The 144,179-nt window shown below is 44.2% G+C and overlaps 1 long non-coding RNA gene across 3 annotated transcripts; it reads left to right on the top strand.

The window, feature by feature from the left end:
* The first annotated feature begins 16,611 nt into the window (after positions 1-16,611).
* LOC141092445 (uncharacterized) lies at positions 16,612-100,363 on the top strand. 3 transcript variants are annotated; one of them, XR_012232799.1, is made up of 5 exons: positions 16,612-16,701; positions 17,931-18,051; positions 90,866-91,011; positions 97,761-97,905; positions 99,970-100,363. It is a non-coding gene; the product is annotated as an uncharacterized lncRNA (long non-coding RNA). The 3 variants fall into 3 exon arrangements; XR_012232800.1 differs by lacking the exon at positions 99,970-100,363 and adding an exon at positions 99,244-99,368; XR_012232798.1 differs by lacking the exon at positions 97,761-97,905.
* Positions 100,364-144,179: the final 43,816 nt, after the last annotated feature.

Raw genomic sequence — 144,179 nt, forward strand, 5'->3', positions numbered from 1 at the left:
TAAATCCATGCGAAACATTCATTCCAGCACTGAGACTGTCAAAGGTCATCATAGGTACAAAGATATACATCTTTCCTGCAACCAAACAGAAACATTCTTGTCTCTTTTCCCCATCAGCTACTGCTGTATGGAAACAATGTTACCGTTAAATTAAAGAGGTCTATCAGCAGAAAATGACTGTTCAAACCAAACAAAGCACCTTATATATGTACCTAATAAGAATTTAACCTTTTTAAGAATGATTCATCAAGTCCGGTGTTGAAGATGAGGAGTTGTGTTGGGGTCACACCTCTCTTAATGAATCAGGTATGTCTGAAAAGTGGCATACGCCGCTGTGCGTCTCACCAAACCACAAATCTTAGTCCAGTCAGGGCCCCGAGTAAAATTTCGGGCATAAGGATTGCAGCCATTCATTAAGAATTAGACAAGCTGTGGTGTCACTCCCCGCCGCAAAAATCGCAACATTTTTTAGCAACTCCAAGTTTCGCCAAAATTTTGCAACTTTTCAAAGTAATTTACATCCAAAATGAGACAAAAATGTTTTGACTAATCAGGGTATTAATGTCCAAATACATTACTGCATTTGCTAAAAATTGTTCTTTTTTAAAAAATATGCTGATGAGGTGCTCGGTGAACCCTGGGCGTAGATGGGCAGTTCAGTGAATCTTCCCACCTATCTGTTGTTTATCCATCTCTGAGTTCCTCTGGTACATTTGTAAGCAAGTTCTGTCAATAAACGAAGAGAGGGCAGAGATAGTGTCATGAGTGTGTCACATCCTCCTGGGAAATATGGGGTTAGAAAACCATTAAGTATTGTGAATCGCAGTTCTTCCATTTCGTCTGTGTGTTTCGTGTTCCATATTAAATGGTTTTTGTCTCCTTTGGTGCTGAAGAGGTTAACGACCCTTTCTATGTTGGTTAGAAAAATGCAGCTCCATCTCACAGCTGCCCCTGACCTGGTAATTTCCTATCTCTATAAAATCTGGCCAAACTTTCTCTTCCTTGCTAGCGAAAGTTTACTTCCTGGTTCCCTGGATTTTCTGTGCGGAGTTGGAGATTGTTTTTGCTGCTCGAGATTGTTGTATGCTGGTTTTGGATGTATGTTTTCCTCATTTTCCTATTCCCATTTGGTTTGTACATTCCGACCCTTCCCTATATACCTCTCTACCTTTGGTGAGTGTTTTGTATTCTAGTTGCTTTTTGTTACCATTACCTATCTTATGTGCTTATGCACTAGCATTTCTGTGTCGGACCTAATGGGAAAAGGGGAGGGGACAGCTTAGGGTATAATCGGAGAACAGTAAGGATGGTGGTCCAAACCTCCTCACCTTGAGAGGTTCAGAGGTACCTGTGGAAGCAGGGATAGTTAGGGCCCAGCTCTAGCGACAGTGCAGGGCCCATTTTTCTAATCACGTAGAGTCACAACATGAAAGACAGATAAGAACAAGTTGGTGGGAAAGTACACTGACATGCTTGGCGATTTGAATAGCATATTTGGATATGAAAGGTACATTTTTTTTAAGGCAATGACCCCTACAAGGTGCTGTGCTTAGTTTGAAAAGTAATGGTGTGCTGACAGACTTCCTATTAAGAACAACTTGTCAGCTTTTTGACATGTCTGTTTTAGTAATCACGGTAAGTTTACTGCAAAGGGTCAAGTTCACACGTTCAGTACTTGGTCAGTATTTTAATCAGCAATTTTAAGCCAAAATCAGGAGTGGAACAATCAGACTACATGCCCACGATCAGGAATAGTAGCATTTTGGAGAGTGTATTTTCGGTGCGTCCAATACACTGCAATCCAATTACCGCACTTGTTTTTTAGTACATGCGGATTTAAAGCATGTAATGACATTATATTGGTCAAAATATGCAGCAGAAATTAACATGCTGCGGCTCATAAACCCGCATCAGTCACCCGCGGTGCGGGTTTATGAGCTGCAGCATGTCAATTTCTGCTGCATATTTTGCATGGAATTTCTTTAAATCCCATGCACTGGGCTTGCAATGAAGAAGGCAGCTAAAACGCTACTATTCTTGATTGTGGGCACATAGCCTCAGAGGAAAAGTATAATAGAAACACATCATCACTTCTGCATTTCTCAGCCACTCCTGGTTTTGGCTTACGAATACTGTTATGAAATGCTAACCAAATACTGAACGTGTAAGGCTGTGTGCACACGCTGCGGAAAAGGTGCGGATTCATCCGCGTGGATTTTGTACAATCCGCAGGTGAAACCGCAGGTCAAAAGACCTGCAGTTTTACCTGCGGATTGCTCTGCGGTTTTGCCCTGCGGTTTTTCATCTCCTCAATGGAGGAGATGGCAAACCGCAGGAGAATCCGCAGAAAGAATTGACATGTCAATTCTTTCTGCGGATTGAAAACCGCAGATAATCCGCGCGGAAAATTCCGCACCGTCTGCACTGCGGTTTTTGATTCCCATAGGGAATCATTGTACTGTACACCGCAGCAGAAACTGCTGCGGGTCCGCAGCGGCCAAAACCGCTGCGGAACCGCAGCAAAATCCGCAGCGTGTGCACACAGCCTGAAAGTAGGAATGAAACAATTCTGAAACAATTTTCTGCACATTATGCTGTTCCCTTGTTATTTCTCTTAGAAATCTCTGACTACATTGACAGCTAAGCGTTATTATTCACCTGGTTAAAGACTATATCTATACACAAATTTCCACAACTAGGGCCTGAACAGACAATACAACTCTCAAGTCAGTTCCGAGACATTTCAAATTGTTCCATGGGAGTAATCCCAAATTATTTAAGGTCTGTGGGATAGACAAGGTCCACATTGATCACCGTGGTGGAAACTGGAGGAAAACACTAGCTCAAAAAGAGGCTGAGTGGATATACAAGCTGGGAACGGTCCAACCAAGGGGACTTAATGAGGGTCTGAGCTTTGCCCCATTTCTGTAGGATGCTATAGGTACATGGTGTAGGTTTGTTTGTTTTTAACATTTTTTAATTCTCAGTTTTATTTTCAGTTCATCATCTTTTTTTACCACATTGTTGTGTGGTGTGTATGGACATCGGTTAGGATGGCGTCTTCAAGTTTATTGTTGGAGAAGTTGTCACAAGCCACCTTACATTGGAGGATATCCGAAAAGCATTTAGTCTACACCCATGAGAAATCAAGAGAGAACCTGATCATCTTGGGGTCTGTTTTTCAGGACTGCTGCATGTCTACACTGTGGACTTTCCGTTTGTATAAAGGATGCATATACCAGCATATGTATATATGTTCTTAGGTCCGTATAATACTTCTTTTGGAGTTTTACTCTTCCAATTTTGACACACTATGTGCCAAGAAGTCTGCATTATACTGTAGATGGGTAGACACTTCAGCGGTAGTCATATTTTATTTGGGGAATGATGATGCTGGGATAATGTCCCTGTAGAGTAATAGATCTGGGTTTCAATATGCATGTCATGTGCTCCCTAGGGATTAATTTCCATATGGTCATTTTCCATATAATGTTGTATTACTATTCTAAATATATTGAGGATCAAAGGGACATTCCATGTTACAATGCTTTCTCGTGCATTTTGTGATTTATACTATATACAGTCGAGCCCTTAATTTTTGTTACATATGTAACTGTAAAGCTAAATTTATTAAATAAGGGTCACTAGCATCGCTTTCTCTATATTAATATCTTTTTGGAACTGTTCCTTATATTTTATTATATTGCTGGACAAATATCCATCTATTATATATTATATACTTCAATGAAGGAATCACTGGACATACGGACTTCCTAACACAGTCTGGTAGGGCGCTTTTTGTGCCCATTATGCATTTGTAGCTGATGCACCTCAGCAGGACAACCCTCAGATATAACATTACATTGTTGTATACCGCTATTTCCATGCATTTCCCAGAGCACTGTGCACACTCTGTGTGGAAACGTCTGTTGAACGGGCTAAGTCCGCCTCTCTGCCCTGACACGTCGGGCGGAGGAGTGGCTTACCTATCTGCAGCGTCATCCTGCAGCGTGGCGCGTCGCCATGGCAACGCGTTCTCCCTGGCCTCATTCAGCCGTCTCCACATCATGACGTGTATGATGGGGAGTGGCTGTGCGGCCGGGAGACGCGCGCCATGATGACGTCACACGCCGGGCACTGGGCGATTTCTCAGGTGTGAGCGATTTGTAATTATGCCGTTATATATACTCCTATACACCTTGTAGCCACACTCACTTACCTCCCAGGACGAAGCTAAGGCGAAACGCGCGTCGGGGACTGCGGTATCACAGGTCATATGTGCTTTTCACCCAGGGGTGTTGCTTTACACCTGGAATAGGGGCATACATGCCATGGACACACTTGTGTTGTTTATTGCACCTATGTGATGGCATACTATTGTGGGTATACATTATCTTTTGCCCCGAACTTAGATAGTGTTTGATATTGTTACTGGCAGCATATTTATAAATATTCAGTATTTTGGCCATATTATATGTCACGCTTCATGACTATGCATGTAATTGTTTAGTGTTACTGTTATAGCAGCAGCTTAAATACGTACTATTAGCACTCCTTTAAGACATGGTTTTCTTGTTAATGCTACTATAGCAGTGCCGTGCATTGAAACTGACCATATCTTACATTATCTGCTGAGAGCTTTCCTCTTCATGTAGGGCATATATATTTTGGTAATATCTATCACATTGTCGTGTAATATTGGATGCTTTCAGTATTTCTGCCTGTTATTACCACTATTGCAGTAGACCATAGTCTTTCTGCTTATGAATATACATGTTTTGCATACCCCCTATGCTTTATACTGATGCACTTTGTCTTGATTTTTTGATATTTTATCTCTGGTGTATATTTTCACACGATTAGCACATTTGTATCTGTGATATCCATCGATATATCCATCTCTTTTTATCATGTCTATGTCTGTTGTATGTATTTCAATAAAGCAATTTGTATTTTATGGCATTATGCTTCCTTGATCTGTTTGGTGTACACATATATCTATACACAGTCTGGCACTGGCAGCAATCATTGGAGAGGGTCAGACTATGCAAGGACTCATCCATCAACACCTAGTTGCAATTTATTCATAAATGTCCAGGAAAAATATCAGAGGAATACTACAATACATTTCCTAAGAAAACACACTCTACAATTTTTATATTATGGAGAATACAATTAAGAGTATTCAACTAAGAAGCTATTTTCTAAGACATGACTTAGTCCTCTCTAATGCTACATTCAGAATTCGCTGGTTGCAGCTTACAATCTGTCAGCCGATTACAGCAGAACCACTCCAGTCCGTTTAGCTGAGCTACCATGCTATACATTCTACGGTTGTCACGACTCTGTTATCGGGTGTCCTGGTGCCCTGGGGCGCCTTCCCTGTCCCTAACGCTAGGGGAGCCCTAGCTCGCCGGATTACTTCCGATGGTGAAGACACCTGGACCAAATGCCTTGATTTAGCTTCTGAATCTGCCTTCAATCTGTACCCTTCCTCCACCCAGGGAAGAGGGGAGTAGGAGTGTACCATAATTCACCAACCAGACTAACAAGGTAATATGAACAGGGCTAAAGGAAAATACCAATCATAAAAATATACACATATAATCAAGAGAGGTAAACACTGGGGAGTGGAGGATGGGATTAAACCAAAGTAGGAGAAGAAACGGAATTATCACACACTCAAAACCTAGCAACAGTCACAGAAAAATCCACCAAATGCCTTCTCCAATGGCAACCACCAACAACCTCCAGCCATGCAGGATAAGCTAGCTCTGACAAGGACTGCTAGCCAGGGCCCAGATTACAGAGGAGATGGGAGTGGCTAACAGTGCACAGCTGATAGGCTTAAGGCAGGAAAGCTTTTAGGAGCTCTCAACTGAGCAAATTAACCCCTTCACTGCTAAAAAGAAATTTACACTGTTTAATATAAAGGTGAAGTGCTTGAAATCAGTGCAGGAATAGGAGAACTCAGACACTGTGGTCTTCTGGCTCCTCTCTGTCGTGGTACATTATGCACAGGAAAAGACTACTGCTGTAACAAGATGTGAATGTCTGCAACTTAAAAAATAAAACAAAACAGAATTATGAATGCAGATTTGGATGTGGCTGAAAAATTAAACAAACACTGGTGACTTGTTTTTCCACTGAAAATTTTATAAATAGAACATGAAGACTAAGATATAATCATATACAATATGTGTTCTTTTCTTATGCAGTATATTATTCTGCGGAATTAAAATTTGGATGCAAAGATAGCATTTGTTAACATTACTAGTATTATGTGACAAGTTGTTATATTAACCCAGAAAAAGGAAACCAACAATAGGAAAAATGTTATAAAATAACGGAATAGAAGGAAGGGCGGATAGTGACAATCACAGCAGGAGACAATTTCTATCAATTAGCCAAAATACTGAAACTTTGAATATAGTATATAGCCCTCTTACATTTATGAGGGAATAGCCTCTTATAAGCATATGCAACACATTAATCGAAGAGTTTTATGGATTTCCTCCTACTTGGGTTGACACCATCTGCAACACATTGGACAGCTGGGTGATTGTTAATTAAATGAAGCCTTTACAATAGTAGTGTAGCTGTTTACTTGCATATGTTTGAACTTTTTTATATATAGTTTTTCAGAAGCAACTAGGTCCCAAATCTGAGTGTACATCGTTAGAGCATTTACCAAAAATTAAGAAATCTGTATCTATAGAGCACCTGTAGCCATGATCGCCAGTGCCTCCACTGATGCCTCATCTACCATCAGTGGGAGCTCATAAATAAAAGAATTCCTCTTGAGTGCAATAATAGAGCTCTATGCAGTGAGCTCCCCCTATTGGTGGCTGCAGGCAGTCAGAATTTTATCATGCCAGTTTATGATTTAACCCCTTTCCTACATTAGACGTACTATTCCGTCCATGTGACTTGGGAACTAAGTCCCAGGGATGAAATAGTACGCCTAGCGCGATCAGCTGCGCTCACGGGGGGACGCAGCTGATCGCGGCCGGGTGTCAGCTGATTATCACAGCTGTCACCCAGCACTATGTGTCAGGGGCGGTCACGGACCACCCCCGACACGTTAACCCCTTGGCACACTGCGATCAAACACGAGTGCAGTGTACCAGGGGTTTAGGGAAGCATTGGGAGGGGGCTCCCTCCGTGCTTCCCTGAGACCCCCACAGCAGCGCGATGTGCAGCGCTGCTGTGGGGGTCTCCTTCCCTGCAGGTCCCCGAATCCAAAATGGCGGGGTCCTGCAGGGAGGCGGCTTCCTCATGCCTGCAAAGAGCCGGCATGAGGAAGCCTGCAGCACTGCCTGTGACAGATCGCTGATCTGTCACAGCGAACTGTGATGTGACAGATCAGCGATCTGTCACATGACAGTTATGTCCCCCCTGGGACATTGTAATAAAGTTGAAAAAAAAGTGTGAAAATAATTTATAAAAAAAATAAAAAATAAAATAAAAAAATAAAAAAAATCGCTAAATAAATAAAAAAAAATTCCCTAATAAAATAAAAAAAAACAAAACAATAAAAGTACACATATTTGGTATCGCCGCATCTGTAACGACCCGCTCTATAAAACTGTCCCACTAGTTAACCCCTTTATTGAACCCCTTACAAAATAAAAATAAAAAAATGAAGCAAAAAATAAAGCTTTATCATCTTACCGCCGAACAAAAAGTGCAATAACGAGCGATCAAAAAGACGGATATAAATAACCATGGTACCGCTGAAAATGTCATCTTGAATGGGAGCCAGTGAAGAGATTTGCAGAGGGGAGAAGCGGAGGAGTAGCGAGGAGAGAGATGAATTAGTCGGGCGGCAGAGTTAAGGATGGACTGGAGAGGTGCGAGGGTGTTAGCAGGGAGACCACAGAAAAGGATGTTGCAGTAGTCAAGGCGGGAGATGATGAGGGCATGCACAAGCATTTTAGTAGATTGATGGTTGAGGAAAGGACAGATTCTGGGAAATATTTTTGAGCTGGAGGCGACAGGAGGTAGAAAGAGCTTGGATGTGCGGTTTGAAGGACAGGGCAGAGTCAAAGGTTACTCCGAGGCAGCGGACTTCGGGTACTGGGGAAAGTGTGATGTCATTAATTGTTATAGCTAGGTCGGGTAAGGAAGATCTGTGAGATGGAAGAAAGATGATGAGTTCAGATTTGTCCACATTGAGCTTGAGGAAGCGAGAGGAGAAGAAGGAGGATATGTCTGATAGACACTCTGGGATTCTGGACAGCAGAGAGGTGACGTCTGGGACAGAGAATAAAAAGCGATAAAAAGAAGTCACGTGCCCGACAATGGTACCGATAAAAATGTCAACTCGTCCCGCAAAAAATAAGACCTCACATGACTCGGTGGGTCAAAATATGGAAAAATTATAGCTCTCAAAATGTGGTGATGCATAAACTATTTTTACAATAAAAAGCGTCTTTTAGCGTGCGACAGCTGCGAAAAATAAAAACCTGCCATAAATAGTAAATCAAACCCCCCGTTATCACCCCCTTAGTTAGGGAAAAATAATAAAATAAAAAAAATGTGTTTATTTCCATTTTCCCATTATGGCTAGGGTTAGGGTTAGGGCTAGGGTTAAGGCTAGGGGTGAGTTGGGGTTAGGGTTGGAGTTAGATTTGGGGGGTTTCCACTGTTTTGGCACATCAGGGGCTTTCCAAACGCGACATGGCGTCCGATCTCAATTCCAGCCAAAAAAGTCAAATGCGCTGCTTCCCTTCCGAGCTCAGCCATGCGCCCAAATAGTGGTTTACCCCCACATATGGGGTATCAGCGTACTCAGGACAAATTGCACAATAACTTTTGGGGTCCTGTTACTCTTGGAAAAATAACAATTGGGGTGAAAATATCATTTTTGTGGAAAAAATATGGTTTTTGAATTGTACGGCTGTACGTTATAAACTTCTGTGAAGCCCTTGGGGGTTCAAAGTGCTCACCACATATCTAGATAAGTTTCTTGGGGGGTCTAGTTTCCAAAATGGGGTCACTTGTGGGGGTTTCCACTGTTTAGGCACATCATCGAGCTCTCCCAACTTGACATGGCATCCGATCTGAATTCCAGCCAATTTTGCAGTGAAAAAGTCAAACGGCGCTCCTTCCCTTCCGAGCTTTGCCATGCGCCCAAACAGTGGTTCCCCCCACATATCAGGTATCGGTGTACTCAGGACAAATTGCACAATAACTTTTCCAGTCCAATTTCTCCTGTTACCCTTGGTAAAATAAAAAAATTGAACCTGAAGTAATTTTTTTTGTGAAAAAAAATCAAATGTTCATTTTTCTTTAAACATTCAAAAAATTCCTGTGAAGCACCTGAAGGCTTAACAAACTTCATGAATCCTGTTTTGAGCACCTTGAGGGATGCAGTTTTTAGAATGGTGGTACTTTTGGGTATTTTCTATCATATAGACCCCTTAAAGTGACTTCAAATGTGATGTGGTCCATAAAAATAAAATGGTGTTGTAAAAATGAGAAATCGCTGGTCAACTTTTAACCCTTATAACTTCCTAACAAAAAAAATTTTGTTTCCCAAATTGTGCTGATGTAAAGTAAACATGTGGGAAATGTTATTTACTAAGGTTTTTGAGTGCCATATCTCTGTGATTTAAGAGCATAAAAATTCAAAGTTGGAAAATTGCAAAATTTTCAAAATTTTCGCCAAATTTCTGTTTTTTTCACAAATAAGCACAAGTTATATGAATGAAATTTTACAACTAACATGAAGTACAATATGTCACGAGAAAACAATGTTAGAATTGCCTAGATCCGTTGAAGCGTTCCTGAGTTATGATCTCATAAAGGGACAGTGGTCAGAAATGTAAAAATTGGCCCGGGAGTTAGTGTGCAAACCACCCTTGGTAGTAAAGGGGTTAAAGAAAAGCAGTATTTTTGGAAATTAAATCAGACCAAAATTCTGGGTTTCTTTAGATTTAAAAAAAAAAAAAAAAAAACACAACACAACACTACACAACAACGACACTACCTAGCTGAATTCCTATTTTCTCTGCTGGCCAAGGGGTTGCCATACTTTATATACTTTCATTGTCAATGGATCCTGTTCAAAATGATTACTATCTGTCCAGGTTACGTCTAATACCAGTGCTTGGATTTACTCGAAAATTTGAATAAAAAGGAATTTAAAAAGTGATAGTAGATGAAAAACGACCATTTATTAATTTGTTTAACAACTGGTTCCATTAGGTTTCGAATCATAGCTGTAGAATTTCAAGAAATCTCAATATGCGCAAAATAAATGCACATGAATAAATACATTTTTTGTCTAGCACCCGGATAGACAGACCAATAATAACAGCTAAATACCAAGGATAGAAGCAATGCTTGCGTGCAGAGATTGAGAAAATTAGGACCTGTGCCGTTTAAAGGCTTAGCTTGCTCTTAACTATGACTGAACTGAGTATTAGTCTCAATTGGCTCCTTGCAGCAGCCATTTACGTTACACTTTTAAGGTGACGCATTTCAATTCAGACTCACAGCGAGAACAGGTTGTCATGACATGTAATGTACCGGCATTGAAGGACATCACTTAACAATGTCTGTCAAGTGGGTTAGTCAGAAATACTACAGAAATGAAGCGAGGCGTTGTTAGTGATCGTAGGGAGTTGTGCTGACACCTCTGCACAATACACTTCTTGTATAGTAATAGACAGTGATGACATTCTATTAAATGTGCTACACCAAACTAGTCACCAGAAATATTACCGCGGCTCTAGCTGCCCACGTTTCCGCCACTCATAAATAACATTGGCTTTATAGTCTGCAAATGTCCAATCCTGCAAATTAGCTAATATTTTTTTTTTCCTTTTTTTAATGTCTATGTTTCAGAAAAAAATTTCTTTACATGGAAACCATCATCAAGCAGTATGTGTTGTTGATTCACATACTAATTAGGGAATCTATTATGGTTTTCATTAATAGCAAGTGATTGCCTTTATCAAGAACCCTGGAGCAAAAGGACTGTGCCCTCTTAGTTTAAAGGGGTATTCCCATCTCCGAGGTCCTATTCCAATATGTATTAGGTGTAATATTAATGATGACCACCCTATCTCACAGTCGAGGACCCCTTCCCTGTGAGGATTGTGGTCCACTATATGAGTGGTCATAACAATGTCTACTTAAGCTACTGCAATGCCCTGCACATGGGTAAGAGACATGGCGAATGAACTATACTACATTTGTAATTGGAGGTATTTGCTATTATTATTACTACACCTACTACATTTTGGGGTAGGATCTTGGAGATGGGAATATGGTACCTTTTTAAGTGCCTTTTACAAGAGGGCGAACTGGCTCAGTTTTCCAAGAGAAAGACCTTTCAGGAAAAGTGGTATTTTTTTCCTGAAGCATATTTTTTTTTGCCTTTTTTATGTCATTTCCTGAGCACTTTTTCATTGTCTTTGGCCATTGGTAATTTTTGAGCCATCTCATTGTTTTTCATTGTAAAGTTTAGAATGTATTCACAGAAGAAAATTCTTGAAGAATAGTCTGCTTACTTCTTTTAACCTTAACTGCTTGTTGTCTTTGGAAGCGTGAAGCAGTTAAAAGACGGTGGTTGAAAAATCCACATCTAAACACCACTTTTACTTTGATGGGTTTTGGAACGGTTTTGTAAGAAGTGTTTTTTTTGGATTGGTGTTGGTTTATTTTTTTTATATGGATTTCATGCAGAAAACTTTATGTGAACATACTCTTAGAAGGGTTTCTTCACAAGTGCCAGATTTGATATTTACAATAGCATGTGCTACAGAGACACGGACGTCAGCTTTGTGCTGTTTAGCATATAGATTTGCAGTTTAATGTTCCACAAGTCTGCATGAGGTTTCCTCCCAATCAGGGCTCGTGCACATGGCTGTATTTTCAGACAAATCATTGGATCGCACTCTGACCAATATTACTCTATGGGACTGTGCACATGTACGATTTTGTCCCTGTCCGATATTTCTATCCCGTGAATTGATTTATACCAGAACATCTAATATATAAAGCTCATGTGTGTGTATGTATGTATGTATGTATGTATGTATGTATGTATGTCCGGGATTGGCATCCGCACCATCGCAGCTACAGCCAAAAAATTTTGCACAGTCACACGTCTGGACCCCGAGAGCGTCATAGGCTATGCTGTGATGCAAAATTTTTACTCCGCGTGTTCCAATTCACCAAACAATTTTGACTATTATTCTTATCATTTCTATGGTGTTATCGTCCTTCTGTAAAGCTGGAAATAACACAAATTATTACCGTGCCAACACAGACCACCCTCTGACACAGACTGCAGGGGGAGCCCAGTGTCACACAGGATAGGGTTAAATGCATGGCTCAGCAGACGGTATCACACAGGATAGGATTAGATACACTGCTCAGCAGTCAGTATCACACAGGATAGGATTAGATACACCACAGAAAGAGGAAAGAATACTCCAATATTTGAGAAAAAAACAAAACAGGCAGAGATGCTTACTTGTACAAACAGGCCTCAATACAAATGCACTATCAGGGGATACATTATAGTTAGCACTGGGCAGCCCCCTACATGGTGTTACTAAGAGGCTGTGAACCATATGCTTTGCATTCCCTGTGTGAACATTGCCACATACGGAATATTTTTTTTGCACTGGTGTGCCACACTGCCAATCCCTGATTGTAGGCTGGCTGTTTCATTAGGTATTATTGCACCTGTGCAGCTGCCATTTTACTTGGGTCCGCTGCACCCTGTTAGTGCATTTGTATTGAGGCCTGTTTATACAAGTAAGCATCTCTGCCTATTTTGTTTTTTTCTCAAATATTGGAGGATTCTTTCCTCTTTCTGTGGTTTTCATGTTAGAGTAGGACTGGCAAGTGTAAGGAACTAGAGTTAGATACATGGCTGAGCAGTCCATAACACACAATAGGATTAGATACACAGCTCAGCAGAAAGTATCACACAGGAGAGGATTAGGTACACAGCTCAGCAGACATTATCACACAGGATAGGGTTAGATACACAGATACACATGTTGTTTATCAAAAGGCTTTTGAATGAGTTGAAAATAAAATACTATCAATACTTGGGTAATCGTTTAGTTAATTTGTGCTGCAAATCTGTAGTGTTGAATATATGATGTGAAATGTTTTTATGTGCAATATAATCATTATAATTTGTTGTAACTAACCACAGTTGGTTACTATGCCCAGGCAACGTCGGGCTCTTCAGCTAGTTATATATATAAAAAAGACCACCACCATTGGGAGTCAGAAGGAAGCTTTTTTTATACATATATATATATATATATATATACACACACACACACACATATATTTATATATGTGTATATATACAGTACGTGTGTGTGTATATATATATACTAGCTGAAGAGCCCGGCGTTGCCTGGGCATAGTAACCAACTGTGGTTAGTTATAACAAATTATAATGATTATATTGCACGTAAAAATTGTCACGCCACCTCCGCATACTCACCCGGCCTCCGCTCTCACGCCGCAGCCCCCCGCCGCCCGACAGCAACGCCGGTCCCTTCTGACTGGCTCGTGGCCGACGGGGTCTCTACATACAATGCGCATGCGCCATAGGCCGCGGCCGCGCCTCCCTCCTGTTACTTGTGCTCCAGCAATGCCCTGACCCGAAAGCACCTACGGACCAATGGCAGACCTGACAGGGCCATATCAGGCCGTTCCCCCTGAGGGAGGCGCCTGATCGTTGTGTTTGCTAGCACACTGGGCCCTGCTTCCTCGTGTGCTCTCTGCAGTCTCGCAGTCCTGTCCTCAGTGATTCCTGCAGTAGCTCCGCAGTCCAGTACTCCATGGGTCCAGCTATCTATACTCCAGTCCTGCCTCCTGTGTTCCTGCTCCATCCTGCTATCCACGCTCCAGTCCTACTCCAGTCCTGCCTCTGGTGTTCCTGCTCCACCCTGCTATCCACACTCCAGTCCTTCAGTTCTACTCCAGTCCTGCCTCCGGTGTTCCTGCTCCATCCTGCTATCCACACTCCAGTCCTTCAGTCCTACTCCAGTCCTGCCTCCAGTGTTCCTGCTCCATCCTGCTATCCACACTCCAGTCCTTCAGTCCTACTCCAGTCCTGCCTCCGGTGTTCCTGCTCCGTCCTGCTATCCACACTCCAGTCCTACAGTCCTACTCCAGTCCTGCTTCCTGTGTTCCTGCTCCGCCCTGTTGTTTATGCTTCAGTCCTGCAGTCCTACTCCGGTCCAGTCTCCAGTGATCCTGCTCTGTTGTCTACGCTTCAGTCCCGCACTCCTACTCCAGTCCGTCCTGAGCCGCCCCTCTTGGTACCGGCCATCGAGGTACCCGAACCCCTGGGCCTGCTCCTAACAATCCCTGTATAGGGGTCGGCTCCACCTGGCAGCTCGACCGGGGCCCCTCAGTGCCATGGTCCAGAGGGTCCACTCCTGGAGATTTGTCTCCTGACCAGCCGTGGTAACAAAAAACATTTCACATCATATATTCAACACTACAGATTTTAACGCAAATTAACTAAACGATTACCCAAGTATTGATAGTATTTTATTTTCAACTCATTCAAGAGCCTTTTGATAAACAACATGCTTGATTTTTCCTTTCGGTGCAAAGATGAACAGATTTTTGGCAGTTCCAACTCTTGAACAGATCACGTAAAGTTGACCATGAGAAAAGCATGGAGATTGCAAATCGATCCCTGCTACTTAAATCGATCCCTACTACTTTCAAGAACTGTCCTTGAGCATTGTTAATGGACATTGCAAGTAGCAGTTGAACTGGAAACTAGAGGCGTTTAAAATAAAAAAAACAAATCAGATGGAATGAGTGGAATTCTTGGAATGAAAATGTCCTCTCCTTTGGCACATCCTGTTTCTGAGCTGTGTATCTAACCCTATCCTGTGTGATAATGTCTGCTGAGCTGTGTACCTAATCCTCTCCTGTGTGATACTTTCTGCTGAGCTGTGTATCTAATCCTATCCTGTTTGATACTGACTGCTGAGCAGTGTATCTAATCCAATCCTGTGTGATACTGTCTGCTGAGCCTTGTATCTAACCCTATCCTGTGTGATACTGACTGCTGAGCCATGTACCTAATCCTATCATGTGTGTTACTGACTGCTCAGCCGTGTATCTAATCCTATCCTGTGTGATACTGTCTGCTGAGCCGTGTATCTAATACTATTCTGTGTGATACTGTGTGCTGAGCTGTGTATCTATTCCTATCCTATGTGATACTGTCTGCTGAGCAGTGTATCTATTCCTATCCTGTGTGATACTGACTGCTGAGCTGTGTATCTAATCCTATCCTGTGTGATACTGACTGCTGAGCCGTGTATCTAATCCTATCCTGTTTGATACTGACTGCTGAGCAGTGTATCTAATCCAATCCTGTGTGATACTGTCTGCTGAGCCTTGTATCTAACCCTATCCTGTGTGATACTGACTGCTGAGCCGTGTACCTAATCCTATCATGTGTGTTACTGACTGCTCAGCCGTGTATCTAATCCTATCCTGTGTGATACTGTCTGCTGAGCCGTGTATCTAATACTATTCTGTGTGATACTGTGTGCTGAGCTGTGTATCTATTCCTATCCTGTGTGATACTGTCTGCTGAGCAGTGTATCTATTCCTATCCTGTGTGATACTGACTGCTGAGCTGTGTATCTAATCCTATCCTGTGTGATACTGACTGCTGAGCCGTGTATCTAATCCTATCCTGTGTGATACTGACTGCTGAGCCGTGTATCTAATCCTATCCTGTGTGATACTGGGCTCCCCCTGCAGTCTGTGTCAGAGGGTGGTCTGTGTTGGCACAGTAATAAATTGTGTTATTTCCAGCTTTACAGAAGGACGATAACACCATAGAAATGATAAGAATAATAGGCCTCAGTTACTACAACTGTCTACAAAGAAAACTGTTGCTGATAGCAACCAATCACAGCTCTTTTTTCATCTTTTAAACAGCTCTGGGACAGCGTGGCAAGTTTTGAGTGGCGACTTTTGTGTTTCGACTTTTATGTGGCAAGGTTGGTGTATGTGTGATGAAATGTGTGCTGAGGGTGGTATATGTGTTGAAGCACGTGGTAGTGTGTGGCGCATTTTGTGTGTGTTCATATCCCCGTGTGTGATGAGTAAAATTGTTTGGTGAATTGGAACGCGCGGGGTTAAAATTTCGCCTCACGACATAGCCTATGACGCTCTCGGGGTCCAGACGTGTGAATGTGCAAAATTTTGTGACTGTAGCTGCAACGGTGCAGATGCCAATCCCGGACATACACACACACACACACACACACACACACACACACACACACACACACACACACACACACATTGAGCTTTATATATTAGACTAGCTGAAGAGCCCGGCGCTGCCTGGGCATAGTAACCAACTGTGGTTAGTTACAACAAATTATAATGATTATATTGCACATAAAAACATTTCACATCATATATTCAACACTACAGATTTGCAACACAAATTAACTAAACGATTACCCAAGTATTGATAGTATTTTATTTATTTGGTCGTCCATGACAGCACCACCTGAGAGAGGGGATCCGCCCTTCAGGAACAGGAAATCCTACAGATACATAAGGGCGGCACCTCTCCCACACATCAGTTGGTTTCCTGTTCCTGGAGGACAGGATTCCCTACAGATCGTACCATCATGGAATCCCCAGGCCAGCTGTCCGACTCAGGTAACGGGGGGTCTCCTACCTCGGGCAGTGCGGGGTCCCCTGGAAGCGCCGCGGTGGGCCCGGACAGGGCTCCACGACAGTGTGCGGAGCAGGTGGGAATGGGGTCCGGCTGATCCCTGTCTCCAGGGCCGGCGCCGGCAGGTGAGTATGGATCCCCCCCGACCCCGATCCTCCTGGTGCGGTCTCCCCTTGGTCTGGTCGCGGTCGGGGGCCGGCTATAGGATTGGTGAGAATTTGGATCTCACTAGAGATTTGAGGACGCTGAACTATTGTCTCAGGCACAGGAGAGATTACACCTCAATGTAACAGGCTGAAATTGGATGGTGTATCACAAGGTGGAGGGTGTCTATAGTATTGGTGAGAATTTGAATCTCACTAGAGATTTGAGGATGCAGAACTATTGTCTCAGGACCAGGAGAGATTACACCTCAATGTAACGTGCACGCCCTTTTATAGCCCCTGTGATGCCACACAAAGCCAGCCAATCACTTGCATGCCCTTCTCAAAGATGGTGGTGACCGATGCCTATGTCATCGCATTGCCCACAGTGTGCGTCCTCCATCACTGGCTGAAAAAGGGCGCTGGAAGCATCTTTTGAAACGCGACTTTGGCGCTCTGGTCGCCGACCTCACGCTATGGTCAGGTTTCGTTTCAGCGAAAGTCGCCGACTTTTGAATATGACCGACCCGTTTCGCTCAACTCTAGTGGTTACCACTAGGAACATACATATACCCGAGCTCTTTCACACTATAGTGTTTCCTCCTAAGTATAGTCTTGTAACAGAGGGAAAACCCGGTCCCCTGTTTAGGCCCGGACCCTCCACGGTCTAATATTTATCATTTTTCCAGTGCTTCTGTGTGGAATATCGCTTCAACCTGTTAAATAATGTATTTCTGTATGGATATACATGTTTCTATTACCATGGTAACCAACTTGAAACCCTCCATTCTTCACACTGCTGGCTGCATTCAAAGAACTCATGTGCATCATAATAATGAATATATTTATTTACAAGGTGGGCTATGATACCAAGCCCCCTGTTTCACTTGTGGGCTTTGCAGAGGATAATACATATTGGGCCTCATTAGTGTCTTACAGTAAAAAATGCTGCCCATAGCAACAAAATCAGATCTCAGCTTTCATTTTACCACAGCAACCAATTGCAGCTGAGCTTTCTTCTTATCACGTTAACCAATCGCAGCTGAGCTTTCTTCCTCTTTCTACCACAGCAACCAATCAGAGCTCATCTGACTTTCCTGAGGTGATTTTTGCCTGACACAAAAAGTGCGGGAATTGTGACGTCGAAGGAAAGAGCAACACGTCGTTGTCGTCTTTCCTGCTTGTACTGAGGTAAAAAGGTGGCAGATCTTGAACATGGAAGTGATTAATGAGGAGCTTATGAAGTTTGTCGTATGGGTGTGACATTACAGTTGTTGCTGACATTTTTTTTCAGGTCCTGGGATGAGGGTTGTATTATTGAAGAGCTCCACAGATTGAGGACTTTGGGAAACCTGTCTAACAACCCTTGTATGATTATGGTGGCCATATAGGTTGTCAATCAGATTTCCAAGGTTCTTAACGGGAATGTGTCATTACCTATTGTTTAAATCTGGTTGTGTTAAATGTATTTTTGGTAATTTTTTTCCCCACCATATTACAATCTGTATTAACAATAAAATGAAAAAATGGAAATTTTTCACACCTGTCGCTGAGGCTTTTTTTTTTTTTACACTTGTACTTTCCATTTTTTAAGGTAACAACACATGTGCATTAGCCACAATGGTCAGACTTCAACCCTATCTTATGTATTGAATCATTTAATGAATGTATGCAAAGGTTCCTGTGAAGGGAGGTGGAGCAGGGGTGCTGTGACATCCCCTGTTGTGAATGGTGGATCCTGTGTTATCAGCTTTGCAATGAGGTTTTACTTGTCATTGTAATTCTGCCTCTGATTATAATGCGCCTGCTGAAACTCTTCCTGAAAGGATGGTGAGCAAGGGTAAGTGCACACGTTGCGGATTCCAGTGCAGATTTTTCTGCGCAGATTTTGCTAAATCCGCAGGTAAATGACCTGCGTTTTACCTGCGGATTTAGTGCATATTTCCTGCGGATTTTCTGCAGATTTCTCCTGCGTTTTACACCTGCAGATTCCTATAATGGAGTAGGTGTAAAACGCTGCAGATTCCACACAAAGAATTGACATGTTTTTCCGCAGCATGTGCACAGCGTCTTATATTTTACATAGGGTAGAATGGTACTGTACAACATAGGAGAATCTGCTGTGGAGCCGTAGGGCCAAATCCGCTGCAGATCTGCAGCAGAATCCTCAACGTGTGCACATACCCTAAAAGCCCTAGTTTCTAGTGTGAAAATACGAAACTGTCCTTTATCCCCTTAACCTCTGGAGCTTTTTTCGGTTTTACGCTTTCGTTTTTTGCTCCCCTTCTTCCCAGAACCATAACTTTTTTTATTTTTCTGTCAATATGGCCATGTGAGGGCTTATTTTTTGTGGGATGGGTTGTACTTTTGAACGATTCCATTGGTTTTACCATGTCATGTACTAGAAAACGGGAATAAAATTCCAAGTGTGGTCAAATTGCAAAAAATTGCAATCCCACGCTGTTTTTTTTTGGTTTTTTTTATTAGGTTCAATAAATGCTAAAACTGTCCTGCCATTATGATGATTCTCCAGTTCATTACAAGTTCATAGACACCAAACATGTCTAGGTTCTTTTTTATCTAAGTGTTGAAAAAAAAATTCCAAACTTTAAAAAAAAAAAAGCGCCATTTTTCCGATACCTGTAACATCTCCATTTTTTGTGAATTGTGATCTCAGGTTGGGTGAGGGCTTATTTCTTGCGCACCGATCTGACGTTTTTAATGATACCAATTTGGTGCAGATACGATCTTTTGATTGCCCGTGATAGCATTTTAATGCAATGTCACGGCTACCAAAAGAACGTAATTCTGGTGTTTTGACTTTTTTTCTCACTACACCGTTTAGCCATCAGGTTAAGCATTTTTTTTTATTGATCAGGCAGTTCTGAACTCAGCGATACCAAATATGTGTATGTTTGATTTTATTTTTATTGTTTTATTTTGAATGGGGGGAAAAGGGGGTTGATTTGAACTTTTATATTTTTAAAAATATTTTTCTTTAACTTTTGCCATGCTTCAATAGCTTCCATGGGAAACTAGAAGCTGCCACAACCCGATTGGCTCTGCTATATAGAGGCGATGATCAGATCGCCTCTATATAGCAGATTTACTCACTTGCTATGAGCATCGACCACTGGATGGCGCTCACAGCAAGCCGGCACTGACAACCATAGAGGTCTCCAGGAGACCTCCGGTTGTCATGCCAACACACCGGTGAACCGCGATCACGTGACGCGGGTCACTGGTGTGCGTATTTCCTGCGCGATTGCCGGAAGTGCTTGTTAAATGCCGCTTGTCACGATCAGGGGGAGTGACCTTTGGCCGCACACGGCTATCACATGCACAGGGGGGGGCTTATCTTAGTTATCCCAACGCTGGCACCGTGTGATAAAAAACAGCAAGCTAGTCTTGCCCTAACAATTTACCGCAAGGGGGTTTATTTTAGTTATCCCACCACAGCCACAATATGTTACAAGCTGTCGGGATTTAGGATATACCACTTTCCAGTTCCACTTTGGAACTTACAGCTCTCCGGCGCCCCCCTTACCCTCAGGTCAGTCAGGGAACTGCACCTAGGATAATTAGTCGCCGGACGGGCTACTTGTTGTGCACTGGCTATTAGGCCGTTGCAGTGAGGGAATTATAAATGCTTTGGCCGCAGCCACCCAATCAGCTTATAAAACTCGCTCAGTCACTGCCAGGGCTACCCACCTAGCCAGAACACACTTTGCTGCCATCAGCTTCAGATTTCTCTTATTAATATTTAAAATTAATAGAGAGGTTCAAAGCTAATCCAGATTAGTGGTGTAATTAGCTTATAGGCACTATGAATTTGTCACAGAGCAAGGAGGCAGAACTAATCCGCTTATAAAACCCACTCAGTCACTGCCAGCGCTACCCACCTAGCCAGAACACACTTCGCTGCCACCAGCTTCAGATTTCTCTTATTAATATTTAAAATTAATAGGGGGGTTCGAAGCTAATCCAGATTAATGGCGTAAATAGCTTATAGGCACGTATGAATTTGTCACAGAGCAAGGAGGCAGAACTAATAAATTTTATAGCTTATTCCCAAAAGATGGGCAGTGTTTACAGACAATATAAAGGCTTTACGTTATGAGACAATAACAGTATGTACAATGCAACTACAAACAAAAGGGATTTAAAAGAACAGAGATACACTTACATATTCCTTCGATAATTTCAGGCAGAACCATGCGGGGAGGAGGAGCCAAATATCACCATGCATTTGAGATCTTATTGCCAAGGCATCCTAGGCTAGAATGAGGGAGGGGTAGGGGAAAATATCTTATACCTTTGCCTTTGTGACATCACTAAAGGGGCTGGCTTGTGACAGTCCTCCCCTTTCTCAAAGTACAGATTTGGGTTCTGAAAACTTATAGCCATCATATCTGGGCTTGAGAACCTAGCAGACTAATGACAGAACCATCATTCATCTTATATTTAAATTAGCTTTTTAATGACATCAAACACTAGCTGTCTATTCCGCTCTGTTCAGAAGAAATCCATTTCTCTGGTTCTGTTGGTGCTAGAATTTAGCAAGAACCACTGTAGTGAAGCCGGTTTGGAGGACGTCCCAATATGTCATTTTCACATTTCTGTCCCTGGCAGAGCCCGAGTTATGGCCTTTTTAATATGATATATGAGAGAGAGAAGCACATGTTGGACTGACAAAGGAAATTCTCTCCTGGCTAATTAGCATTCCTTGCAGTGGGGGGGGTCAGGAAGGAGTGAGTGGCTGTAGTTTCATGTTATAGTGAGCGTGTGTGAAGTTGCAGGCAGAGGAAACACAAGCTGCTGCAATGTGTGACAAGGGGGAAGGGGGTCGCTTGGCTCCTTGCTGCTATGAATCATTCTAGAGAGTGTAGAGAATGGAAGATTCTGGAATGTTGCGGCGAAATCATACATGATATTTTACATTATCGTTACACCGCTGTCAGTTTGACAGCGGCATATAACTGGCTAATAGCCGCATATGGATCACGATTCCACACCCGGCTATTGCGGGCATATGTCAGCTGTTCAATATACTAATATTATTATTACACCTACTACACATTGGGATAGGATCTTGGAGATGTGACTACCCCTTTAAGAGCAGGAGTAGACAGCTGTAGATTCTCTCATCCAGGAGAATAGTGCTGATTATGCAAATGACAGTCTCATCGAAGTTTGCGTCAAGTGGCAGCATAGTGTGATCTAGTTCTCTTGGATGAGGAGAAGATGGAGAAAAAAAGTCTCCATCTTCTCAATTTTGTGAGGCCGCAGAAATCAGACTGCTCTCAGATGTAATCCGAGTGTGCAGTCCAAATTTTCCCACAGACTCTTTGATTTGCATGGCCGAATGTGATTCGAGTATCAGATGCAAATCGAGCATGCAGTGATACATTACTAGAACAGTCTCTGTTTGAGGAAACAATCAAACATGTGCAAACCCCCATAGGCTAACATTGGTCCAAGGGTGATCTGATGTTTATTTGGGTCGCACTCGGAGAGCAAATATGCTCGTCTGCAGCTGCCTTATTTATAATTAAAGCAATGCACAGTCAGCGCCTTGGAGGGACCTCACTACATTGAGGAAAGTACCCTTTGGGTGCCAAATGTTCACACATGCTGGTAGTAGAGTGGTGCGAACAGACGCACAACGGGATTACTCCTTTAGCGAAAAGAGTTTTGTATATTAGGACAGTGGTCGCTATCAGGTATATCCTGTTTATATGCCATGAACGCTAAAAAAATTGGAATACCCCTTTAACGTTTCTTTGTTTTTTTGGAAAATTACCAAAATGTGTATTTTGACACAGATGTGACCACTTCATCCAATCCCTGGGCCAATCACTGGTTATGCTGAACCATTGATACCAGTGATTGGTTGCAGCGCTCACAAGCACTATTATCATCACATCACCCTTGCATCCAGTCAACAAAGACCCGGAAACATTGTCGAAGAGTCAATGATGGAATAAGTTTCGATGAGTTCAACTGCGTTTATTAATTTTATTTAGAGCAGGATGATGGGGTTAAAACTGTATTTATTGAAAATCCCTTTATATACTAAAAGAATGTCTATTTTGAGGAAGTCCTATAATGAGATTTTTAGTTTTCAATGTGAATTCCTCATTGACCTAATTATAGTATTTAGCTCAGCCAAGCAGATAAATGTGACCCTGCCTTTACATTGTTTTGTATTTGATGTTTGTGATAGTATCAGCAGGAGGCTTCCTAAGGACATCTACTGTAATATTAGGGATTAAAGCAAAGGGCGTGATCCCAGCAAAAGGTCATGGCCCTGCCTATGCACACTTTGTATATGAGTTGAAGAAAATTTAACACTGTAAATAGCAACCTTGCGTAATGGAAAGGATCAGCCTCATGACTAGCCAATTCATCATTTTTTTTTCATTACATCCTATTTACTGTTTCTGTATACCCAGGTGAAAGATGTTGGCATGGGTACAAAGCATTCTTTGGCTCCAGCAATTATCACATAGAATGACTGCCGACTTGCAGCCTATTTATTTATTATGCTTTTCTTATATAGCGCTATCATATTCCACAGCGCTTTACATACATTCTCATCGCTGTCTCCAAAGGGATTTCAATCTAAATTTCCTGTCAGTATGTCTTTGAAGTGTGCGATTTAACGCCAATGCAGATACAGGTAGAAGATATAAACTCCTTGAAGATGTTGTCCTTGGTGGGATTTGAACACAGATCCCAAGCTGTAAGGCCACAGTGCTAAAAACTGAGCCACCGTGCTGCCTAGGCTGGACAACCTCTATAAGTCTTAAGCTGGAGTCACACCAGCATATAGCTCTCTGGTATGCGAAAGCATCGGATGCTATATGCTAATTACAGTACCCTTGGTTCCTGCTCTGCTGCGAGCGGGAGCCAAGTGTCATGCACCTGTGCACCTATCCTTTCGCATGACAGGATCAGATCACAGCTACAGAGGAGGTGGAGAAAGTATTTTCTCAATCTCCTCTGCTGCTGGCGTCAGCATATATCGCACTGTACTTGGGCGATATCTGAGTACAGTGAAATGTTTCACTCGCACCCATAGACTTGTATGGGTGCAAGTGAACCGAGATTGATCTTTTATGCCAAATCGGCATGAGAAAATAATTACAGATCTGAGCTTACGCAATAGAATAACACTGAGCCGAGTGCTATGCTATGTTTTATCACATGACACTCGGCCGTGTTACACGGTAGTGTGACTCCGACTAGGGCCAACGTTAGTGGCCGGCAGACCAGGCAGCTGCCCAGGGCCCCCGCCCCTCCCAGGGGCGTCTAAGACCCCGATACAGTTCAAAGCAATGATGAAGGAGAGAGTGTCAGCTCACGCTCCCTCTCCCAGTATTCGCCTCTGCCTCTGACACTGCGGGTGCGCGATGATGTCACTTCATCACGTACCCGCTGTTTGCTGGGCAGACTGCAGCCGCTGAGACCTGAGTCACACCGGGAGCAGCGCGGGGCACGAGGAGAGGTGAGGATTGTGTGTTTTTTTTTTTTTTTTTTTGTTTTTTTTTGTTTAAATATATCAGAGTACTGGACTGTGAAGACATTTTTGGGAGGGGAGCTACATTATATTCTATGGGGAGGTGGGCTGTTTTATATTCTATGGGGGTACATTACATTATATGGGTAGGTGGGCTGTATTATATTCTATGGGGGGTACATTATATTCTATGGGAAGGATAACTATTATATTATATGGGGGGCTTCATTATATTCTATGGGGGGCTGTATTATATTCTATGAGGGAGGATTGCATCATACTGTTATGGGGCTACATTATATTCTATGGGGAGGTGAGCTGTATTATATTCTATGGGGGGCTGTATTCAATTTATTATATTCTATGAGGGGTGATTGCATACTCTAAGAGGGGGCTACATTATACAATATGAGGGGGCTACATTGTATTCTATGGGGGGCTGCATTATATTCTATGGGGGGCTCATTATGCTCTATGAGGGGGCTACATTATATTCTATGGTGGGCTGCATTATATTATGTGAGGAGGCTACATTGTATTCTATGGAGGGGCTCCATTATATTCTATGGGGGGCTGCATTATACTCTATGATGGGGCTACCATATATTCTATAGAGGAGCTGCATTATATTCTATGGGAGATTACATTATGTTGCATGGCGGGGCTCCATTATACTCAGGGGGCTACATATTTTTTGTGGAGTGGCTGCATTATACTCTGTGGGTTGGCAGCATTATACTAAATGTGGGTTGCATTATACTGTATCGAGGACTATGGGGAATACATTATACTATATGAAGAACTATGGTGTGCATTATACTATGGGAAGTGAATTGTACTACATGGATGACTATGGCAGTGCATTATACTATATGGAGCACTATGAGGAGTATATTATACTATAAGGAGGACTGTGCAGTGTATTTTAATATATGGAGGACTATGAGGAGTGTATTATACTATATAGAGGACTGAGGAGTGTATTATCTTATAAGGAGGACTATGAGGAGTGTATTATACTATATAGAGGACTGAGGAGTGTATTATCTTATAAGGAGGACTGAGGAGTGTATTATACTATAAGGAGGACTGAGGAGTGTATTATACTATAAGGAGGACTGAGGAGTGTATTATACTATAAGGAGGACTGAGGAGTGTATTATACTATATGGAGGACTGAGGAGTGTATTATAATACATGGATGACTATGAGGAGTGTATTATACTATATGGAGGACTGAATAGTGTATTATACTATATGGAGGACTGAGTGTATTTTAATAGAGTTGAGCGACTTTTGGTTTTTTAGGGTCGAGTTTCGTTTCGTGAAACCCGACTTTTCCAAAAGTCGGGTCGAGCAAGATCGTCCGATTATAGGGAAAAGTCGGGGTCGTCCCGAAACACGAAACCCAATGTAAGTCAATGGGGAATAAAAGTCGGCAGTGAGAGGAGGACAGGAAACACACCTACAGTGCCCATTTGAATGCCAAAAGCATCAATTCTCCTTACTTAAGCTTGTCAACCTTAATTAACTTCATAATACAAGTTACGCACTGAAAAATGGGGGTTATTTGGCTAAAGCTGTGGGGGGGGAGGGCTGGCTCCAGGTTTTCATGTGCCCTGGGCGAAAGAGCGCCCCTTTAACACATACCACAACTCATCATGCTCCGATACGGCAGAGAAATAGCGGTATAGTACAATGAAAAATACTTCACTTTTTACATCTCATGACGAGGCCCATCTATTTCTCCATACAGAATCATTGGTCCCATATTATGTTTGAAACAGTATATGATGAGCTCCACATAATGCTACAGTATATGTTGGTCCCCATGGATGAAGCTCCACTGTCTTATGGGCCCAAATAATGCTCCAAACATAATGGGCCCCATTTCTAATGCTCTAGTGTATAATGGGCCCTGTAAATGCTGCTCCAGTGTCTGATGTCCACCTTTGGAATGTTCCAGTGTATGGTGGGCCCCATCTATCATTCTCCAGAGTATAGTGCTCCCCAAAAATTGCTGTCCCAACATTGAAAACAATCAAATAAGTCTCCTCGCTAGGGAATCCCTGTACTAGTCTGGACTCCTCGTCGTCCCCATCTTCCATCTCACTGCACAGTATTTCAACCTTGCAAGTGCTGTGATCCTGAGCAAGCAGGGGAGGCCCACTCGTTGGCGACGGCACTGGCACAGGGCCCCTGATAGTACGGTGGTGTGTCTGATGGCGGGTGGGCCGAACCTGCACTTTCATCTGCAGCTTCCTCTTTGTCACCGTGTAAAATGGAACTGTATATGGGAAGGGTAACCTGAGTTTCATCAGGGTCAGATTCAGGTCGTGTAGCGTGCGAGGGGAATGTAGTGGTCTGGGTCAATGTACCAGCAGATTCATCAAGCAGTGGCTGGGCATCAGTGCACTTGTGTCGCCCCCAGGAGTACGGTCGCCACAGTGGCATTACCTTCCTCCTAGGGAGTGTGATGTCATGCTTGGGAGCAACGAACGATCTCTCTAGCAGGTTAACTGATTGGGCGGCGTTATTCCCACGAGTTATGACCCTCCAAACAGCGTTCATGAAGGCAAAGTGTTTGTTTTACGTGGGCAGTGTGGTTGCAAAGCTGAACCTTAAAGGAATGTCCAGAAGGGCACCACCAGGAGTGGAGCCTACGGTTTAATTCGACTCCACCTGGGAAACCTCAACCATGCAAGCTACAGAAAAGATGCACAGATTGCAAGCTTAATTCCGTTAACGAACGAGACTCCGTCATGCCCCGCGGTCCGAGTCCGGCTTACTAGAGGGACACGTGAGGCTCTGGCACATGAGATTGGCCAATAACTGGTGTGTCATGCCCTTACATGTCCGTGGCTGCATGTGCGCTACACTGAAAAGGCCAGCGTTTGTCGCTTACAGGTGAAGATAACCCGCTGAACAACGTTAGTGATGGGGATCTGTGATTACAATTATTACCCGCGAACGATGATTTCCCAGTAAGTGCAGGTCAACCGCAGTTCCGGAATTAGGCCTAACCGTCATTCCTGAAAAAATGAAAAACTTACGTGTGCAAACCACAGGTGCTGTAGCTTGCTTAACAGCTCGCCAGCCGTTCTCAGGCCCAGTATGGATTACACGTGATTGCACAAAGGTGAGAAAGGGTACCGTATCCCCGGATAACATGTATGGATAGCGTACACATTCATAATATATGTCTATACATCAGGAGGCAGGCTCAGACGGTGTCAGACCCAGTATGGCTTGCAGGTGATTGCACAAAGGTGAGAAAGGGTACCGTATCCCCGGATAACATGTATGGATAGCGTACACATTCAAAATATATGTCTATACATCAGGAGGCAGGCTCAGACGGTGTCAGGCACAGTATGGATTTGACGGCCCAGATTACACAGCGGAGGAGTAGGGAGAGGTAAAGATTGCAAATGCTGGGGCCCTGCCCATGCAAGGGGGGCCCACTCGTGGGCGTCGGTACTGGCACTGGGCCCCTCATAGTACAGCGGTGTGTCTGACGGCGGGTGTGCACCACCACCGTCAGAGACACTTGATTGCACTATGAGGGACCCTGTGCCAGTGCCTGCACCCAAGAGTCGGCCTACCCACCTGTCCAGGGCAACGGCACTCGCACGGTGTCGTGCGCTAGGTGGTGACCCCGGCCATGGGGGGGGGGGGAGGCAGCACAGTTAGGGAGTTTTAGAAAGTGGCATATGTTGATGTTGGACATTCAGCTGATGCAAAAGGCGAAATAGGTGAAGTCCCAGGAAGAGGTGGACCAAAGCAAGCCATTTTTCTGTCACCCTATGTGTCATCAGGGGAAGGTGGGACAAAATCCTTGGAAACCCATGCATGGTTCATTTTATTGAAGGTTAGATCATCCACATTTTGGGTTGACAGATGGGTCCTTTTTTCTGTCAGGATTGATCCAGCTGCACTGAAGACTCTTTCCGATAGCACACTTGCAGCTGGGCAAGCGAGCTCCTGTAAGGCATATTGGGCCAATTCAGGCCAGGTGTCCAGTTTAGCGGCCCAATAGTCAAAGGGGAATGACCTGTGTGGGAGAACATCGATATGGGAGGAAAAGTAGTTTGTAACCATAGTTGACAACTGCTGTCTCCTGTCACTTTCCATAGATGAAGTATTACCAGTTGTGTGAGCGGTATTTGAAAAATCAGTCCACAACATTGTCATGAAACCCCTGTCTCCCAACGTTACTTCTGCTGTGTGCACCACGAACACCTCTGCCAAGCTGCCCCCAGCCCGTACGGCTCGTGTGAGAACCATCACCGCTGCTGTGTGCTGGGAATGCCTCAAGCAACCGATTTACCAGAGTTGCTTGTTTATTAGCCAATATTAGGTCAAGGTTCTCCTGTGGCATGATGTTTTGTAATTTGCCTTTATAGCGTGGATCCAGGATGCTGGCCAACCAGTAGTCGTCATCGTTCATCATTTTGGCAATGCGGGGGTCCCTTTTTAGGATCTGCAAGGCATAATCTGACATGTGGGCCAATGTTCCCGGTGTCAATGATGCACTGCGAGTGCTGGTTGGAGGAGCACTTTCTGGCAAATCCACATCCCTCCAGTCACGCACAAACCCTGTACCAGACCTTGCCACGCCAACATTTTCACTTGCCCCACAAGATGCATCCTCCTCCCCTAAGTAATCATCCCCATCATCCTCCTCCTCCTCCTCTTCTTCCTCCACCTCATCTAGGAGAGGTCCCTGAGCAGACAATGGCTGAATGTCATCAAGGATTCCCTCCTCCTCTTCCTCCTCATCAACATTGGCTGCAGATGCCTGCTCCTTAAGGTGCGTCAAAGTTTGCATGAGCAGACGCATAAGTGGGATGCTCATGCTTAGGATGGCGTCGTCTGCGCTTACCAGCCGTGTGCATTCCTCAAAACACTGAAGGACTTTACAGAGGTCTTTCAGCTTCGACCACTGCACACCTGTCAACTCCATGTCTGCTCTCAAAGTGCCTGGCCGTGTATCCTCCCACAAATGCATTATGGCCTGCCTCTGCGCGCACAGCTGCTCCACAATGTGCAGGGTGGAGTTACACCTTGTTGCAATGTCGATAATGAGGCGGTGGTTGGGAAGGTGGAGCAATCGCTGCAGCTTCTGCATACGAACGGAGTGTACAGGCGACCGGCGGATGTGCGCGCACAGTCTTCGCACCTTCTGGAGCAGGGCTGTTAACTCCGGATAATTTTTGAGGAAGCACTGCACCACCAGGTTCAAGGTGTGAGCCAAGCAAGGTATATGGCTGAGTTTTGAAAGGGCTATGGCTGCCACAAAATTACGGCCGTTATCACTAACTACCTTGCCTGCCTCAAGATGTACACTGCCCAGCCATGACTCAGTTTGTCGCTTCAAGTACTCGGCCAGCACCTCGGCGGTGTCTGTTGCCCAAACACATCATCTGCAACACAGCCTGCTGATGCTTTCCACTAGCTGCTCGATAGGGGGACACATCGTGTGCAACAGTGGCAGCTGCAGATGGAGTGCTCGTACGACTGCGCTCTGTGGACGAGCTTTCGCTTCTGGAGGAGGAGGAGGAGGAGGGTCGAACGCCTACAGCCAACTGTTTCCTATACCGTGGCCTAGGCAGCACTGTCCCACCACCGCTGTCCCCTGTGGACCCTGCATCCACCACATTAACCCAGTGCGCAGTGATGGACACGTAACAGCCCTGGCCATGCCGACTGGACCATGCATCAGTTGTGAGGTGCACCTTTCCGCTCACTGACTGCTTGAGTGCATGGACAATGCGGTCTTTCACATGATGGTGGAGGGCTGGGATGGCTTTGCGAGAGAAGAAGTGGCGACTGGGTAGGTCATAGCGTGGTACTGCATAGGCCATGAGTTCGCGGAAAGCTGTGCTTTCCACCAACCGAAAGGGCATCATCTCAAACGAGATTAGTTTGGCAATGTGGGCGTTCAAACCCAGTGTACGCGGATGAGAGACTGAGTACTTTCTTGACCTACTCATAGTGTCTGGGAGGGTGAGCTGGACTTGAGAGCTGCATATGGTGGAAGTAGCGGTGGAGAGGGCGGACTGAGAGAGGGTTGATGATGGTGATGGAGTTGTTCTTTCTGATGGCCTAGAATCAGTCTTTCGTTGATATAACAGTGGGATTCCCTGACAGCTGTGGCCTTGCAACGACACCTCAACATTTGCTGCTGTGCTAACCGGTGGGCTTACAGTGGGGGAAACAATGTAGCGTTGCTGACTACCTTCGTTGTGATCAGTGGCACTTGAGGTTTGGTGTTGTGTCCACGCTTGCAAGTGCATGCTGGTTAAATGTCTAAGCATGAAACTGGTATTCAAATTTTTCAGATTTTTCCCTCGGCTAAAGGTCTTTGCGCACTTCTTACAGATAACCTTGGCCTGATCATGAGGATTTTGTTCAAAAAAGTGCCACACTGCACTCTTCCTACTTTGGCAGACATTTTGCGGCCTAGCACGCTGTGATGTTTTGACCCTCTGGACAAGCTGTCCAGCAACTCTTTTGATGTTTGGAACCTGTCTTTGGAGTGCTCCGGGCCTGCCAGATAACAGCTGTTGCGATGTCGATGTCTGCTGTGGATGCTCCTCATCTGAGCTATTGGAAGCAGCACCCTCTTCCCCCAATGGATGCCAATCTGGGTCAACAACTGGGTCATCCATCACCTCCTCTTCTATGTCATGTGCACCTTCCTCTGTGTCACCGTGTATGGTGGTATAGTGTGCGGGAAGGGGCACCTGAGTCTCATCAGGGTCAGAATCTGGCTCTGTACACTGCGAGGACAATGTAGTGCTCTGAGTGAATGTACCAGCAGAATCATCCATCAGCGGCTGTGCATCAGTGCACTCCATGTCAGATTCATCTTGGCCTGGGTAATTCACCATTTCACTTGATAATCCAGGCATGGTATGTGAAAACAGCTCCATGGAGTAATCAGTAGTATGGCCTGCGTCATCCTTCAATCTTGGTTGGGGTGAAGGACATAAGGAAAGGTGTGGTTCATGAACATGAGCCTCCAATGACGACTCAGTGCTTTTACTTTTTACAACTGAAGAAGAGGCGGCGATAGAGCTGGAGGCTGAGTCAGCAATGTAAGACAAAACTTTTTCCTGATGCTCTGGCTTTAAAAGCGGTTTGCCAACTCCTAGAAAACTAAGCGTTCGAGGCCTTATGTAGCCAGACGATGACGCAGGCTCAACCTCCTGCATTCGGTCCTATTTTGCTCTTGCCACTACCATCAGATCCACCACCAACACCATCATTACCAGCTGCCAACCCCCGCCCAATTCTACAGCCTCTTCCACCAGCCTTCCTCATTTTTGGTAGAAATGTAGACAAAATCCAACAAACTATATAGTAATGTAAAACAAGGTACAAGGTGTCTATAGGACAGGGGAGATTTTGAATTTCTGCAGACACTTGTGGACACTGGACACTTTTGGATTGTGTGAGGCCCACTGAATATCTGAGCGCTCTGTCACAGGCTCGATGGCACAGCTGTGACCAAAGTGACTAGAGGATAAGGGAGATTTTGAATTTCTGCACACACTTGTGGACACTGGACACTTATGGATTGTGTGAGGCCCACTGAATATCACAGCGCTATGTCACAGGCAGAAATTGGCTAGTGTATCACAAACTACAAGGTGTATGTAGAATTGGGCAGAATAGGAATCTCCCTAGAGTGCAGGTCTGTAAGAACGGAACATGTCCTCGTTTTATTCTCACAGAGTGACACACTGATAGCTTCACTGTGGCTGTGATAACAGCCGTTACACGGTACTGTGAGGAGCGTACCCGCTGTATGGTGTGAAAAAATGCACGCTCAGTACCTCAGCAGGACAAAAAAAAAAATTTGGGATTGCTTTTAAAAAAGCAGTTTGCGGAGCAGTGGGTAAACAGCAATGCAGGAATGTCAGGAAGCCTTAGAAGGCAGCCCAACAACCAACACCACAGATACACCACTATATAGCCTCCCCTTGCACTGCACACAGTGACTGGTGTGTTGTACAGGCAAAATCGCTAGCAGCAGAAGCAGTTTTTTTTTCTTCTCAGCAGGACAAAAAAAAAAATTGGGATTGCTTTTAAAAAAGCAGTTTGCGGAGCAGTGGGTAAACAGCAATGCAGGAATGTCAGGAAGCCTTAGAAGGCAGCCCAACAACCAACACCACTGATACACCACTATATAGCCTCCCCTTGCACTGCACACACAGTGACTGGTGTGTTGTACAGGCAAAATCGCTAGCAGCAGAAGCAGTTTTTGGTGTCTTCTTCCCTGCCTAACGCTCTCCCTACAAAATCAGCAGCAGCAGCTCTCTCTATTCTGAGATCAGCATGAGTAACATGGCGGTCGGCGTGCACGCCCTTTTATACCCCCTGTGACGCCCCCCAAAGCAAGCCAATCACTTGCATGCCCTTCTGAAAGAGGCACGGGTCACCACCATATGTCATCACGGTGCCCACAGTGTCCGTGGATCCTGATTGGCTGAAAAAGAGCGCAAAACAAACTTTTGAAACGCGACTTTGGCGCGTAAGTCGCCGACCTCGTGGCCGACCTCATCCTAGGGTCGGGTTTCGTTTCATGAAACCCGACTTTGCCAAAAGTCGGCGACTTTTGAAATTTTTCGACCCGTTTCGCTCAACTCTATATTTTAATATATGAAGGACTATGAGGAGTGTATTATACTATATAGAGGACTGAGGAGTGTATTCTATATAGAGGACTGAGGAGTGTATTATACTATATGGAGGGCTGAGGAGTGCATTATACTATATGGAGGACTGAATAGTGTATTATACTATATGGAGGACTGAGTGCATTTTTATATTTGGAGGACTGAGGAGTGTATTATACTATATGGAGGGCTGAGGAGTGCATTATACTATATGGAGGACTGAATAGTGTATTATACTATATGGAGGACTGAGGAGTGCATTATACTATATGGAGGGCTGAATAGTGTATTATACTATATGGAGGACTGAATAGTGTATTATACTATATGGAGGACTGAATAGTGTATTATACTATATGGAGGACTGAGGAGTGCATTATACTATATGGAGGGCTGAGGAGTGCATTATACTATATGGAGGACTGAATAGTGTATTATACTATATGGAGGACTGAGGGGTGTATTATACTATATGGAGGACTGAGGAGTGTATTCTAATATATGGAGGACTATGAGGAGTGTATTATACTATATGGAGGACTGAGGAGCGTATTATACTGTATGGAGGACTGAGTGTATTTTAATATATGGAGGACTACGAGGAGTGTATTAAACTATAGGGAGGACTATAGGGAGTGTATAATACTATATGGACCACTATGAGGAGTGTATTATACTATATGGAGGACTGAGCAGTGCATTTTAATATATGGAGGACTATGAGGCATGTATTATACTATATGAAGGATTGAAGAGTGTATTTTAATATTTGGAGGACTATAGGGAGTGTATTATACTATATGCAGGACTATGGGGAGTGTATTATACTATATGGAGGACTATGGGGCACATTGTATTACATGTAGGACTATGGGGTGTGCATTTTACAATGTGGAGGACTGTGGTGCACATTATACTATGTGGAGGGCTATGGGGTGTATTATACTAAACTAGCAAAATGCTGCATATTCATTGAGTGATTGGATTGTTTATGTCAGAACAAAAATCATTGTTCTCAGCATCACATCTCCGGTGTAAACTTTAGATGTGCTGCTGATTACATGATACTGTATGGCGACAGATTGATCTAATAGTGATTGTTCTGTTCCTATCATTCTTTCTCAGTTGGTGGAAAGAGGCTGGGAAACAAGCAAACGACTTCAATATTGTCAATCACACTTGTTTAGCGGCCTGAACTCAGCGCATGTAAATACAACAGAAATGCTTCTGTGTTATGTGCAATATGTTAGCAACTGGGGCCCCATTTTAAACTTTTACCTAGGGCTCCACTTTACCTAAAACCGGCCCTGACTCTGGCCTTGCAGAGAAACCTATTGGAGAAAACACCATGGTGCATTTTGTAAAAGGAAAAAAAAATGCTCAATACTATAATCCAAGTAGTCTCCAGTAATCACTGAATAATTTTAAAAAATATCCAGTACCTCAAATTTTTATCTCTTGAATACAACTTCTTTATTGAACTTCCCGCATATAAAAGAAAGGATTTACTTATATGCTTCAGGCTGCGTTATAGTGAATAATTGCTTTTATATGCTGGAATTGCAATAAAACAAATACATTCAAGTTCACAAAAAGATTGATATCATGCAGTGACTCTTATAAGCTCCTTTCAGGCCTGATGTTATGATTCAGGTGTGATTTGGGTGCATTTCATTTAATTGATAAAAATAATTGTATATAATGCATCTGTTTAACTGGTTTTAATTTTAAAACTGTCAACAACTTTGCATGTTTTTTAGTACAAGATAAATATTAATGAGAATTTGTTTTGATCAGTAAAACTAATGGAGCTACATAGAGCCTCCAGAATAAATTCAACAATCCTTTTTAGCACAGTTCACACGATATCAGATAAAAGCTCTTGCATCTAAAGGCCCCGTCACACTAAGCGACTTACCAGCGATCCCGACACCGATATCAAGGTGTCAGGATCGCTAGTAAGTCGCTATGTAATTGCTGGTGAGCTGTCACACAGACAGCTTCACCAGCGATCAGCACAGTGATGCCGAGCGCCCGGCATCGCTGGCCATCCATGTAAAAAATAGAATCAAAATAAAAAATATAGTTATTCTCACCTTCTGATGTCCCGCGCAGTCTTCCGGCCTCTCTCCACGCTCCGGTCCCAGTGATCCTTTGCGAGAATGACCGCGAGATGTCACGGTCTCGAGGGATAACAAAGTCTCGCGGTCATTCGTGCAAAGGATCACTGGGACCGGAGCGTGGAGAGAGGCCGGAAGACTGCGCGGGACATCGGAAGGTGAGAATAACTATATTTTTTATTATTTTTTTACACCTGATCGCTGGTTTCCCGCCTGTCACACACAGCGATGCGTGCTGGCCAGCGGGAGACCAGCGACCAAAGAAATGTCCAGAGGTTTCTTCTAGCGATCAGCGATACCGGCAGGGGGGCCACTCGCTGATCGCTGTCACACACAGCGATCTCGCTGGTTAGATCGCTGTTACGTCACAAAAGTTGTGACTCAGCAGCGATCTCGCTACCGAGATCGCTTAGTGTGACGGGGCCTTAAGAAAATATAAGGATTGATTCAATTTAAACCAGAAAGCTTCACTTAGATCATTCACCACCTTTTTCAAATACAGGTAGAAAATTCCTTATGTGGAGCTTTTAGTGCTGTGAACACAATCTTGCTGCTTTCTTACAATGGATTCAGAAGCGGTAAACTATTTAATGTTATCATACTCTACAAAAAAAAAGAAATTGGTTTTTGACCCTTAATCTTCTAGAGCTTACTTAAATTACAATACACTACAAGCAGCTCGATTCAGTTCAGTCTCAATCCCGGGAGCTAATTTTCATGCTTCTCAGTGCCTGAAAAAACAGGGCTGTAGCAAGGAAGCCCAAACTCTTGGAAAAGGGGGAGTGTAGACCCCTAGGTAGATCTAATAGCACTCTGCATCCTCTACTGTCCCTATATTGGATCTGTAAGGGGGACGAGACAGCAGGTGCCGGGTAAGGAACTAGAGAGGCTGCATCCACTGTTTCCGGGGGGAAGCATTAGTTATGCGGACCTTCCCCTGCTGCCTGAAGGAAGCGCTAGTGAGGCGCACCTTCCTGTTGACTGAGGGGCGGAGAAAAAAGAAAAAGAAGCGCACGCGGCAGAGAAATTTGGCGCGAACGGAGGGCAGTGTGCATTCAGGTGAGCGGTGCTCTCCGCTCCCCGTCCCTACATAGAGTACCGGCGTTGCGACAGTCTGTGCTGCAGCAGACCAGAAGGACAGGGATTTCTGCATGGAGGCAAGCAGTGTGCCCAGCAGCAATCAAGAGATAGGGACCGCGGTAGAGTGTGCAGAGCCAGGTGTGCGCAGCAGCAGCCAGGAAGAGAAGTGCTCTGTCCCGGGAGCAGCAGCATTACACAGGCCTGCGTCCGTACAGCAGCCCTGCCGCCAGCAGCGGGGACTAGAGAGCGAGAGGGACGTGCAGTGTGTGCCCGGTGACTAATCAAGAGAAAGGTGCCGCACGCTAAGTGTCCGTGAGTACTGCACATACGTGCCACATAAGAGGGACCGCATATGAGACTTGCGCCCTGACTGTGATAGCGAATATTTGCCCAGACACTTGTGACCTGACTTCACCTGGAATATAGTTGCAGAGCCTCGTGGGGCTTGTAAAGGATTGTGGCTCATACCCTTTTTCGCCACTGCAGCATATGGACCCTAGTGACCAACCACTGTCGCCAGAAGATGGAGTATTGTTGTTTACCAGGACCCCATTGAAAAGGACATCACACCAGCCGTTGCCGGTGCTATACACTTCATGGACTTAGGAACCAGTGACTTTCATCGGAACTGAACCGCCGTGATTTGTACCGTTGTGCTTCAACTAACCATATCCTTTTGCCATTTAAACTGTTTAATCCCTTGTTTAACCATTTACCTCCCTGTGTGGAATATTCCCCTGTAAATAAACCTGTTAACCCTTGCTCTGCCTCCTGTCCATCACTGCATCCCGCTTTGCCGCACAGGCAGATCTCACAGCGATGCAGCAGCGATACAGCGGTCGTTACTTACCTTTTCAGACGAGGCGATCCTGACGTCCTCCCGTCCGTGTCCACGCGTCGCTCGTCGGCGCCAGCAGGAAGTGTCCGACGAGAAATGGAGCTGCACGATCAGCGACAGACAGCGGGGGAGCCGGTCGGAGGTAAGGATCACACATAGCGATATCGCTAGCGATATCTGTTGTGAGTTCATTTTCCCCTCCGTCACTGAGGCCTGGTGAACTCCCTATTCTAGTGAAGGAAGGTAGTGAGCCTGATTATCAGGCACCTGGGACTAATGAAGACGATTGGCTGAGTGGAGTCACTGACTGGATTTAAGGCAGCCTACGCCCTTTCTGCCCTGCGGGTGATTTCTCTGTAGACTCTTGGACACCAGTCTGATTCCTGCTCTCCTAAAGCTAAGTTTTCTGTTTTGCCTTTTGCATATAAGATTTGTTTTTGTTTTTCTTGCTTTTTGGATTCTGCCACTCCCTGCTGGAGTGTGCAGTGTTCCGTGAGCTCTGTCTTCTGAATGTACCTGAGTGCTGATTTAGTTTTTGAAGCTTAGTTGCTTCAGGGCCATTTTTATATCAGCTTGTTGGCTTTTGTCTCTGATAGGGTTTTGGCAGATTGCAGACAGCAGCCTTCCTATCCGTTCCTATCTAGGTAGTTTTTGGGCCCCGTCTTTGCTCAGCCTGTCTTTCTGTCTGTGTAAGTGTTTTCATCTTGCTTCACCGTCATTATATGTGGGGGGTTGCCTATTGCTTTGGGGTCTGCTCTGGGGCAGTTAGATTTCCCCTTTCCTTCTTTAGGCCTATGTATCTCTCCGGCTGTGATCGAGGGGTCTAGGTCATCGTAGGAACCCCCCACGGCTACTGCTAGTTGTGTTGATAGGTTCAGGGGTCTGCAATCTGATAGTTGTCAACTTCTCTGGTTTTCAGGACTTAGCTAGCATTTCTGTTTTTGCCTCCTACTGTGACTCAATCATAACAGAATCACCCGCCAAACCGCAGATCTGGGGTACTCAATAGCAGGAAAGAATTGTGTTTAAAAAAAAAAAAAAAAAAGTGTGTGTATATTCTTTCCTCTATATCTCTGAGGCCGTAGGGGGAATTTTTTTTTCTCTCAATGGAGATAAAGCAAGTGTCTGATCGTGTGGAGCAGCTCGCTGCTGAAGTGCGAGGAATTTCCGCCTATCTTGCTCGTTCACATGCTGTTGAACCAAAGATCCCCACACCTGATGTATTTTTTGGGGATCGATCTAAATTTTTGAGTTTCAAAAATAATTGTAAATTATTTTTTGCTTTGAAGCCTAACTCGTCAGGGAGCCCCGCGCAGCAGGTTAAAATTGTCATCTCTTTGCTGCGCGGCGATCCCCAGGATTGGGCGTTTTCTTTGAAACCAGATGACCCTATTCTGACTAATGTGAACGCATTTTTTCAAGCCTTGGGGTTGCTGTACGACGAACCTAATGCTATTGATCAGGCTGAAAAGACCCTGTTAGCATTGAACCAGGGTCAAGAATCTGCAGAGTTGTACTGTCAAAAGTTCCGAAAGTGGGCGGTCCTTACTACCTGGAATGATAGTGCCTTGGCTGCTCTTTCGGAAGGGTTTGTCAGAAGCCGTAAAAGATACTATGGTGGGATTTCCTGTTCCCTCTGGTCTGGACGATTCTATGTCTTTAGCCATTCAGGTTGATCGGCGTTTACGTGAACGCAGGATTACACTAGAGGTGTTGCCACCGGTTGAACAGACGTCTGAACCTATGCAATGTGATAGAGTTTTGTCTAAGGCGCAACGTCAGGAATTCAGAAGGCGTAATAAGCTGTGTTTTTTCTGTGGAGATGCCTCACATGTTATTTCTGTTTGTCCTAAACGTGAGAAACGCTTTGCACACACGTTTTCTGTTGGTGGGGTTCAGCCTAAGTTTCTTTTGGCGATTACTCTGATCTGTTCCCTGTCCACATTTTCCGCCAAGGCTTTTGTGGATTCGGGAGCAGCGCTAAACCTAATGGACTTGGATTTTGCTAAATGTTGTGGATTTCCGTTGACACCTCTGCAGACGCCTATCCCTTTGAGGGGGATTGATGCTACCCCTCTGGCTAAAAATAAACCTCAGTTTTGGACCCAGTGGTCATGCGGGTCGCCCCAGACCACCAAGAAAATTGCAGATTTTTGGTGTTGCATGGTCTGCATGATGCCATTGTTCTGGGGTTTCCCTGGTTGCAGATTCATAATCCAGTTTTGGATTGGAAGTCTGTGTCTGTGGTGAGTTGGGGTTGCCGGTGTACCTTTAGTGAGGCTCCTGTTTTTTCCACCTCTCCTCAGTCGCATGAGGTTCCTGACTATTTGGCGGACTACTATGATGTATTTAGTGAGAATGAGTCTGCGTCCTTGCCTCCTCATAGGAGTTATGACTGTGCAATTGAACTAAACCCGGGGTGTAAATTTCCTAAGGGTCGGCTCTTCAATTTATCTGTACCCGAGCACGAGGCTATGCGGTCCTATATTAAGGAGGCGTTGGAGAAGGGTCATATTAGACCATCCTCTTCACCCTTAGGTGCCGTTTTTTTTTTTTTGTGGCCAAGAAGGATGGTTCTTTAAGGCCTTGTATTGATTATCGTGCCCTCAATAAAATTACTATTAAATATCAGTATCCGTTACCCCTGATTTCGGAACTATTCTCTAGAGTCAGAGGTGCTTGCTGGTTTACCAAGCTTGACCTCAGGGGGGCGTATAATCCTTTCCGCATTAAGCAGGGGGATGAATGGAAGACGGCGTTTAATACTCCGGAGGGACATTTTGAGTACCTGGTGATGCCTTTTGGGCTCACTAATGCCCCTTCTGTCTTCCAGTGCTTCATGAACGATATTTTCCGAGACTTTGTCGATAAATTTTTGATTATCTATCTGGATGATATTTTGATCTTCTCCAAGGATTGGGATTCTCATGTGGAACATATTCGGACTGTGTTCCGGATCTTGAGAGAGAATTCTCTGTATGTCAAAGGATCAAAATGCCTTTTTGGAGTACAGAGAATTTCTTTTTTGGGATTTATTTTGTCTCCGTCTACTATTGAAATGGACCCGGCCAAGGTATGGGCCATTTATGATTGGGTTCAGCCCACTTCTTTGAAGGCCCTCCAGAAGTTTTTGGGTTTTGCTAATTTTTATCGGAAATTTATAGCAAAATTTTCTAGTATTGCCAAACCATTGACTGACCTGACCAGGAAGGGTGCGGATGTGTTGAATTGGTCTCCGGAGGCGGTTGCTTCCTTTCAGGAGCTGAAGCGTAGATTTACCTCCGCCCCGGTTCTGCGGCAACCTGATGTCTCACTCCCGTTCCAGGTAGAGGTGGATGCTTCTGAGATTGGTGCAGGAGCGGTGTTGTCCCAAAAGGATCCGGTAACATCTAAAATGAATCCCTGTGCTTTCTTTTCCCGCAAGTTCTCTTCATCTGAACGTAACTATGATGTGGGGAATCGGGAACTGTTGGCCATGAAATGGGCATTTGAGGAGTGGAGACATTGGTTGGAGGAAGCCAAACATCAAGTTGTGGTCCTCACAGACCACAAAAATTTGATTTACCTAGAGTCGGCTAAACGCTTGAACCCTAGACAGGCTAGGTGGGCCTTGTTTTGTACACGTTTTGATTTTGTGGTCTCTTTCCTTCCTGGAACTAAGAATGTCAAGGCAGACTCCCTCTCTAGGAGTTTCTTTGCTGATTCTCCTGTGGTGACCAAGCCTGCCACCATCTTAGGCGAAGGGGTAGTTCTTTCTGCCATCTCGCCCGATTTGAGACTTGCTCTGCAAGAGTTCCAGGAGGACAAACCTGAGCGTTGTCCCAGTGGAAAGTTGTATGTTCCTGACCAGTGGAAGAAGAGAGTGATGTCTGAAGTTCATTGCTCTGCATTGGCTGGTCATCCAGGTATTTTTGGTACTAGAGATCTGGTGAGTCGCTCTTTTTGGTGGCCCACCTTGTCTCATGATGTCAGGCATTTTGTGCAGTCCTGTGGGACTTGCTCCCGGTCTAAATCTTGTTCTCGCTCTAGTGGGTTGTTGATGCCTTTGCCGGTCCCCAGGAGGCCATGGACCCATATTTCAATGGATTTCATCTCTGATATGCCGGTCTCTCAAAGAATGACTTATTTGGGTGATTTGTGATAGGTTCTCTAAGATGGTTCATCTTGTACCACTCCCTAAGTTGCCATCTTCCTCTGAGTTGGTGCCTCTGTTTTTGCAACAGGTGGTTCGCTTGCACGGGATTCCTGAGAACATTGTATCTGACAGAGGAGTTCAATTTGTGTCTAAATTTTGGAGGACGTTATGTTCCAAGTTGGGAATTCAGTTGTCCTTCTCCTCTGCTTTTCACCCGCAGACCAATGGGCAGACAGAGAGAACAAACCAGACTTTGGAGTCGTATTTGAGATGTTTTATTTCCGCTGATCAGGATGATTGGGTTTCATTTTTGCCCTTGGCCGAATTTGCTTTAAATAATAGAGCTAGTTCTGCCACTTTGATGTCACCTTTTTTTTGTAACTTTGGTTTTCACCCTCGATTTTCTTCAGGGCAGGTGGAGCCTTCTGCCTGCCCAGGTGTTGACACTGTGGTGGAGAGAATGCACCAGATCTGGGACCAAGTGGTGGATAAGTTCTCTCTCTCCCAGGAAAAGGCCCAGCGGTTTTCCAATCGACATAGGACCATTGGTCCCCAGTTTAAGATTGGTGATATGGTGTGGTTATCATCAAAAAATATTGCTATGAAGGTGGCTTCTCCTAAGTTTAAGCCTAGATTTATTGGACCTTACAAGATTTTGGAGATTATTAATCCGGTCTCTTTTCGTTTGGCTCTTCCTGTCACATTTAAGATCCATAATGTGTTCCATAAGTCCTTGTTGAAGAGGTTTGTTGAGCCAGTTGTGCCTGAGGTGGCACCTCCGGACCCTGTATTGGTTGAAGGTAACATGGAATATGAGGTAGAGAAAGTACTGGATTCCCGTCTGGCTAGACGGAGACTCCAGTATTTGGTTAAGTGGAAGGGTTATGGTCAGGAGGATAATTCCTGGGTCTCTGCCTCTGATATTCATGCCAAAAGATTGGTGCTTGCCTTTCATCGGGCTCACCCTGATCGCCCTGGTAGCGTTGTTGAGGGTTCGGTGACCCCTCCTCAAGGGGGGGGTACTGTTGTGAGTTCATTTTCCCCTCCGTCACTGAGGCCTGGTGAACTCCCTATTCTTGTGAAGGAAGGTAGTGAGCCTGATTATCAGGCACCTGGGACTAATGAAGACGATTGGCTGAGTGGAGTCACTGACTGGATTTAAGGCAGCCTACACCCTTTCTGCCCTGCGGGTGATTTCTCTGTGGACTCTTGGACACCAGTCTGATTCCTGCTCTCCTAAAGCTAAGTTTTCTGTTTTGCCTTTTGCATATAAGATTTGTTTTTGTTTTTCTTGCTTTTTGGATTCTGCCACTCCCTGCTGGAGTGTGCAGTGTTCCGTGAGCTCTGTCTTCTGAATGTACCTGAGTGCTGATTTAGTTTTTGAAGCTTATTTGCTTCAGGGCCATTTTTATATCAGCTTGTTGGCTTTTGTCTCTGATAGGGTTTTGGCAGATTGCAGACAGCAGCCTTCCTATCCGTTCCTATCTAGGTAGTTTTTGGGCCCCTTCTTTGCTCAGCCTGTCTTTCTGTCTGTGTAAGTGTTTTCATCTTGCTTCACCGTCATTATATGTGGGGGGCTGCCTATTGCTTTGGGGTCTGCTCTGGGGCAGTTAGATTTCCCCTTTCCTTCTTTAGGCCTATGTATCTCTCCGGCTGTGATCGAGGGGTCTAGGTCATCGTAGGAACCCACCATGGCTACTGCTAGTTGTGTTGATAGGTTCAGGGGTCTGCAATCTGATAGTTGCCAACTTCTCTGGTTTTCAGGACTTAGCTAGCATTTCTGTTTTTGCCTCCTACGGTGACTCAATCATAACAGATATTGCTGCTGCGTCACCAAATCGGTGATGCTTTAGCGATATTGCTAGCGATATCGCTATGTGTAAAACTCCCTTTACAGTTCCACACCAATCGCTGAGCAGGAACCTAAGCCCTGTATATCCCTAGAGCTAGGCCCTGAATAGGGAAGGGGGGATAAGGACTGGTCAGTCCCCACTGAACACTAAAGATAAGAAGGTAGACAAACAAGGGGAAGCAACTTAACTTGAGTAGACTCCAGAGAGATAACACCAAACGTCATACAACAGCACCAGAGAGGAAGTAAGCCGACTGTTAAGCTCCAATTCTTCACAAGGGGAAAATATGAATATCACCGGTGACTCCCTGAAGTAGACTGGAAGTCTACAAACACCCAGGTCCAGGTGTGTCAATTAGAGCCGAAGGGAGGTTGCCACTGGATCCAAAAGTCAGAAGGCTTAAGAATGCATCTGCAATGCCAAATGCATAGACCTTCTGCAGCCAGATGTAGAGCGATTGTCTGTAGCATCTGACACACCCGTGAAAGGCTGGCGGCTGACATTGGTATTGCTATGTGCAGAAAAGATGCCAAGGGAATGGAGGTGAGACAGGTGAGAGCAAACAATGGATAGCACCATCTAATAAATGGGATCCACCTGCGGCATGTCAAACATAAGACTAGTAAAAATAGAAAGAAAAGCGACATGCCATGTAAAACAGGGTTCACCATAAAAATATCAAAATTTTATTGTAACACAAGTTAGACACAAATAATTAAAAACATTTAAAAGTCATAAAATGACATGAATACATCAACTCACAATAGAGCTGGAATAACCACAGTTAATAATTAAATGTGTATATACAAAAAAATGTATAGATGAAATACAATGTGAATGTTATAATACCAAGGACCTAGTAATTCTAAAAGAGAATATATGATCTGCAGCAGAAATCCATGTGATATCTTTTTTTAATCAAGTATACATTTTTCTTAATTTTATAAAACAGTTACACATATACAAATAACATTCTCAACCTAGGAGTTTAACCCCCCCCCCCCACACCCTAACATTTGTTATTCAGAATACCATATCACAGATATACGACCATACCAAACAGAATAAATCAGGCCAGTCAAGACCAGTCAAGTCGAAAGGCACACAGCTGATTGGCATTTATAAATGCAAAGAAATCCATGTGATATCTGAACAATGATCAAACGAGTAAGATACAAATACAAGGAAGGCTGTTGTGAGTTCATTTTCCCCTTCACCGTTGATGTCTGATGAACTCCCTCTGCTGGTGAAGAGAGGTAGTGAAATTGATTGGGTTGAGAAGAACCTGTCATCTGAACAGGTGGAGCCTGATTGGACACCCGGAATCACTGAGTGGATATAAGGCAGCCGACGCCATACAGGGGTGCTGGTGATCCTTTCTGCTCTGAGCTCTTGCAACCAGTTAGTCCTGTCTACTGAAAGCTAAGTTTCTGCTCTCTTATTTTTCCATGAGATTTTGTCTGTTTGCTTCGTGTTTTGTGTTCAGCCTGCCTTTGTTGGGACGGGCTGAGCTCCGTTTATGTCTCTGAGCAGTTGATCTCTTTGCTCTGTTTTCAGAATATACCTGAGTGCTGATATAGTGATTTTGAAGTCTAGCGACTTCAGGGCCTTTTTCCCTATCAGACGGTTGGGACATTTTTGGTAGGGTTTTTTGCGGATTGCAGCCAGCATCTTTTCTGTCCTTTCCTATTTAGTTAGTTGGACCCCATCGTTTGCTCAACCTGTCTTTCTGTCTGTGTTTGTGTTTTCATCTGCTTTTCACTGACAATACATGTTGGGTGCTGTCTATTGCTTTGGGGTCTGCTCTGGGGCAGTTTAGATTTCCCCTTTCTTTCTTTAGGCTTATTTAGTTCTCCGGCTGTGAACGAGGGGTCTAGGGCACCGTAGGAACCCCCCACGGCTACTGTTAGTTGTGGTGAATAGGATCAGGGGTCTGCAATCCGATAGCTACCAACCTCTCTGGTTTTCTGGACTTAGCTTGTATTTTTGTTTTTTCCTCCTTCGGTGACTCATTCATAACAGAAGGCTCTTAATATAGAAAATGGTACAAAGATCATTTGATAAATTAACCCACATATGAAATCAAAACAACCCAATGACAAGGAATAGATACTAGGAAAGATTAACCCACATAAAATTATGCATAAAGCAGCTATAGAACTAAGTAGCCCAGAGAAGGCAATTTAGCATCAATGCCGCAATAACAGTTTTAATGAATGCCACACAAAAGACCAATCTCAATAGCCCTAATTTAAACAAGCATACAATCAAATGTGGACCAAAGACACATGGAACTCAAATGTGTGGTGATGTGGACCAATAATCACAAATAGGTATGGACACCAAATGATAAACAGCCTAAAGAAACCGGCTCATACATGTGATAATGTGGTCCTAGGATCACATATAGATCAAAGAACTGTGGCACAAAAATGTCTGACGCATGTCTCCACTATAAAAGCGGCTTCCTCTGGAAGTTAACAGTACAGCTGAAGACTGTGATTGGCTGCAATCGTCAGATGGCTAGAAGAAAGTGTCTTCAGAGAGACATCCTGACACAAAAGTCTAGTTACCTGGCCACTGCAGCCAATCACTAACTTGAGCAGTTTTGTTGAAATTTGTACAAAGGAATCCTTGCTTCTGGAGTCTGTGCTGGATCCACGTGGTTGGTAGAAGGAGAATAGTATGCCTCCACACTTTATATTAAAAACATTAAGGCATAAAAAATATGTCGGATTAACAGTTTAACCCCTTAGTGACCAACTATAGGACTAAAACTAACCTGAAATATAAAAGAATAGAATCCCCCTACGGGTTGAAGGGTGCCGTTTCAAAAAATAGTATCACGTTTGCGGGTTTCCAAAATATAGGACCCCTAAAGTCATTTCCAAACTGAATAGGTCCCTAAAAAAAAAGTTTAGTAAATTTCCTTAAAAAAAAAATTACTGCAACATTTTTAAACTTTCTAAAATATTAATACAATAAAACATTTTACTAATGGTGCTGATGTAAAGCAGACATGAGGGAAATGTTATTTAGTAATGTTTTTGTGTGGTATGACTATCTGGATTAAAGAGGTAATCATTCAAAGTTTGCAAATTGCAAATTTCTTTACATTTTTGTCAAATTTCTGAATATTTTTTTATAAACATTAAACATATCAACCTAAATTTATCATCATCATAAATTATAATGTGTTGTGAAAAAACAATCTCAAAATCAACATGATATTAGTAGTTATTACTACATAAAGTGACATGTCAAATTTCAAAAATTTGGCCCGGTCATTAAGGGGTTAATAAATGTAGATTGAAAAGTTTTACAGTTTTCTAATATACTTTGTAAAGGTTTACCACAATTATATCTAGCCTCGAAAATCAACTGTGAGATCAACTGTCTGCACTTCAGACCAGCACAGAAACATTATAGCAAAGGACTGAAGATTTCTGAGAAATTGACATTATTACACCTTCATGTACTGCACATGGTATCACAATTACTGAAGCGTAATATCTACTTTCCTAATCCTATTTCTTGGATGGTATAAAGAAAATAACTTAATTGAGATAAGTGGACGTTGCCAAGTCTGTAAAATGAAAATTACTAATGAAAGCAAGAGATGCTGAGGTAAGTAATTGTAAAAGTGAAATCATAACTGACAATCTTTTGGTTCCATTACGTCATTTAACTTCTCATCCGTAGGCATCCTGTTGCCGAGCCAATGGCCTGCAGCTGGATCTATACTTCGTTGGCACTTTCTTCTCCCTGCTGTATGGTTCACCCAGCTGTAGATTACACACTGCTTAGGATGTATATTTTAAAATCTGGCTTGAAATATTGTGGAACAAGTTAGAACAATGATAGTGTCTTATTAAACAAAGAGACTTTTATGAGTTATAAGTTATTAAGTTGTAGGCATCTTTAAGTAAGTTAGATCATAATAAATATTATAAGGTATCTTGTAGAATCAGGTAGATAGTTGTAAGGAGATATAAGAATTTGTTCTGATGTGGTGTAAAATCTGTTGCTAATTACAGTACAATACACATGAATTTTTTTTTTTATCAAGCTAATACATCTCACAAATGCCAAATGGAAACCCGGCCGGGAAGGAAACTGACCGCCCCACTACCAACCTATAGTCAGTTTCAAAAATAAAAGCACGGAGCAGGTTTTCTTAAATCTGCCTAAGACCAACACTTTAATTTTGCATTGCAATTACAGCTATGCCTGTGACTTCAATGCACTCCCGCGGCCTCAATACGCTTCTGTGCACATCTTGGATGATACATAGCAAACCCCGCAAACAACACCGGTCACTGCCTCACATACCCCCCCTCTTTTCAAACTTATGGGGTTGAATATTTGTCACTGTCACGGGGTCCTTCTCCGATACCACACAATCAACAGAGTGAGGGAAGTGTGAACAATCCCAAGACCTTTATTACAGGCAAAATTAGAAGGTCCATAAACAATCCACCACACTGAGGATACAATAGTCTAGAACAAGAATGCAGTCCAGTAACAGGATAAAATGTCCAGGGTGATGAGATTCCAAAACTCTAGCACCAGAGGATAAAATGGGTCCTTCTCTCTGAGGTGCAGTCTTTACACGATCCTCTCCACACAGGAACTGACCTGTCCAGCTCCTGTCCTCCCCACCCCCTTTCTTGTGTCCTTGGGTAGTCAAACAGGTTGGGGCGGTTTGCAGGCCTCCCAGAGGAGAACAAAGGAGCCTTGGGGATTAAGGAACTACAGGGGGTCATCTAGAAACATACAGTCAGGCTATAGACATACAGGGCAGCAAGAAAAACACTATGAAAATAAGTGAAATAGAAATATACACAAAATGATATTCACATAGCCTATCACACCATCACAACCTCTCCCCCCCCATAATAAGTGAGCACGCTATGAGGTCTACACAGACCCCTGGCCTGCTCACTTTAGTCCACATTGCTCAATCATTTATAGTTCCTTGTACAGAGGCAGGGGTAGGTCGGCCTGGGGAGCCTATGGTTCTTCTTGTTGAGACAGACCATCAGCGTTCTGGTGTTGGCTTCCCCGCTTGTATTGGATGGAGAAGCTGTAGGGTTGTAAGGACAAGCTCCACTGCAGCAATCTTCCATTGTCCCCTGATACGCGGTTCAGCCATGTGAGGGGGTTGTGGTCTGTAACAATTGTAACGTCTCTGCCATACAAGTATGCCTGCAATTTTTTTTGCGACCATACAATGGCAAGGCACTCCTTTTCAATAGTGGCATGGGCAACTTCCCGATCCAGTAGTTTCCAACTGGCAAAAGCAACAGGATGTTCTTCTCTGGCATCGTTCACTTGGCTAAGTACTACCCCAATCCCAAAGGTGGATGCATCTGTCTGCACGAGGAACCTGCGCTTATAATCTGGGGCAGCCAAGACAGAAGCAGTGACGAGGGCGGTCTTTAACGCTGAAATGGCATCCTCACATGCAGTCCTCCACGTCACATTCCTACGCATGCTCTTGCGGGTCAGGTCGGTTAGGGGCTTGGCCAAGGTGCTGAAGTTAGAAACAAATTTGTGATAGTAAACAGCAATTCCTAAAAATGCAAGTACCTGCTTTTTAGTCTGGGGTCTACACCAGTTGCTAATGGCTTCCACCTTGGCAGGCTCAGGCCTTAGGGTCCCACCCCCTACTCTATGCCCGAGGTACTGTACCTCAGCCATCCCTATTTGGCACTTATCAGGGCGAATGGTCAGTCCTGCAGTAAGGATTCAGTCTTGCACTATGCCCAAGTGTTTAAGATGTTCCTCCCAGGTTGTGCTAAAAATAGCAATGTCGTCTAAGTAAGCACAGGCAAAGTCCTGACATTGTTGTAACAGTCGATCTACCAGTCTCTGGAAAGTAGCGGGGGGGCAGTTTTCATCCCAAAGGGCATTCCCAGGAACTCAAAAAGCCCAAATAGAGTAATGAAGGCCGAGCGCTCCTGAGCGTCCTCCGTTAGGGGTATCTGCCAGTACCCCTTGCTCAAGTCTAACATGGTCACAAATTGGGCACTGGACAGACGATCCAATAGATCATCAATCCTGGGCATGGGATAAGCATCACTCTTGGTGGCATCATTTAATCGTCTGTAATCAAAGCAGAATCGTGCTGTACCATCCTTTCTTGGGGACCAGGACGACAGGAGAGGCCCAGGAACTGTGAGATGGCTGAATAACTCCCAGTCGTTTCATCTCCTCCAGTTTGTCCTTTATCATGCCTTGAACAGCCTCTGGAACCCGGTAGGCAGCCTGCTGGATGGGGCGTTGCCCGGGGGTTTCCACATAGTGGCTGGTGAGAGTAGTCTTCCCCGGCTTTGAGGAGAAAGCAGCAGCCCTCGGCCTTAGTACGCGAAAATATCGTCCTTTTGTATATTCAATAAATGGGAGCCCAGGGGCACTTGTTCCAGTGATCCTCCCGCTTGGGCAACCTGGAGGAGATCGGGGAGATACTCGTCGTTGGCGATATCACTAGGGGGGTGACAGACAGCTAAAACAGGCAGAGATCGGTCGTGGTAGTCTTTCAGCATGTTAATGTGGACGGTTTTCTGTCGTCGACCACTAGAGTCCAGGGCAATAACGTAGTTAGTGTCATTAATTTTCTTGACAACCTGATAAGAGCCTTCCCACACTGCTTGAAGCTTGTTGGCAGGGGAAGCAGTAATCATGAGCACTTGTTGTCCTTCCATAAATTACCGGTTCCTGGCATTACGGTCTGGACTGGGTCATTCGCTGATGTTCTTTAGCCAAGGTAGCTAGCTCGGCGAGACGGTCTCTGAACTCTAGAACATAGGGAACGATGGGCATTCCGGTATCTGAGATGTCTCCCTCTAAATGTTCTTTCAGAAGAGTGAGAGGCCCACGGACCTTCCGGCTAAACAGTAGTTTGAAGGGAGAGAACCCCGTGGACTCTTGGGGAACCTGCCGATAGGCGAAGAGGAAATGTGGCAGGTACTTTTCCCAGTCTTTTTCAACATCAACAAAAGCCCTCAGCATATTTTTTAGGGTTCCATTAAAGCGTTCACATAGTCCGTTGGTCTGCGGGTGGTATGGGGTGGTGCGAATGGCTCGAACACCACAGGTATGCCATAGGGACTGGACCAGATCTGACATGAACTGAGTGCCTTGATCCAATAATATTCACTAGGAAACCCTACCCAGGTAAAGATGGTAACAAGGGCCTCGGCTACCTTTACTGCTGTCATACTGGACAGGGCCACAGCTTCAGGATACTGAGTGGCATAGTCCACCACGGTCAGGATATATTTTTCCCCGACCGGCTGGGGTGGGCCAGAGGACCTATGATGACAGCTACACGTTGAAATGGTTCCTCAATTATGGGCAGGGATTGCAGGGGTACCTTATGTCGAGCTCCTGGATGCCGCATTCGCTGGCACACATCGCAGGTGTGGCAATAATGGGCTACAGCTGCAAGACCACGGGCCAGTAAAAACTTTGGGTGAGTCTCTTTTCAGTCCTTTTTCTCCCTTGATGCCCAGCCAAGGGGATGTCATGGGCCAGTTGGAGTAGCTGTGCCCTGTACTTCTGAGGGACAATGAGTTGCCTGGTTGTTGCTTCAGGGTTGCCCTGGTCACTGACCTTTGTTACACGATAATACAGTCTGTTTTCTCAAGTGAAGCCATCCCCATTATTATCTCCCATGTGCCCAGTTTCTACCTTTCGCTTAAGGGCTGCTAAGGTAGTGTCACCCTCTATTTCTCTCCTAAACTCCTCTCTGTCCTAAGACTCTCCCAATGTAGTAGCGGCAAACGTATTTCTTACCGACTCTGATGCGGTTCGTGGTGGTTGCTCCCCGGTGAGGTCCGGATGACGTAGTGCTTGAAGGGCCTGTAGTCGGGTGACTACTCCCACAAATTGGCACTGTAACTCCCTAATGTCGTTACCAAGGAGGATATCTGCAGGCAGTCCTCCCATAACTCCAATCCAACACAGTTTTTCTCCACAACCATAATCCAAATGCACAGAAGCTCGCTTTATATATTTGCGGGCACCCCCCCGCCAGGACAATGGGAATTCCCAGACCCTGGTAAATTGCCTCGGGTCGAACCACACGGGGGTCAGCGATAGTCAAGAATGCCCCCGTGTCTCTAAATCCTGACACTTTGTATCCATCAATTAAGACATCCTGCAGGTGGCGTTGCCGTTGCTCTGAGTAGCTAAAGGACAGAGGCTGGAGTCCGTACACTCCAGGAGGAGTATCTATGGTGCCGTGGTTGGTGGTCCACTCTGGTGGAGGTGGTGGTAGCTCTTCTTCCTCAGGCGGGGTGAAGTGCACAAGATGCACTGGACAAGGTGGGGCTGCGTGGGGCTTCCTCCGAATACTTGAGGGACAGCCAGACTGCAAATGTCCAGGTTGCCCACACCCATAACATCTCTCTGTGATACCCCCAGGTCCTGGTCGGAACTGTTGGGGCCTAGGATTGTGAGGCGTGATGGTCATCGGCTTGCGACTAGGTGGAAGGGCAGATATAATTGGAGGGGGACGGGGCGCGGGAGCAGGCCGTGGTTCATTGTCCAGAAGCCTCCTCCATTACGGCCGGATAGTAAGAGCTTCATCGGCCAGGGCTGCAACTCTATCCACGGTACACGGTGTGCGCTCCCGGACCCATTCCCGTACCTCTGCGGGGCACTTGGCAAGAAATTGTTCTATAAGGAACGCCTGTATAACATCTTCCACAGTAAAGGCGTTTTCTGCTTCCAGCCATCTCCGACATGCCTGGGACATCTTATGTGCATACATCCTAAATGATCCCCCCCGTGGTGCATGGGAGGTCTCAGAACTTGGCCCTATATGAGTCTGGGGTGATAGCATGGTAATCCAGGATAGTCCGCTTTACAATGCTATAATCCCGATTCCGCGGTGCGTCAATGGTTCGGTAAGCCTCCGCCATGCTTCCGTTCAGGAGCCCCACTAACAAACGCATCCAGCAAGAGTGGGGCACCTCCATTACAGCACACTGCTGCTCAAAGTCATTGGAAGAACCCCTCCTCATCTCCGGAAGCCTGATCAAATGGCTTAAACTCTGTCCGGGTGATTCGTACAGGCTCCCGGATCGTTGGGGTTACACTCCACATTACGTTACTCCCTCTTTCAAGCTCCATTGCTTCTAGTCTCCGCTGTGCCCGGCGGGCAGCCTCTTCCTTGTACTCCTGAGAGACGCCGGGGCCCAGAACCACCATCTCTTCGTACCACACCAACCACTAGCTTTTCTGGATGGGGATCCCTGTCTCTAGTGCTTGTCCTTCAGACATCTAGGAGGAGGTGGCTGGACTAGCGCCCACCAGTAGATCAATTAAGGCCTCTTTAGTCAATCCCCTTTAGTTCAGGCCCAGGTCTCTGGCTCTCTCCTGTAAACTGGATACAGTCCAATTTCTGTACTCACTCTGTGGGTGGTTCTCCATTGGGTTACACTCTGTTGATCCCACTGCTGCCACCAGTTGTCACGGGGTCCTTCTCTGATACCACACAATCAACAGAGCGAGGGAAATGTGAACAATCCCAAGACCTTTATTATAGGCAAAATTAGAAGGTCCATAAACCATCCACCACACTGAGGATGCAATAGTCCAGAACAAGAATGCAGTCCAGTAACAGGATAAAATGTCCAGGGAGATGAGATTCCAAAACTCTAGCACCAGAGGATAAAATGGGTCCTTCTCTCTGAGGTACAGTCTTTACACAATCCTCTCCACACAGAAACTGACCTGTCCAGCTCCTGTCCTCCCCACCCCCTTCCTTGTGTCCTTGGGTAGTCAAACAGGTTGGGGCGGTTTGCAGGCCTCCCAGAGGAGAACAAAGGAGCCTTGGGGATTAAGGAACTACAGGGGGTCATCAAGAGACAGATACAGTCAGGCTATAGACATACAAGGCAACAAGAAAACATTATGAAAATAAGTGAAATAGAAATATACACAAAATGATATCCACATAGCCTATCAAACCATCACAGTCACCATACAGGGGGCCTGTTATGAATGGGTCACCGAGGAGGATAGCAGGCCAGGCTAAGCCACAGAAAACCAAAGAGGTTGGTAACTAAGCGGATGCAGACCCCTGATCCTGTCCACACAACTAGCAGTAGCCGTGGAGCATACCTACGATGATCCTAGACGCCTCAGCACAGCCGGAGAGCTAACTAAGCCTAAAGCAAGAAAGGGGAAATCTAAACTGCCCCGGAGCAGACCCCAAAGGAATAAATAGCCCGAAACATATTGTCGGTGAGACAAGATGAAAACACAAACGCAGGCAGAAAAATAGAATGAGCAAACGATGGGGCCCACACTGACTAGACAGGACAGGAAAGGAAAGACACTGTAATCACGCAAAAAACCCTGCAAAAAGTCCAACACGTCTGATGCAGAAAAACACTGAAGTCGCACAACTTCGACCCCCACTATATCAGCACTCTGGTATATTCTGAAAGCAAAGCAAAAAGAGACCAATATAAAAGGGGACAAAACAAACTGGCACATGCAGTAACATATGGGCGGTGATTCAGCACAACCCCAGCTGGAGCTAGCTGACCCGCACAAAGCAGAGATAAACAAAACCAGATCAAATGCAAACAGAATAGCAAATGAACCACTTAGCTGAACATGCAGGGAAAGAGCAGGAGGCATCAGACCTCTGGAGGCACAGGAAGAAAATCACCAGCAAGGATAGAGGGAGTCAGCTGTCTTAAATCCCAATCAGAAACCCCAGATCTCCAATCGTCTTCCTCATCAGGTGGCAAGCCTCTGTCAATCAGATCAGCTCCACTACCTCTAGTAACCACCAGAGGGAGCCCAGAAAGAGAACTCTCAATCTGACCAGCTCCACTATCTTCAGTAATCATCAGAGGGAAGCCAAAGAGAGAATTCACAACAGGGGCCCATGACAGAGCATCCGCATTTCCCTGTGACTTCCCCGCCCGATGTTCCACTGAGAAACTGAAGTTTTGTAAGGACAGGAACCATCTGGTGACTCGAGCATTCCTCTCTTTTGTGTTTCTCATCCAGATGAGGGGTGAATGGTCTGTTACTAAACGAAACTGATGCCTGAGCAAATAGTAGCATAGGGACTCCAAAGCCCACTTAATCTCCAAGCACTCCTCCACTACGCTATAATTTTTCTCTGCCAGGGTCATTTTCCTGCTGAAGTAAGTGATTGGGTGTTCATCACCCCTCAGCTCTTGTGACAGCACTGCTCCTAGGCATACCTCTGAGGCATCTGTTTGTACGATGAAGGTTTTCTGGAAGTTGGGGCTGATGAGGACCAGCTGTCCACACACCAACTTAAGGGACTAGAATGCTTCCTCCGCTTGAGGATTCCACCGGACCATCACTGACTTCTTACCTTTTATCAGGTCAGTTAAGGGTGCCGATTTCACAGCAAAATTGGGTATAAACTGGCGGTAGTACCTAATGATGCCAAGGAATGCCCTTACCTGTTTGGTACTTAACGTCTTGGGCCAGTTTTGAATGGTCTGAATCTTGTTTACTTTTGGTTTGATAACCCCGCGGCCGATCACGTAACCTAAGTACCGAGTGCCTGTGAGTCCTATTGAACATTTCTTTGGGTTCGCTGTTAACCACACGATTCTGAGAGACTCCAGCACTGGTTGCACCTGGGACAGGTGGGTATTTCAGTCTGCACTAAAGATGACTACGTCATCTAAATATGCCGAAGCGTATTTCCGATGGTGCTCTAACACGGTGAAGGCTTCCATATCGTCCTCAGGACTCCTCTTCCTCAGCGCTGTCCAGACTTTGTACTGGGCCTCATAATAGATCGGGATAGCTGGCGAGGGTGCCTCTTGCAGAGCCGCAATCTGTTGCAGGATCAGGTCTTTTGTTTTCTGCTGCTGCTGATACAGCAGCTGCTGCTGGTGATTGTGCTGCTGCAATTGGAGCTGCTCCTGCTGCTGTTGCTGCTCTTGCTTCTGTTGCTCTTCTTGTTGCTACTCCTGCTGCCGTTGCTCTTGTTGTTGACAGTGAAACTGCAGCTGCTACTCTTGCCACTGCAGCTGAAACTGCTGCTGCTGAAACCGCAGCTTCTGCATGAGGGCTAACTGCTTCAAAAGCTCCTCCATTTTGTCCACAGGCTTGAGCTGTAGCGTTGCAGGCTTAATTACTGACGTCCAGCACGCTTTGAGGTATGCCTCAGTTCGCACTGCTCGCATTCTCCACCATATGTAGTGCAGCAGGGTTAGTGCAGCATGACAGATCAGGCAGTGACCCAGGAAAACAATCTCTTTTAATGATCAGGGTACTCACAAACAGAAAGTAAATAGGATCCTCCGGATCACAGCAGGTAAACAAAGAGAGTCCGTGACTGAGACTTGTTCTGTGGGCGACTGCACCACTGTGTATGCTGAGGGGTGCCAGGCCTTTTGGTTCCACTTGGCCCTGTGTTGCTTCACACTGGTAGAGCTCTGCAGAGCCTTCTGCTCTGCACGCTTGCAAAACCAAACTGACACACCCGACACTTTTTGCTGCAGGGTTTCTTTACAAGGAACCTGTGGCCATAGGCCACATGGAAAACTCATCCAGGAAGGAAACGGACCGCCACACTACCAACCTGTAGTCCGTTTAAAAAATAAAAGCCCAGAGCAGGTTTTCTTAAATATGCCTTGGACAAATAGCTTGCCCAAGACCAACACCTACTTTTATTCTGCATTGAAATCACAGCTATGCCTGTGATTGCAATGCACTCCGTGGCCTCAATATGCTTTTGTGTGCATCCTGGAGGACACATAGCGACCCTCACATAAACCACCGGTCACTGCCTCGCTATATATATATATATATATATATATATATATATATATATATATATATATATTGTATATATTACCGCATATATATGTATCACAGTGAGTCCATTGGTGATGGCAGCACTTTGAGCAGTGAACCCTAACGGTGTGCGCACATGCTGCGGATTCTGCTGCGGTTCTGCAGCGGATTTGGCTGCTGCTGATCTGCAGCAGTTTTAGCTGCGGTGTACAGTACCATAATATCCTATGGATATTAAAAACCGCAGTGCAGATGGTGCGGATTTTTCCGCGCGGTTTTCATGTTCTTTTGACCTGCAGATTTTCCTGCGGATTTTACATATATATATATATATATATATATATATATATATATATATATATATATATATATATATATATTCTAATAAAAGGACATACCGCATAAAACATATATATACTGTGTGTGTGTGTATATATATATATATATATATATGTGTGTATATATATATAGTGGTGCAGTGACCACTATGTCCGCTAGGGGGTGCTGTGTGGGTGTCCCAGGACGGGCCTACAGTCATATCCATTGTGGTAATGGGTATAGGATGCTGAAGGATCGTTATGTATCTCAAGGTGGGTGGCCTTGAGATGAAGACTTGCTTATGTGCTGATCAGCAGAGCTGATCTGTCGTTCCAATGTGTCAGGGACAAGCCTTCGGATGATTGAGACGGGCGGGATCAATCATCTACAAATCCACCCAGGGGTGTGTTTAAGAGTGTCATAACAAAGTATATGTGTATGAATGCTTGAAGGACCTGTGATGAGGTCATAGCCATGTGACCCGCTGGGCGTGGCTACGGACCATATAAGGTAACCAGGGTAGGTCACAAGAGAGAGCACATGGATCTGATTGGGCCATGTGGAAGGTCCCAGCAGGCCTAGGTGGAGGAAGGTGTGCTACCTTCCTGAAGACCACGTGCTGAGGCTGCTGACCCGGTGAGGCCTGTGGATATTGGCTGTATGTGAGGACGGATAAGCCCCCTGTGTTTGCTGAGGCTCCAGGACTGAGCCTGAAATCATGGACACGTATGCTTGCTTTTGCCTGAGCTAAAGGCTATTCATTGTGTTATGTGCTGTGTTATGATTGAGTCACCGTAGGAGGCAAAAACAGAAATGCTAGCTAAGTCCATAAAACCAGAGAGGTTGGCAGCTATCGGATTGCAGACCCCTGATCCTATCCACAACAACTAACAGTAGCCGTGGGGGGTTCCTATGATGCCCTAGACCCCTCGATCACAGCCGGAGAATTAAATAGGCCTAAAGAAAGAAAGGGGAAATCTAAACTGTCACAGAGCAGACCCCAAAGCAATAGGCAGCCCCCAACATATAATGATGGTGAAGCAAGATGAAAACACTAACACAGACAGAAAGATAGACTGAGCAAAGACGGGGCCCAAGCTAACTAGATAGGGAAGGACAGGAAGGCTGCTGTCTGCAATCCGTGAAAAACCCTATGAAAATAAGAGCCAACAGACTGACAGTGAAAAAGGCCCTGAAGACGCTAGGCTTCAAAAAAGCTATGTCAGTTGTTATGATTGAGTCACCGTAGGAGGCAAAAACAGAAATACAAGCTAAGTCCAGAAAACCAGAGAAGTTGGCAACTATCAGATTGCAGACCCCTGAACCTATCAACACAACTAGCAGTAGCCGTGGGGGGTTCCTACGATGCCCTAGACCCCTCGATCACAGCCGGAGAATTAAATAGGCCTAAAGAAAGAAGGGGGAAATCTAAACTGCCCCAGAGCAGACCCCAAAGCAATAGGCAGCCCCCAACACATAATGACGGTGAAGCAAGATGAAAACACTAGCACAGACAGAAAGATAGACTGAGCAAAGACGGGGCCCAAAACTACCTAGACAGGAAAGGACAGGAAGGCTGCTGTCTGCAATCTGCCAAAACCCTATCAAAGACATAAGCCAACAAGCTGATATGAAAAAGGCCCTGAAGCAGCTAGGCTTCAAAAACTAAATCAGCACTCAGGTATTTTCAGAAGACAGGGCTAAAGGAATTCAGCACACCCCAGCAGGGAATGGCAGAAATCTAGAAAAACAAAGCACAACAAAGTCAAAGCACAAATGCAAAAAGCCGAGCAGCAAACTTAGCTTTAGAGGAGCAGGAATTCAGACTGGTCTCCAAGGATCCCACAGAGAAATCACCCGCAGGGCAGAAGGGCGTCGGCAGCCTTATATCCAGTCAGTAACTCCACTCAGCCAGTCATCATCATCAGCCTCAGGTGTTTGATAATCAGGCTCACTACCTTTCTTTACCAGAAGAGGGAGTTCCTCGGGCCTCAGTAGTGAAGGGGAAAATGAACTCACAACAGTCAGTACTCAGGAATATTCTGAAGACAGAGCAACTGGCAAAAGGAGATTCAGCTCACCCCAGCAGGGAATGGCAGAATCCAGAAAAGCAAGGAAAACAAAAACAAAACACAAATGCTGACAGGCAAAGCAGAAAAACTTAGCTTTAGAGGAGCAAGAATCAGACTGGTGTCCTAGAAGTCCACAGAGAAATCACCCGCAGGGCAGAAGGGCGTCGGCAGCCTTATATCCAGTCCGTGACTCCACTCAGCCAGTCATCCTCATTAGGCTCAGGTGCCTGATAATCAGGCTCATTACTTTCCTTTACCAGAATAGGGAGTTCACTAGACCTCAGTGATGAAGGGGAAAATGAACTCACAACAGTACCTCCCCCTTGAGGAGGGGTCACCGAACCCTCAACCACGCCACCAGGGCGATCAGGGTGAGCCCGATGAAAGGCAAGCACCAATCTTTTGGCATGAATATCAGAGGCAGAGACCCAGGAATTATCCTCCTGACCATAACCCTTCCACTTAACCAAATACTGGAGTCTCCGTCTAGCCAGACGGGAATCCAGTATTTTCTCTACCTCATATTCCATGTTACCTTCAACCAATACAGGGTCTGGAGGTGCCACACCAGGAACAACTGGTTCAAAAAACCTCTTCAACGACTTATGGAACACATTATGGATTTAAATGTGACAGGAAGAGCCAAACGAAAAGAGACCGGATTAATAATCTCCAAAATCTTGTAAGGTCCAATAAATCTAGGCTTAAACTTAGGAGAAGCCACCTTCATAGCAATATTTTTTGATGATAACCACACCATATCACCAATCTTGAACTGGGGACCAATGGTCCTATGTCGATTGGAAAACCGCTGGGCCTTTTCCTGGGAGAGAGATAACTTATCCACCACTTGGTCCCAGATCTGGTGCATTCTCTCCACCACAGTGTCAACACCTGGGCAGGCAGAAGGCTCCATCTGCCCTGAAGAAAATCGAGGATGAAACACAAAGTTACAAAAAAAAGGTGACATCAAAATGGCAGAACTAGCTCTTTTATTTAAAGCAAATTCGGCCAAGGGCAAAAATGAAACCCATCAAATCATCCTGATCAGCGGAAATAAAACATCTCAAATACGACTCCAAGGTCTGGTTTGTTCTCTGTCTGCCCATTGGTCTGAGGGTGAAAAGCAGAGGAGAAGGACAACTGAATTCCCAGCTTGGAACAGAAGGTCCTCCAAAATCTAGACACAAACTGTATCTGACAGAGGAGTTCAATGTTCTCAGGAATCCCGTGTAAGCGAACCACCTGTTGCAAAAATAGGGGCACCAACTCAGAGGAAGATGGCAACTTAGGGAGTGGTACAAGATGAACCATCTTAGAGAACCTATCACAAATCACACAAATAACAGTCATTCTTTGAGAGACCGGCATATTAGAGATGAAATCCATTGAAATATGGGTCCATGGCCTCCTGGGGACCGGCAAAGGCATCAACAACCCACTAGAGCGAGAACAAGATTTAGACCGGGAGCAAGTCCCACAGGACTGCACAAAATTCCTGACATCATGAGAAAAGGTGGGCCACCAAAAAGAGCGACTCACCAGATCTCTAGTACCAAAAATACCTGGATGACCAGCCAATGCAGAGCAATGAACTTCAGACATCACTCTCTTCTTCCACTGGTCAGGAACATACAACTTTCCACTGGGACAACGCTCAGGTTTGTCCTCCTGGAACTCTTGCAGAGCAAGTCTCAAATCGGGCGAGATGGCAGAAAGAACTACCCCTTCGCCTAAGATGGTAGCAGGCTTGGTCACCACAGGAGAATCAGCAAAGAAACTCCTAGAGAGGGCGTCTGCCTTGACATTCTTAGTTCCAGGAAGAAAAGAGACCACAAAATCAAAACGTGTAAAAAACAAGGCCCACCTAGCCTGTCTAGGGTTCAAGCGTTTAGCCGACTCTAGGTAAATCAAATTCTTGTGGTCAGTGAGGACCACAACTTGATGTTTAGCTCCCTCCAACCAATGTCTCCACTCCTCAAATGCCCATTTCATGGCCAACAGTTCCCGATTCCCCACATCATAGTTACGTTCAGATGGAGAGAACTTTCGGGAAAAGAAAGCACAGGGATTCATTTTAGATGTTACAGGATCCTTTTGGGACAAAACAGCTCCTGCACCAATCTCAGAAGCATCCACCTCTACCTGGAACGGGTGTGAGACATCAGGTTGCCGCAAAACCGGGGCGGAGGTAAATCTTCGCTTCAGCTCCTGAAAGGAAGCAACAGCCTCCGGAGACCAATTCAACACATCAGCACCCTTCTTAGTCAGATCAGTCAATGGCTTGGCAATACTAGAAAATTTTGCTATAAATTTCCGATAAAAATTAGCAAAACCCAAAAACTTCTGGAGGGCCTTCAAAGAAGGGGGCTGAACCCAATCATAAATGGCCTGTACCTTGGCTGGGTCCATTTCAATAGTTGACGGAGACAAAATAAATCCCAAAAATGAAATCCTCTGTACTCCAAAAAGGCATTTCGATCCTTTGACATACAGGGAATTCTCCCTCAAGATCCGGAACACAGTCCGAATATGTTCCACATGAGAATCCCAATCCTTGGAGAAGATCAAAATATCATCCAGATAGATAATCAAAAATTTATCGACAAAGTCTCAGAAAATATCGTTCATGAAGCACTGGAAGACAGAAGGGGCATTAGTGAGCCCAAAAGGCATCACCAGGTACTCAAAATGTCCCTCCGAAGTATTAAACGCCGTCTTCCATTCATCCCCCTGCTTAATGCGGATAAGATTATACGCCCCCCTGAGGTCAAGCTTGGTAAACCAGCAAGCACCTCTAACTCTAGAGAATAGATCCGAAATCAGGGGTAACGGATACTGATATTTAATAGTAATTTTATTGAGGGCACGATAATCAATACAAGGCCTTAAAGAACCATCCTTTTTGGCCACAAAAAAAACCCGGCACCTAAGGGTGAAGAGGATGGTCTAATATGACCCTTCTCCAACGCCTCCTTAATATAGGACCGCATAGCCTCGTGCTCGGGTACAGATAAATTGAACAGCCGACCCTTGGGAAATTTACACCCCGGGCTTAGTTCAATTGCACAGTCATAACTCCTATGAGGAGGCAAGGACGCAGACTCATTCTCACTAAATACATCATAAAAGTCCGCCAAATAGTCAGGAACATCATGCGACTGAGGAGAGGTGGAAAAAAACGGAGCCTCACTAAAGGCACACCGACAACCCCAACTCACCACAGACACAGATTTCCAATCCAAAACTGGATTATGAATTTGCAACCAGGGAAACCCCAGAACAACGGCATCATGCAGACCTTGCAACCCAAAAATCTGCAATTTTCTTGATGGTCTAGGGCAACCCGCATGACCACCTGGGTCCAAAACTGAGGTTTATTTTTAGCCAAAGGAGTAGCATCAATCCCCCTCAAAGGGATAGGCGTCTGCAGAGGTGTCATCGGAAATCCACAACGTTTAGCAAAATCCAAGTCCATTAGGTTTAGCGCTGCTCCCGAATCCACAAAAGCCTTGGCGGAAAATGTGGACAGGGAGCAGATCAGAGTAATTGCCAGAAGAAACTTAGGTTGAACACCACCAACAGAAAACGTGTGTGCAAAGCGTTTCTCTCGTTTAGGACAAACAGAAATAATATGCGAGGCATCTCCACAGAAAAAACACAGCTTATTACGCCTTCTGAACTCCTGACGTTGCGCCTTAGACAAAACTCTATCACATTGCATAGGTTCAGACGTCTGTTCAACCGGTGGCAACACCTCTCGTGCAATCCTGCGTTCACGTAAACGCCGATCAACCTGAATGGCTAATGACACAGAATCGTCCAGACCAGAGGGAACAGGAAATCCCACCATAGTATCTTTTACGGCTTCTGACAAACCCTTCCGAAAGAGACCAGCCAAGGCATTATCATTCCAGGTAGTAAGGACCGCCCACTTTCGGAACTTTTGACAGTACAACTCTGCAGAATCTCGACCCTGGTTCAATGCCAACAGGGTCTTTTCAGCCTGATCAATAGCATTAGGTTTGTCATACAACAACCCCAAAGCTTGAAAGAATGCGTCCACATTAGTCAGAATAGGATCATCTGGTTTCAAAGAAAACGCCCAATCCTGGGGATCGCCACGCAGCAAAGAGATGACAATTTTAACCTGCTGCGCGGAGCTCCCTGACGAGTTAAGCTTCAAGGCAAAAAATAATTTACAATTATTTTTAAACTCAAAAATTTAGATCGATCCCCAAAAAATACATCAGGTGTAGGGATCTTTGGTTCAACAGCATGCGAATGAGCAAGGTAGGCGGAAATTCCCCGCACTTCCGCAGAGAGCTGCTCCACACGATCAGACAATTGCTTTATCTCCATTGAGAGAAAAAAAAATTCCCCCTACGGCCTCAGAGATATAGAGGAAAGAATATACACACTATTTTTTTATTTTTTTTTTAAACACAGTTCTTTCCTGCTATTGAGTACCCTAGGATCTGCGGTATGGCGGGTGATTCTGTTATGATTGAGTCACCGTAGGAGGCAAAAACAGAAATGCTAGCTAAGTCCATAAAACCAGAGAGGTTGGCAGCTATCGGATTGCATACCCCTGATCCTATCCACAACAACTAACAGTAGCCGTGGGGGGTTCCTACGATGCCCTAGACCCCTCGATCACAGCCGGAGAATTAAATAGGCCTAAAGAAAGAAAGGGGAAATCTAAACTGCCCCAGAGCAGACCCCAAAGCAATAGGCAGCCCCCAACATATAATGACGGTGAAGCAAGATGAAAACACTAACACAGACAGAAAGATAGACTGAGCAAAGACGGGGCCCAAGCTAACTAGATAGGAAAGGACAGGAAGGCTGCTGTCTGCAATCCGTGAAAAACCCTATGAAAATAAGAGCCAACAGACTGACAGTGAAAAAGGCCCTGAAGACGCTAGGCTTTAAAAAAGCTATGTCAGTACTCAGGAATATTCTGAAGACAGAGCAACTGGCAAAAGGAGATTCAGCTCACCCCAGCAGGGAATGGCAGAATCCAGAAAAGCAAGGAAATCAAAAACAAAACACAAATGCTAACAGGCAAAGCAGAAAAACTTAGCTTTAGAGGAGCAGGAATCAGACTGGTGTCCTAGAAGTCCACAGAGAAATCACCCGCAGGGCAGAAGGGCGTCGGCAGCCTTATATCCAGTCCATGACTCCACTCAGCCAGTCATCCTCATTAGGCTCAGGTGCCTGATAATCGGGCTCATTACCTTCCTTTACCAGAATAGGGAGTTCACCAGACCTCAGTGACGAAGGGGAAAATGAACTCACAACAGTGCTGCTTATGGGTTATGAAGCAATAAACCCTATGAACTTTTAAAGGAACGTGCCTCCTGATTGACTCCCATGGCTCCTGAGCGAGTTGAATCCCTAATATATATATATATATATATATATATATATATATATATATATATAATATACATACGTGATTGCGCGACCTTTGGGTGCCGCGCTGTGATTATGAACGGCGCAATGGGTGTAACCACGCAGCAGACTGACTTTGCAATTGGGTGTACCTACACACCAGACTGGTGTATGTGCAGGCTAATACTGTCCCCATATGGGAATAGAAGTGGATATGTCATTGCATCGCACTTTCTGTGAAGAAAGCTGATTTGAACAGTTTGGTTTTCACTTTTGAGGTGAACTCTGATGTCCCTATTAAATGGGGGTTCACCCATTGCATTTTGATAAATTATAGCTACTTCATTGCACCTTGGTGCATTGTAGCACCTCTGATCATCATTGTAGTCATTATAATTGACATTATTTCTAGTGGATCGCGATTTTCTAATTCAGCAATCCTTCTTCCTCTATTTCAAATTCCCCATCATTGTGAAGATTCTTGCGAGTGGGTTAATTGCTTTCATTTTCTCTACAAGAGATGATAGCAGTGCTGGGAGCCACTTTTTATTTGCTTGACTTCTTTTACTTAATGCATCTTCACTGTCCATGATATAAAACTGGGCAAACTTGGGAGTACTACCCACAGTAGGAAGCAATGGGGCAGTTCTGTGGTAAATTTGTCCATGAATTCGAAAACAGTATGGACCATGCCCAGGAAGTGGCGCTACTTGTGCTCCCATTGTTGCCAAAGCAAGCAAGCTATTGTATTGTCTTATATTAGCCATAAAGTTAGTGGAGTGCTGATGCTCTCCTTTCATCAACTTGACTAATTGATCATCCATACAAATTATTATTTATTTATATAGCACCATTGATTCCATGGTGCTGTACACGAGAAGGGGTTACATACAAATTACAGATATCACTTACAGTAAACAAACTAACAATGACAGACTGATACAGAGGAGAGAGGACCCTGCCCTTTCGTGCTTACATGCTACAGGATGGTGGGGAAGGAGACAGTAGGTTGGGGGGTTGCAGCAGTTCCAGTGTTCTCCAGTAGTGGTGAGGAGGTAGCGGGGTCATTGCAGACTGTAGGCTTTATTTATCAAACATGGTGTAAAGTGAAACTGACTCAGTTGCCCTTGGCAACCAATCAGATTCCACTTTTCATTCTTCACAAACTCTTTGGAAAATAAAAGGTGGAATTTGATTGGTTGCTAAGGGCAACTGAGTCAGTTGCACAGATCCAGTTTTCACAGATAAATCTCCACCAATTCTGTTTTCTTTTCAGATAATTCAAATAACCCATAATCTAATATACAGTGCCTACAAGTAGTATTCAACCCCCTGCAGATTTAGCAGGTTTGATAAGATGCAAATAAGTTAGAGCCTTCAAACTTCACACAAGAGCAGGATTTACTAACAGATGCATAAATCTTACAAACCAAAAAGTTATGTTGCTCAGTTAAATTTTAATAAATTTTAAACATACAAGTGTGGGTCAATTATTATTCAACCCCTAGGTTTAATATTTTGTGGAATAACCCTTGTTTGCAATTACAGCTAATAATCGTCTTTTATAAGACCTGATCAGGCCGGCACAGGTCTCTGGAGTTATCTTGGCCCACTCCTCCATGCAGATCTTCTCCAAGTTATCTAGGTTCTTTGGGTGTCTCATGTGGACTTTAATCTTGAGCTCCTTCCACAAGTTTTCAATTGGGTTAAGGTCAGGAGACTGACTAGGCCACTCCAACACCTTGATTTTTTGCCTCTTGAACCAGGCCTTGGTTTTCTTGGCTGTGTGCTTTGGGTCGTTGTCTTGTTGAAAGATGAAATGACGACCCATCTTAAGATCCTTGATGGAGGAGCGGAGGTTCTTGGCCAAAATCTCCAGGTAGGCCGTGCTATCCATCTTCCCATGGATGCGGACCAGATGGCCAGGCCCCTTGGCTGAGAAACAGCCCCACAGCATGATGCTGCCACCACCATGCTTGACTGTAGGGATGGTATTCTTGGGGTCGTATGCAGTGCCATCCAGTCTCCAAACGTCACGTGTGTGGTTGGCACCAATGATCTCGATCTTGGTCTCATCAGACCAGAGAACCTTGAACCAGTCTGTCTCAGAGTCCTCCAAGTGATCATGAGCAAACTGTAGACGAGCCTTGACATGACGCTTTGAAAGTAAAGGTACCTTACAGGCTCGTCTGGAACGGAGACCATTGCGGTGGAGTACGTTACTTATGGTATTGACTGAAACCAATGTCCCCACTGCCATGAGATCTTCCCGGAGCTCCTTCCTTGTTGTCCTTGGGTTAGCCTTGACTCTTCGGACAAGCCTGGCCTCGGCACGGGAGGAAACTTTCAAAGGCTGTCCAGGCCGTGGAAGGCTAACAGTAGTTCCATAAGCCTTCCACTTCTGGATGATGCTCCCAACAGTGGAGACAGGTAGGCCCAACTCCTTGGAAAGGGTTTTGTACCCCTTGCCAGCCTTGTGACCCTCCACGATCTTGTCTCTGATGGCCTTGGAATGCTCCTTTGTCTTTCCCATGTTGACCATGTATGAGTGCTGTTCACAAGTTTGGGGAGGGTCTTAAATAGTCAGAAAAGGCTGGAAAAAGAGATAATTAATCCAAACATGTGAAGCTCATTGTTCTTTGTGCCTGAAATACTTCTTAATACTTTAGGGGAACCAAACAGAATTCTGGTGGTTTGAGGGGTTGAATAATAAATGACCCTCTGAATAAACTTTTCACAATTTAAAAAAAAATTAAACAAAGAAATAACATTCTTTTTTGCTGCAGTGCATTTCACACTTCCAGGCTGATCTACAGTCCAAATGTCACAATGCCAAGTTAATTCCGAATGTGTAAACCTGCTAAATCTGCAGGGGGTTGAATACTACTTGTAGGCACTGTATAAAGCTTAAGTGTGTGTATGCATGCATGTATGTGTGTATGTCCAGGATTGGAATCCGCACCGTCGCAGCTACAGCCACAAAATTTGGCACAGTCACACGTCTGGACCCCGAGAGTGTCCTAGGGTATGTTGTGAGGCGAAATTTTAACCCCGCGCGTTCCAATTTGCCAAACAATTTTGCCCCTTTATACATACTGGGGGAAGCAGTGTGTGTGTGTATCAAGCCCCGCCCCTCATTATGATGTCATAATGGTTGTCATGGCAATGCTGATGTCAGCATAGGTTGCAAGCCCCGCCGCTCACTGATGTCATAATGGTTGACTATGGGATGGAGGATGTGTGATGGGTATATGGGCACTGGACTATGGGATGGAGGATATGTATGACGGGTATATGGGCACGGTACTATGGGATGGAGGATATGTATGATGGGTATATGGGCACGGGACTATGGGATGGAGGATATGTATGATGGGTATATGGGCATGGGACTATGAGATGAAGGATGTGTGATGGGTATATTGGCACTCGACTATGGGATGGCGAATATGTATGATGAGTATATGGGCATGGGACTATGGGATGGAGGATGTGTGATGGGTATATGGGCATGGGACTATGGGATGGAGGATATGTGATGGGTATATGGGCACTCGACTATGGGATGGAGGATATGTATGATGGGTATATGGGCACGGGCCTATGGGATCGTGGATATGTATGATGGGTATATGGGCACGGGACTATGGAATGGAGGATAATTATAATTTGCTATAACTAACCACAGTTAGTTACTATGCCCGGGCAGCGCCGGGCTCTTCAGCTAGTGTCAAATAATTTAAATACAGATCAAAGAAAATGGATTTTAAAAGAGTATTGGAAATCTCAAAATTCTGAAACAGTTAGAGCAAATTGGGTTGAAACATTTGGTACTCAAGCCCCAAAGAGACAAACCATTTATCGCATTCGTGACAAATTCGATGCCACTGGCTCAATCCTTAATGCTCCAAAAACTGGTCAACCCAAAACAGCCTGTATAGAAAATAATAAACAACTTATTGCGGAAACATTTGTTCAGAGTCCAAAAACGTCCATCAGAAGAGTCTCTTTAAAATTGGGAATTTCACGAGCTTCCATCATACGAATCCTGAAATCTGTTGGGTGGGAAGCTTATTGTCCACGTCTAATTCATGGTTTATTGGAGGATGATCCAGACAGGCGGCTGCAATTTAGTGAGATTATGCTTAACGAAATTGAAGAAAATCCAATAATTTTAGATAGCATAATGTGGAGTGATGTAGCTTCTTTCAAATTACCTGGCCATATTAACAGACATAATTGTATTTACTGGCATAATGAGAACATGCATTTAACATTAGAGCAACAACTATATGAGCCTGGTGTCAATGTTTGGGGTTTTATTTCAAGTTTTGGTGTTTTTGCACCATTTTTTTCTTTTGATGGAACAGTCACAGGAGATAAGTATCTTGAAATTCTAATGAATCAAATTGTTCCCCAGTTACAGCAACAGCCTAATTCAAATGACCTTTATTTCCAACAAGATGGGGCCCCTCCACATTATTCAAGAGTAGTCCGCAAGTATCTTGATGAAACATTTCCTAATAAATGGATTGGCCGAAGAGGCCCACTTGACTGGCCGGCACGTCCACCAGACTTGACCCCAATAGATTTTTTCTTTTGGGGAGTACTCAAGGACAAAGTTTATAGTTGAAAACCAAAAAGTGCCAGTGATTTGAAAAATTACATAAGGCTAGTTTTCACACTAGCACTCTCGGGCGCAGCGCAGGGCCGCCGCTAAGCCCCGCCTCCGGCCGTGTCCCCTTCGGTCAGTTCCTCCTCTGGTCGCATGACACTGCATGCGATAAGTGTACCCTATAGTTAGCGTTAGGTACGCTGGTCGTGCGCTGGTCTGATTTTGCTGGCGCTGCGCCCTTTTGGAGCTGTGCCCAGTGCACAAAAACGCGCTGTGCTGCATTTTTGTGCGCTGGGCGCAGCACCAGCAAAATCAGACCAGCGCATGATCAGAGTACCCAACGTTATATACAGGGTACACTGATTGCATAAATGACCCCATCAAAATTAACTTTTAATTAAATGATTAAAATCTTGGACAATCCCATCTCAAAGGGTACAAAATAATCAATAACCAAAAGGTCACCAGGCAGAAAATTTTTCAAAATATTCAGGGCAACTACACTCGTCCTAATGGGCCCTATCAAGTCCCTTCCTGGCCGCGGAGGTTGGCACCCTAGTTGTTGACGATGTGGCGCCCCCGCTCAACGTCTGTGACCGCACAACGCCGCACACTGCACTGATCTCTCGGCTGGGGTGATGAGACCCCTTCGTCTCTGCCCCTGATGAACCCTCAGTATCCTGGAGGGGGAAACGCGTCGGGATGGGCCTCACATTTTCTTATGGCTAAGTATTGAGTTTTTTTTGCGCTGACAGACTGATGGATGGCAATGTAAATTTTGACTACATGCGGGTATTATGGCATTCTTGATTGTAGGGAGTGCCTTCACTGCTGCTTTTGCCTATATTTGGGACTATTATGTCCATGTCATATGATTAATCAGCGTTTGTATGCCACTTATTTCCACCTGGTGGATTTGTTTATGATGATCTATTTGCAGTGATTAAATATTTACTACTATTGCTTGGAACATTGTTTCCTCTCAGTTCTTCCTATGTAGACGTCTTTTCTGTCTAGGGGGGTTTTCATATATACAGTCTGTCATTGCATGCAGCATAAGCCCTTTTTACTATGAGATAAGCCATTTAATAAGCTGCAATAGTAAGCATTTTTTACTACGAGATAGGTTTATTAGTTGTGGGCCTAGTGCTCATGGCTCTACTACGAGATAAGATTGCACATATAAGAGATGCTATCCAGTCTCTCCACTAGGGTATTTTTTTCGGGTATTTGTGTGTGTTTGTGTGTTTTCTGTGTATCCTCGTCGTGGACTAGGGATTTGTAGGGTGTTATAGGGTCACCGACGTTGAGCGGGGGTGCCACATCGTCAACAACTAGGGTGCCAACCTCCGTGGCCAGGAAGGGACTTGATAGGGCCCATTAGGATGAGTGTAGTTGCCCTGAATATTTTGAAAAATTTTCTGCCTTGTGACTTTTTGGTTATTGATTGTTTTGTACCCTTTGAGGTGGGATTGTCCAAGATTTTAATTATTTCATTAAAATTTAATTTTTAAGGGGTCATTTTTGCTGCTATCTTGGTCTTTTTGTGTTTTCTTTTTGATCCTTTTCATTTTTCTGTGGTTTCTGGTACACTGATTGCATGCATCGTCATGCGATCAGAGGAGGAACTGACCGGAGGGGCCGGGGGCGGGGCTTAGCGGCGGCCCTGCGCTGCGCCCGAGAACGCTAGTGTGAAACTAGCCTAAGAGATGCATTTCAAGAAGTTAATACCCAAAGAGACTTGTGCAAAAATGTTTGTCGAAGCGTAAGAGGCAGGCTTCAAAGCTGTGCAAATTGTGATGGAAAACAGTTTGAGCACCTGCTTTGATAAAATTTAAGGGCTTTTGTATTATTGTTCAGAATAAAATTTAATTGTCAATGTTATGCTTGTGTTAGTGAATATAATTTTACTTATAAATCAAAATAAATGTTATTATTTTCTGTCCACCGACTTTTGGACCACCCTGTGTGTGTGCATATATATATATAAATATATATATAATATATATTTATAAAGCACCATTGGTTCCATGGTGCTGTACATGAGAAGGGGTTACATACAAATTACAGGTATCACTTACAGTAAACAAACTAACAATCAGACTGATTTAGAGGGGAGAGAGGACCCTGCCCTTTCGGACTTACATGCTACAGAATGGTGGGGAAGGAGACAGTAGGCTGGGGGGTTGCAGCAACTCCAGTGATGGTGAGGCGGTAGCTCCAGTAGTGGTGAGGAGGCAGCGGGGATCATTGCAAGCTGTACTCTTTCCTGAAGAGATGGGTTTTCAGGTTCCGTCTGAAGGATCCGAGTGTGGTTGATAGCCGGACATATTGGGGCAGGGAATTCCATAGGATGGGGGCTATTCGGGAGAAGTCATGGAGGTGGTTGGGTGAGGAGCGAATAAGTGTGGAGAGAAGGAGGTCTTGGGAGAACCAGAGATTACGTGAGGGAAGGTATCGGGAGATTAGTTCAGAGATGTATGAAGGAGACAGGTTGTAGATGGCCTTGTAGGTCAGTATTAGTAATTTGAATTGGATATTGTCAGGAACTCCGCACTGTACTTGCTCACTGAGCCAGTGCGCGTGTCCTGAGTGTCAGGATCCTGTCAGCGCCGGCGTGCAGCCTCCGCTGAGCAGGGACTCACCCGCACTGTAGGGGAACCGGGGTCAGGTACAGCCAGAAAGTACCGATGCACAGGACCTGTGGATGCTGAAGTTTAGCAAGCAGACACGGGACCTACGGTCATGTGACTGCAAGGGGGCGGGGCTTAGCGTCCTGCTTAGTGAGATGGAAAGACACTATACAGAATTACTCAGAGTCAGGCAAAATGGGGTTCATACACAGAGATAGCCGTAACGTACCAATGATGAGACAGAGCGAATAGTCAGGGCCAAGCAGCAGTCAAAACCAAACAGACATAGAAGGTACCAAGCAGAATCCAAAGCAATATCCAGAGAACAGACCGAGTCATACACAGATTATCGAGCAACCAGAACACAGCAAAAACACACTCAGGGGTCACCACACAATGCCAAGGGCAAGAGTATAACTGACAGGGATGGGAGCGTCCTGAGGCTATAAGAAGCCTCTCCCAGAACCAGGGAGAGGCCACAATCATAGCCCCAGGTATGCAGGTAAGCCTGCACCGGGATCACAACCTTTAACCCCAGAAATGCCAGTCATCAGCACTGGTTCCAGACATTAACCCCACGTGTGCGAGACAAACCCCCACTGAGATCATGACAGATATGCTGAGGGAGTGGGAGCCAGTGAAGAGATTTGCAGAGGGGAGAAGCGGAGGAGTAGCGAGGAGAGAGATGAGTTAGTCGGGCGGCAGAGTTGAGGATGGACTGGAGAGGTGCAAGGGTGTTAGCAGGGAGGCCACAGAAAAGGATGTTGCAATAGTCGAGGCGGGAGATGATGAGGGCATGCACAAGCATTTTAGTAGATTTAGGGTTGAGGAAGGGATGGATTCTGGAAATATTTTTGAGTTGGAGGCGACAGGAGGTGGAGAGAGCTTGGATGTGCGGTTTGAAGGACAGGGCAGAGTCAAGGGTTACTCTGAGGCAGCGGACCTCTGGTACGGGGAAAAGCGTGATGCTGTGAATTGTTATAGAAAGGTAAGGAAGATCTGTGAGATGGGGGAAAGATGATCAGTTCAGATTTGTCCACATTGAGTTTGAGGAAGCGAGAGAAGAAGGAGGATACAGTTGTGGCCAAAAGTATTGACACCCCTGCAATTCTGTCAGATAATACTCGGTTTCTTCCTGAAAATGATTGCAAACACAAATTCTTTGGTATTATTATCTTCACTTAATTTGTCTTAAATGAAAAAAAACACAAAAGAGAATGAAGCAAAAAGCAAAACATTGATCATTTCACACAAAACTCCAGAAATGGGCCAGACAAAATTATTGGCACCCTCAGCCTAATACTTGGTTGCACAACCTTTAGCCAAAATAACTGCGACCAACCGCTTTTGGTAACCATCAATGAGTTTCTTACAATGCTCTGCTGGAATTTTAGACCATTCTTCTTTGGCAAACTGCTCCAGGTCACTGATATTAGAAGGGTGCCTTCTCCAAACTGCCATTTTTAGATCTCTCCACAGGTGTTCTATGGGATTCAGGTCTGGACTCACTGCTGGCCACCTTAGAAGTCTCCAGTGCTTTCTCTCAAACCATTTTCTAGTGCTTTTTGAAGTGTGTTTTGGGTCATTGTCCTGCTGGAAAACCCATGACCTCTAAGGGAGACCCAGCTTTCTCACACTGGGCCCTACATTATGCTGCAAAATTTGTTGGTAGTCTTCAGACCTCATAATGCCATGCACACGGTCAAGCAGTCCAGTGCCAGAGGCAGCAAAGCAACCCTAAAACATCAGGGAACCTCCGCCATGTTTGACTGTAGGGACCGTGTTCTTTTCTTTGAATGCCTCTTTTTTTTCTCCTGTAAACTCTATGTTGATGCCTTTGCCCAAAAAGCTCTACTTTTGTCTCATCTGACCAGAGAACATTCTTCCAAAACGTTTTAGGCTTTTTCAGGTAAGTTTTGGCAAACTCCAGCCTGGCTTTTTATGTCTCTGGGTAAGAAGTGGGGTCTTCCTGGGTCTCCTACCATACAGTCCCTTTTCATTCAGATGCCGACGGATAGTACGGGTTGACACTGTTGTACCCTCGGACTGCAGGGCAGATTGAACTTGTTTGGATGTTAGTCGAGGTTCTTTATCCAACATCCGCACAATCTTGCGTTGAAATCTCTTGTCAATTTTTCTTTTCCGGCCACATCTAGGGAGGTTAGCCACAGTGCCATGGGCTTTACACTTCTTGATGACACTGCGCACGGTAGACACAGGAACATTCAGGTTTTTGGAGATGAACTTGTAGCCTTGAGATTGCTCATGCTTCCTCACAATTTGGTTTCTCAAGTCCTCAGACAGTTCTTTGGTCTTCTTTCTTTTCTCCATGCTCAATGTGGTACACACAAGACCACAGGACAGAGGTTGAGTCAACTTTAATCCATGTCAACTGGCTGCAAGTGTGATTTAGTTATTGCCAACACCTGTTAGGTGCCACAGGTAAGTTACAGGTGCTGTTAATTACACAAATTAGAGAAGCATCACATGATTTTTCGAACAGTGCCAATACTTTTGTCCACCCTCTTTTCTATGTTTGGTGTGGAATTATATCCAATTTGGCTTTAGGACAATTCTTTTTGTGTTTTTTCATTTAAGACAAATTAAATGAAGATAATAGCACCAAAGAATTTGTGCTTGCATTAATTTTCAGGAAGAAACTGAGTATTATCTGACAGAATTGCAGGGGTGTCAATACTTTTGGCCACAACTGTATGGCTGATAGACACTCTGGGATTCTGGAGAGCAGAGAGGTGATGTCTGGGCCAGAGAGGTAGATCTGAGTATCATCGGCATAAAGGTGGTACTGGAATCCGTGGGACTTTGAGTTGCCCCAGGCCAAGTGTGTAGATTGAGAAGAGTAGGGGTCCTAGAACAGAGCCTTGGGGGACTCCAACAGAGAGAGGGTGGGATGAGGAGGTAGTGTGGGAGACGCTGAATGTGCGGTTGGAAAGGTATGAGGATATAGGGCGAGGTCTTTGATGCCAAAGGAGGAGAGGATCTGTACATACATACATATATACACACATATATACACACATACATATATACATACACATACCCTGAAATTTTAACAGAAAATGAAAAATATTCAGAAATGAGAGTCCTCAGTGGTTGATACCTTTTAATGATAACTGAAAAGTTGGTAACACATTGCAAGCAGTTAGCCATTAAAAGGTATCAACCACTGAGGACTCTCAATTCTGAATATTTTTCTATCTACTGGCTAACACGGTACAAAGATATACATCTTTCTTGTAACAGAAAATTAAATATTTTTCTCAGAAAAAAAGAGAAAAAAGGCAAACTGGACACAATTTCAAACTAAACCCCGAAAAAAAGGCCTTTTTTAAAACGGCACCTTTCTAAAAATGTGGGTAAACAACTTTGTTTCAAGCATGTGATGCTCATCCAAACTCACCTGTGACAAGGAACAGGTTTGGGCAATATGAAAATGACACCTGAAACCAGATAAAAAGAGAAGTTAATTCAATACTTGCATTGTGTATCTGTGTGCCACACTAAGCAAGGAGAACTGAAAGAGGAGAACTTGAGTACCAAAATTGATGAACAATATCAATAATCTCAAGGTTATAAGTCCATCCCCAGAGATCTTTTTGTTGCTTTGTCCACAGTGTGCAACATACTGAAGAAGTTTACAAGCTCAGCCCAGAAGATCAGAGAGGTTGGAAACTAGCGGATTGCAGACCCCTAATCCTATCACACAACTAGCAGTAGCCGTGGAGTGTTCCTACGGTGATCCTAGACACCTCATCACAGCCAGAGATCTACATAAGCCTAAAGAGAGAAAAGGGAAAAACTGCCCCAGAGCAGACCCCAAAGCAATAGGCAGACCCCAAAGCAATAGGCAGTCCCCAACATATAATGACGGTGAAGCAAGATGAAAACACTAACACAGATAGAAAGATGGGTTGAGCAAACGATGGGGCCCAAGCTAACTAAAAAGGACAGGACAAAAAAGCTGCTGTCTGTAAGCCGAGAAAACCCTGCTAAAAATATTACCAACACAACTGATAAGCAAAAAGGACCCTGAAGTCACTAGACTTCAAACCCTATATCAGCACTCAGAATATTCTGAAAGCAGAGCAAAAGAGAACACTGATCAAGGAAAGAATCTAGCACACCCCCAGCCGGGGATGGCTGAACTCAGAAAACAAGGAAAACAAAACCAAAACTAATAAGTTCAATAGCAGAGCAAAAACTTATCTTTGGGAAATCACCAGCCACTCAGAAGGGCGACGGCTGCCTTATATCCAGTCTGAAGTTCCCGTTACCCAGTCATAATCCACCTGATCAGGTGTTTGGTTTCTTTCATCCAAATCAGCCTCACTACCTTCCTACACCAGAAGAGGAAGATCCTCAGACATAAAAGGTGAATGAACAGATGAGCTCAACAGAGGACCCCACTGCTGACACACAGACATAAAGCTAGACTGCAGTTTGCCAATATCCTTCTGGGAAAGCGTCTTGTGGAAAGATGAGACCTAGATAGAGCTTTTTGGTAAAGCATGTCATTCTACTATTTACTAAAAATGGAATGAGGACTACAAAAAAGAAGACAGTACCTACAGTCAAATATGGTGGAGGTTCAAAGATGTTTTGGGGTTGTATTGCTGCCTCTGGCACTGGATGCCTTGATTGTGTGCAAGGCTTCATGAAATCTGAAGATCACCAAAGGATTTGGGTTGCAATGTAGTGTCAGAAAGCTGGGTTTGCATCTGTCAGGAATCATACCCAGCAGCTCTTATGCACCAGGCGGAGCTCTTCCTTCTGAGCTATTCAGCTCATTGGACAGTTCAGTGCTAACTCAAAAACTTGCACCTGTGTTATTTCTGATTGTCTCTACCCTGAGTTCCTGTTTGTCTACACCCTGATTGAACACCCTATTTAAATCTAGCATTGCACTTCCTTCCTCGTGAAATTATTGAGACAAACCAGAACTCAAATTTCTGAAATATATAATCTCTCCTGAAGGGTCTGAGCATGGATCCCATTAAAATCAGAGCGGAAGTTGACTGGACTACCTAAACAAAAATTTAGAAGACGTTCAGCTCTTTATAGGGTTTGCAAATTTCTTTAGAAGATTAATTAAAAACTTTTGAAAAATAAATTTCCCAATTACTTCACTTACAAAGAAAACCAAAATTTTTTTTCTGGTCCCCAGTGGCACATGTGACTTTTTATAAACTAAAGACACTTTTTACTTCCACGCTGTTACTAGTCCATCCAAATCCTGAACTGCCATTTGTTGTCGAAGTAGATGCCTCAGACTCTGTAGTGGGAGCCATTTTATAACAGTGAGCTGGAGACAAAATGCAGCTTCATCCATGTGCATTCTTTTCTCATACCATGTCATCTGCAGAACAGAATTATGACATTGGAAATAAAGAATTTTTAGCTGTTAAAATCATCTTTTCTGAAAGGAGACATCTTTTGGAAGGGGCCAATCATTTGGTGACTGTTGTCCTTACTAACCACAAAAATTTTGAATTTATCTGTACAGTTAAGAGGTTGTCTGCAAGATGAGCACGTTGGGTCTTATTTTTCTCCAGGTTTAATTTTTATAATTTCTTATCGGCCTGGTTCAAGAAATGGCAAGTCTGATGCTTTGATCAGGATTCTAACTGAACCTGGACCTCAGGAGACATCTAACACTGGCTGCACCATTCTATGTCCAAACATTTCTTTGGGAATACTGGACTCCAAAGACTTTTTGCTGAAAATTAAAGATGGATACCAAACTGATTTTTTTTAACTATCCTTTTAAAGACATTGATCTTTTTCTAAGGAGGTATTTTGGATGCAGAACCACCAAATATATGTCCCCAAATCTGCTTGACTTCAAGTCCTCAAACGTGTCCATGATTCTAAACTTGTAGGCCACCGTGGAGTCATGAAAATTCAAGAACTACTGTGTCATTCTTTTTGATGGCCTAATTGAAAAAAGGATGTGAGAAAATGTTTCCTTCTGTTTAACATGTGCACTGAACAAGACGCCACTATCCTCTCCTCTAGGACTCATAGAATCATAGAATTGTAGCATCTGGTCCAACCCCCTGCTCAAAGCAGGATTCGCTAAATCATCCCAGTCAGATGTCTGTCCAGCCTCTGTTTGAAGACTTCCATTGAAGGAGAACTCGCCACTTCTCGTGGCAGCCTGTTCCACTCATTGATCACTATAACTGTCAAAAAGTTTTTTCTAATATCTAATCTGTGTCTCCTCCCATTCAGTTTCATCCCATTGCTTCTAGTCTTTCCTTGTGCAAATGAGAATAAAGATGATCCTTCTACAATGTGACAGCCCTTTAGATATTTGTAGACCGCTATTAAGTCTCCTCTCAGTCTTCTCTTTTGGAAACTAAACATTCCAAAATCCTGAAACCTTTCCTCATAAGACAGGGTTTGCAGACTGGTCACCATTCTGGTCGCTCTTTTCTGAACTTGCTCCAGTTTGTTGATGTCTTTTAAAATGTGGTGCCCAAAACTGGACACAATATTCCAGATGAGGTCTGACCAAAGAGGAGTATAGGGAAATAATGACTTCACGTGATCTAGACTGTATGCTTCTGTTAATACATCCTAGAATTCCATTTGCCTTTTTTGCTGCTGCATCACACTGTTGACTCATATTCAGTCTGTGATCTATTAGTATACCCAAGTCTTTTTCACATGTGCTGTTGCTTAGCCCTATTCCTCCCATTCTGTATATGCTTTTTTCATTTTTATTGCCCAGATGTAGTACTTTGCATTTTTCCCTGTTAAAAACCATTCTGTTAGTTGCTGCCCACTGCTCCAGTTTATTTATATCTTTTTGAATCCTCTCTCTCTTCTCTAGTATTAGCTATCCCTCCTAGCTTTGTGTCATCAGCAAATTTAATCAGTTTACCCTCAATTCCTTCATCTAAATCGTTGATAAAGATGTTTAACAATACAGGGCCCAGGACAGAGCCCTGTGGTACCCCACTTGAGACATTCTTCCAACTGGATGTGCAGCCATTTACGACCACTCTTTGGGTCCGATCACTAAGCCGGTCCATTCCATACTTAGTCATTTTTTCAATAAGGATTGTATGAGAAACTTTGTCAAATGCTTTGCTGAAGTCAAGATATACTATATCTACAGCTTTTCCTTGATCCACCCAATCAGTGATTCTGTCATAGAAGGAAATAAAGTTAGTCTGACATGACTTATTAGTTACAAACCCATGCTGACTCTGCTTAATCACTTCATTCTTATCCAGGTACTGACATACATGCTGTTTAATAATTTGTTCAAAGATCTTTCCTGGTATAGAAGTCAGACTCACCGGCCTATAGTTGCCTGGGTCCACCTTCTTCCCCTTTTTGAAGATAGGAACAACATTTGCTCTTCTCCAGTCTTCTGGGACTTCTCCTGTTCTCCAAGAATTTTCAAAGATTATAGAGAGGGGTTCAAAAATTTCTTCTGCTATCTCCTTCAGTACTCTGGGGTGTAATTCATCTGGACCTGGAGACTTGAATTCATTTAGGTTAGCTAAGTGTTTCCTCACTATCTTTCTGTTTATAGATATCCTGGATTCTTCTATTCCCTTAATAGGACAGTGAAGAACAGTTGATGTTACATTTCCTTTCTGAGAGAAAACAGATGCAAAATAGGAATTTAAAAGTTCGGCCTTCTCAACATCCTGTCTTACCACTTCATCATTTTCATCCTGTAAAAATCCTATAGCATCTTTGACTTTTCTTTTACTTTTGACATATCCCCAAAATCCTTTATTATTGCTTTTGACATCTCTTGCAGCCTCAATTCATTGTCAGCTTTAGCTAATCTGATTTTCGCCCTGCAGGTTCTGCAGACAGCATTATATTCTTCTTTAGATATGCCTCCCTCTTTCAAATTTATAAACTTTTTTTCTTCCTTTTTAGCATGTGCGTAAGTTCTGTGTTCATCCATCCTGGTTTCCTTAAATGCATCCTATTCTTCCCTCTTTTCGGAATTGTTAACAATTATGCTTTGAGAATTTCATTTTTCAAGACTCCTTCAACCTCTTCCAGTTTCATCCAGGCCTAGGGGATTAATCTCAATGGATTTCATCATGGACCTACCTCCATCTAAAGAAATGACTGTTATTCTTGTTGTGTTGAATCTGCCCACAAAGATTGCTCAATTTATTCAAAATAAAGGGATTCCTACCCCTGAACAAACCGCAGAATTATTAGTCGAAGAGATATTTAGTCTGCATAGAATTCCTGACAATTTCATTTCTCATAGAGGTGATTTTGGAAAAGCTTCTGTACAGCCTTAGGAGTTACTGTCAATTTGTCTACTGCATTCCACCCTCAGTCAGATGGCCAGACTGAAAGAACTAACCAAACCCTTGAACAATACCTGCGTTATTTTATTTCTTACTTACAGTATGACTGGGAGTATTATTTACCAACAGCAGAATTTGCCTATAATAACTCCAAACACCGTTCTACATCCCAAAGTCCATTTTTTGCTGACTATGGCTCGAATCCGGTATTTATTCCTAATCTTCCATTTAATATTTTGGTTCCCGAAACACTGAAAACATGAGATCTGAGCTACTGTCAGGATTCATTTTTGGATTTGTGGCAGCTCTGGTTCTGGTGTGATTTAAATGTGGCTTTTTTCCTTTTTGGGCCAGCAAGGGCTACTGTCAGTTGCCTTGCTGGCAGATGCTTTGTTGCTGGTTAGCTGATGTGGATGGTGACCTCCCCCACCATCCTTTAAATAGTCACATGATGCTTCAGCTGACTGTTGGTAATAGAGTTGGTCTATGTAGACCAGGAGTTTTCAGCTCTTGCGTAAGCGCTGCATCTGCTACTTCTGTGGAGTTTGTTGTCTTGTTTCCATATACTCTGATGTGTGGAGCTTGACAGTGGAGCCTGAAGCTAAGTTTCTTGCTTTCTTACCTTGTGTGTCTTGTGCTTGTCACTACCCCCTGTGTTTATACCATCTGCAGTGGTGATACTAGCGTCCTTGCCGGCCAGTGCACTAGCCAGGGTATTGTGAGGTGACAGCTAGGGACTAGGCACATGACAGCGGTAGGTGGGGAAGGACCCGCATAGGGCATTAGGGGAGCCTAGGGATAGGTACAGGTTGTAGTTAGGAAATGTCCCATCCCCCACTCCCTACTATTAGGGCCTTCCTCTCCCTTTCTCCATCCCGTTGTTTGTGTGTGTTGTGCCGTCTGCCAGTCTTATCCATCCTGAGCGTGACAACTACATTGTTGCTAAATAAAACGTACGGTACTTACAAAAAATGAAGGTTCTTAGCGCATAAATTGGCCAATTCATGTATGCCCATCAACAACGGCAAGGTGACCTCCTTCTGATGGGTACCTATCCCCCTAAATATGCCGCTCTTGGGCTATAAGCCTACAATTTTATTTGACAAACATGCCTCTCTCGGGCTACAAACCTACTATATATTTATTAGCAATGCCAGCTGGCTAGGGTTCAGTCATAGCTCAGACCTTGATTAGTACAACTAGCTGGCCCTGCATATAAATAGCCTATAGGTATTCATTTGTAGCAGTCAGCTCAGGGAATCTGATCTGACCTAGATGTGTCTTGATGATGAAAGGAGAGACAAGTCAGACTCCTCAGAGTCTGCACAGGCCTTGCAGAACCACAAGTATCAGTGGTTGCTATGGACAATAGCGGTTTTGATTGACCAAGCTGAGGCTAGCTCAGCCGTGTATGAATAGCCAGGGTCTGTTCTGTTTTGGTAGCACCTGGACAAAGCTAGGGATTTATGTTTGAGTTTGTTTTGGTGCCGTGCAACCTGCGGAAAGCAATAAAAATTGGATGTGTTTAGACTAAAGCTGCAAGTTTCCACATATGGCATAAGGAGATCTTCCAGTCATATACACTGGTTGCGGTACAGGATAAATTGCTATAGTGATGTCTAAGAGATATGACAAAACCTTAGTCAACTAAACTTTCTATATATATGAATGTATAGTTTTTTATAAATATGAGTCAAACACGATTTTCAGCTGTGTAATAAACAGTGTTTATATAAGTGTACAGTTTAACATGTCTTGGGCATTTTGGAAGAGAGTCTCAAGTGGTTCAATCTTACTTGCCTGTTTGGTTCAGCGAAGCATGTATGTGCTGTGTCTGAGGAAAGGGGTGTAAATTGATAAATTGTAAAGCACTGCGGAATATGTTGACGCTATATAAATAAAGATTATTATTATAATAATAATAAAAGGTACCACTGGTGATCGCTTAATTATGCTGAGAACAAAAAGATCAGGCATGTTGAAATCCAACTCCCCACACTTTATTTTCCTCAACATATGCTATAAGTGAAAAGTTTTAAGGCCACCATACACAAAATAGTTCATTATGTATAGCCACCCTCCTACATTCATGTCATTAGTAAAAAATGTTTTCTTATGTTACATTAAAACCTCATATAAAGTCATAGCATAGCAATCCCCGAAAAGTCAAAGATGGCAGCCTTAGCTGTTTACCTCTATCACTAGAAAAATGATTTTTACTTGCCCTAATTCTTACCCTTAGTTTTATGGCCACAGTTACCATTCATATTTCCTCTGTCTGTATATTTTGTTACTAATTGCAGCCTATGTCTGATCTTTTCAGTATATTAGTAATTAGGACAGCGGGTATCCTAATCCTCAACTATGTAAACAGATGAAGGTTAATAAACTTTACCTGTAGCAGATAGGTAATAATTGACTGAGCAATGAATAGCTTCTTTGATGTATAAATATGCAGTGTAGGTCACTAAACTCTGTAAATAAATGCTGCATGATTCAATGACTTACCACAGGATGTACATTTGCAGCTATGCTCAATTAACAGCAACAGTGAAAATCAAACTTCCTTCTGGCAGTCCATAGACATATGACAAATTAAATAAGACATAGGTTAGCTCAAAAAGCATGGACCATATGCTGTATTAGTGCATATAGATGTGCAAAAAGGAGGGGTGCTCTGCTAAAAAAAAACCCTTTATGGAACAATAGAGAGAAGCTCTTTGAAAAAGTAGCTACCACTTTTGCAGAGTAAGCCCATCCATACATTACATGGACTGCCTTTTATTTGAATGCTACATTTTTTCCTGAAGCAGAGACTACAGATGAAATATAAAACCAGACTCCTCTGCTTTTTAGGTAATTTTAAAAATAAAGTTAATTTAATGAATAATATCAACTTCTGTGGCTTTTAAATTTTCTCTGTGTCTCTATTCTTCACCATTTCTAGTCATTTACTCACTGTCTGTGATTGGTAACATCATATATTCACAAGAGATAAACGGATTAATGTATGTAGGATTTACTACTGGTTGAATTTCTTGATGCCTACAGGCCATTTCAAGCAATGTTGAAGACACAGGAGTGGGCTAATGACATCAGCTGTGGATGCACAGACTTCCCACAATGTTCTGTAGCTATTGCACTATATGGTCTATTGCAGCCAATGAGGGGGGGACCTTTAACAATAACTATAAAACATGAGGGCCAGCCAAGCAGTGCCATTTTAGGTTTTTACAATGTAGGAACAGAGGTCAGAGTGCTCAGCTCAGTTCCCATAGGGACAGTGTGGAGAAGCGGGGTCAGTGGGTGCTCTTGTCCGCTGGCCCGGCTGCCTTTAGCAAGACTGCATGGACCAAGGCTGATACCACTGAACGCCCGCTATATCTCCCTGTGGGTAATACACTACACAGACAACACAGGGCTAGGGTAAAACAGTGAGGCAATACTTTATTGAACCACAACACCCAATAGCAAACAGAACAATCCCAGCAATTACCCCCAAGAAGGTGCGCATTACAGGGTCTCACCCTTCCGCTGACTCGCCAGGATAATGGTAAGTGTTACGCCAGAGCTCCCAGGGTCGCTATTCCACCAGTGATACGCACACAGAGAAGAGATATCGACAAGCATAGGGAGATGACAGAACAGTCCGTACAAAGTCCAAAGCCAGTTGACACAAAAGTCACCACCTGGCTTATCCGACCATCTCCATGGAACCAGGCGACCAGCTGGTTCCAAAACCAGGCTTTCTCCAAACATATCCACGTTTCAGTGATGGTCACTAGATCAGACCTGTGTCCTTCCAACCAGAGCTGAAAACCCCTAGTTTGTTTCCTATAGAATCATAGATACATGTCCCTCGTGATGAATTGTCTGCAGTCCTGTCTGAATCTATTAATCTGTGGTATACTGCAATAAGAGTACCTTAACAGATTTATTTTTATATTCTTCACACATTGCAAACAAGATGGGCGTTTTAATGTATTTTTGTCCTAATTTTTCTACTAAACCAAAATCCCGAAACCAAAGTCACACATCTGGCTTCCCACTGTGTGTTAGGCTATGTGCCCACGTTGCGTGTTAAAACGCACACAGAAAACCGGACTCCTTCCCAGAAATCGCGCTTTTTTTTCCGCTCGATTTCACAGCGATTTTACCGCGATTCTGTTTGCGATTTTGCCGTGATTTTCTCAAGCACCTTCCAAGCGATTTGAAGCATCGCTTGGAAAGTGATTGACAGGTTGGTCACACTCTTCAAACATAGTGTTTGACAAGTGTGACCAGCTTTTTACTATTGAGGCCGCCTACGCGGCATCAATAGTAAAAGATGGAATGTGAAAAATGATAAAAAAATAAAAAATCGGGGTATATTTACCTTCCGACACCCCGCGCTGCCATCCCGGGCATCAGCGTTCCCAGTAATGCCTTGCGAGACCTGTGATGACGTTGGTCTCGCGTTACTATAGCGATCTCGCGAGACCACGTCATCACAGGACCTTGCCGCAAGGCATTACTGGGAATGCTTAGGCCAGGAATGCAGCGCGGGACGTCGGAAGGTAAATATACCCCGATTTTTTTTATTTTTTATTCTTTTTTTTACAGGGGGATGGTACCCAGGGCCTGGATGACAGTCTCCTCTCCTCCACACCGTGGGAACCAACCGCACATGAGACGCTTAACTTCCCGCATGGTGGGCATAGCCACATGCGGGAAGTAAGCGATTCTCATGCATTCCTATGGGTGCGGAATCGCGGCAATTCTTTGCGATTCGCACAAAAGAATGATCATGCTGCGATTTTTTTCCGCGATGCGTTTCCGCCGTGGAAAAAGGCGCAGCATTAGCACAGCATGTGCAGAATGCATGGGGTGCGTTCTGTACACGATTTTTAAACATTTTCATGCCGAAAATCGCGGCAAAAATGCTTAAAAATCGCATTGTGGGCACACAGCCTTATAGTGCAGACAGTATTGATGCTGGGAAATGTACTCTATTGAGAGTACCCCTTCCTAAGAAGGAAACTGTTCCCAAAATAGGGTTAAGTTTTGAAAAGCCATTCTTCTTCCCTTTGAAAACAGTTTGTCTGTTCTTGCTCCCTAAAAAAGGGCATAATTTTTGGACAGCTTCATAAAAATCTTTTGCAATCGCTTAATCATCTGGAGAAAGATTGGGCAATTAATTTTCCTAAGGGGCCACATGAGAGACCATCACTGTTGTTGAGTGCCAACCAATAGGCTGAAATTAATTCTGCTCAATATTAATATCAATATATTATAATTATTATGTTATTGATAATTATATTAATATTAATTGTATAATTTAATATTGAGCAGAATTAAGTGTGCTGACATCTCCCTATATATCGTTTGAACCCCAATACAGCCCCTTTTATATATCATATGAGCCTCCACAGCCCCTTATATATTATAAGAGCCACCACACAGCCTCCCTATATACAGCATGAGCCCCACACAGCCTCCCCATGTCCAGGTGAGGCCCCCATAGCCTCCCCATTTCCAGGATTAGGCCCCCCATAGCCTCCTCATGTCCAGGAAGAGCCCCCCACAGCCTCCCCATGTCCTGGATGAGGGCCCCATAACCTCCCCATGTCCAGGATGAAGCCCCCACAGCCTCCCCATGTCCAGCATGAGGGCCCCGTAACCTCCCCATGTCCAGGATGAGAGCCCCACAGCCTCCCCATGTCCAGGATGAGAGCCCCACAGCCTCCCCATGTCCAGGATGAGGCCGCCACAGCCTCCCCATGTCCAGGATGAGACCCCCATAGCCTCCCCATGTCCAGGATGAGACCCCCATAGCCTCCCCATGTCTAGGATGAGGCCCCCATAGCCTCCCCATGTCCAGCAGTATTGTACGTTAGGGTGCATTTTTTCCAATAGAATGTGGTAGTGTGCCATGTGGCCAGTCACTCTACTACAAATTCATGTGTTTGTTAGGCTAAGTTCAGTCAAGCTCTGAACTTTGCGGACCAGCAACGTCCACTTGGACCTGAGTTCCGTGCGGAAAATTGCTTATTTGCACTAGTATATAGGCGATCATTGCTTGGTGTGTTGTCTGCATTGTTACTGTTGTGCACAGAGAGCAGGTGGTCAAAAAAAAGCACTTGTGTGAGCAAACCCTTACTGTGAATTGCCACTGTTTTGTGATGTCATTTTTGAAACCACTTGTTTCACTCTAACATGCTGCAAAGTAAAAAATATGCAAACTGGATTAAAGCTTGGATGTGCGACGTAGTGTTGCAGCAACATTGCCTTTGAGAATGTTCTCTTTTCTCAGTTTGCTAACTTCAAACTGTTTTTTTTTTCCTTGGCTTTTGGGTCTTAGAAAGAATGTTACCAAACTCCGGCAATAAGCAGAGATCTTGAGAAACTGACATGCAAAGTATATCAGAAAGAAGTTCAATTAATTATTAATTAATTATTAAGGTATAATTATATAACATTAGACAAGAGCTTTGAAGAGTTTATCCAGTTGGTATTTTTTTTTTTACCATTGACTAAGAATGGGTTAAAAAAATATAAGAAGCAATGCAATGATTCTTGGTCCCCCACGTTTTTTTCTTCATGGTTCTGTCTTGACACACAAGAAATGCTAGAAAATGCTGCTTAGCATAAAACTAGGATCCCTGCATGTCCAGAGATTAGCTGATTAGAATTGTATTTGCCTGCTATCTTCACATATATTTTAGGGGATTTTGCTCTACTGTATTAATCTAGATTCTAGAGAAACCTTGGAATGTATTTTTCTGTAATACTTCCTAGGCAGTTGAAGCAGAATATTGTTTCAAACTTGCCCATGCATGAAGATTTGGATGGATACTGTTACAATTCCTAGTATCTATGACCTTTCCTTTTCAAAACATTGAATAATTAATTGGGTGAGTGTTTATGGACCACTGAATAGTTTTATATCCACTCTGTTCTTTCATATGTGGTGATTATTGTCTGCAGTAACAATCAAAATACTTGTACACATAAAACATTTTCTGCTTTACATAAAATGAAGAGGTAGAGTAGGTAGAGCAATATGACTGTAGTATCAGACTAAGTGTAGGGTTTTCTTTTTATACATGGAAATGCATAGTTATGAATAGGAACTATAGACATAAACAGTAAAATTATTTGGAGAAAATTATGACTCTACTAAATTGTGCCTACTATTCCTCCCTAGAAAATAATTGACAAGAGAGGCTGAGAAGCTTGATAAATCAGTTTGAAAATCTTTGCACCTGAATTTTGGCATGCCAAAAAAAAAAACAAGGTGTAACCACCTTAGCAAATGTTGTTCATGGCTTGAAAATTTACATATACCCTATAAATTTTTCTGTCGTCGTGGATTATCTGTTTGTTATGGCTCTTAATCAGTAATAAGACATTGTTGTGGTGTTACATGTGATTGCACACAAATGTAATAATTGTTCATCCAGTTAATTCATCTGCGTAATAACGGCTTTAATCTATGACCTGTTGAAAGCCCTGGAAAGGTAAGGCTGAGTGATGCTAATCTAAGATGAAGAACCTGTTATTTTTTAGGACTAGTGAGACTTGTGACACGGATAGGTTTCATCACATTTTAGACTATTTCAATGTACAAAATTAGAAATGATGGAACTACAGTGTGGCACAGTTTAAGGAAGAAGCAATTGCCTTTCATTTAAGTGTGTTGCTGGAGCAAATAGCAGCTGATCAGAGGGGATGCTGGGTGTTGCACCGCCAAAATCTAATTTTGATGCCCTTTCCAATGTAAGCTAGAATAGGTACGCATTTAGTCTGTGCCATCTGTTCTGTCCATCACTCACCTTGTCATCTGTCCACTGTATTGACCCATTGTAAGACAAACTAATACTTTATGCAGGGTATCTTTTTCTCTGCAGTGTTGTTTTTTTTTTTTATCAGAAAACACAGTCTGCTGAACTGTAGAAAAAAAGACATGGACTGCACATCCAAAAATCATATGTTGATCTAATACCACTACTCAAAAATTTAGAAAATTGAACATGAGTTTCTTAGGTTTAACATTCTAATCAGACTGACAGTGGGCTTCTTACAGCCTGATCAGAATGTTAAGCTAAGAACCTCATGTTCAGTTTTGTAAGTTTTTGCCTAGAGGCATTAGATCAATGTATGGTTTTTGGATGTGCGGACCATGTATTTTTTCTACAGCTTAGCAGAAAACACACTCTGCTGCCCTTTCCAATACAAATGAGACACATACCTGCCAAACGAAGGCCAAAGCACACACTTCTGGCCTCTGTGTGGCATATGGGCGCCTATAGTGTATGTCAGGAAAGGTTTCCAATATGTTCATAGGTATTGAAAGATAGATAGCGATTACAAAATACACAGTTCTACAGAAATTTAGATGATGTCTAACTTTTGATTCGCCCTGTATATTAAGACCTGAATGAAAGGATAATCACTTTGACCCAGTACTAGAGTCTCTAGTAGCAAATGCATCACTTCCTGCATTATTCTAAATCTTCCCATCCTCCTGCTGAGATTATTATGTTTAATGGAGGAGGTTCAGTAGGAAGGCATATTTTACTAAGAACGCCCTGTGGATTGCGCTGAGCATAAATCTACTTTAGTCATAATGACTATAATGCTTCCATGGATGTGATCATAGTAATGAATATAGTAACTCTATTGTAGACTACAATAATAACTCACCTTCAACTATTTTTATTTTATAGTGAGTGGGGAGCAGATGCAAGCCAATATTTCCTCATGTCATTCCATTTTTTTTTTTTTAATATTGATATACCGTAAGTGTTCATTAATACCTACATTTTAGGGATTATTGGCATAAATTGCATAAATACATTGATCCAAAGAATGCTGCTGGAGAGATCAGCGCAAATAGGGTCTTATCCAACGTAAATGAATTAATATGAGCAAATTCTACTCACCAGATGGAGCGATTATTAAAGCATGTAGGGCTATCCGCTGCAGCAGATCCACGGGTCAGCATGTGACCATACTGTAGATCAGTGGTTTCCAAACTCCAGTTCTAGCGTACCCCAACAGGTCATGTTTTCAGGATTTCCTTAGTATTTCACAGGTGATGGAAGTATCATCAAGGCATCAGGAATTCTCTCACATGTGTAACACTATAGAAATCCTGAAAACATGACCTATTGGGGTCCGCGAGGACTGGAGTTTGGGAACCACTGCTGTAGATGAATGAATAGGTAAATGCCGATATAATCTGCGCTGATGAATAATTGTAGGTCCAGACATATCACATAAAAAAATGGTGGTTTAGTCAACGCGTTTCAAAGTCTAGGTGACTTCTTCATCAGGAAATACCATAGTAATCAATTAGTGGGGTATTAGTGTGGGCTGTGCATTATACTATATGTGAGCTGCATTATACTCTATTGAGGACTATGGGGAGTGCATTATGCTATATGTACTATATGGTGGCTGCATTATGTTATATGGGGGCTTCATTATACTATATGGGGCTGCATTATACTCTATCAAGAACTATGGGGTATGCATTTATACTATATGAACTATAAGGAGGCTGCATTATGTTATATGGTGGCTGAATTATACTCTATCAAGGACTGTAGGTTGTGTATTATGCAGTATGTACTATATGGGGGGTGCATTATACTTTATGGAGGACTATGAGGAGTACATTATATTGTATGGAGGACTATGTGGAGTGCATTATACCATATAGAAGACTATGGGGTGCATTATACTGTACTATGTGGAGTGCATTATACAATATGGAGGACTATAGGATTCATTATGCTACAGGTGTTTCTCAAAAAATTAGAATGTCAAAAAGTTAATTTATTTCAGTTCTTCAGTACAAAACATGAAACTCATATAGTCATTATGAACAGGGTGATCTATTTCAAGTGTTATTTTCTGTTAATGCTGATGATTATGGCTTACAGCCATTGAAAACCCAAAAGTCATTATCTCAGTAAATTAGGATACTTTATAACACCAGCTTAAAAATGATTTTAAAATCCCAAATGTTGGCCTACTGAAATGTATGTTCAGGAAATGCACTCAGTACTTAGTCGGGGCTCCTTTGGCATCAATTACTGCATCAGTGCGGTGTGGCATGGAGGCGATCAGCCTGTGGCACTGCTGAGGGTTATGGAAGCCAAGGTTGCATTGATAGCAGCCTTCAGCTTGTCTGCATTGTTGGGTTTGGTGTCTCTCATCTTCTTCTTGACAATACCCCATAGATTCTCTATGGGGTTAAGGTCAGGCGAGTTTGCTGGTCAATTAAGCACAGTGATACTGTTGTTTTTAAACCAGGTAATGGTATTTTTGGCAGTGTGGACAGGTGCCATGTCCTTCCTGCTGGAGAATTAAATTTCCATCTCCAAAAAGCTTGTTGGCAGAGGGAAGCATGAAGTGCTTTAAAATTTCATGGTAGACAGCTGCGCTGACTTTGGTCCTGATAAAACACAGTGGACCTACACCAGCAGATGACATGGCTCCCCAAACCATCATTGATTGTGGAAACTTCACACTAGACCTCCAGCAGCTTGGATTGTGGCCTCTCCACTCTTCCTCCAGACCAGATGAAATTAAAAATTTACTTTCATCTGAAAACAACACCTTGGACCACTGAGTAACAGTCCAGTTCTTTTCCTCCTTGGCCAAGTAAGATGCTTCTGGCATTGTCTATTGGTCATGAGTGGCTGACACAAGGAATGTGACACTTGTAGCCCATGTCCTGGATACGTCTGTGTGTGGTGGCGCTTGAAGCAATGACTCCAGCAACAGTCCACTGCTTGTGAATCTCCCCTAAATTTTTTAATCTGGCTAGTCCCATGTTTGAGACTCTTAAATGAGGCTCCACAGACTTTATTTGCTAAATTTTTTAATGGCCTTTTCTTAACAATCCTTTCATTGCTGGAGGTTTGCTTGCATACAGCATTCTGTGAACAGCCAGCTTCTTCAGCAATGACCTTTTGTGGATTACCCTCCTTGTGAAGTGTGTAAATGACTGCCTTCTGGACATCTGTCAGGTCAGCAGTCTTCCCCATGATTGTGGAGCCTATTAAAACAAATTAAGGGACCTTTTTAAACGCTTAGGAAGCCTTTGCAGGTGTTTTTTGTTAATTATTCTAATTTACTGAGATAATGACTTTTGGGTTTTCATTGGCTGTAAGCCATAATCAACATAAACAGAAATAAACACTTGAAATAGATCATTCTGTTTGTAATGACGCTATACAATATATGAGTTTCTTGTTTTGTATTGAAGAACTGAAATTAACTTTTTGATGATATTCTAATTTTGTGAGAAGCACTTATATGAATGATATAATTGGCAAAAGAGAGACATGAACAGCAGACATGATAATTATCAAGGAACAAGAACAGGTCAGAGGTCACCAACAAGAGTTTACAGCGCAGTAAACCTGCTAATGCTATCACTTGTACGCTTTCATATTTATAAAGCTTAAGGGTACATTTTCAAAACTGAAAATTGTTCTAGCACTGTAAAACTTACTCTAGAGGTTAGCTGCTATGAAATTACAATTTCCAACATATCTGTGCTGTCTGGATTGTAAGCAGTAGATTACAGAAAATTTTTTTTCTCTCTCCTAGAGCGTTCGTGAGCTCGAGACATTTCCATTATGTATGTGCTGCAGAGTTCTCCATATAGATAAATACATGAGCTGCACCCTTCTCTTCATTAAAATCTGGACTGGGACCTAAGGAGATATACTATATGCCGCTGTGCACTTGCTAAGGTGAGCATATCAATTGTTTCAAATTTTATTGTATTTCAAACATTTGGAATAAATTTGCCTAATCTGGATACAAGTGTAGAAAATGTCTCATGTATGAAAAGCAAACAATCTTTTTATTCCATGACAGCCAGTAGATGCCTTCAAAGTATAGTTGAGCAAGGGTGATTCCCACCAACGCCGGCAGCAGAGGAGATGGAGAAATAAAATTTCTCATTCTCCTCCGCTGCTGTGCTGCGATCCTCTGATGTGAGAGGATTGGAGCAGAGCACTGACACTCGGCTCCTGCTCGCAGCAGAATGGGAGTTGAAAGTCATTAGCATATCGCATCCGATGTTCTTACATCGGATGTGATTCGCTAGTAGAACCACGGCCTTAATGTGAAAAATGGACCAGAGAGATGCTGGCTGTGATTTTTTTTCCACGCAGAACATCAGATATGAGTTAATCTAAACTAGCTTTTGTTTTTTTTTTTACTTTAGAAGTAAAAAATAAGTCAAATGTATACACTTCAATTCACACCAACTTTTTTTTTTTCCATTGGCCTGAGAAACACTAGCTTTATTCAAAGGAGGTCAAACTATATCAGAATTTGGCATATTTTTCCATTATAAAATTAATGCCTTTAATTTATAAACTATACGTATGGTTCAGCAATCTTTTGCACTCCAGCTGCTCTGGAACTGCAAGACTAGATTCGTGCATCTGTTTTTCTCAGTCCAAGAATGGACACATCGACTGGTTGTGTGTCTCTTCAGCCACACTGGACATCCTTGAAGGCATATATGAAATTGCTGAGATTAGGCTTGGAGACCCACAATCGGTCTGTTCATCGCAGTCCATACTCAGACATCATAATATGTATGAATTTGGCCCAACTCGTAGCCTGTGCCTGTGAGGAAATGCTGGCCGTTATAGTGTTATAACTGCTTCAGGTGCTTAAGACTTCTGGTCATTGGATTTAAAAAAATCCTTTTAAAGATGGCCTAAATACGCTATAGGCTTGAGTAGTGTGATAAAACACTCCGGGATCGCCTTTGCTGGGGTCAAAGGTCACGTGCGTTCAGCATGAAACTTAGGCGCACAGCCGGGGTCCGGGTGTAACTGACATTGGGTCAGGTTTATTAAAGGTGAAAGCAATGCATAAAGAAAAAAAACATAAAACAAATCCTTGCCTGTCCGGCACTAACTAAACAAAGTACAACCTAACTACCAACTGGCGGGCTTCTCAGGTCCAGCCAAACCACAGTTGCAGTGGGCACTGCTTTCACTCATGTGTGTCTCTCACACAGACAGGCTCTCTGTGTCCCCAGGCTGAGACACTCGCACAACCACCTGGCATCCTTTTATATCCACCTCCCATTATTCATTAGTAACCAGGTGAGATACTGACCAGACTAGGCCACATAGGAAAGGTATCTGGGCGAGATATACCTGCCCTCATCCACTATTCCCACATGATTCTCACAGTAGGTTAAGGCTGAGTGCAGACGGGGTTTTGAGCCCTGCGGATTTTTCCGTGCAGAATGGAAGAAAACCGCAGGTCAAATGACCTGCATTTTTCCTGCGGATTTCTTCCATTTTTCACGCGGTTTTCATGCGGTTTTTGTGCGGTTTTCCATTGCGGTCTTCCCCCTGCGGATTTGGTAACAGGGGAGATAGAAAACCGCACAAAAGAAGCAACATGCTGCGGATTTTGTACCGCAGGAAAACCGCGCGGAAAAATCCGCAGCGTCTGCACAGCGGTTTTTTTTTTTTCATTCATTTTAAAGGTACTGTACATCACAATGCGGATATGCAACGTTTCTGCGCAGTAAAATCCGCTGCGGAAACACTGCAAATCTGCATCGTGTGCACATGGCCTAAATGCTTGCACATCTGAGTATCCCATTTATAAAGCACAGATCAGAGACTCCTATAAATGCTACTTGTGTACAGTGAGGTGTGCCTGCTACAGAAAAGTGAGCACTTGAGGTAAAATTATGAAACATTATAATAACCATGTTGAATTTGTAAAATGACTGTAATGGTCTGAGGAATATGTGCTTGAACAGTTCCCTTACTTTATTTTCCTTCCCATGACCTCTGACTACATACTGTGTTATTTCAACCAAGTCACTGAATCAGCCCAGTGCTCTTGGCTTGTAGCTGAACGGAGATACTCATTTATCAGAGATCATTTATCATATCCTGCATAGGGCAAGTGACAAACAACTCAACTAATGCCAAGTGCAAGTCTCTCTTCTCAGTTCTTATCAAATTATTAGCTTGAAGTTCTAACGAGCTGTCATCATCTCCATTTCACATCTTAGTTAGTAGTTACATTCATTCTATAAGAATTTTGCTTTTAGGGCCCTATAGGTAAAGCAGAGAATGATGTTTTTTGACACAGGATAACTTATTAAGGTGTCATAGACACATGTGTTAATTTTAAAATGTTTAACCCTTTGGTGACCTAGACAATTTTGACCTTAATGACAAGGCCAATTTTTTTAAATCTGAGCAGTGTCATTTCATGTGATAACTCAGAAACGCTTCAACGGATCCCAATGATTCTGAGAATGTTTTTTTGTGACATATGTTACTTCATGATATTGGTAATATTTATTCGATATGGCTTGAGTTTAATTGTGAAAAAAATTAAAATTTTTCAAAATTTGAAAAATATATCCATTTTAAACTTTGAATTCTTATGCCCTTAAATCAGAAAGTTATATTACACAAAATAGTTAATAAATAGCATTTCCCACATGTCTACTTTACATCGGCGACATGTTTGAAACATATTTTATTTTGTTAGGAAGTTATAAGAGTTAAAAGTTGATCAGCTGTTTCTCATTTTTCCAACAAAATTTATAAAACCTTTTTTTTTTAGGGACAACATCACATTTGAAGTGACATTGGGGCCTGTATGGCAGAAAATATCCAAAAGTGACCCCATTCTAAAAACTGCACCCCTCAACGTACTTAAAAGCACATTCAAGAAGTTTATTAACCGTTTAGGTGCTTCACAGGAACTAAAGCAATGTGGAAGGAAAAATGAACATTTAATTTTTTTTCCACAAACATTTAACTTTAGCTCCAAATTTTTTATTTTCACAAAGGTAATAGGAGAAAATGAACCCTAAAACATGTTGTGCAATTTTTCCTTAGTATGCCGATACCCTAAGGCTGTGTTCACATGTAGCGTTTTTTTGCGCGGATTTGCCCAAAAATACGCTCAAAAAACGCTTAAAATAAGCTTCCCATTCATTTCTATGCATTTTGCACTTTTTGTGCATGTTGATGCGTTTTTTACCACGAAAAAACCACTTCGCGGTAAAAAACGCAGCATGCTCATTAATTTTGCAGATTTTTCCGCATTTCTGGCTAGTTCTATGTGTCTGGCACCGCGTGGAAAAAAAACGCATAAAAACCGCGCAGAAAAAACGCGCAGTTTCTGGGAAGGAATCCAGTTTTTATGCAGAAATTTTCTGCATACGTGTGCACATAGCCTTATATGTGGAGAAAAAACACTGGGTGTACGGCATGCCCCGAAGGTAACAGCAGAAAAAAGTGACCACACTGTAGAAATTGCACCTTTCGATGAATTCATCTACCGCTGCAGTGACTATTTTGTAACATCTACGCTAGTCTTTATTTGGGAGAATTACAAAGCTGACAGTCTAGTACCCATACATTGCGTCCCCATACAGTATAGAGCCCCATATACTGTTGTACCCCCATACATTGCGCCCAGCTTGTGCTTCTGGTGATACGCCTCCTTAAATGAAATGTATGCTCTCCATTACAATAATGCCAAACATGTGGCTTCTTACTGTGGTTTACACATAGTGGGGCTCAGAAGGAGAGAGCATTTAAATTTGGGAGCACAGAATTTACTGGATTTTATTTGAAGGGGCGATAGCCATGTTGCTTTTCCATTGACAGATGACGGACCTGAGTGGGGGCTGATTTTATGCGAGATAAATTAAGGTTTTTATTAGTAACATTTTGGGGTACATAAAATATTTTGATTGCTTCCAGAATAAGGTTGGGATCACATTATTGTGTTCTATGCTGAGCACTTACATCAGAGTTTCTGCGTAAATCGCACAAAAGTTCGATTCAGGCAAAACCCCCAACAGAACTACCCCCCCCATAATGAGGCAGGTGGAAAAACACTTTGTACTCCGTTGGGGTCTGGTTTGGTGGTATCCATCTTTTTAGGCATTCATAAATATGTGGTCGCCCACATTTGTGTGCTAAAAAGATGCCTTAAATAATGGGACACCGCCAGAACACAGACCAGTCCAAAGTGACTTCATCTTCCTCATAAGTGAATTCCATCCGGGGTTTGTCTGAATTCCGGTTTTGGGAAATTTACACAGAAACTAGGACGTAAACGCTCAGTGGAGAGTCCAGGATAAATGAGAGCCGAGCTTTATTCCGATTTTTGGGAGGTAGAATGAACAAATAGACAGCAGTACAAGAATATTTTGTTTTTATTTTTGCGGGGTTCATCGTGCGTTATAAGCAATAAGGCAAATTTATACTTTGGGTTGGTGCGATTACAGAGATACCAAATTTATATAGTGTTTTTTTTTTTTTTTTTTTTTTTTTTTAGGTTTTGCTGCCATCACTGTAAAAATGTGTTGTTTTTTGTCGCCACATTCTGAGAGCTGTAACTTTATTTTTTTGCTGAATGAGCCATATTAGGGCATTGGCATTTTCATTTGTACCATTTTTTTTAACATTACTTTTTGATTGCTTTTTATTCACTTTTTTTTCAGTATAATGAAAAAGCGACATTTTTGGTGTGTTTTTTAAAATTATTTTTCTAATGGGGAATACGGAATACATAACGTGCCAGTTTTACAGAGTGGACCGTTCCAAATTCGGCTATACCAATTATGTGTACGTCTTTTTGTTTATTTTGGTTTTCTCAGAAACGCTGCATTTTGCACTATTTTAATTTTTTCACTTTTTTTTACATTTTTTACTGTAGGGCATGCATGTGTAATTTTTACTTTGATCACTTGTCTCATACACTGCTGTACTCATGTAGAGCTGGATCTAACAGGCCACTGTACCCTGAGGTATATAGGTAACCATTGGGACCTGTGATTCTCATTGGGTCCGATGGTTACTGACGGGGGTATTGTGACCCCCTTATAACAACTTGAATACTGCTAGGTTAAAGGGTTAATTGGCCCTGAGCAGGCTCCATACTGCAGGGTGTCAGCTGTCATGTACAGCTGACACCCACTGGGATCACAAAGGCGGAGTGGTGCTATTCCCTTATTCCCCATCATTGTTTTAAAACGGCGATGAGGGTATAAGTACTCTTAACGACCGCCATTTTAATGCATATTGCCACTCGTTAAGGGGTTAATGCGGTCTACAAGTGAACATGTGTATTGTTATTTTACCACTTAGGCCTCATTTATACATCTATCCTCCATGTACGTATATTTGAGGATAGAAAAATTCTGCCTGTTTCTGCAGTGACAGGATTCTAGAGGTAGGAGCAGATTTATTGGTGGTGCCCGAATGTGCCATACATTTAAGGCAGTGAATTTGCAAGATATATGAAATTGGGAAAACTCTATTCAAAAGATACTTTTTATATTTTTTTTTTTGGCTTGTAAAAAATTATGTGTCACGAAATGACTAACCCAGTGTGACTTGCCCCAACGGATGGTCGGTCACCAGCAACTCAACACCAATGGAATAGGGAAGAGTAAGGCCCTGACAATAGGGAATCAGGGATGGACACCTCCTGATTCTGTCCCTGTTCTAACCTCACACCCTATGCAGGTCCTTCCCCCTGCCGACGTCAGGATACCTCGTCCCTATTTGTCACCTAGATCTGCCCTGGCTAGTGCACTGGCTAGCAAGGAGCACTAGCCTCACCTCTGCAGATAACACACAGGGGGAAGTGACAGACACCAAAGGGACAAGGTAACGAAAATACAACAGTTAGCTTTCTGCTGCAAAGCACCGCACAGCAGCATAAAGACATCAGATCAATGTATTCAGCTGAAGCACCACTGCTCCCAGAGAGCCTCTCTCTCCAGCTTGGTCACTGCTGATGGCTCTAACACCAACAGTCAGCTGATGCATCAGGTGACCTCTTGAAGGATGGTGGGAGTGGTCACCACCCACCTCAGCTGACCCATCAGCAATGCAATACACCAGCAGGCCCGCTGGGAAAAACTGACTTTAACCCCTGATGGCCTGGAAGGAAAAAAGTTTTAAGTTAAAGAAACCAGATCTGCCACAAATCAAAAAATGGATCGTGACAGTATGTGTGATACAAGCCTGTGGGTAAGTTCACACAGGGCGAAACTACTGTAGAAATAAATCTGCCAAGTATGAATACACCCTTAAGAAAGAATCAGACACTTTGCAGTTGAATACAGATATTGCAAGAAACCTTAGCAATATGCAATTAGCTTCTACATGTACTTTTATTTAGACATCAATTTATGTAATGCAGTCCTAGTTGATCGATGGCAGTAGTTTGGCAGAAGCAAATGTCTTTTGCTAATTGCAGGCTGCACAAACTTGCTTAGACATGTCCCTTACCAAGATTTAATTTTGCAAAGGAAGCTTATTAAAACATAATGAAAGAGAATTAGATCCAATTATCGGCCTGTGTAAGGGGACTGTTTTTCAATTGATGGGGAAGATTAGATTTTGATAAATTCAGTGAAACTCAAATATGGCGAGCAGAAAAAAATAGTAAACTTGTATTCTCATGCCACTAGTGACCAATGGGGCCTAGTCACTATTGGCAGTGCCTGCCGTGAGCTTGGAGTGAAAGAAGGCCAGACCAGAAAAGAAAAAAGACCTTTTTGAGAGAAGACAATGGAGTGATAGCGGTGCGACTGATATGGAAATGGCCAAGGAAAGGTGAATATATGAGTTTATTGTATTTTTTAACCCCTTTCTGGCTATAAAAATCCAGTAAAATGGCGTGTGTTATAATCACATGTGCAAATTAATTATTTCTGCTTGATTTCTCTAAATATATCTATAATTTGTGTGCAGTTTTGCAATACTTGAGAAGCTAGACCTCCCACTTAGATATCTTCCTTATCAATTAGCACATTTTCAACACCACCACTCCAGAGATAGCATTATGGTGATTTAATATAGATGGGGTTCAATTTATAAAACAAGTATAAGCTGGTAATTTTTGAAAATAGAAATTATTTTGTTCTCATGATCTATCCAATCCCAAAATCGTAATTACCGCTACTTTCTTTATGTAGTGTACTTTTATAAAAATCCATTTAAACCCTACATATCCGTAATTGATCATGTTAATTTAAAAGAATATGGACACTTGTGCACTTTTTTTCATTAATACATGTGTATTGAGCTAGAAAGGCTTTTTATTATATTGCACAATGCTAGCGGCAGACTTTTTTTCTGAGCTGTTCTCTGCTTATTTATGACTACATAAAAGTTCATTTGGAAATCAGTGATTTTTCATGTATGGGAAAATCAGTAAGTTTCATCAGTGTTTTTTTAATTCGAGTTTTATTATAGTTTGCACTATGTTCCATCAGTCTTTCGTGGACGAGAAAGACAAAAAAATAAAATGTAACTATCTAGCAGTCCATGAAAAACGAACAAGACTTGAATGGCACCCTAGTGCTGTCTGGGTTTTTCCAGGACCCATAGACGTGCATTGCAGATTTTGATCTTACTCTTGGATGAATATTACCCATGTCTCCATGATTTTGGAGGGACTGCTTGGTCTACGAAAAATCAGACATGTGAATGGCCTCCTTCACTATTAGAATAGTGCTAAAAAAAAAAGTACTTGGGGAATGAAATATGGAGGGCAATATACCTTTAAGGGTTTCCAGGTCACATAGACACACGCACCCCGACGCGTGTTTTGGAAAGGCTTTCTTCGTCAGGGGGTTTTTCTTGCATTATCTGCACTTTTTACTCTTATTTGGTATTGGTATAAGCATGGATTTATCATGCACATAGTGTCTATTTATATATAAATATATATATTGTGGTACAGTAAAGGGTTTTTTACTGGATGGGAGATACATTTCTCCCAGCAGATTAACGTTTGGCCGGGTTTTTCCCTAAAGACAGGACCTGTGATGATGTCATGGTCCACGTGATCAGCCCATGTGATGTCTACCTCACCGGTGGGAGGGGTTATGGGCTATGTAATGGAGGTTGGTATTTGGCACAGGGTGAGTGTGTGTCTGGAAGTTACAGGAACTTGGCTGGACTTAGCCTGAACTTGTATACAGGATCCCCGTGCTGCAGGACTATAGCAGCAAGACTCTCAACAACCCACGGAATGGCACCTGGCGGATGCCGCAGGACTTGGCAGCCGCTTAGTTAAGCCCGTCCCGTGCAAGGGGTGAGTCTGAGACCAGTGGTTCTCCAAGCTGGAGTACATTTATGTTTTTCCCTTTTTTTCTGTTAACCTGCTGTTTGCAAAGTGACATTAAACCACTGAAATTAGACTTTAAGCCTGTGTGTTGCCTCGTTGCTTCAGCCCTGCCATTACCTACTAGAGCGAATCCCTACAATATATATATTATATGCACTTTATATATGATTTTGTTTTTTAATCACGTACACTTTTTATATTTGTTTTTTTATTGGTACTTGAGGTCTATTATATGGTTTTTATTACCTTTTTGGGCTACCATTTTCCAATATGGCCTTTTTATATTATTTCCTTTTTATATCTTAGTCCTGCATACGTGCACATTGATTTTGTGTGTATATTTTATATAATCTTTTTTGTCACCATTAATTGATTAATAAAAATATTTATCACCTATTTTCCTGTCTGGAATTCTCTGTTAATCCATTGACTTTGATTGTTGGTTTAGCCAATATGATTGTAGCCAGGTATATCTTTCTCTGAAATGTTCTGGGCATCAAATCTATTCACCGACAGACTGAACTTTTATTTTTTTCCCCTTTCAGATTTTTCCACAAGATTTGTTCCTTCAAGGCCAGTGTCAAGGGAATGACGCAGACTTTAAAAAGAAAATACCTTTTAGGGGTTCGAAGGACTAGAAATTGTATTTACAGTAGCTTGTGATGAGCTCTTCTCCTTACTAGCTATAGGTATATATGATCATTTGTTATTTTACTTCAATGTTTATATTCCTTTTACCTTAATTTATTAATAACAATAAAAACAACAACAATTAAATCTTCATGAAGAGTTGAAATGAGTTGCCAATGCTGTATAAAACTGTAATGAATTTAATGAGGTGTTATGAAGTGGGTGTGATGACATTTAGAAAATTAAAATTGTTACCTGAACGCAAGACATGTGATAATAAAAATGTTGATCTAAATAACATTAATTGAGCAGACGTAATCCAGGCCTCAAGTTCTTACAGGAAGTTTAAAGCATAGTTCCCCAACTCCAGTCCTCAAGGCCCACCAACAGATCATATTTTCAGGATTTCCTTTGTATTGCACATGTGATGCAATTATCACCTGAGCAATACTAAGGTAACCCTGAACACATGACCTGTTGGTGGGCCTTGAGGACTGGAGTTGGGGAACCCTGGTTTAAAGGATTAAAATGTGCTGCTATCTAGTGGACCAATGATGTAAACCAAAGATCTAAAATGTTTTCCAAAGGATAAAAATTAAAAATCTTAATGCCTTCATCTAGAGTATCTTGTTAAAATATGGCAGACATCAATATCGGCAGGTATCCATCAGCTGAGATTCCCACAATTTCTTAGAATATAAAGGATTACTCTGTCGCCTTATTGGGGGACACAGAACCGTGGGTGTTATGCTGCTGTCCACTAGGAGGCGACACTATGCATAATCTGAAAAAGATTAACTTTGGCTCCTCCTCTGCAGTATACACCCCTGGACGGCGTCAGCCTTCTCCAGTTTTTGCTTAGTGTCGCAAGGAGGCACACCTAAGATTTTTTTCTCTCTTCCGTTTTTTTCCTTAATTTTTTTCAACGGATTACAGATGAAGAAAAGCGGGTCTCCAGTGAGACCCCCGGCATGGCTCCCTCCTCGGTCCCCTATTAAGGGGTACCCGGTTGAGGTCGAGATGGCTCTTCCCCATGTCGCTCCTTCCCCAGTGTGACATCGGCGGTTATGCCCGCCGATGCCCCTTTCGCTGCGGCGGCCGCTGCGGCATCCCCTCACCTGCGCGCTCCCGCTCGGTCACGTGCCCGCCGTCAGTTCCTCTTCTCCTCGGCTCCTCCTTCCCGCCCCCTGGTTCGCGCTCGCCGCCGTCTTTCCTCTCTCTCCCATGATGGGCGGCGCTGAGGGGCGGGCCTGGTCTCCCCTGCGATGGGCGGCGCCGAAGGGCGGGTTTTGGTGACGAGCATCCGGGGGCTCCTGTACTTCAGGCGTCCTCGCAGTTAGGAGGACGCCTGACGATCGTGTAGTTTTCCTGCACTCTCTGGCCTCTACAGTTCTACTGTAGCTTTCCGCGTTCCGCCTGACACTCCCTGTCGCTCCCTTTCTCCTGCGTCCTTCCCTCCCAGCCTGCCTGTGCACTGTCTCCCATCTCCGGTGCCGTCCTCCTCCTTCTGCCCGTCTAGGTTCTCCCACGTACCTTGCCTTCCCTCTCCTTCTGTCCGTGGAGCCGTCCCTCTTGGTTCCGGCTGTCGCGCCTCCGTCCTCTCTGGTCCTGCCCCAAACGATCCCTGTATAGGGGTCGGTCTTCACCTGGTGTGCTCGACCCTGGGGCTCCGGATCCGCGATCCAGAGGGTCCACTCTCTATCTTAGGTACCCCTAGCGTTACAGTATCGTCAGGCCATGGACCCCGCCGGTGCCGCGGCTGCCACTCAAAAGGAACTGCTCTTCCTTAGAGAAAATCAGAACCGTATCATGTCATTCATGAAGTCCATGGACACCCGGCTCTCCGCTCTTCAGACCGCAGACCCAGCACACGCACCCTTATTAGTCAGTCTCCAGCAGGAGCTCGCACAACAGCGCGATGCTCAGTCTCACATTTTGGGGTATATGGCCTCCGTGGATGATAGGCTGCTTTCTTTGCAGTCCTCCACGGCCGCTTCCACCCTAGCCCGGGACACCGTCTCTACTCCCCCTCCCCGTCTCGGTAAACCACCCAGGTACTGTGGGGACCCAAAATTGTGTAGGGGATTTTTAAATCAGTGCAGGTTGCACTTTGATCTTTCGCCCCAACAGTATCCTACGGACCGTGCTAAAGTGGCCTTTATAATCTCCCACCTTGAGGGGGAGGCGTTGGCTTGGGTGAATCCATTATGGGAGAGGGATGACCCGGTGGTGACCAACATCCAGTGTTTTTTGGAGACATTTCGCAAGGTTTTCGATGAACCTGGACGCCTTGCTTCCTCCACTGAGGCCCTTTTTAACCTCTGCCAGGGGTCCCTTACGGTAGGGCAATACGCCATCCGTTTTCGGACCTTGTCCTCGGAGCTGGGGTGGAATAATGAAGCCCTGGTTGGTGCGTTTTGGAGAGGACTTTCTGGTAAAATCAAAGACGAGTTGGCCGGGCGTGACCTCCCTACCACCCTGGAGGATCTCATCTCCTTGGCTACTCGTATTGATCTGCGTTTTCAGGAGCGCGCCCGAGAGTCGGCTAGGGAGAGGAGGTCCTTTAGGTTATACCAAGCTCCTATTCCGCGCACCGTTGCCCCTCCTAGTAACACCGCTCCTGAGCCCATGCAAGTTGATCGCATCAAGTTGTCTGAACAACGGCGTAGGGAGAGAATGTCCAAGGGACTCTGTCTCTATTGTGGAGGGGCCAACCACTTCATACGCACTTGTCCTGAGAGACCGGGAAACGCATCCGCCTAGGCCAGGTAGGAGAGGGCCCCCTAGGTGATTCTACCCCCTCTCTTCCACTTACTGTTTCAGCTCTGCTTATTTCAGGACGGGGGCGTAGCTCTGTGGAGGCGTATGTGGACTCGGGCGCGGCAGGCAACTTCATCCACCAGGAGGAGGTGGACAGGCTCCAAATTCCCGTGGTCGTCCTAAGTAATCCTCGAGCAATCACCTCCGTTGACGGCAAACCTCTTCCTGGGCTCGTCACCTCGGTAACCACTGAAGTAAACCTGCAAGTTGGCGCCCTCCACTCTGAAAGGATTGCCTTTTATGTCTTGCCTCAGTTGTCCCACGCCATTCTTTTGGGGCTACCTTGGCTCAGGCGGCATGAGCCTGTTATCGATTGGCGCTCCGGAGAGATCCTGCGCTGGGGGCACGCCTGCCATGCAAGATGTTTACGTAACCTGGTTCGTCCCCAGCCTCAGCGCAAGCCTACAGACCTCCCTGGTCTTCCTGTGCCATATCACGCTTATGCTGATGTTTTCTGCAAAAGAGAGGCGGATTCCCTGCCACCGCACCGGTCTTATGACTGCCCCATCGACCTGATGCCTGGAGCGATTCCTCCCAGAGGTAGAACATACCCTCTCTCTCCAGCCGAGACCACTGCCATGACGGAATATATCCGCGAAAACCTCTCCAAGGGGTTTATCCGAAAGTCTTCCTCTCCTGCAGGCGCAGGTTTTTTCTTCGTCCGGAAGAAAGATGGATCACTGCGGCCTTGCATTGATTACCGGGGCCTGAACAAAATCACCATCAAGAATCGTTACCCTCTTCCGTTGATTCCGGAGCTTTTTGACCGGTTGAGAGGAGCCCGGATCTTCACGAAGTTAGACCTGCGGGGAGCCTACAATTTGGTCCGAATCCGTGCTGGGGACGAGTGGAAAACGGCCTTCAATACTCGTGACGGGCATTATGAATATCTAGTCATGCCATTTGGCCTTTGCAATGCCCCCGCTGTGTTCCAAGAATTTATCAATGAGGTATTCCGGGATCTACTCTATTCTTGTGTTGTCATCTACCTGGACGACATCCTCGTTTTCTCCCCCGATCTGCCTTCTCATCGCAGGAGTGTACGCTTGGTCTTGCATCGTCTCCGAGAGAACCAACTCTACGCCAAGATCGAGAAATGCCTTTTTGAGCAGTCGTCACTACCCTTCTTGGGATATGTCGTTTCCGACTCCGGTCTAAGCATGGATCCCGAAAAACTCGATGCGGTTCTCAAGTGGCCTCGTCCTGTGGGGATTAAGGCCATCCAGCGGTTTCTTGGGTTCGCAAACTATTACCGCCAGTTTGTGCCTCACTTTTCCACGGTTACCAAACCCATCACGAACCTGACCCGTAAAGGAACGAAGACCAACAGCTGGTCCCCTGAAGCGGAGGAAGCTTTCCAAACTCTGAAACGTTCTTTTGCCTCAGCACCCATTTTGCATCGGCCGGTGGCCAGCAGACCCTTTGTCCTGGAAGTGGATGCCTCCTCCACTGGAGCTGGGGCGGTCTTGTCCCAGCAGGCTTCGTCCGGACGGCTGGTTCCATGCGGTTTTTTCTCTAAAATCTTTTCACCGGCGGAGTGCAACTACTCCATTGGAGACCGTGAATTACTGGCCATTAAGATGGCCTTAACTGAATGGCAGTATTTACTCGAGGGAGCTGTACATCCCTTTACCATCCTCACAGACCACAAAAACCTGGCCTATCTGCAATCCGCCCAAAGGCTCAATGCCCGACAAGCCAGGTGGGCCTTGTTTTTTTCCCGCTTTGACTTCCAACTTCACTTCCGACCGGGTAATAGGAACATCAAGGCCGATGCCCTTTCCAGGTCGTTGCAGTCTTCAGAGAGGGACGAAATCCCATCCTGTATCATCGAGCCTTCCAGGATGATCACCGTGGCTCCTGTGAATTTTGCTACCCCTCCGCCCGGTAAGACCTTCGTCCCTCCAGGCAAACGTATAGAGGTGTTGTGCTGGGGACATTCCTCCAAAATTGCTGGACACGTGGGGACCAAGAAGACTCTCTTCCTGCTTTCCCGGTATTATTGGTGGCCTACGCTTCGCCAGGATGTGATGGACTACGTGGCCTCTTGCACAATCTGTGCCCAGAACAAGGTGGCTAGGACCTTGCCCGCCGGTCTTCTTCATCCGTTGCCAGTTCCTGAAGCCCCCTGGCAACAGATCGCCATGGACTTTGTGACCGATTTGCCCCGCTCGGCCGGATGTACCACCATCTTAGTCGTGGCAGATCGCTTTTCTAAGATGGCCCATTTTATTCCCTTATCGGGACTACCGTCCGCCCCAAAGTTGGCTGAGATCTTCATCCACCAGGTCTTCAGGCTGCATGGTCTTCCTCAGCGGATTCTGTCGGATCGGGGGGTCCAGTTCACCTCCCGCTTCTGGAGGGCACTTTGCCGGCTTATGGGTACATCTCTCGACTTTTCCTCCGCATATCATCCTCAGACCAACGGGCAAGTGGAACGAATTAATCAGGGGTTAACCACCTTCCTACGTCACTTTACCAACGCTCATCAAGACGACTGGGTTGCGCTCTTACCTTGGGCTGAATTCTCACACAATAATCATCCCAGTGAATCTACCACCAGGTCACCTTTTTTTGTGGTAACCGGTCAGAACCCAAATATTCCATTGCCTTTTTCTACCTCTACCGAGGTACCCGCAGCTGATTCTCTTGCTAAAAAATTCTCGCAGATTTGGAGAGAGACCCGGGATGCGCTCAAAAGTGCCAACGACCGAATCAAGAAGCATGCAGACAAGAGACGGAAGGACGTACCCCCGTACCATCCTGGTGACAAGGTCTGGCTTTCAACTCGACATATCCGTCTGAGAGTTCCCTCTTACAAGCTGAGTCCTCGGTACATTGGACCGTTTGAGGTGATTGGACGTATTAATGCCGTGGCTTACAAACTAAAGTTGCCTGCTTCGCTCCGGGTGCCCAACGCCTTCCATGTCTCGCTCCTGAAACCCGTAGTCCTGAACCGGTTCCAACCGGTTTCCATCGTTCCTCCTCCTGCCATCTCTGATAACGTCTTCGAGGTCAAGGACATCTTGGCTATGAAAAAAGCCCGGGGTAAGACCCTTTTTCTTATCGATTGGGTGGGTTTTGGTCCCGAGGAGAGGTCCTGGGAGTCCCGGGAGAATATCAACGCCCCTCGCATTCTAAAAAAGTTTTTGGCCAATCTCGCTAAGGGACGCCGTAAGGGGGGAGGTACTGTGACATCGGCGGTTATGCCCGCCGATGCCCCTTTCGCTGCGGCGGCCGCTGCGGCATCCCCTCACCTGCGCGCTCCCGCTCGGTCACGTGCCCGCCGTCAGTTCCTCTTCTCCTCGGCTCCTCCTTCCCGCCCCCTGGTTCGCGCTCGCCGCCGTCTTTCCTCTCTCTCCCATGATGGGCGGCGCTGAGGGGCGGGCCTGGTCTCCCCTGCGATGGGCGGCGCCGAAGGGCGGGTTTTGGTGACGAGCATCCGGGGGCTGCTGTACTTCAGGCGTCCTCGCAGTTAGGAGGACGCCTGACGATCGTGTAGTTTTCCTGCACTCTCTGGCCTCTACAGTTCTACTGTAGCTTTCCGCGTTCCGCCTGACACTCCCTGTCGCTCCCTTTCTCCTGCGTCCTTCCCTCCCAGCCTGCCTGTGCACTGTCTCCCATCTCCGGTGCCGTCCTCCTCCTTCTGCCCGTCTAGGTTCTCCCACGTACCTTGCCTTCCCTCTCCTTCTGTCCGTGGAGCCGTCCCTCTTGGTTCCGGCTGTCGCGCCTCCGTCCTCTGTGGTCCTGCCCCAAACGATCCCTGTATAGGGGTCGGTCTTCACCTGGTGTGCTCGACCCTGGGGCTCCGGATCCGCGATCCAGAGGGTCCACTCTCTATCTTAGGTACCCCTAGCGTTACACCCAGTCCCTCGGGTACTGGTTCGAAGTCGAGAACCCCCCCTCCTTCCCCAGTTTCCTTGGGCTCTGGGTTGAGGTCGAGGGTAGGACGAAGCCCCCTGACGGTGACAGCAGCACCCTCCCTAATCCCCCTCTGGGGGCATTAGGTCGAGACACCGCAGGTAGGGCCTGTACCAGGCACCATTCGGCCACTTACATGTCCAGGGACCCCGGCCCAGCTGCGGGCTCCTGTTTGGACCGAGGGAGGTGCAGGCAGGCATGGCACTTGTCAGAGACAGGGCTCCCGGCACCCCTGTCTCTGCGGCAGCACCAGCTGCATAGCGCCTCAAAGGGACCCCCCACAGGGCCCAGGTGGCGCTCATGTCCCCACCGCTAGCCTACTGTTCAATCCGGGGGGGTCTGGTTGGAATCCGACCCTCCCCCGGACAACCGCGCCATCCTGGAGCCCTTCTGGGCATGAGCTATCAAATTTAGGCCGCGGCTTCGGCCTAGCCGAAGTCGCCGCCTTATTCCCACCCCCCGGCCCGCCCCCCGATGACGAAAAATGACACTACAGTGTCATAGAAGGGGCGGATCGAGACAGGAAGGGCGCGCTTTTACATAGCTCCGCGCGCCCTTTTCAGCTCTCCGCCCCCTTCCCCCTCCACCTCAGAATCCGGTGGCCATCTTGCTGCACCTGAAGAAACTGAAGGCAGCACAGCAGTCTCTGGGGGGCACAAGAGGATTTATCAGCGGTGGACCTAGGGGGAGCACCGGTGGGGTAAGATCACAGCTGGGTTCTTTGTACTCAGCTGTGAGTTCCTGTAACCTATAACGCTCCCCTACTCCTCCTTTCCTCTGCGTAGATACACCTGTAGGGCCTCTGCGAATAGTTACTATGTCGGGCTCAAAAAAGGACCAGGCAAGACTGCTTTTGCGCAGTCTGCACAGCCTGCAAGACCACTCTCCCCAGCGGCAGCACGTACCCGCACTGCTGGGACTGTACCCAAAGAACAGCAACGCTTCTGCGGCCGCTACTGCGCCAAAATGGGCGACTCAGATGTCGCAGTCTATAGATAACCTGACCTCCTCACTACTGCAGGCTCTGCAGGGTCATGTCTCGACTATGAACGATACCCAGCAAAGGGACGTCCGGTATCAGGAACAGGCCGCTTACGACATTTCGAGACGTAAGCGGACCCACAGGTCGCGTTCATCTGCGTCCTCACATAGCACTAGGTCGTCCCCCTCCAGGGAGAGACAGTGGCTACAGGTCACCGAGACCGTCCCCTGATAGAGAGAGACAATGTGGATCTCCACAACGATCCCAGACCACACAAGACTCAGAGGGCATATGTGACTCCAACTCAGATAACGAAACAAGGAACGCTCTGCTCCCTTGTCCCCCTAGCAATGCTGTGCTAGTTGAGGATATAATCTCTTCCATCCTTCGGGTGCTATCCAACCCCTGAAGTACCAGAACACAAGATTTCCTTTGAAAGTGTTCAGAAACCATCTGAGGTCTTTCTTGATCACCCGGAATTTCAAAAAAAAAAAAAAAAATACTTTCTAAGCATTTTTCGCAGCCTGAGAAAACGCCAATCGCAAATTCTTGAAAGCAAAGTACCCCTTCCCACAGAAGGACACTAAGGATTGGACAGATCCGCCTAAAGTGGATCCTCCAGTCTCTAGGCTGACAGCAAACGCTTCTCTCGCTGCCTGACAGCTCAACCCTCAAGGACGCAGCAGACAGACAGGTAGAACGCATGGCTCCTTCAATCTTCGAGGCGGCAGGTGCCTCTTTAGCTCCTGCATTTGCTTCAGTTTGGGCAGCCAAGGCCATTATGGCCTGGGCTGATCTATTACAACAGGGCCTCCAAGCTTCAAATCCTCAGCTGGCGGACCAGGCGGTGCAAATTGCAGTAGTAACAGATTACATGGTCCATGCAGCGTTGGATTCTGCAAGAGGGGTAGCGGAAATAGCATCAAATGCCATCACAATCTGGCATATTCTCTGGCTAAGACAATGGAAGGCGGATGCAGCCTTAAAAAAGTCCCTAACAAATCTCCCGTACTTCAGGGGCCGTCCTTTCGGTGAAAAGCTGGATACAATGATATCCAATGCTACCGGGGGTAAAAGTACTTCCCTTCCTCAGCTGAAACCAAAACACACGTTTAAAAGACGTAATCAATCTCGTTTCCGATCCTTTCGGAATTCTTCAGGCTAGTCATAACAGTTCCCCTCTCAGGGACAACACACGGGCGGCACAGAGGCCGGACAGAAACTGGCAGTCAAAGGAAAGCCAGGCAAAATCCAAGGGAGGGAAAGCTCAGACTTTTCATTCATCATTACTCATCCCCTCCGGAAAACACCCCACTTGTAGGCGGACGACTGCTACTCTTTCAGCAGGTCTAGCTGCCTATTACAGAAGACAGGTGGGTCAAGGAAATAGTGTCTTCAGGATACAAGATCGCGTTACTACCAGCCCACCGCACAGGTTTTTTCTCTCTGTCCCTCCAAAACCTCCACTCAAAGCTCGAGCCTTCCATCAAGCGGTTTCATCCCTCCTGCAAGCAGGAGTCATAATACCGGTTCCAGCAGACGAGCGCTTACGAGGGTTCTACTCCAACCTGTTCGTGGTGCCCAAAAAGGGAGGCAGCGTCCGACCCATACTAGACCTCAAGCAACTGAATAAGTATGTTTGAGTTCGTCACCTTCGCATGGAATCCCTCCGGTCAATCGTTGCGTCCATGGAGGAAGGAGAATATCTCGCCTCCATAGACATACAGGACGCATACCAGGTGGCATACGTGAACCATCAAGGCGGCACCCGCAGCATCCAGGCGATGAACGAAGTAACACGTATCCTACACTGGGCGGAGGATGCGAGGTCGGTACTCTCTGCGGTCCACATTCCGGGTGTGGACAACTGGGAGGCCGACTATCTCAGCCGTCAAGGAATAGACTCGGGGGAGTGGTCTCTCCATCCCGAAGTTTTCCATCAGATCTGCCATCGTTGCGGGACCCCAGACGTGGTTCTGATGGCATCCCATCTCAATGCCAAAGTTCCCAATTTCATGGCCAGGACGCGCGATCCGCAGTCGCTCGGAGCAGATGCCCTGGTTCAGGACTGGACCCAGTTCCAGCTTCTGTACATTTTTCCACCCCTTCCCCTGATTTCCAGAGTCCTGAGGAAGATCAAACAAGAGGGTGTTCCCCACCATCCTATTCGCTCCAGACTGGCCCAGGCGTACATGGTACGCCGACATAGTGCAACTCACAGCAGACGCTCCCTGGCGTCTCCCCACACGTCCCGAACTTCTGTCACAAGGCCTGTTCTTCCACCAGAAATCAGGGGCTCTCAATTTGACGCCGTGGCCATTGAGATCTGTTTTTTGACCCAAGCAGGTTTTTCATCGGACGTTGTTAAAACCATGATCAGGGCTCGAAAGCCAACTTCAGCCAAAACTTACTATCGTACCTGGAAGGCTTTCTTCACATGGTGCGAATTTCGTGGGCACATCCCACTCCCCTATTCTCTTCCAAAGGTCCTCGGTTTCCTTCAGTCAGGCCTGGACGCCGGGCTATCCCTGGGCTCGCTTAAGAGCCAGGTGTCAGCGCTTTCAGTGCTCTTTCAGAGGCATTTTGCTAACAAGACGCAAGTGAAGACTTTTCTCCAAGGGGTTTCTCGATTTGGTTCCCCCCTACAAACATCCGTCGGAGACGTGGGACCTCAACCTGGTCTTGACAGCACTACAGACACCTCCTTTTGAACCCCTAAAGGAGGTCTCACTTTGCTTTCTATCACAGGAAGTGGTTTTTCCTGGTGGCAATCACCTCGCTACGCAGGGTGTCCGAACTTTCAGCTCTTTCCTGCAGACAACCCTTCCTGGTTTTTCATCAGGACAAGGTGGTTCTCCGTACAGTGCCATCCTTCCTTCCGAAGGTTGTGTCCACCTTCCACCTCAATGAGAAAATCTCATTACCATCTCTGTGCCCGGTTCCCGTTCATAGATTGGAGAAGGCTCTGCATACGCTAGACTTTGTCAGGGCATTGCGTATTTACGTGTCTAGGACTGCTCCCTTCCGGAAGTCTAATTCACTTTTCCTTCTTCCAGAAGGCGTTCGCAAGGGCCTACCGGCTTTCAACGCCACCCTTGCTAGGTGGATCAAGTCCACCATTCAAGAAGCTTACCGCCTTAACAATTCTGCTCTTCCGGCCGGTATCACGGCTCACTCTACGATGGCGGTAGGGGCCTCTTGGGCCATTCAGCATCAAGCCTCGGCACATCAAGTGTGTAAGGCAGCCACTTGGACTAGCCTGCACACATTTACAAAACACTACAGAGTGCATACCCAGTCCTCAGCGTATGCGAGCCTGGGTAGACGGGTCCTGCAGGCGGCAGTACCCAAAATTTAGGGAACTGTCAGTACAATATTCGTCCACTGCTTCCCACCCAGGGACTGCTTTGGGACGTCCCACGGTTCTGTGTCCCCCAATAAGGCGACAGAGTAAATGAGATTTTTGTGTACTCACCGTAAAATCTTTCTCTTAGCCTTTAATTGGGGGACACAGCTCCCACCCTGTTGCCCTTGCGGGCCGTTGTTACGTTTGGGTTCTCATATTGTTTGAGCTCGTTTATGGTAGCCTTCTTACAGGCATGGTTATGTTTCTGGTATATTCCTCCTAATGCTTTTGCACAAAACTGGAGAAGGCTGACGCCGTCCAGGGGTGTATACTGCAGAGGAGGAGCCAAAGTTAATCTTTTTCAGATTATGCATAGTGTCGCCTCCTAGTGGACAGCAGCATAACACCCACGGTTCTGTGTCCCCAAATTAAGGGCTAAGAGAGAGATTTTACGGTGAGTACACAAAAATCTCATTTTTAGCTCTCCTCTGCAAAATACTCCCCTTTTGTTTCTAGCTTCTTATATCTTAAAACTACTGTATTGTATACCAATTTTACAGACCTCAGAACTGTCCCGGATGCAGCTAGATATTCCCAGATTTGGGAAGCTGTCCCTCTATATTGGGAGGTCAGGTGTAAGTCCTGATTTCAGATGTAATTGTTTCCACTTATGAAAACAATGGTGGAGCAGGTAGCCCTTAGCACCCTCCTCTACAATTCAGCTCATGCCCTTTCTGATGTTCAGTAAGGATATGCTTAGATTGCACTAGTAGCACAGAGCCATACATCACACAGACCTTTTGATTATGCCTGGGAAGTACTGTACTTACCTGTATTTACTGGGCTTTGTCTATGCATATATGTTTTACTGAACAATTATTAGTCATGGGTCAGTATATTTTCCCATAAATCCATTATGGAAACTGGCTTTTAAGTGTGTACATACATATCTTTTTAATAGATCAATTATCAGTGTGTATGCATAAGTATCTATTGTGTTACATGTCCTTTTCTTACTTGTCTTGGCTGTATGATTTCCTAGGCACTGATCCTGCCCTATATACCTATTAATTTTTTTAGGGGTTTCCCACACCAGCTAACTCATCAATTTCAAATTTTTGTCTGTAAGTTTTGGATTGTTTGTACCTATTGTTTTTAAATATGTATTCAATAAACGTTTGATACTTGTTTATATTGATTTAACTAATTCTGTCCCGGCATGTATTCTTTGGTTATTCTTAGCCAGTGCACTGTTCTGAATGGGGAAGTGTGCAGGAGCACCATATTGTGTGTGAGAGAGTACATTGGGGATGATATATTGTGTGTGTGTGTGTTGGGGGGTACTATGAGGTCATCATACTGTATGTGGAGGGCACTTTGGGACATCATATTTTCAGGGTACAATACTGTATCTGTGAGAGTGATAGTAAGGGGGAGTTAACTGTGAGGGCACCTTTTCTGCATAGGTGCACTAAAATGACTAGGTAAGGTTAGGGATGTGGACTAACAAACATTTTTTGTAGAAATCTCCTGGTGGAGGCTCAAGTGAATTCAACTGCTTCTAATGTGCTTACGCAGTTCAAAAGGGTGAAGTGGACAAGTTAAAGCCTCTGGTCTATTCAGAATATCTATGGGGAACACCAAATTAATCTCCTATACTGCTTCAAGCTGTTTTTTTATCATGAGCAGCTCAGGCCACAGAAGACCCTGCTTCAGCTTAAAAATAGATAAGTACCATCAGCTTAGGATTAAAAGTACAGGGTGGGCCATTTATATGGATACACCTAAATAAAATGGGAATGGTTGGTGATATCAACTTCCTGTTTGTGGCACATTAGTATATGGGAAGGGGAAAACTTTTCAAGATGGGTGGTGACTATGGCGGCCATTTTGAAGTCGGCCATTTTGGATCCAACTTTATAAATGGCCCACCCAGGTGTATCCGTATAAATGGCCCATCCTGTATTGTAATGCAAACAATTTCTTTGCAGCCATTTAGTCCCACAGGATGGCAGGTTTCCAGTTAAAAGATCCATAAAGTCTCTCTGGTCATTAGTAATCTCTTGATATCTCCTCCCCTCTGTGAGTTTATTTGCTCAATTTCAGATATCCTAAATGAAGTAGTGCGTCTTTCGTGACAATTAATAAAATGCTTAGATGCAAATGAAATAGCACAATTAGAACTGGAAAGAGAAGCATTATCAGTTATGTGTTCAGAGATTCTGACGTTTATATTCCCTTTAGTGCCACCTATGTAAATCAAATTGCACTCAGTGCACTCAATCATATATACTTTATTCCTGGAATTACAATTTATGTATTGTTGAATTTTGTAATGCTTTGTGTTATCAGAGCTAGAGAATGTGTGTGTCACTACAGAGTGTTTGCACATTCTACATCTCGAACCTCCGCACCTGAAAAAACCCAGGATGATGTAACCAAGTTTTATGCCTATTGATGGGATTGAAAAAATATGGAGAAATAATGTTTCCAAGTGTAGCATCTCTTTTGCCAATAATGATGCAACCTGGATGTACTATTGTTGATAAGCTAGCATCCTCATAATAGAGGATTAGGTTTCTCAATTATTGATTTTATTATAGAAAATTGAGGACTAAAATGGATGGAAAGAACTAATTTATTTCCTGTTGAGATTTTACTTTGTTTGTGAATAATAAGATCCTGCCTATTTTTGTTTTGGACAATGTTTAAAGCACTGTTCATTGTCCATTGAGGTTAACCCCTTATTTTTAATTCATCACAGCATTGCTTCCTCACTTCTTCCAAATTGACAGCATCACTGCAATTCCTGGTGTTGCGCGTCAATTCACCTACCTGTATTGATTTGGTTGTGTTGAGGATGGCTAATTTTAGCATGCAGATACATTGATGATACTTTACCGACCCAGATATACAATGTATTTGCCATACCAGGGTTTATTAGGCAACTCAATTCTAACCATTGCAAGCTTTTTCTCACGTATGCCACTAATTTGTCTTCCATATCATTCTTAGGCCTACAACTAGAAAGTACACATGGTAAATTGGTAATCACATCAACATTTTCCAAGCCCCTATCAGGTAATACTATTCTGCATGCCAAAAGTAGCCATCCTCAACAAACAATCAAATCAATACCAGTAGGTGAATTAACGCGCAACACCAGGAATTGCAGTGATGCCCTCAATTTGGAATAGCTTTGAGAAAGGACACCTTTGAGCTTTTGAAACGCGTTGCGGCATCTTACCATGTGAACCTTTTTCTGCCAATTTTTAAAAGATTTTCTAATAAATGTTTTGGGTTTTAAGAAGCTGGAATGCAATTTCTTTTTTTCACAATTTACTGCACGTGTGGCCACACGAGTTCCATGCTTCAGCAAGCTGCATGCCACTGTATGTGAGCTGGTTTTTCTCTTTTATTTCATGGGGGACATATACCAGGATGGGACCCAGGATGATGGACATATACCAGTGTAAGGGGGTCACAGTGCCGTCTTGGACCCCTAAGCATGTCCCAGTGTAAAGTGTACAAAATGTATAGATGTGTGCATATTGGTATTACGTAATGTCATTAATATTTGTAGATATATTGTAATATTAGCGTTAGGCCACTAGATGGGGGCATTATAGGGCACCTAGTTTAGCACAATAGTGTAAATTGTTAATATAGGAGGGGTCATTGTAGTTATAGGAAGGGAGATTCCTGATGAGTGGCAGAAGGGCGAGGGCGCCCATAGAGCTCTGGTGGGCTATTAGCCCAGGCAACTGTAAGCCCCCGTAATGTTGATTCCAAGGGAGTGCCCAGGCATTCAGTGTGTGGGAAACAGCACAGACACAGCTGCAGGAGTTAAAGAAAATTGAACTACCAGTGTGGAAGCTGAAGAGTTGGACATGGCAGGACAGACGGGCGGGTCACTCACCATGTGGCAGGTCTTAGCCCTTAGATCCAGGACAAAACGGCTCAGAGAACACCCGGTGGCAGTAAGTCTGGACAGGAAGGACGCCGAGAAAACGTACAATATGGTATGACTCGATCTCAAGCCATGTGACAGGGACTGAAGTGAAGGGAAAGCTGAAGTGACATGTAATGTGAAACCTGCTGAAGGTGCTGTACTGAATCTGGATGTGCTGCAAAGTTATGAGAGTAAAGTTTTGCATTTTGAGTTACTACTGGACTGTGTCTCTGCTATTCCACAAACGGCCAAAGGTGACCCTAGAGAGCAAAGGAAGAACCCTGATGGTGCTGAGAACGGAGAGGCAAGTAAGCTGAAAGTGAGACATGATTTTTATGTAAAGGAAGGTCAGGGCCTGCAAAGCCAGATAAGCTCAGCAACGTCTACTGCCCTGGCTGACCTCTATACCAGGATGGGGGACATATCAGCATGGGGGCCATATACCATGGTGGGGCTCAGCATGAAGGATCTATACCAGGAAGGAGGACATATACAATATACATAATGAGGGACATACATACCAGGATGGAAGACAAATTTGTATATATGAGGGGGCATCCTCCAAATCTTGCACTGTGGCCCATCAAACTCTAGTTACTCCATTGTCGGTTGGACTTTATAGTTGCCACAGATTTGATATCTACTTAAACACAATGGGTACAGTCTTGGAAGACGTTTTTATGAAGTATTAAAGAATTGAAGAGGCCATAATGACATTTTGAAAGGATCAGTCAAATATCTAATATAAATTGGGTATCCTGATCAGGGCACTGGAGACTAAGCCTGTTTTGAGTGGAGTCAGAGTAGATAGAAATGTATTTATTTCATTTCTAGCCTCAAAATAAAAATATTATATATGCAGGTTGCTAATGAAAAGTCAGATGTTACCATTTTCCTACGGTAAATCTACTCATGATTAAACATGAGTCATGGAGCTGGAGTCAGAGTGTAAAGAAAATAGGGGGACGTAGCTGGAGTTGAAAGTTTCAACTACTCTCTTCAAAGTCCTTCTCCTTACTCTCTTAAAAGGCAGGTGTCATGCTAAAGAACAATTCTTTGGTCCCATGAGCGAAAAGTCACTGCGAGAGTGTTGTGGAAGTAGTTATGTTATATTCACCAAAAAGAAGTCTTTGTTTCATATGTATGGCTTTACACTCAATTTGTGAAATTTGATTGATGTCAGTATTGGATAGTATTCATTGAATATTCCATTCCTCGGGTGGCCCATGATAGTTGACTAACATTTATTTCCTGTGAATCTGCCTTAAATATGCAAGTTGTAAATGCTATATTTGGCAGATATAGCAACTTTTATGTTTAACTGATTCTTGAATTCTAACATCAATTCTTCACTTTCAGTGAGATAAAATAGAGCCTTTATTGCAGCTTATAAATTCATTGTGACTTTGATCACTTTAGCTGATGGAAAAATGTAATCTAATATTGCACTAGTACAATGCACTCACCTTCACTGTGCTGCATAATTGTGTAATTAAGTGTTTAAAGATTGATAACAACTATAATTAATCTGAATTAATCTGATTTACGTTATCTCAACTTCTTAGCTGAATCACTTTATAAACAGCAAATATCTTCTAATTAAAAGCAAAGAAAAGACACATTCCTTCTTCTATCTAGGTATGTGAAAATGAATAATATTGTTATCTGTAACATTGTTAGAAAATATAGCTGCTTCCTGCTGGTGGAAATTTTAGCTTGATATGATTATGTTAACTAATGCTGGCCAACAACTTTTCTAAAAACTTCTAAACCTCCAGTGAGTAAAAAGATTTTAGGGTAACTGCTGCACATACATTTAAGGGTACCGTTACACTAAGCGATGCACCAGCGATCCCGACAACGATATGGATCGCTGGTGCATCGCTAAGTGGTCGCTAGTGAGCTGCCACACAGGCAGATCTCACCAGCGACATAGCAGCGGTCGGGGGTCGTTACTTACCTGTCAGACGCGGCGATCCTGACGTCCTCCCGCCCGCGTCCACGCGTCACTCGTCGGCGCCACAGGAAGCCCAGCAGGAAGCGCCCGACGAGAAATGGTCCAGGACGTTCTCGTGCGATCAGCGATAACCAGCGGGGAAGCCGGTCGCAGGTACAGTAAGTATCAGACATAGCGATATTGCTGCTGCGTCACAAAACCAGTGACGTTTCAGCGATATTGGTAGCGATCTCGCTGTGTGTAACGGGGGCTTAAGGGAATGAACCACGATAAGGGGTGGAACCTAAAGATTTTTTTCACCCATTCCTGCCTCAGACAATTTTTCTTTTTGTGTTTTAGTTTTTCCCTCCTTTTCTTAAAATAGCCCTAACTATTTTAATTTTTCCATTGACGCACCTGTGAGGGCTTGTTTTGTACAGGAAGTGTTGTAGTTTTGAATGACATGATTCATTTTACCATGAAATGTAGGAAAATGTGAAAAAAAAAAAATACCAGTGCTGTGAAATAGAAAAAAATAATTCTGCCATTGAATTTGTGGTTTTGTTTTTACGGCATTCATTGTGTTGTAAAAATGTCATTTCACTATGAGTAAGCTTACACCAAACTTGTATACTTTGTGTTTTTTGTTTTTGTTTTTTTTTGTGCATGATGGGAAAAAAAAATCAAAGATTTGCAAAGACAAAAACATTTGTGTCACCATTTTCTTATTTTCCATTGATTCATCTGTGTGAGGACTTTTTTTGTGATAAGCAAAAATTTGATTGACTATTTTAGGATACATAATAATGTTTTGAAATGGCAGTTATGGCTTTTGGAATTTTTTTTTGCATTTACCATAATGGTTAATAATGTTATACTTTACAAGATTAGACTTTTTTGTTCTTTGCGGTAGGACCCACCATTATAGATGAGTGAACCTAAAGTAAAAGTTTAGGTTTTGTACCAGATAGTTAGTGTCCACTAACAAAGGAGAAAAAGTAGCATGTAGAGGAAAGGATCACAAAAAAAAATTATAACAAAAAGTAAATATATTTTTATTATTGAAGCATTTCAAAGTGAGACAAGCAACAAACAGATTAAAAACAATAAAAAAAAACATGAGTTTAACACACATGGAAGGCCTTGTAAGTGCCCCCAAAAAAGACCTTCCTCCACTATGTGCACTGGGAGTGTATTATGGTAAACCACACTGAGCAGCTAGAAATAATGTCAAAAGCTAATGAAGCTCAACAGGATGGGACCTGCACTGACATGTTGAGCTTCATTAGCTTTTGACATTATTTCTAGCTGCTCAGTGTGGTTTACCATAACACACTCCCAGTGCACATAGTGGAGGAAGGTCTTTTTTGGGGGGCACTTACAAGGCCCTCCATGTGTGTTAACCTCATGGTTTTTTAATTGTTTTTAACCTGTTTGTTGCTATTGTCACTTTGAAATACTGCAATAATAAAAATATATTTTTTGTTATATTGTTTTTTGGTGATCCTTTCCTCTATACGCTACTTTTTCTCCCTTGTTAGTGTTAGGGCTGGTGGAACGCACCAAATAATAAAAATGGTAATAAGGTGCGTTCGCAGCCCGGGGTCCACCGTGCAGGGGTGGTAAACTGCTGCTCAGTAATGGCTGACGCTATATGGCGGTATAATAGAGGAACACATGCGGGTTAACGTCACCCGGTGTGCACAGGGACGGACTCTGTTGCTTCACAGAGCCGCACTACCGCTGAACATAAATGCCGGAGCCTGTTAAAGCTCACAGAGCTCGGCAAGGTAAACGCTCAGTATCAGGTCACAGAACTCAGCCCCAAGGACACAGGGTCAGAGTCCCTCTAGACCTACTAAGCGTGCGGTGTCGCAACTGCGGACGCCACTAAGTGACGCTGGCGACCGTGGAGTGTCAACCAAGTGAACCGTGGCGTACAGACCAAGCCACCACTTGGTGTTGATGCCAGTCTCTGACTCTGCCTCCTACTTGCTCCTCAGCCTGGGTGCTAACAGGCTAGGCTACACAACACATGCGTACCAAGGGTAGGGGTTTCCAATGAGTCATTCACCAGAGACATTCATACATGCATACAACTCTCACTCCACATGGTCTAAATCTTTCTCTATATTCGCGCATGGCCGAGCGGCCATTCAAACCTTTTATAGCCGCGTTCTTCCTGGACCTTCCTGACGGTCCAATCCGAGCTGGAGAAGGATCTGAGCATGTGACCTCCGATCTCCAATGAGAGATCGTCCCACGGGACTGCTCAGTGGACCGAAAGGAGGACTTAGTCCCTGGAGTAGCTCGCTGCTGACCAGCATGCATTGCTATAGCTGGACCAGAGGTGGCAGCAGCAACCAAACCTACAGAGCTGGTCTGAGCAGCCTCCTCTGTGGCCAGAGAGGAATGGGAGACTGCCAAATGCAAGGCTCGGGATTCCTGCTGTGCAGCAACAGGAACCCGACGCCTAACAGTTAGTATGCACTTTTCTAGCATGTGGTCACTGATCCCATACACTATCAGTAGTGCCTTTTTTTTTTTTTTCTTTTCTTCAAGACAGTTAGTGTACGGCGCTAAATTCCAAACACCAAATTCGCCAGGAATTCCGCTGCAAAGTTCGGAGTTCCGGGGGAAGAGAGAGATTTTTTTTTTTCCAGATCCAAAGTTCGGATCTGCATTGTTTTCAATGGCGTCGGGTTCTGGTTCAAGTTAGGGTATGGTTCTGTTACATGAACCGAATTTTGGATGAGACTTCCACGGGCCCACTCATCCCTATCCACCATTTCTGCCTGTTGCTCATTTAGTTCATGTTTATTTTGCTTGTTTTTCATTTTAGTTTATGTACAGCACCCTGAAATAAATAGTGCCTTAAATAAAATAATAATTAGATGATGACTAGATATACTGTATACCAGAAGCCCGTGTTTCCCGTCTGAGTACCATGGCTGGATGCACCATTTGTTCTCAGCACGATTAAAGGAATTTGTCATGTAAACCACGTAACTGGAACTTCGGAAAACAAAAACCTTAGAGTTGGGAGGGCAAGGAAAAAAAAATGAGAACTTGGCCGTAGGAGCCTTCGCACAGAAGCTGGATTGTTTCACACAATAAGAGCCAGGTATGAAGTTTTACTGGCACAGGTGACTCAAGGCATTGCAAAAAATACTCCCTGACAGCACAAATAAAAATCACAGGCATGCACAATGTAAGCAAATACTGACTCCTTCTAGATTTATGCCATTTTAAAAACATTTGCTGTAAAAACAGAATTTGCATTATGAACATTTTTGCCTTTATACAGGCCCAATGCGGGATGTATCCTACATGTTTCTTCTCCTTTATTGTTGTACAGTTATTATATTTGCAATTAAATCATAGTTTTATGTTCTGTGTTATCTACTGTGTAAACTTATAGTCAAGGAAAAGCGCACAGGTATTGTAAACAACAGAATACAATTTTATCCATCCTCACTCTTATTTTCACAGATATTAGAGATTACCTTTCTTTCATAAAATTGCACTTAATTTCAGTGTACATTCTTAATTCCTTTACCCCCTGATATAAAGGTTGCAGCCTGATCCAAGTTTCAATGTTTTCTTCTTGTGGGAGTGTCTTTACTAGTAATATAGGCTGAATGAGAGTCTTATTGTATTCAGGGTGCTGCTGCCTTCATGTCTTTTTATGCATCAGTAATAGCTCCAATAATACATTTTCATCTTTATGTGCTTTCTTCCCTCTGAGAGTCTCTCCCGCATCCCTGCTGCTATCAGTAACACTGAGAGAAGGGACGGGTAGAGCAGAGAGCCGTCAGACGAAGCTTTAATGAATTAGTAAAATTTCTGCAAAGCACTGATCAAGAAAAATGATTTACAGACATCTGTAGAAGCAAATTGATAGAAAATTTTAAAAGGGAACCTGCCAGTTAAAATACTGAATATATCAGTGTAAAGGTGTACATTTGCAGGATAATTGCTTTCAGACAGTGAATCAAAAAATCCATCTTAATGTCTGAAAACCTTTATATTTGGCAATGCTTCATATCGTTCAAAATGTGCTCCAATTAGAACCAGTCTAGACCAGTGATGGGCAACCTTTTGAGCTTGGTGGGTCAAAATTCGCCAAAAAACAGCATAACTCGGGTGGCGTGTCACTTTGAGAAAAAAAAAAACACAATTTTGCAATATTTATAGCTTAACAAAAATGTATAACTGTAATATATAACTGTATTTAATAAACCAAAAACTAGTTATTTAACTTACCTGCTTAGCAACTTCTTTGTTCATCCGTCAGTTGGTTTCTTTTATTTCTTTTATTGGTCTTGATATTATTTAACTTGTGTGGGGTGCTTTGAACTAAGATAAGTGAGGGGGAGAGGGAACTCTAACTAACCTGTCTCTTAGTGACTTTGTTGCTGAATTTCATTGGCTAAATCTTGAATTGAAGGTTGGTATTTTGTACACTTCAAGCCTAAGCAAGTGCTACTAACTTAATCTGTCAATCTGTGCCTTTTTTGGTTTTGATATTATTTAACACTAAGAATAAGGGTACCATTACACTTAGCGATGCACCAGCGATTCCGACAACGATATGGATCGCTGGTGCATCGCTAAGTGGTCGCTAGTGAGCTGCCACACAGGCAGATCTCACCTGCGACATAGCAGGGGTCGGGGATCGCTACTTACCTGTCAGACGCGGCGATCCTGACGTCCTCCCGCCCGCGTCCACGCGTCGCTTGTCGGCGCCACAGGAAGCGCCCGACGAGAAATGGTCCAGGACGTTCTCGCGCGACCAACGATGAGCAGCGGGGGAGCCGGTCGGAGGTAAGTATCAGACATAGCGATGTCGCTAGCATTATCGCTGCTACGTCACAAAATCGGTGACGTTACAGCGATATTGCTAGCGATATCGCTATGTGTAATGGGGCTTTAGGTCTCACAAAAGAACGTAGAGGGAAAAACTGTGAGTAAAGCCATTGCTATATTTTTCAGGGTGCTAAGTGTCTAGTAATCGGTTCCAGGCACTCCAAATTTCCTGTTTGTAGTGGCACTTCTCTTGATTTTCCAAGCAGCACCTTTCCAGATTGTCCTGCTTTGACCTCAAGTCGACAAACACCTGAGCCCAGATACTGTTTTGAAATTCTGCAAGTTGCATCTCCAAATCATCATTTTGCATCCATTGGAAACCATTTAATTCCAAACTACTGTAGATTACTACATCAGGATACTTAATTAGTTTTATGGTCCGTTCTAGGCTTCTAAATTGATTAAATCTATCACTGAACTAGTCAAGTAACGAGCCTAAAACAGGCTGGTACTTTATATGCAAGGGTTCCATTTCATTTTGTACAGCTGCACTGCCTTTCTCAAAATACTTTTTTACTCAAAGGAAAAGTTTTAGTTTCTACATCTTGCTTGAAAATTTTAAGTTTACTTTCAGAAGCTTTTATGTATCCAAACGTAATGTCAATACTTTTGCCAACGCCTTGTAACTTTTAGTTCAGTTTATTAATATGAATACAGATCTGCAAAAAACATCAGGGTGTTGATCCACTTATCATCATTGAGTGGATGAAAGTTTCCCAGATCCTTAAGGTACTGTCACACTTAGCGATGCACCAGCGATCCCGACCAGCGATATGACGTGGTCAGGATCGCTGGTGCATCTCTAAGTGGTCGCTAGTGAGCTGCTACACAGGCAGATCTCACCAGCGACATGGCTGGGGTCGGGGGTCGCTACTTACTTGTCACACTAGGCGATCCTGACATCATCCCGCCCGTGTCTACGCTCGTCGCTCGTCTCTCCACAGGAAGCCCAGCAGGAAGCTGACGACGAGAAACGGTCCAGGACGTTCTCGCGCGATCAGCGATAACCAGCGGGGGAGCGGTTGGAGGTAAGTATCAGACATAGCGATGTCGCTAGCAATATCGCTATAACGTCACAAAAACCAGTGACGTTATAGCGATATTGCTAGCGATATCGCTTAGTGTGACAGGCCCTTTATCCTCAAGAAATACCTTAATTTATTCAAAGCACTCCACAAAGCGCTCAAGAACTTTGACTCAGCTCAGCCTTCTGACATTATTGTACATCAGCAGTCCACTGTAGGTGGAATCAACCTCCAGGAAAAGTGCAGAAATTCTTGCTTGTAAAGGGGATGAGCAGCTATTAAATTAACTATTTTTGTAGCAACTGACATTAAGTCATTTAAGTCGGTGAATCCTACCTTGGCGCAAAGCCTACTGATGGATAATACAATGAAAAGGCACAATCGGATGACCGATAGCTTCCGTAAACAATTTGACAAATCCAACTTTTTTCCCCCGCATTTGGTGCCTCATCTGTCGTCACTGACACAACTTTAGAGCTATCAATGCTTAGGTCACGGAATGTTTGTATAACAACCCTACATATTTCACTTCCTGATGGACTTGGCACTGATAATAACTATCATCTCTTCTCTCATTGGGAGACCATCAGAATATCGACCAATAATGGCCAACTGAGCATGTGATGTGACATTAGTAGTTTCTTATGTCTTATGTCTCTCTTTAATTGATGTTGTACGCTTGTGTTCAGTCTCATTATTCGATCTTTTAAGATATTTCTACTGAGTGGTAACCCATATATTCTCTTAATAATTGCATCTTTATTCTGCATATCGTGAAATAGAACTGGTGCACATCTTAGGAGAGTTTCTTTAATAAATTCTCCATTATTGAGTGCTTTTCCATGCTGAGCTATGGAGTGAGCAATGCTCAAACATGCAGATATTAAATTTGTAGAGCCTTTTACAAATTTAAGGATGGGATTATATTGGCTCATATTAAGGTGTAGCTGCCAGGAAATGTATTCCTTCTTTTAATCCTCACTTTTTATTCAAGGGCTGGGAATGATTAGTTTCAAAATGTCAATTTTTATTCCACGTTCTACTTACTACCGTTTCAGTGCATAGAACACAAAATGATCTGTCATTTCTTTCTATAATGCTATACATCTCGGTTCATATCTCGGCTAAAGCTACTACCACTTCCTTTACTTAACCTTGGCTTTTTTTGGGTTCTCCATCAGGGGGGCAGTAACAGAAGATATAGTTATAGATAACATCTAATTGCCTGCAGGGCTAACAGGCTAACTAGCCTAACTGACCACAAAATGGCAAAGATGACACATGTAACTGTCTTTTAGGAAAGGACAGGGTTAATAAGCAGAAAAAGGGGTCAATAAGGATGCAGAACAGTAATAGTGGTGAAATGGAGTCTGCACTATGCTGCAAGATGGTGTTCTTTATGTAAATTAAGATGGCTGCCGCTATTTCTAATGGCAGGAAACGGCCTTCGCCTCTACTAGCCTCCTCATCACTTATTTCAGTAATGATGGCTAATTAGAAATCCACGACACCCTAGAACAGTAGAATGGATGATGGTTGCAGTGGTTATGTAGTTGCTGGTAATGGCGATCGCAGGGACCTCAGAAATGCGTTCCCCATGACATTTTGCTGCTCCCTGCTATGCCGGCTGGAAATGAGGTCAAAGATCCCCTAACGGCCTAACTGGAAGTCCCAGAACTAGACGCTCTGTGTCGGAGTTCTGTTGTTTTGACCTGCAGACCTCCAGCACAGAGTATCTACACCTGGCCGTGCAGGAGCCGAGGATGAAATGTCTTTCTCGCCATGCGGCCCCATACTTCTCTGTATGCGGCCGCGTGTCATCAAAAATGGCTACGCGTGTCAGCGCCACTGATTCGCGGCGGATACCGCGTCCACCTGCCACATCTAAATAACGAGAGACGGCCCCCTGTGCCTCCTCACCCATCGGATTTCTATTTTTATGCCCAGTTTTCTTGAGCTCACAGTACAGCCTTTTGTACATTGATGAAGGTCATAGACCGAAACGTCTGTATGTATGTACTGTACTTTATTAAAAAGTCACCTTCCTGCATCAGAATCCACGAGTGTGTGCCAAGTTTTTGTATATAACAAGTCACGGATTGGGATCCCACTTGTGCACCACAAAATATTACAGGGTTGTGCCAACGGTTCTATCTTCTAGCGCTGACACGTGTGTCATAGGTTCGCCATCACGGGTCTAGACAATCATCTCCAAACAACAATAAATTTCTCTTAAGGCCTGTTGTGTAAAACAGGTTCATAATTGGGATTTCTGGTAGCTCTTAATAGGGCTTCCATGCATAGGTTTTGCACAAGCTACTCCGCAGGGAATACGTTGATTTTCAGGATTTGACCATTTGTGCTCTGTCCATGATTTTCACAGACCCATAGATGAGATTCGGATAAAAAATGGACATATCTCCATGATTGTTTGCGAACCGCTCAGTCAGCAAAAAACCACAGATATATATACAGCCCTGTAGGATACAATGGGTATGTATTCTATCCATGAAAAACACAGACCACGTGACTCACGGACGTCTGAGCGAGACCTAGCAAATGTGCCTCTTGATCCTTTGTCAAATTTTTTTTGAATGTTGCAATCACTGCACGTTTGTATAAAGGGCGATTACACTTAGAGTCTCGTAACGTTGACGCAGGTCCCTTGTAAAACGAATCATTACTATGAAGCCTATGTGTAAGAACAATTGCTCCGTTTGTTTCCCATTCACAGAAGTACCATAGTGACTCACCCCAGTGAAAACCACCTGACCTAGAACAATTCAAGATGAATTACAGCCGTATGGAAACTGGAGCTGAGTGCATTAAAAAACCAAGTGTACAGCTCATAACAGAAGCTACAGATATTTGAGCTGAGAAAAAGAAAACATAAGTAAATAATAACAAGCAAGAAACGTTAATCATTTAGCAAGTGACTCCTTTACACATTGTTACTTTGGCAAAGAGAAATAAATGCTTGGCATGCGTCCCAAGGAGTGGAAATTCTACTCACTCAGAGCTTAGTAGGGGACTTTTTGATTTCACTATGTTTTCAAAATGTGAGAACTGATTTGGTAAGTGGAGAGGCTCAGTCCATAAAGGTTCTTGGACTTCAGAGCCAAGGAACTCAGTTCAACTCAATGATGTCAGCGAAAGCGCCAAACCCCGATGACCTTTCTGATGGCACCACGAGCGTGGGAACTTTCTCATGCTCACGGTGACATCAGTGAGGTGTAACTAGTTAATTGGATATGAACTCTGCTCAATCCAGCCTGCCATATAGCTGTAGCAGAGCTAGACGCAATGCAGGACAATTGGATTATTATCTTCTCATTGGACAGATGAGGAATATGGCTGTTTATTATTTTAATTCTTTTAAAGGGTACATTGGTTTCAGTGGATTGGGCGTAAAGTGTGTATAATTGTTTTTGTTAATTTAGAGTCAATAAAGGAGTCTGTGCCATTTTTATTAAAATAAATGACTTTGATCTGGATGTTATATTTTCACAATTTGACAATGGGATTAGTAATGGGGGCATCATATATACATATAGTGCTGAGAGAGTTATTAGACCATTCCAGGGCCGGATTTTACCAGTAGTCAAAAGAGATGGGTGGGAATGACTGACTGCTCACATATCCCCACCCCAGGGGCATGGTTTGGCAGATAAAATGGAGACCGAGTGTCTAGGTCTGGAGATATGTGGATTTCCTGTGTGTTGGTCTGTTCTAAAGGCCCCTTTACATTTAGCGATGCACCAGCAATCCCGACCACGATACGACCCGGTCAGGATCGCTGGTGCATCGCTAAATGGTCGCTAGTGAGCTGCCACACAAGCAGATCTCACAGCTACGTAGCGATGCAGCAGTGGTCGTTACTTACCTTTCAGACGCGCCTATCCTGACATCCTCCCGCCCGCATCCATGCATTGCTCGTCGGCGCCAGCAGGAAGCGCCCGACGAGAAATGGAGCTGCATGATCTCACGCGATCAGCGACAGACAGCGGGGGGAGCTGGTCGGAGGTAAGTATCACACATAGCGATATCGCTAGCAATATCACTGCTGCATCACAAAATCGGTGACACTTTAGCGATATTGCTAGCGATATCGCTATGTGTAAAACCCCCTTTAGGCCTAAAGAACCGGACACTAACCTGAGCAGGCGAACCCACAATATTGTATGGCCTTTTTACTTTGTGTTTTCACTTTGTGCCGGAAAAAGCTGTTCTTTAGTTTGGTTACCTGAGCAGTTTATGCAGTATTAATAAACATTCCTGGACATTTTCATGAAACCGCTTGTCATGTCCGCCATGTCTGTTTTGCCTCAAGAACCCCTGGAGCGGTGTGCACGCGCATCTCATGTCTGCTAGCCTGCATGTTCCCTAGAGCAGTGTGCACACTCACCTCATGTCTGTTGAGCTGCAGGATGCCTGCGTTTCTGCTCTAGAATACCTGATCATGTGTCCTTCATATGTTCCAGCATAGGCTGGTTCTGCATTCGTCTCTGCATGTTTGAAACCCTGATCATGTGACCTTTCCTAGGATCCTGCACTGTCTGGTTCTGCAATCGTCTCTGCTTGTCTAGAAACCTTGATCATGTGACCTTTTCTAGGATCCTGCACTGTCCGGTTCTCCAATCGTTTCTGCATGTCTGAAACCCTGATCATGTGACCTTTCCTAGGATCCTGCACTATCTGGTTCTGCAATCGTCTCTGCAGGTCTGAAGCCCTGATCATGTGACCGCGCTCTGTGTTCCTAGAGGATCTGAACTGGAAGCTCTTCCCTGGTCCTGACCCGGAAGTGGTGGTGCTATGCCCTATATCAGACCGCCCCTTCCTATGCTCAGGGCCTGAGTATTGTGTTGCTTCTCTGCATGGCTGCTTGGTCTGTGGGGTTGCTTCCTCTATTCTGTGCCCTTGCACTTTGCTCTGTCGTGCATCTCTGCACACGCTCCGTGCTCTTATTCCGTCTCTTGTCTTATGCTTTGTCTCGTGTTGTCCTCCGTGCTCTGTTTGTCCTCACTATGTCTTCTTGTTATGTTTGCTCTGTGCCTTGTCCCTGGCGTGTCTCTTTACATGTGCAGGCCTCCGTTCTGTACCCTGTCCCTGGCGTGTCTCCCTACATGTGCAGGCCTCCGCTCTGTACCCTGTCTAGTCCCAAGGTTCTCCCTTGGCCCGGCTCTGGGCTTCGGCCTACGCTCCGCTGCTAGACTCTGTCCCTGTCCCTGACGTGTCTGTTTACACGTGCAGGTCTCCGTTCTGTGCCCTGTCCCTGGCGTGTCTCCTACACGTGCAGGCCTCCGTTCTGTGCTCTGTCCCTGGCGTGCCCCTCGGTACACGCAGGCCTCGCCCTATACCTTGCCCCTGGCATGTCCTTTGCATGCGCAGGGTCCTGTCTACTACTCTATGCCTTGTCTCTGATACTTCATGCGCTCTTGCACTTTTTGTACTAGGCTTTGCCGTGCTGTCTGCATGCGTCTCTGTCCTGTATCTTTGCCAAGCCCTGCCTTGTGGCTCCGTGCATGTGCCTGGTCGCCTGTGCCTCAGCCGTGCCACCTCTAGCCGTGCTCGCCTGTGTGCCTCAGCTGTGCCCCCGTCCAGTGCTATAGTGGTTACCGGCTGCGTGAGCTGCAGTGGTGCCACCTCTAGTCGTGCCCGCCTGCTTATGCTACTGTCGGTACCACCTGCCGGTGCCCCAGCCGTGGTTTCCGTGCTCCCTTGTACGCACGCTGGTTCTCGCACTGTGCCTTTTCGTGCTACTCTTGCACAAAGCCTTTTGCCTCTTTTGCTCTGCTCTGAACCCTAGTTTGCCTGCCGGATTCCGTAACCTGCCAACCGCTGCCAGAGGTCCGGACCTAGATGACTGCGGCCTGATGTCTGGAGCTGATGTCCGTAGCCTGATTGCTGGACCCTGTCAGTCGATGCCAGCACCCCGGTTTCCGATGCCATGTACCTGTCCCTGGCGTGTCCTCGCACGTTCAGGCCTCCGTCCTTGTACCTGTCCCTGGCATGCCCCTCGGCATGCTCAGGTCTCCGTTCTGTGAATCTGATCCTGGCGTGTCTCCTTGCACGCACCCTGTTTTGTCTCCTAGTTTGTCTCCCGGATTCCTGAAGCCTGCTGACCGCTGCTGGAGGTTTCGAGCCAGATGCCTGGACCCTGTCAGTCCTTGCCAGCCTTCCGGAGTCCGATGCCTCGCACCCTGCTTTGGAATTTGGCGTGCCCTGGCACGCACCTTGTTATATGGATTCTGTGTGTTCACGTTTTGCACCTGTTTTACCTTGAAGAGTTCCTCATGCCTTGGACCTCGGCGTGCCCTTGCACGCATCTTGCTTTATGTTCTTTGTGTGTTCACCTTTGCACCTGTTGTACCCTGAAGTGTTCCTGAATGAAGTTTACTTGAACTAATGCCTTGTCTTGTCTTGCTTCCTGAGCCGGCCGTCTGGTCCAGCAGCCGTGGTGGCTCACCCCCTTGGTCCTGCCCCTGACACTCCCTGTATAGGGGTGGTTCCTCACTAGGTCAGCTCGCCCTAGGTGGGTGCCACGGCCCAGAGGGTCCACTCATTCAAGAAAAGCGACTCAGCGTAAGCTGACGCTCGTCACACCGCTTCCCATGTCTACCTTAACCGCAGCGGAGTGAGTACAAAACTCTACACCCAATACTATCACCCCACTTGCAGCAGGGCAAGTGGGAAGAGCAAAGTTAAGTGCCAGATTTGGTGCATCTTATGGATGTGCCGTTTCTGGGGCGGCTGAGAGCTGATGTTTTTAGTCGAGAAGGGGCCAATATCCATGGCCCTTCCTAAGATATTAATATCAGCCCACAGCTGACCCCATGTCATTTTGTTTTTGGGGGGGTCCCTATTTTAATAACCAGTAAAGGCTTTGTATAAATCTGTGAGCTGATATTGTTAGCCTGGGAAGCTCCATGGTTATTACCACCTTTCCAGGCTGTAAAAATCTGCTCTCAGCTTCACGGTTTCCCTCTGCTGGTTCTTGCTGGTTGTATAGCCAAGCATTTCCATGATTGATGAGGCAGTAGCATAGATCAGTTTATTAGTTTGAATTATGGTGGTGGTAGGTATTGATGCAAGTGCTCTATTGGCATCTTCTAGCATACTGTCTGGTGGTGTTTCTTTGCTGAGCCTTGGCAGTCACCCTCTTGTATTGATGGTACTTAGTTTATCTAAGATCCTCTGTTTCAGATCAGCTGCAGTGCTCTCTAGTTGCAGAATTGGATCAGGATTTTCAGGGGGTTGCACATGTTGTTTTTCCAGGTCTTCATGTGGGGTAAATCTGCGGTGCAGTCTAGCCATCTCAAGTTGTGATAATAGCTTTCTCTTTGAAACGTTGGGTGGCTAATTGTCTCTAAGAGGAGAGAGAAATGGGGTCCCCCTATTCCCCCTCCGGTGTCCCTGCATCCCCCCCCATGATGTCCCCCTGCCCGTGGCATCTTCTTCCGGGAAGAAAATGATGGGGGGGGGGGGGGGGGGGGAGAGATCTGCCAGCCGACACCCAGCAACATTAGGAAATTTTTCCTATTGGTTCATTTTGATCATTATGATAGACCCTATCACAGCGATCAAAATAAAAAAAAAAAAATAGTAAATCAAACCCCCCCCCTTTATGATCCCCTTAGTTAGGTAAAAATAATAAAATAAAAAAGTGTATTTATTTCCATTTTTCAAGGGACAGGCATCAGTATAACGAATGGTGAGGAATATGATCATCTAAATGATTATGAACTTGTTTTCTTTGCATTATTTGAGGTCTGAAAGCACTGTTTTTTTATTTTTGACCATTTCTCCTTTTCAAAAGAAAACAAAAAAAACAAAATTTATTGCTTGGAAATTCGGATACATGTCAGAAGTTTGTAGACTGAAAGAATAATTTACATTTTACTCAAAAATATACCTATAAAGAGAAAAATCAGACAAACTGAATTTTTGCCAGCGCTGTATATCTTCATAAAGTGACAGCGGTCAGAATTGTAAAAATTAGCTTGGGAGAGAGAAATATTTCCTTTGCAAACTAGAAAACTACGGTATGTTTAAATAACAAAGAATTATTGTATGTAACAGCTCATGTTAAAATCGGATCACATTCGTCCCATGTAAATCGGATGTCATTCGCATGCTAGATGCTTGATACTAAAAATTGCAGTGTACTCGAAAAGACAATCACATGACACTCGTCCTATTTTTTGGACTGATATTGGACAAATCACATGACACATGTCCCATTTTTTGGACTGATATTGGACCGTTTTTTTTTTTACGGTAATGGGTATGAGCCCTTATACTCCAGAACTGCATTCACAATTCTGCTGGTGACCATTGAAAATAGTTTAAAAGCCTACCACGGTTGTCCTATATCATCTAGAGCAGGGGTCCTCAAACTTTTTAAACAGGGGGCCAGATTACGGTCCCTCGGACCGTTGGAGGGCCGGAATATAGTTTAAAAAAAAATTATGAATAAATTTCTGTGCACACAATAGGCAGCACAGGTCCCCATTAGGCGGCACAGGTCCCCATTAGGCGGCACAGGTCCTCATTAGGCAGCACTGGTCCCCATTAGGCAGGTAAATGTCCCCATTAGGCGGCACAGGTCCCCATTAGGCTGCACAGGTCCCCAATAGGCAGGTAAATGTCCCCATTAGGCAGCACAGGTCCACATTAGGCAGCACAGGTCCCCAATAGGCAGGTAAATGTCCCCATTAGGCAGCACAGGTCCCCATTAGGCAGGTAAAGGTCCCCATTAGGAAGGTAAAGGTCCCCATCAGGCGGCACAGGTCCCCATCAGGCGGCACAGGTCCCCATTAGGCGGCACAGGTCCCCAATAGGCAGGTAAATGTCCCCATTAGGCAGCACAGGTCCCCATTAGGCAGCACAGGTCCCCAATTGACAGGTAAATGACCCCAATAGGACCCGGCGTTAAAAAAAAAAAAGTACTCTCCTATGTCACCCGCTGCTCTGAAGAGGCGCCCGCTCATCAGTCTTCTTCCTGCACAGGCACACAGGCGGCGTGATGTCATCAGGCCGCGCATGCGGCGTGACTGTGTGCACTGTGCTCTGCTGCATGCGGAGGGCTGCGTAACGCCTTTCCTCGGCGCCTCGTCCCGCCTGCGATTACAGGGCCCGCCGGCATTGAACTGCAGTGCAGTTCATGAGTTCATTGTCGGCCTGGCGGGGGGCCGGATAAAAGTCCTTGGCGGGCTGCATGTGGCCCGCGGGCCGTAGTTTGAGGACCCATGATCTAGAGGATAAAGTAGATCGATAAATATGTATTATGACGAGACATAAAAAAAACACAAAATCAAAAACGCAATAAAAACACGTTAAAAAAACGCAAGAAACCCCCCCCAAAGTAGCCTAATTTAATAGGTGCATAAATTCTGCAGTGACTAAATTGCACCAAAAGCATTTCATGGGAACATAGCCTTAGAGGGAATCTGTCAGCACAAAATGACTATTCTAACCAAGTACAGGCTCTCAGTGCACCCTTGGTTTGGCCAAACATTTAAAAGCACCTTTACACCAACTTATTTTCCCTCTATCTTCACCCCCACCCACCTTTGATGGCTCTGGCAGTATAGAAACAGAGAAGGGCAGAATAGAAGGGAAACAAGTAGGTTGGAAGGTGCTCGTAAATGATTAACCACATCAAGGTTGCACAAAGCGCCTGTACTTGGTTTGAACAGTCATTCTGTGCTGAGACTACCTTTAAGGGCCCCACAGTCATTCACTTAGATTTTCACTACAAAATGAGGGCGAGTGTAAACAGGCGATTGGTGACACTTGGTGAAAACGTCCCATTTTGCATTATAAAGGGTAAAATTCACACTGACATCCATAGCATACAGTGGGGAAAAAAAGTATTTAGTCAGTCAGCAATAGTGCAAGTTCCACCACTTAAAAAGATGAGAGGCGTCTGTAATTTACATCATAGGTAGACCTCAACTATGGGAGACAAACTGAGAAAAAAAAATCCAGAAAATCACATTGTCTGTTTTTTTTTCATTTTATTTGCATATTATGGTGGAAAATAAGTATTTGGTCAGAAACAAGCAATCAAGATTTCTGGCTCTCACAGACCTGTAACTTCTTCTTTAAGAGTCTCCTCTTTCCTCCACTCATTACCTGTAGTAATGGCACCTGTTTAAACTTGTTATCAGTATAAAAAGACACCTGTGCACACCCTCAAACAGTCTGACTCCAAACTCCACTATGGTGAAGACCAAAGAGCTGTCAAAGGACACCAGAAACAAAATTGGAGCCCTGCACCAGGCTGGGAAGACTGAATCTGCAATAGCCAACCAGCTTGGAGTGAAGAAATCAACTGTGGGAGCAATAATTAGAAAATGGAAGACATACAAGACCACTGATAATCTCCCTCGATCTGGTGCTCCACGCAAAATCCCACCCCGTGGGGTCAGAATGATCACAAGAACGGTGAGCAAAAATCCCAGAACCACGCGGGGGGACCGAGTGAATGAACTGCAGAGAGCTGGGACCAATGTAACAAGGCCTACCATAAGTAACACACTACGCCACCATGGACTCAGATCCTGCAGTGCCAGACGTGTCCCACTGCTTAAGCCTGTACATGTCCGGGCCCGTCTGAAGTTTGCTAGAGAGCATTTGGATGATCCAGAGGAGTTTTGGGAGAATGTCCTATGGTCTGATGAAACCAAACTGGAACTGTTTGGTAGAAACACAACTTGTCGTGTTTGGAGGAAAAAGAATACTGAGTTGCATCCAAACACCATACCTACTGTAAAGCATGGTGGTGGAAACATCATGCTTTGGGGCTGTTTCTCTGCAAAGGGGCCAGGACGACTGATCCGGGTACATGAAAGAATGAATGGGGCCATGTATCGTGAGATTTTGAGTGCAAACCTCCTTCCATCAGCAAGGGCATTGAAGATGAAACGTGGCTGGGTCTTTCAACATGACAATGATCCAAAGCACACCGCCAGGGCAACGAAGGAGTGGCTTCGTAAGAAGCATTTCAAGGTCCTGGAGTGGCCTAGCCAGTCTCCAGATCTCAACCCTATAGAAAACCTTTGGAGGGAGTTGAAAGTCCGTGTTGCCAAGCGAAAAGCCAAAAACATCACTGCTCTAGAGGAGATCTGCATGGAGGAATGGGCCAACATACCAACAACAGTGTGTGGCAACCTTGTGAAGACTTACAGAAAACGTTTGACCTCTGTCATTGCCAACAAAGGATATATCACAAAGTATTGAGATGAAATTTTGTTTCTGACCAAATACTTATTTTCCACCATAATATGCAAATAAAATGAAAAAAAAACAGACAATGTGATTTTCTGGATTTTTTTTTCTCAGTTTGTCTCCCATAGTTGAGGTCTACCTATGATGTAAATTACAGACGCCTCTCATCTTTTTAAGTGGTGGAACTTGCACTATTGCTGACTGACTAAATACTTTTTTTCCCCACTGTATATTGACACACTACGGATATTAAACCTGCAGCTCTTGTCAATTTTTGTGTAATGCCATTTGCACTACTATGCTATAGATAACGCACCATGTGGTACACAGATGTTATCATTTTCCTTTGGCAGGGACAAAAACAAAATAAAACAAAATTTGTGATGCCAGGGTGCACTTAATTAACCTCGGTTTCCTGGTAGTGTGATGTAAAGTGGTGCACTCTAAATAGTCCAGAAAACATGGATGCCAGAGAGGCTATTGATAAACTTTACTTTCCACATGCATACACAGGTATATACAGATAAACGATGATTTATCAGACCTTCAATTCCGAAACAGCCATCACAATTATTTTCCGGTATAGTTATGCAGATATATTAATGGTGCAGTGATTCCTGAGCCTCAATGTCTGCTTATATGCACAGTTCTCATCACATAGCTGTCTGAGCTTATACTGTGGTTTCCATTTAAGACTGTGTGCACACTGTTTTTGTGGCCGTTTTTCTGCCTGGAAATGGGACAAAACTGCTAGAGAATCCTTATGCCAGCTAATTCAATGAGAATCTTGAAGTGCTGTGCACATGATCAGTAATTTTCCTTTGAGTATATGCAGTGCAGTTTTTTCTGCAGCATGTTAATTCTTTGGGCGGATTTTTAGCGCTTTTCACCCATTGCCTTCAATTGAATCAGTCAAATCCACAGCGAAAAAGCAGGTATAAAAATGTTTATGGATATGCAGAGTTTTTACGGACTTCTTATGATATTTCCCACGCGGTCATCTGTGTGACAGCGTGGGAAACACTGGTGCAGAAATTCTGATCGGCGGTAACTTTACGGCCGTCAGAGCACTACAGGGTTATGCTATCAGATGTCATTGTGACCCCAAAGCTGTGACTGTGACCCGCAGTAAAAGCTTACCACAGGTCAGCAGGCGGCGGCTGATGAGACTAGTCCTCCCATCAGGCTACGTCTGCTGTCACTGATAGCAGTGATAGCAGGCGCAGCTGATGGGAGAAGTAGTCTCTTGTCAGCAGCTACCTGTGCTCAAACTTAAAAAAAATTAAACATGTAAAATAATTACATATTCAAGTAAAAATAAAAATATTATGCTCACCTAACACCAAATCGCCGATGCCCTAGTCTTCTATAAAAAAAAAAAAAAGTAACCGTATTCTCTCCTGTATGCCGTAATCCAGAGTGTCCCATGGTGATCTCACTTGTAAAACAGCCACATTGGGAGATGTGACTGCTCTAACTGACTGCTGGTGATACACTGACAAGGAGCATCATCGCTCCTGCAGTGTATAGCGCCGAGCTGCCATAAGAGAGGTCACACAAGTTCATCAGCTGTTGAGCTTCGGTGATCTCACACAGCACCACTGCTGTGTGAGAACTTTCTCATGCAGCAGTGGTGCTGTGAGACCACTGGGCGGGGCTCATCAGCTGATGAAAGTCGGTTAACTTTCCTCACCACAGCTCAGCACTACACACTGCAGGAGAGATTACACACTTCTGTCAGTGTGTAGCTGGCTGTCCTTGAGAGCAGTCACAATAGTAACTTCTCTCAAAGTCATCAGGATAGTCATGGAACATTATATAGTATCTTCTCTGCGGACAGGTGTGGAATGTGTCTGTGTTACTTTTTCTATTAAAGGATTTTGTTTTGTTTTTTTTAATCACTATGGGGTTAGCCATGGGGGCGTCTTATAGACACCTCTCCATTACTAACCTCTGGGCTTGATGTCACCTGACTACAAAGGTGACATCAACCCCCTCAACTATCACTCCACTTGCCACCACACCTGGGCAAGTGGGAAGAGCAAGGCTAAGCGCCAGATTTGGTGCATCTTATGGATGCTCCTTTTCTGTGGTGGCTGACAGCTGATGTTTTTAGTTTGAGAGGGGAATCACTATCCATGGCCCCTTCCTAGGCTAATAATATCAGCCCACAACTGTCTGCCTAGCCTTTGCTGGTTAGATTTCATAGGGGGACCTTATGTCAATTTCTTTCTGGGGTCCCCCTGTAAACTAGCCAGTAAACGCTAAGCAAACATATGGGAGATAACATTAATAGCCTGGGAACCTTTCTGGCTATTGGCTCCTTCCCAGAATATTAACATCAACTGCTGGCTTTCTGTCTGCTGGTTCTGAAAATTATTTAGGAGCCCACGTGCTTTTTTCTTTTCATTTTTTTGTAAAAATTAACAGGTATCGTAGTGCACACTGATTTCTGCCAGTTGTTGTTTGGTTCCAGCCTATGTGTTAGGAATCTGGGATCTATGCTGCATATGCAGGAATCCATGTTCTCACATTTGTCTCCAGAGGCTAAGTCCTTTTTTCCAACTTCTGAGCATGCCCACGGAACGAGTTCCCATTGGAGTTCAGGAGTCAGGTGCTTAGGTCCTGCTCCTGATTCCATTGGCTTAGCTCATGGCTCTGGAGATTTCTGGCAGGTCCCGTACGCTATAAAAAGTGCGCATGGCCGCTATGCCATGCGCTAGTACTTTTATACTGCTGCTGTGTGTATGTGACTGACTCATTATGAAACCCCTTCCCTCGGTTATTACGTCTGTGTGAGTGAGTGGTATTCTGTCAGCACCTGCGCTAACGCCAATGCGCAAGAGCTCCATCTTTCAGCAGCTTAGCGTCCTGTACCACGCTTGCGATATTTGCGGTTGCAGCCTTTCCAGGCGTGCGCAGTTGCGACGCCAAGCACACGTGTACACGGTAAGTCCGCTTGGTTGTAGTGACTATCCTTAACTACTCCGGTTTCTGGCTACCGCACGTGTGCTGCTGAGATCCTGTGCTGTTAACAGGCTCAGCGACACTATTTTGTGTTATTTTTTTTCCTGCAGCTCTGTGTGCTTTAACAGGGCTTGCCTTATTGCATCTGGGTGAGTTAGAACCCTGTGCATATTAGTGCTCTGCCTCTCCCAGCAGCGGTTTTGTCATCCACCGCACGGTGGCAAAGGCACTTTAATTATTTATTTTTTTAGTGCCTTCCGCCACTCCTAACACTATGTAGGTTCAATTTGAGTCTCTCGCATGAAAACCTTGCACTGCCGCCGGCACTGGGACCGGAGCGTGCAGCTGCATAGAAATACATGTAGCCACATGAGTGCCAGGTTTTCATGTGAGAGACTCGCACGAGAATCATGCAAGTCTCTTGCAAGTGAGTATGAGCCCTTAAGGCTATGTACACATGTCGCAGATTTGCCTGTGGAATTTTGTGTGCAGATTCTTCCTCTCTTGGCAGAAAAGGCAGTTAAAATCCGTGCGTTGTTGATGTGGATTTGATGCAAATTTTTATGCAGATTTGTATGCGTTTTAGTAAGCAAAATAAAATCTATTATTTAACAAAAAAAAATTGTGAAGTCATTTCTTTGTCCAACCTCTTCTTTTACATACTCCATTGAATGCCATATCATTATTTTCCATGGTCACATAATGTACACAGAACAAATAAGTGAATATTGATAGATATATCTATAGATAGATAAATAATACCAAGGCCGATGTTTAGTAATGAACATAATAAAATGGTCCATAAAGAGTTAAAGAGACACACACATATAGCAGTGGCATATGGGGTAATAGTTGTGGGGTTGATGTCACCTTTGTATTGTAAGGTCACATCAAACCCATGACTTAGTAATGGAGAGGTGTCAATGAGACTAATCTTATAGTTGTTAAGGGATTAAAGAAGTGCACAGCCAGAATAAAGTATTTTAATGAAATAAAACAGTTTCCCATATTTATTATACACCTAATTCCTGCGACGCCCTGGATCACCTGCAAAAAAATAAAATAAACCAACACATATGCTCCCTGTGCTGACGTAATCCATTTAATAACGAGTGTCACACGACGATCTCCCGTGTATAGTTGTCACATTGAGAGATGTGACCGCTCTACAGAGGCCTCCGATGACACACTGACTGGAGATAATACTCCCGCATCGTATTTCATTGGAGTTTGTGCTCTCACTTTACGGCACCATTTCTGTGTGAGAATTTACTCACACAGCGGTTGCGCATGTGACAGAATGAACTTTGGTGATTTCTAGGCGGCGGAGTGATCCACTGCGGGAGGAATATCGCCAGTCACTGTACAGCATAGGCCCTGTAGAGCGTTCACATCTCCCGATGTGACAACTGTACATGGGAGATCGTCGTGGGACAATCATTATTAAATGGATTACATTGGAACAGGGAGTATTTGTGTTGGTTTATTATTTTTTTTTTTTCATTTGATTGAGGGCGTCGAGGATTAGCTGTATGGTGAGTATGTGTAAATGTGTGTGTTTTTTTTTTTTTTTTTTACTATTCAACACAGTAGCCGGATAGTGGGACTACTACTGTCCCATCATCGGCTAATGCTGTCACGGTAGCAGACATAGCCGGATGAGACTAGCAGTCCCATCGGACGATGCCTACCTACACACACAGACCCGCACACACAGCCCTGCAGACCCCCGCACACACAGACAGAGCCGCTGACAGTCTCCGCCCACACTCTTGCTCCTCCCAATCTGCAGCGTTGTTCGCACGCAACTCCGCAGCAAAACGGCAAATCTTTTTACACCTGCGGTTTTGCTGTGGATTTGACTGACTCAATGGAAGTGTCAATGGGTGCAGAAACGCTGCAGATCCGCAAAAAGAATTGACATGCTGCGGAAAATAAGACGCTACAAATCTGCGCATATCTTTCTGCAGTGTGTGCACACCAATTCTGAATTTCCCATTGACTTACATTGGTTGTGCAATACACTGCGGATTTGATGCAATTCCGCATGTTCAAAAACGCTGTGGATCTGCATCAAAATCCGCAACAAGTGCATATAGCCTAATACTTCCAGATAACAGAACATAATAAGTACATCACTTTGTGCATATATCAACCACTTCTATGTACAGAATTCTAAGGTATTCATTATCTGCAAACGGAAATGTGAGCATTGAGCAAACCTAATGAGGTAGCTGCTAGCTCTGCTACATCTTAAAGGCACATACACTTATACTTTGGGGTATTACATATGCTTTGGATATTTCTTACAGCTTGTGATTGAGAGCTCTTAAAATCACATACATTGTGCTGACACATTAAAACATAGCAGATCTTCCGCTGCCTAAAAAAGAAAATCTATTTCATTAGATTGTCCCTGTAGTAAGTCCTGCCTATGGCAGTGACTCGCCCCCAGAGGCCATGGAGTACTCTGTGCTAGGCCTGTTGATTTCAATGGGAGATGTCACAGTAGCAGTGACCCGGTCCGTGGCCTCAGGCAGTCAATGTAAAAGGGGAAGTGTGATGGCGATAAAGTTATTGAGATGATTTGTGATGCCACCTGTGGTTTCTGGTCAGTTTGACCAGCGCTGCAGGGTTGCTTCACTGGGACAGATGGTGTGGTGCAGCAATGATGTTGAAGCTCCCCACAAGTGGAGCTGTAGTCCCAGGGCAGTCGTAATAGGTGTTGCGGGAAAGGGTGCAGTGTTAGGCACAGGGATGTAGCAGTGCTGAGTGAGTTGGCGCAGGAAGAAGGCAATGAGACATCTGAGTGCAGTTCCAGTTCTTTTACTCAAGTTCCTGGCACAGACAGGTGCCCGCTTCAATGCTGCGGTCTCCAGACCAGGGGCTCAGCCAACTCCCAGGCAGATGGAATTAACCTTTCCAGCACTCCCTTTCGTGTGCATGTTCTGAACGTGTCCTTTCTAGCGCTTATCTGAGGTACTTGCAGTACTGAGTTACACTGAAGTTCCTCCTGCTTGATGTTACTCAACACTACACTTGTATGGCAGACAGCTGTAGCCTGCTTCGGGGACTTCTTGCTATCATGTCCTGGCTCACTCTCGTTGCTGTTGTGCCCCCAAGTCTTAAATGGGAATAAAGTGGTGACAACTTCTATTCCTCCGGTTTCTGCTGCAGGAACATCAGTATCCATACAACCTCGGAGACCGGACTCCAGCCATGCGCTTCAAACTTGAGGAAGGGCTCTGCTCTGACCCTAGTCCTTAGTTCTCTTCTCCTTATGTTCTGCACTAATCTCTCTTCCTTATGAACAACTGAACTCCTTCTTTCTCCTCTCTACACTTCTCTTTCTTGCCTTTCTGAATCTCCTTCTCAATCTGATCTTACTTCCTGTCAGCTTTCCCCTCTTAGTGTCTCTAAGCTCTACCCAGCACCCTTCATGAACCAGAGCAACTGCCATAAAGGGTGCTCTGCTATTCTAAGGTGTCTGTGCGTGTTGGAGGCTGGTCAGGTGTTCCATTTTACCTGGGAAGTGTGGATACTACACCTCAAGAGGACGTGCAGTACCTCTGTGGTGACTGAACCCTCAGGGGCACCACAGCAGCACCCAGTGTCACAAATGCTCCTGAATCAGCATCAGGTTCTTAGGCTTTTGCTGATGCTGGACTCCTCTGAAACTTCAGTCAACCACATCAAATGGAAAGGAACAATCCGACACGAGGTGAACTGTGAGGATAGCAAGGGTCTAAATCCCTTACATTTCATGCGACTCTGTGGACTAAGTTTAGCAAAGTGAACTCCTGCCTGTAATTGTCTTCTGCCATGTATCTCTATGGAGCACTGACCTTAGGATTAATTCAGACAAACCAGATAGGCCACAAGTCTTGCTTTGCAGCTGAAAGCTGCATGCGTTTTTCTTAGCAAATTTATTCAGATTTGCTGTTTTAATTCGCTTCATCTGTGGAGCAGAAAGTGGTAAAAGCGCATGTTGTTGTTTTTTTTTTGCCACAACCTCAATGCCTTAATGAACTATAGATGCAGTAAAAATGCAGCCTCTGGCAGTGCTACTATTTGATCCATCATACAGCCTTATTGAGCAACACACATGCAGCACTAAGGTAAATTAGTAAAGTCTCTCCTACTCTAGTCAATATCCCAGTGTAGGCTAGACCAGACCAGACAACATAACTCCAGACCTGTATAGCAGTAATAGTCATCATCTGTATGGTAAGCAGGTTATTGTATAAGTCATACCACTGAATGAATGTAACAGTGGATTGTACTTTTTAAGGGTTGATAGATTTTATTCGGGGCATTGTTATGTTTAAGGGCTCATTCAGACAAGCATATTATATTTATCTGTGCGGTCTGTGTTAAAATTAGCTATCACCAATGTTATTGAATATGGCTGTTCAGAAGTCAATTTTTTTCCTGCAGACCGTACGTCAGTGTGAAAATATATTGCATCACGCACTCATCCTTTCCATATTTCTAATGAAACTCTGCCATTTGCTTCTATATGTGTGGGGGAAAAAAAATTGGAGCCCGTTTAGATCATCTGTATTGAATCCAATTTTTCTGTATTTTTATGGATACACTGCAATTATTCACAACTTGGTTTTGTAATTTTTCTTTAAATGTATACAAATGAATGTCATGCAGATATAAAAAGAAAAACAGATATTCGATTAGCACACTGATGGAACATAGCTAAAAATACAGATCAAAATAATTTTTTGGAAAATTCATAACCAAAAAGAAACACTACATTGCCACTCTGTTATTAGACCTCTAAGAATTGTGTGCTCTTTAGACTGGCTTATTTTTATTAAACTGCAGTATGGATTAGACCTCATTATGACATTTTTTGTTTCCTCAAACGTGAGACTAATAGACCAAGGTTTATCTGTGTTTTGGATCTGATTTTCAACAGTGTTTGGCCTTTGTGTCCATTTTAACATCAATATTTATTTTCATATGCATATAAAACAAAAAAACTGTAAACCTCCCATTGTATTTAAAACGGATAGCACACAAATAGCATGCATATATCATCAATGTACTAACATATAAATACACTGCATCAGCACATTGCAATTAATGAATATATGAACATACTTCTGTAAACGTTAAGAATGTAAGGTACCTAGATAGTGTTTTTTGATCAAAGAGCGCAAAAGCCATCCGACTACCTCAAGGCGTACCTAAATATTGATGGTCCCTATCACTAAGTCCTACCTTTCCATGTGCCAAACCAGGCCTCATCTGAGTGCTTATGCATAGCATATGTATATGTTTGATTATTGGCCACATAGCATATTTTGTGCACCTGTACATTCATTTGTTTATTTTACTCACTTATAGCACCATTAATTCCACAGTGCTTTACATATATTAATATTATGCCATTTTTATATATTTTTTTTTTCTTTTTTTTTTTTTTTTTGTGGTATGCATGTGCTGTCTGTAAAATCAGGCACCCATAAACTTTTATGGGTGAATTTGATTCGTAACTTGGATCAAAAACAGACAGATATGCCTCCGTGATTTGCACAAAAAACATACATGTGAGGAGCACCATAATACACGTGAGGAGCATCATAAGGCTCTGTGCACACGGTGCGGATTCTGCTGCGGATCCGCAGCGGATTTCTCCCTGCGGATCCGCAGCAGAACTGCAGGTGATGTACAGTACCAGTCTAGCCTATGGAAAATTGAAACCGCTGTGAAGACGATTTTTCCGCGCGGTTTTGCCTGCGGTTTCAAATCCGCAGAAAGAATTGATATGTCATTCTTTTCTGCGGATTACCATCTCCTTCATTGTAGAGGTGATAAACCGCAGGCTAATCCACAGGTAAACCGCAGGGCAAAACCGCAGGCTAATCCGCAGGTAAACCGCAGGTCTTTTGACCTGCCGATTGTGCAAAATCCGTGCGGAAAAATTCACGGGTGAATCCGCACCGTGTGCACATAGCCTAAGACATGTAAGCGTTACAGTCCATCAGTGAAAACATGAATAGAGCACTATGAAAAAAAAAACAAAATAAAAAAAGCAGATTTGCTTAATTAAATTGTGCATTTAAGGGCTTATGCACACGACCGTACTTTTGGTCTGAGTGAGATTCGACAAAACCTAAGATTGGTCCAAATGCAATGTTGTTCTATGGGGCAGTGCACATGTCAGATTTTTAGCCCAGCCCGAGACAAAAAAAAAATGCTGCATGCCCTTTTATCTGATATTTGGATCCCACTTGGCCATGTAAGTCAATGAGTGCATGGAAAACCTCAAACTGCACTTGGATGACAGCCTGATTTCCATGGACTGACGGAATGGAAAAAATTAAGATTTTTATTTTCTCCGTCTTCTCATCCATCAAAATCGGATCACACCCTGCTCACACTCTGATCAGAGTGTGATTAAAGTAATCAGCCTGATTTTTCTCGGATGAGAAAACATATCTGTTTTGACCTGGTGATAATGCACCAAGCTGGCAGACAGCCATGGGCCACAATTCGTGGGACTGTGAGCCACATGTGGCTCCCCAGCTACAGGTTGGGGACCTCTAATGCATGATGTGATTTCTTTTTTTCCCCACACAGTTGAAAAGTCATGTGAATCACTTTTGTAATTTGTTCTCTGTGCTGACCGTCTACAGTCCGTTGTGCACCCAGATTGAAATTACGCTTTTGTTTGAGCTAACCCTGAAGCACATGTGTTCTATATAGACATGTCAGTCACAACAAAACACTCTGGTACACGTTCCCTATTTACTCACTTTGCTATGTGTGCCTCTAGGCCAAAAAGATTTGTGGTTTTGGAAGTTATGTGCTTGTTTGTCACACTGCTCAAATGGAATAATAGCTATTCCATGTCTGTAAAATGTTCTTCAGACTGTGGTGGGGATGAACACTAGCTCATTATGATGGAAAAGAGCAGTGGAACCAAAATCTGGCACAGAGAGAAAATTATGACTGTCCTAAACTATCATAATACCTGAACAGACAAGCAGAAATTGCAGCAAATATACAGTTACACACTGTAAGATAGAATTGATGCATCTTGCTAGTTATGTTG

Source organism: Dendrobates tinctorius, unplaced genomic scaffold (assembly GCF_039654945.1).
Source record: "Dendrobates tinctorius isolate UK_male_01 unplaced genomic scaffold, ASM3965494v1 ptg000059l, whole genome shotgun sequence".
Classification (NCBI taxonomy): Eukaryota; Metazoa; Chordata; class Amphibia; order Anura; family Dendrobatidae; genus Dendrobates; species Dendrobates tinctorius.